This window comes from Narcine bancroftii, chromosome 13 (assembly GCF_036971445.1).
Source record: "Narcine bancroftii isolate sNarBan1 chromosome 13, sNarBan1.hap1, whole genome shotgun sequence".
NCBI lineage: Eukaryota > Metazoa > Chordata > Chondrichthyes > Torpediniformes > Narcinidae > Narcine > Narcine bancroftii.
The window spans coordinates 84,549,724-84,682,736 of record NC_091481.1 but is presented as its reverse complement, the minus strand read 5'-3'; the positions used below and the strand labels follow the sequence as shown (position 1 = coordinate 84,682,736).

General features: G+C 46.3%; 1 protein-coding gene across 1 annotated transcript; it reads left to right on the top strand.

Moving 5' to 3' along the window:
* Window positions 1–15,348: 15,348 nt before the first annotated feature.
* dlc (deltaC) lies at window positions 15,349–81,278 on the top strand. The gene is made up of 10 exons (XM_069909442.1): window positions 15,349–15,600; window positions 15,715–15,957; window positions 16,220–16,277; window positions 16,927–17,187; window positions 19,326–19,386; window positions 20,924–21,224; window positions 78,901–79,117; window positions 79,202–79,877; window positions 79,976–80,093; window positions 80,397–81,278. Exons 1-10 carry the CDS (start codon window positions 15,553–15,555, stop codon window positions 80,400–80,402), a joined length of 1,989 nt encoding a protein of 662 aa, XP_069765543.1. The 5' UTR covers window positions 15,349–15,552; the 3' UTR covers window positions 80,403–81,278.
* Window positions 81,279–133,013: the final 51,735 nt, after the last annotated feature.

The following is a 133,013-nucleotide window of genomic DNA, read 5'->3' as shown; positions in this document are numbered from 1 at the left end:
GATGAACTGACAGTATATTCTTGGCCTGAATCATTGATTCCATTTTTATCTCTTTCTGCAGATACCAACCAACTTGCTGGGTATTTCCAATATGTTTTCATTCCCGATTTTCAGTATCTGCCGTATTTCACTTCAGCTCCGTTAGTTCCAGCCCAATGATCGAACCAATGGTCTGGTAGGTCTGTGCATCTTTAATAATGCATAAATTTATTGGGCCAGAACGATAAGTCAGACAATGTCAACTCACTTACTGTGCCTCCATGTGTGACTGAGTGTAGGATGCTCTGCCATTTCTTTGAGAAGTTAAAGCAGATATGAGGCAAGGTTGGCAGAGCTGGGAACTTTTCTCTTTGGAGCGCAGAAGGATGAGAGGAGACTTTTGATGGAGGTTGACAAGGTTCTGAGAGGCAGAGACAGGGTGGACGGCCAGTGCTTGTTTCCCAGGCCAGGATCAGCCAACACCAGAGGACATGTGAAGGGAGGGAAGTTTAAGGGAGACGTCAGGGGTAAGTTTTGTTTACATGGAGAGTGGTGGGGACCTGGAATGCCTCACTAGGGATGGTGGTGGAGGCTGGAACATTTAAAAGACTCTTAGATGGACACATGGATGAAAGAAAAATAGAGGGTTATGAGGTTGGGATGGGTTAATTTTTTTTTAGAAAGGGATATATGGGTTGGCCCAACATTGAGGGCTGTATTGTTCTCTCTGTAACACACAGACAACACACAGCATCAATAAGTACTTTTTAAAGTGAATTCATAATTAATTTTAAACACCCAATTCCACTTAATCTCCTGGCTGTTGAGACGAATACACCAGCTGGAGTGTGGAAACTTTCAATCAAGCAGAATTGCTTTTCTCTCTGTAATTCTTATTAAAATATAATACCTAATTCAAAATGGAATTCAACAATTTCCCACATCTGGATAATGAGACCATCTCTTATTGCTCCCAAACTGTTGGCTGGATTACACTCAGTATTCATCGCTGGATTACACTCAGTATTCATCCTGGTCTTTCCATGGCTCAGTTATTGACTGAGCCAACCCATATATCCTCTCATTATTGTCTTAAAATGAATACAACAGAGCATCTGACCGGAAAGTGTAGCTGTCCACATTCTGATGGGATTGTTGACAACATAGGTAAGGTAGACAGTCAGCACCTTACCCCCCCCCCCCCCCCCACCCCCACCACCCACCCAATCCAGGGCAGGAAGGACAAACACCAGGGGACCTCTGTACAAAGTGAAGGGAGGAAAGTTTAACAGAGACATCAGGGATAAGTTTTTTTTTACACAGAGAGTTGTGGGGGCCTGAAATGCCTTGCCAGAGGTGGTGGTGGAGGCTGAAATAGGGGCATGTAAGACAGGTACATGGATGAAAGAGAAATACGAGGTAGTGTTTTATTGATAGGTATATATGGGCTGGCACAACATTGTGGGCCAAAAGGCCTGTACAGTGCTTTGTTCCATGTTCAATCACTTATAAATGTTTAATACCTGCTTTCCAATGCATTAGCTTGCAAAGTCAGTGAAACAGATAGAGGGTGTGGGATTTTAGAGAGTAAGTGGTATGTTGGATTGATGAATTAAATGATATAAAGGTTGGAAAATTGATGACAAAAGGAGATCTGTTATTCATTTTTTTCAGGGACTGAGTATCAGATCCTATTTATTCAGATTCATGTAATAAAACAGACGTAATATTACACTAAATAGCTGTTAATCTGCGGTAAAGCAGACAAAAATTCGCCATTAGCATTGCCTGGTGCCCGTGACAGAGAAAGAGAAGCAGAGTCCCCTCAGAGTTACTGAAGGTCCATGAATTCACCCCCAGCCCTCTCTCAGCCACACAGACCTCTGTTTGATCCGTCAGCAATCTGTGAGATCAGATCCAAACAACGAGGAAGCCTTCAGCACCCTTCGGGAGCCCTGATTGCCCTCTGCACCCTCTCGAATCCTGGTTCTGATTCTTGGTTGTCATGAGCCAGTCTCCCAACAGCCTGGTGTGAGTCCTTTGACCTCAAGTCACCCGCAGCCTATGCGGGCTCCTTGCCCGCAAGTCAGAAACAGCTCGCCGCTCCTGCGTGTTCCTCCGCTGCAGAGCCTCTCGCTGGTCCGCCACCGTGGTTACTGTCCTTAGGGTCATCTCCCCGCTTCTCCTTCTCCAAGGTGCCCTGTACCAGGCTGCTGCTTCTCCCCCCCCCGCCCCCGGGAGTCTGCAACCTCTCGTGGCCGCTTCCATCTTGGGACCAGACCCCACAGTCGCAGGATTTTAAATAAAACACCATCGACTCCTCTAACAGGCTGTTTCAAGCCTGCTCAGAGCCATTGGCAGTGGGACCCTACAGGGAGTGCTACGTCTCTGGCTCCCCACTCTCCCCAGGTTGGCACAGCTGCAACAAAATTCCTTAAATTTTTATTGAGCTTAACATATAAATCAAGGTCTAATAATATAACAAACAACTGGTCATATCATATACATATCACCAATTAAATATAAATGAAAATTGAAAACCTATCCACATTTGTTAATTTAACAATATTTCTTTAAAACATTAAATTCTATCAATATGGTAATTAACTGTCTATCTCTTTATCATAAGATATTTGAAAATAGTTCTGAATAGAAAATAAATAAGACTAAATCAGTGGTTCTCAACTTTTTTCTTTCCACTCACATCCCACTTTAAGTAATCCCGATGCTATTGGTGCCGTGTGATTAGTAAGGGATTTACTTAAGGTGGAATGTGAGTGGGAAGGGAAGGTTGAGAATCACTGCTATAGACCCAATTGTTACTGAAATATTTTGCCTGAGAAAAATTGTCATTGGCCCATTTCCTTTGGAGTTTTGAAACCCTGCACATAACGAGTTAATGAGGGACGATTAAAACAGTGGATTTCAAACTTTCTCTTTCCACATTTAAGTGGGGAGGGCCACGGACTGAAATCATAAAGTAATTTTTATGCTTTTTTTATGTAGTTGGTAAGAAGAAAACCAACTAAACTTGATTGTTTCACAGGGAAGGGGCCATAAACTTTGAGCAGAGTTCTCAGGGGGCCAGAGCTAATAAAAAGCTTGAGACCACGGGACGATGAAGATTTTGCTTCCTGAACACTTTTGGGTGTATTTTATGGATTGTGGGCTTCTGATCACAAAAATCACCTTAAAAATTTCCTATTATGTATTGGTTTTTAGATATGATGTATTTTTGTGATCTCCTGTCATATTTTAAGTCCATTTCAAGCATATGAATGCAACATGTCATTGAAAATTCCCTTTCTGCATCCACACTTGGCCGTCTTCCCCGCTGATCTTGGTGCAGTCGGTGACAAACATGGTGAAAGGTTTCACCAGGACATTGCGACCATGGAAAAGCGGTATCGGGACAACAGTGCCGGTCGACTATTGAAATGCCCTGCCAGACTATTGACACTGACATGAGAGGCATCAGATGCTGAGTACAAACGAAAATCAGCGGCAAAACATTTTTAGGTCAGTTGAACTAATACAACTTGTCAGCATCATGTGATTAAACCTGCTAAATTCAATTAATGTTAATTTAATATTACATGATACAGCAAATCTGAAATTACCTTGGTGTTCAGCTTGAGGTTGTCTATCAGAATCCCCAATTTTATTTTCAGAAAGGAAACTTTCTGAAATTTTTTTGCCCAGTGTAATCAGAATCTTTTACCTCTTCTGGGAGTGTTGAATATAAAACAGGAAAGGTATAAGATGAGTGGAAGGAGTTTTAAAGGGGATTTGAGGGGAATTTTTTTTAACACATTCCCCAGGGCGAGGGCAGCGAGCTCTTGCTCTGGAGCCTCCACCTGCACCACTGTTGGCGAGCCCTGCTTAATGGATGGACCTTTTCCTTATCGGTTGAAGCAGGACTCTTGCTGGGGAGGGGAAGGAGGGAGAGAGCATACTGGAGGGGTGCATGAGGTCAGGATGGGAGTCAGGCCAAGCACGGGGGGAACTGTAGAGAAGACACGGAATCTCCTGCTTGCGATGACTTCACACCATCACCTGGTTTTACCGGCTCGCAAAGATTTGAATGAACACCATTATGTAAAGCCTCCTCTCAACTCTCCACAACGACTTCAGTCAAATCCGATTGAAGCCAATAACCTGTTAGTGACACGTTTCTTTAAAAGCATTCGCTTTTCGCGGCCGTGGTACACATCCTCCCCTTGCAGCGGACCGCAGGAAGAGGCCGCTCGGCCCACCTGGTCCATACTTGGATATCTGCGCTATGTAACTCTTGCTCGCTGCCTCTCCCGCGACCCTCCTTTCCCTTCTCGCTCCTGTCTGCACAACTGAAATATACCCCGACAAGGAGAGGATTCCACATTCAACTCCCCTCTGCCGGGAGATTTATCTCGAATTTCTCGCCGGCTAGATCCCAGTCTCTTTTCTAACGTCCTTTGTAAACGACATTTAACCGCTGGCTCTGTGGCAATGTTCGTGGTAAAGAATGTCATCACCTTGGAGAGGCGGTGCGCCTGGCGTTCCCGTTGGGGAGGCGGTGCGACTGGCGTTCCCGTTGGGGAGGCGGTGCGGGTGGCGTTTCCGTTGGGGAGGCGGTGCGCCTGGCATTCCCGTTGGGGAGGCGGTGCGCCTGGCGTTCCCGTTGGGGAGGCGGTGCGGGTGGCGTTTCCGTTGGGGAGGCGGTGCGGGTAGCGTTCCCGTTGGGGAGACGGTGCGGGTGGGGTTCCCTTTGGAGAGGCGTTGCACCTGGCGTTCCCGTTGGGGAGGCGGTGCGTCTGGCATTCCCGTTGGGGAGGCGGTGCGCCTGGCGTTTCCGTTGGGGAGGCGGTGCGTCTGGCATTCCCGTTGGGGAGGCGGTGCGCCTGGCGTTTCCGTTGGGGAGGCGGTGCGCCTGGCGTTTCCGTTGGGGAGGCGGTGCGTCTGGCATTCCCGTTGGGGAGGCGGTGCGCCTGGCGTTTCCGTTGGGGAGGCGGTGCGCCTGGCGTTCCCGTTGGGGAGGCGGTGCGTCTGGCGTTTCCGTTGGGGAGGCGGTGCGCCTGGTGTTCCCGTTGGGGAGGCGGTGCGTTTGGCATTCCCGTTGGGGAGGCGGTGCGCCTGGCGTTCCATTTGGAGAGGCGGCGCGCCTGGCGTTCCCGTTGGGGAGGCGGTGCGTCTGGCATTCCCGTTGGAGAGGCGATGCGGATGGCGTTCCCGTTGGAGAGGCGGTGCGGGTAGCGTTCCCGTTGGGGAGGCGGTGCGCCTGGGGTTCCGTTTGGAGAGGCGGCGCGTGTGGCGTTCCGTTTGGAGAGGCGATGCGGATGGCGTTCCCGTTGGAGAGGCGGTGCGGGTAGCGTTCCCGTTGGGGAGGCGGTGCGCCTGGGGTTCCGTTTGGAGAGGCGGCGCGTGTGGCGTTCCGTTTGGAGAGGCGGCGCGCCTGGCGTTCCCGTTGGGGAGGCGGCGCGTGTGGCGTTCCCGTTGAAGAGGCGATGCGGATGGCGTTCCCGTTGGAGAGGCGGTGCGGGTAGCGTTCCCGTTGGGGAGGCGGTGCGCCTGGGGTTCCGTTTGGAGAGGCGGCGCGCCTGGCGTTCCCGTTGGGGAGGAGGTGTGCCTGGTGTTCCCTTTTGGAGAGGCGGTGCGTGTATCGTTCCCGTTGGGGAGGCGATGCGGATGGCGTTCCCGTTGGAGAGGCGGTGCGGGTAGCGTTCCCGTTGGGGAGGCGGTGCGCCTGGGGTTCCGTTTGGAGAGGCGGCGCGTGTGGCGTTCCGTTTGGAGAGGCGATGCGGATGGCGTTCCCGTTGGAGAGGCGGTGCGGGTAGCGTTCCCGTTGGGGAGGCGGTGCGCCTGGGGTTCCGTTTGGAGAGGCGGCGCGCCTGGCGTTCCCGTTGGGGAGGAGGTGTGCCTGGTGTTCCCTTTTGGAGAGGCGGTGCGTGTATCGTTCCCGTTGGGGAGGCGATGCGGATGGCGTTCCCGTTGGAGAGGCGGTGCGGGTAGCGTTCCCGTTGGGGAGGCGGTGCGCCTGGGGTTCCGTTTGGAGAGGCGGCGCGTGTGGCGTTCCGTTTGGAGAGGCGATGCGGATGGCGTTCCCGTTGGAGAGGCGGTGCGGGTAGCGTTCCCGTTGGGGAGGCGGTGCGCCTGGGGTTCCGTTTGGAGAGGCGGCGCGTGTGGCGTTCCGTTTGGAGAGGCGGCGCGCCTGGCGTTCCCGTTGGGGAGGCGGCGCGTGTGGCGTTCCCGTTGGAGAGGCGATGCGGATGGCGTTCCCGTTGGAGAGGCGGTGCGGGTAGCGTTCCCGTTGGGGAGGCGGTGCGCCTGGGGTTCCGTTTGGAGAGGCGGCGCGCCTGGCGTTCCCGTTGGGGAGGAGGTGTGCCTGGTGTTCCCTTTTGGAGAGGCGGTGCGTGTATCGTTCCCGTTGGGGAGGCGATGCGGATGGCGTTCCCGTTGGAGAGGCGGTGCGGGTAGTGTTCCCGTGTGAAAACATGCACGACCACCTTGGAGACCAATTTCTCTCCAGACGACTGAATAAACCTCACCCCCAATAAAATAACGTCGCCCTTACGCGGTTTGAACTGATCTCTCACTGTAACTCTATGTGTTATTCTGCTATACTCTCGTCTGGGCGGACTTGCTGCATCGCCCTTGCAGCTGATAATGAACGTAGACGATACCACCCTATCAACCACTGGCTGGGCCCGATCCCACAGCACATTAATGTTCCCGAGGGCGCGCGTTGCCCTTACACTAACCTCGCAAAGTTCAGCCTCTGGCCCTTGTCCTCCCTTCCCATCTCTCCGGCTGATCTACGTCCTGGTCTGTATCGTCATCTTTGGCTGCATAAAGGATCTGCTGAGTTTCTCCAGCATCGTGATTTTACTCAAAGGTGCTCGGGAGGTGACCTCCAGAGACGGAACGATTCCCGCGATGTCGGTGTAAAACAGGACCAGCTGGGTGGTCCAACGAATGGTTGCATTGTCTTGAAGAAGCGCTCGGGACCGAAACGTTGGGGATCTCTCTTTACCTCCCATGGACGCTGCGAGACCTGCTGAGTTCCACCAGCATTTTATTGTTAATAAGATGAAGGGTCGCATATTCAAGGGGAGATCTCTCGGCCCACAGGTCCCCCCCACCCCCCCCCCCTCTCGGACTTGAACGCTGATCTGCTCAAAGCGGGGAATCGCTCCAAACATCAAGGCTCGCTTGCGGGCGAAAACAAAAGCACAAATCAAATCAGAAATCTCTTTTTTTAAAAAAAAAGCACTCAACCAGTGGGATGGAATTTCCAGCATTCTCTGCTTTCCTTTCAAATGCCCAGCATTTGCTTTTGAGGGGAACCTGGCATTAAAATGACAAAATAATATAATGTTAAAAGTTCCGATTTATTGACCTGACACCATGGACATCCCTGAGATTCCTTGTTCTGTGGGCCAGGCAGAATTCCTACTGACCGGTAGTGCAACAAAAAAGAACTGTACTCAAGATACAAAGAAGAGAACTGTTAAACGAGAAGGAACTGCAAACAAGTTCTGCCACCCAGAAATTAAATATTCAGTAAGAAATAACGTGCAAGGTAAGACTCCTTAAATGAGGCTCTAGACCCTTTCAAGCTGCCGTGTAAAATGTGCCCGGTCAGCGCCCCATTCTCTCGGCAGCTCCGACCCGGTCAGCGTGATCTAAATCCAGCCGGGTCCCCCGACCCACCTCCCAGGTAGTCAGGGAACCCAGTTAAACCGACCTAGATCGCGTCCTCCAGTGGCTTGAAAATGAAAATGGTCTACCCGGTTGTTCTGGAGTCGTGCATCACCGGGCTGTATCGACTGAAACGTGTGGTGCTAACACCCTGCTGCTCCTCCAATCACTGCAGCATTCGCCTGTCAGCGGTGGACACATCAGGGTTGCTTACCAGCATCTGAAGGTCATTCCCATTCACCATTTGGACTTCAATTCGTCAATTCCGGCAAGTGCGTGGCACATCCTTCAATGTGCCCACCTGAAATCGTTGGGTTGGCGATTTAATAGGTCGACCCCCTCCCCTTGCAGCTTAAAAGGAGCTGGAAGCCCCTCTGCCCCACTGATCACACCTGGGTCCGAGGAGGGCTACCCAAATGCCTCAGCTTAAAAGTGCCTTCTGATGGAGTTGGTTATTCAGGATTCTGACCCACATTGGGAAATCGCTGAGCACCTCTGCTACAGTAACAGAGACCTCCCATATTAATTCTGAGTCACACTCCCAGGCTCACATGTCTGTCCATGGCCTTGGGTACTATCCCACCCTGACCACCTGCAGATTGGAGGAACAACAGCTGATTTTCCATCTGGGCACTCTCCAGCCAGATGGCATGAACATTGACTTCTCTGCTGGCTGCTAATCTGCTCTTCTTCCCCCCCCCCCCCCTTTCCAGTTCTCCTCCCTCCCTTCTCCCTCCAACCACCTAGCCATTCCTTCTCCCCTGATTGCTGCTGTCCCCTCCCTCCCTTCTCCACCTATCACCTCCTGCCGCCCTCCCCCCCCCCACCACCCTTTTTGTTCGGATTCCGGCAGACATTTTTCCATATCTTGATGAAGGGCTCAAGCCCAAAACGTCAGTTATGTATTTTTTTACCTTCTTTACTTAAAGGACACTGTTTTGACCTGATGAGTTTCTCCAGCATTTTGTATTTTTACTGCAGCTGTTCCTGAACCTGGTGGTACAAGTCTTGTCCCACCTATATCTCTTTCCTGATGGTAGCAGCCAGAACAGAGCGTGAGAACAGAGAACAAAGAATGTCCAGCATTTTTTGCTTTGATTTCAAATCCCCAGCATCCACAATATTTTGCATGTGTGTTAGAGTTTAAGGGGACCTTGCACATTAAAATAACAGAACAATGTGATGTTAGATAGCAATGGCTGGTATATGGGTCTGAGTTGCCTGGTAAGGAAGTGACTCAGCCAGCAAGTTTCAGACTAACAGCTTAGGCCCCGTAACAGAAAGGACCATGTGAAAAGAGCAATAACAATGGACAACATATTTAATTTCCAGAAGGTTTGCTTCCTGAAGAAAAAAATTGGGATTATGACAGACAACTTCAAGCTGAACAGAAAGGTAATTTAGGATTTGCTGTATCATGTGGAAGTTGGAGAAACATTACATTAATTTTTATTGAATTTAACATGTTTAATTGCATAATGTACCTCTGAGCCAAGGTCTCAGGTAGACGGCACATTTTGCACAACAAATGTGAGGAGCCCAAGGTTTGTCTTGGTCACCAATTTTACAACCAAAGCAGAGCTCATAGGCTTTCTTAATAAGTGCAGTCGTGCTGCATCTTTGAGCCTTAAGCGTATACTCACCACAAATGTAAAAGAATGTATCCCAGACATTGACGAGACATTTGTGCTGCATTGAATCTTCCTGAAGACAATAAATGCTATTGTTAAGTACACTCACTCTGCATTTGACTGAAGAACATGTGCACCAACATGCGTTCAATCTACATCAATGTGAGCTGCTTTTATAGCCTGTCTGCATCTATCCTGACTAAGCATGCCCAGACCTAAGACAACATTTGGATAGCACCTGCACTGAGTGCATGTCCAGGCATGCTTGGATGGACCAAAATAGCTTGCTTTTGGCACAATATATGTACAAATAGACTCAAAATATGACAGGAAATAAGGTATATCTAAAAAATGATATGTGATAGAAAAATTTTAAGGTGAACCCAAAATCCATAAAATATCCTCAAAAGTGTTCAGGAAGCAATTTTTTTGTTGTCCAGTGTTTTTTTAGTATTATTTGATATAATGTCATTTGTGTGCAGGGTGTTCTTTGTATCTCTGTGTGTGTGCACTATGGACTGGAGATACGCTGAACACTTTTGGGTGAATTTTATGGACTGAAATGTTGGCCATTATTTTTCTACAGTAGACAAAAGTGCTGGAGGAGCTCAACAGGCCAGGCACCATCCATGGAAGAAAGCACAAAGCTGGTCAACATTTGGGGCCTGAGTCCATCTTCAACACAGACAGTCCATTGGTCTCGACGCTGTGTAGCCTGCTGAGTCCCTCCAGCATTTTTGTACATTGCACTAGTTCTCTAGTTTACCACTGGTGTTTACCACTCCTACTGATGTTGCTCATTCCATTGAGTTCTTCGAGCACATTGTCTTTGTTCTAAATTCTGGCCTCCTGTATGTCCAAAATAAAAAGATGACAATTCAGAGATAGGAATAGATTTCTTCACCCAGAGGGTACTAAATGTTTGGAGTTCGAGGCTGTGGAGATTCCCTGTGTATATCCACGAGAGAGAGAGGTGGGGGGGGGGGGGGGGGGGGGAGAGAGAGAGAAAGAGAAAAGAGAGAGAGAGAGAAAGCATTCGCACTAAGCAGGGGACAGGGTCCTCACTGGGCAGAAGGTAGGTAGAGACCTCGCTGGGCGGGGAGTGGGGTGTAGAGACCTCACAGTATAAGCTTTTCCGCCCTCGATGTTGTGCTAACCTATATATTCGTTCCAAAAAAAATACTTAACCCTCCCTACCCCACAACCCTCTATTTTTCTTTCATCCACGTGCCTGTCTCAGAGTCTCTTTAATGCCCCTAATGTTCCAGCCTCCACCACCATTCCAGACACCCACAACTCTCTGTGTAAAAAAACACACCCCCTGATGTCTCCCCTAAACTTTCGTCCCTTCAGTTTGTACAGTCTTCCCACCCCGGGGAAACAGGCACTGGCCGTCCAACCTCTCATAATCTTGTAGACGTCTCCTAAATCTCCCCTCATCCTTCTTTCCCCTGAGACTTAATAATCTTTTCTAATCTTCCAGATAAGAAAACTAAGAGTAGATATCTAACATTAAATAGCGATATATCTTGATGGACTTTATGGTATTTGTATCTCCCGGATCTGAGAGCGTGGTGGGCGGCCGCAGGTGCCCTGCTGCCCATCCATTCGGTGCGATTCCTCGCCCAGGGTACAGCAGCGAGCCACAGTCTTGGGTCCCTACCCCTCCCGCTCCACATCCCCTGCCACCGCCTGTCTGAACAAAGATCCTCCCCTGCTCCTCGCCACGCGTGTCGCCGAAGGGACGGGGGATTGTCCACGCCCACCTCTCCCAGTGCCCACAGGCACCAATCTTCCCCCGCCTCTGAAACACGATCGAAAGTTTTACGTCTACACATCCTCTCTGAGTTACCGGATCTAACGCGCCTGTCTGTGCATTGAAAAACCCTTACCGGAGCTCTGGAGAAGTTTCTAGAATCCAATGGGTTATTTTGTGATTGGTTATGTGTTTACCATCAATTCACGTGGCTGTCGCAATCTCTCTCCCCCCCCACCCCCTTTTCTCTCCCCTTTCTATCTCTTTCTCCCATTCTCTTTCCTCTCTCCCTCTCCCTCCTCTCTCTCTCCCGCCCATTCTCTCCCTCCAGCTTTCTGTGAGCAGGTCGCCAGGAGTAGAGGTGGAAGCAGATACAATAGTTTAAGGGGCCTCATATTCATAGACTAAGGTAGACAGTGAATATGAGCAGACAGATGGGCTGAAGGGCCTGTTCCTGAGTGGTACTTCTATCTAGCTATTCATGTATCTATTACCTACCCATCTACCTCTCTATCTACCTACCAATCTATCTATCTGCCTACCTACCTATCTACCCATCTATCCATCCACGCATATTCTCTCTCCCCGCTAATAAATCAATGGCGCTCGAGAAACGAACGGAAACAAATGGAATTGTGCACCCCATTAATTTGCTTCTCGCTGTGCATTCCCATCGACCTCGGCTGACTGACGCGTGGATCAACGCGTTCCATTTGTGTGGTGGGATCAGACACGGACCGGGGCACCATTTGCTCCCAGGATGTTACAATGGACTGGTGGGGGGGGGGGGGGGTGGGGAAGCTCCTGACATTAAAGGAGTCGTGATTACATTATTGGGACACAAATGGTAATTTACAGGGCCCTGATGACAATAAATCACGCGTACTGGCGGGTAAAATTTAGCGAAACGTTTCCACTGCGAACAAATAGATCATCTGCAAATGGGATACAGAAGTTTGCTCGGCTCGGTGTAAAGTGCTCGGCTGGATTAACAGTGAATGTTTACGGAGTCTTTGGGAAAAGGGTTAATGCCATCTCAATACATCACTGTGTGTGGTGTGTGAACGTGTGTGTGTGGTGTGTGAATGTGTGTGTGTGGTGTGTGAACGTGTGTGTGTGTGTGGTGTGTGACGTGTGTGTGTGGAGTGTGAACGTGTGTGTGGTGTGTGAACGTGTGTGTGGTGTGTGTGTGTGAAAGTTTGTGTGTTGTGTGTGTGGTGTGTGAACGTGTGTGTGTGGTGTGTGAACGTGTGTGTGTGGAGTGTGAACGTGTGTGTGTGGAGTGTGAACGTGTGTGTGTGGAGTGTGAACGTGTGTGTGTGGAGTGTGAACGTGTGTGTGTGGAGTGTGAACGTGTGTGTGGTTTGTGAACGTGTGTGTGTGGTGTGTGAACATGTGTGTGTGGAGTGTGAACGTGTGTGTGCGGTGTATGAACGTGTGTGTGTGGTATGTGAACATGTGTGTGTGGAGTGTGAACGTGTGTGTGTGTGTGGAGTGTGAACATGTGTGTGTGGTGTATGAACGTGTGTGTGTGGTCTGTGAACGTGTGTGTGTGGGTAGAGAAAAATGTGCGTGGGGAGGGAATTTGTAAATGATTGTATGAATATGTTGGAGTGGGGTCAGTGTGTGTTTGTGAATTGTGTGTGAGAGAGAAGGCGTGTACGAGTGATTATGTCGGTATCCTTGTTTACACCGTACGCGCTCAATTTAAACCTGGATCCACACTCCCTCGTCTTGATACCTCGTGCGCTGTGATTCCTAACCCTATTGTACATCGTGATACAGTTCCACCATTGATCAACACCCTCAAAAAAGTGTGCGCTTAAACTTGGACCAGTTTGCCAACAAGGGGTGCGGTGAAGTTTGACGAGGTCTGTCCGCGCCCGGTCGCTTCTCCCACCGCCTGACACGGGCGAGGAGCTCAGATACGAGGACCAGATAAGACCCCCTTCTTCCCCCCCCCCTCTCTATCACTCTCTCTCCCCTCAGTCTCTTCTCCCCTCCTTTTCTCTCTCTCTCTCTCTCTCTCTCCCCCTCTCTCACTCCCTTTCTCTCTGTCTCTCTTTCCCCGTCTCTCCCCCTCCTTTTCTCTCTCTCTCCCTCCCTCTCTCACTCCCTTTCTCTCTGTCCCTCTTTCCCTGTCTCTCCCCCTCCCTCTCTCACTCCCTTTCTCTCTTTCCCTCTTTCCCTGTCTCTCCCCCTCCTTTTCTCTCTCTCCCTCCCTCTCTCACTCCCTTTCTCTCTGACTCTCTTTCCCTGTCTCTCCCCCTCCTTTTCTCTCTCTCCCCCTCTCTCTGCCTCCCTCTCTCACTCCCTTTCTCTCTGTCCCTCTTTCCCTGTCTCTCCCCCTCCTTTTCTCTCTCTCCCCCTCTCTCTGCCTCCCTCTCTCACTCCCTTTCTCTCTGTCCCTCTTTCCCTGTCTCTCCCCCTCCTTTTCTCTCTCCCTCTCTCTCTCCCCCCTCCTCCCTTTTGTCTCGGCGCTGTACCGAAGCGTGGCCGGCTGCTCGGTCTATGGAAATGTGCGGTGGACTCCGGCAGATGAGGCACGCGTCCTGCCTCATTACAATAACAATACGGAGCGGCCGAGAGAGCAACAGTTTGCAAATCTGCTGCCGCGGTGTCCGGACCCTCTATCAGAGGGAGCCATGTGGCGGTCCCCAGCACCCCCTCCTCGCCAAGAAAATCACATCACCGCGGCACAATCAATAATCACCCCAAACCCCTTCGCCGAGTCGGTCCCTATCGGTGGGGAAAGTTCCAGGTAAAAATTTGTGGATAAAGGTGTCCGCAGCCCCTGGCAGATCTGAGGAAGCATTTGCTTGTTATGTAAATCTGACATCAGATCAGGAAACCGGCCCCCCTCCCAACACCCAATTTTCCTTCTAACCACCCCCCCCCCACGAAAGGGGGTAAAGCAGAGGTGGTTGAAACAAGGAGAAACTCTTAACGTAAAGAGTCGAGACATTGTTTTGCTTTATGACAAGTTGGGTATTTAATGCCCATTGAATTAAATGCCTGATACATCTCGCGGGCTGGTGGAGATGGTGGGGGGGATTCCCTTCTGTAGTGACGGATGCATGAAAGTTTGGAAAACAATTAGAGAAACGCAGAATGAGAGAGCAGGGTCGGGGGGGGGGGGGTGGACAGGGTGGTCGCTGGAAGCAGATGGCCGCTTCAGCATCTGAGTGCCCTAATAAACCCCGATTCGAATTTCAGGGCAGGTTTGCGACGAGAGAGGGAGCGGAGGAACCGGCTCCCGCCACGCGGAGAGAGAGGGGGGGGGGGGGCAATCGATTCAGATGGGCCACCTCCCCTTGTCAAGTTAGGTTCCCCCCAAAAAAGAGAGGGGAGGAGGTCGGGTGAAGTTTGAACCGCCCTATCTTGTCCATGGAGGTTCTTCTGCGGCAAAACACAAGAGGTGGTGGATAAAAACAAGGGACGGGCAGGTGTTTGGATATTATCATACAGCTGAATCCAGACTCAGGGACAACAGGAGCGCGATTCCCCCCCCACCCCCCCCCCCCCCCCCACCACCACCAATACCTCACCGCTGGAGAGAGAGCAAAAATACCCCAATTACTCTCCCCAACGCCCCCCTTCCCCGCAGCCAAGCGTCAGGACAATTATGGATCGGGGGGTGGGGGGTGGTTTAAAACTTTGGCCTCAGAAAGGTAGCGGAGTGAAAAAAAGTGACACCTTCCCCCCCAAAATCCGAACGTTCACTTGTTTTATGTCAAAAGAGGGATTTCAGAAATTCGAGCCCCACGTCAAACTTGGAAACTTTGCAATGTAATCGGTGAAAGATCGCAGCCTGGTTATATTTCTATTCTAGTGGGAGATGGTCAGTTTTAAGGGGGGGGGGGAAATGTCTCCTAATTTAACGAGAACGGTGCTGACCCCCTTCAAATCTCAATGTTTCCGCCAACATGAAGAAAAAAAATCCGTTTCGCTATTATTCAATCTCAAAGTGCACGAAACTTGTTTGAGTGCGAAAGAGAATCCAAAATTAATGGTATAAAATGACCTCACACGAGATTTGCTGGGAATGGAAACGTTTACAGTCAATGGCTTTGAAAAAAAAGTTTTTGGGTTGTTGTACTTTTGTCTTGCCCCCCCCCCCCCCTCTCTAAGTGCATTTGGCCATTCTCGAGGTGTTGAGGGCTTTTGTTTTGTGATCGCAGAGGCTTCCAGCGACATGATTGACGGAATCTCACACCCGATCGAACCATATAAAGAGACGTAGGCGGCTTGTTCTTCATTCAAACACAGCACAGAGAGAGAGAGAGTGAGGGGGGGTGGGGGGGGGGAGAGATAGAGAGAGGAGCTCTGACTTCTCCAGGAGTTAATAAAAAAGAACCCCAGATTTGTAGCATAAAACAGAAAGGCATCTCCATTCTCTCCTCTTCAGTCGAGCCTCATAAAGAGAACATTTGCTGTGTTAACGTTGGAAGGACTTGGATCTTTATCTCCCGTTTGCTGCCTGTTGGACCCAATCAACTTGTATTCAGAATGGCTTCAGTTTTCTCATGCATTGTAGGCTTGCTGTCTATTGCCCAGGTAAGATTGAAAGCCCTTGTTCTCTCTCACGCCTCTCGTTTGCTCACTTCACCTTTTTCAATAGAATTCTCCCTGATCTTTCTCCACCCCCCCCCCCCCACCCCCTCATCCCAGATTCTCTCTACCGGTGTCTTCGAGTTGAAAGTGGACTCGTTCGCCAGCAGGCAGCTCCGCGGTTGTCGGAGGGTGCAACCGTGCGGTCGCTTCTTCCGGGTGTGCCTGAAGCATTACCAGGCTAACATCTCCCCCGACCCCCCGTGCACTTTTGGCACCGGACACACCCCGGTGCTGGGACCAGGAGACGACATGGTGCGGGACAGTGAACCCATCCGGATCCCCTTCCACTTCACCTGGCCAGTGAGTACCCTGGAGCAAACGGCGAGGTGGGGCTGGGGGCTGGGGGTCGCTTCCAACCAGGAGACGAAGTGGGGAAAATCGTGAACTCTTCAACGTGTGGGAGAAAGTTCACGTTAACATTTCTCCCAACAATTGATGTTGTAAAGGGTCAGGGAGAATGTTGCAGGATAACATCCTGCACTTGGACGTGTGGAGAGGAGGGGGTATTTGATGCACGATTGACCTGCGGTGTTAAGGTGATAAATGGTCTCTCTTTCCGCAGGGGGCTTTCTCTCTGATTATTGAAGCTTGGAGCGCTGACTCGGACGAGCCCAACATCGGTAACAGTTTCCAATCCTTCTGCCAGAGGGCGCCGGCAGGTCGAGACGGCCGCGTCCCTCTCTCTCTGTCTCCGTCGCTCTCTCTGATAAAGCCATAAACGTTGGTTCTGCATCTTTATCTTTGCTTATATAAAGGACACAGTTTGACCTGCTGAGTTTCTCCAGCATCGTGTTGTTACTTCAACCAGGTGTCTGCAGACTCCCGTGTTTTACTTCTCCCTCTCTCTCTCCCTCCCTCTGCGGCTCTATCTTTCTACCCCTCTCCCCCTGTCTTTCTACCCCTGCATCTCTCTCTCGGTCACTTCTCCCCCTCTCTCTCTCCCTCCCTCTGCGGCTCTATCTTTCTACCCCTCTCCCCCTGTCTTTCTACCCTGCATCTCTCTCTCGGTCACTTCTCCCCCTCTCTCTCTCCCTCCCTCTGCGGCTCTATCTTTCTACTCCTCTCCCCCTGTCTTTCTACCCCTGCATCTCTCTCTCGGTCACTTCTCCCCCTCCCTCCCTCTCTCTCTCCTTCCCTCTGCGGCTCTATCTTTCTACCCCCCCTCTCTCTTTCTACCCCTGCATCTCTCTCCCCTTCTCTCTCTCTCTCTGCTCAATGTGTTTTAGTTTGACATTGCATCCTTCTCACCCTCTGCTTTTCTGCCAACAGATAACCCCCAGAATAATCTGATCAGCCGCCTGGCCACCGGCCGGCGCCTGGCCATTGGCGAGGACTGGTCCCAGGACGTGCAGACGGTGGAGCAGAGCGAACTGCGCTACAGTTACCATGTGGTGTGCGGCGAGCATTACTACGGCGACGGCTGCTCCGCGTACTGCCGCCCCAGGGACGACAACTTCGGCCACTACAGCTGCGACGAGGCGGGTCAGAGAGTCTGCCTGGCCGGCTGGAAGGGGGATTATTGCTCTCAACGTAAGGATCAGCCCCCACCCCACCCCCTCTCGTCCTCACCTGCGCTCGGTCTGAAGAGATTCATTAGGTCGCAATAAACTCCAGCGGGTCAGACAGCATCTATGGAGGCAGAAGAATACTCAAGGTTCCACAGCAGTTTGTATTTAGCCCCGATTACAGCATCTGCAATCTCTTCTGTCCATGTCTTGCTGCTCCTTCTCCAGGGCCATTTACAAACTATAAACGTCTCAAAGAGCTTGGGACCAACCAATAATTCTTAACAGTATAAACCTCCATCCCGGGAACAGCTTTTGGGGTGAAATGTTAAACGAGAAAGTCTGCAGATGCTGGGGTCGAGTGCCATACACAAAGTGCTGGAGAAACTCAGCGTCCATAGGGCTTGAGCCCTTCATCAGTTTCAGGGGAAGAGTTTCTCTCAATTGTTATTTGGAGATTTAGATTCAGATTTATTGTCAGAGTACATACATGACAGCACATACAAACCCTGAGATTATATTTCCCTGCGGGCCAGGCAGATTCACCCAGGGAAACCACCATAGGCTGCAGGCGCTGTGATTGTAGTAAATAGACCCAAATGCTGGGTCATTTCAGCTTCTATACCAGACAAAGATATACTCCTGACGTTTTGGGCCTGAGCTTTGCTTCCTGGAAAAAAATCAGGAAGTCTCCGAATTCAAATGATGGCAGGGGGAGGAATCCAGACCAACATAAGGTGGGATTTAACCTGTCTCTGTGAAAGGAGACAGGGAATGGAGAGACGGGAGAAGAAGGGGATCGGGAAGGGGGGAGGGGGGTTTAAAGAAAGCTGGAGAAGTCGATATTAATGCCATCTGGTTGGAGGGTGCCCAGTCGGAAGATGAGGTAACTTAGTGGCAGTGGAAAAATAAAAGCTGTACACAAGTACATAAAAGGAAATGCAAACAAACTGATTGTACATTACAGAAAAAAAAAACTGCTTGAAAAACAATGTTTTGCAAAAAACAAAATCAGGCATTCCCCGCACCTTAATGGTAGGATTTAACTCTGGGTTGGAATTGCAAGAAGGATGTGGGGACCTTTTATTAGAGGGGAACAACTCTGACCAAATGAAAGCATATGCTCTGTCTGGTTAACTTATTCAAGTGTGTTAACACAAGCCGTCTTCCTTTGCTGGTCACAACAAAGACATGGGGCACGCAGCACAGCTGAGGAATAACATTTGAATAAATTTCAACCCGTTTTCAAAGTGCCTCAATGCGCAGAAAAGGGGGCAACACGCGAATGGGAGGTTCCGGTTGGCATGGAAACTTAACTCCTCAATCGTGCTTGTTAAAGCCCCTTTGAGCTGGGTCAGTTTGCTTTGGTGCATCTCTTTATGGCTTTATTCTGCGAGCACTTCACAGAGCGTAGTTTAATTGAGACTCAGGGACCGAGCCCTTCAGGAGGCAGCGTGCGCGTGCTCTTGTGCCTGGATGGGGGTTCCTCGAGATGAGACTCTTCTCAACCGTACAATGTACAGATGCAACCAAACTCTTACTTGCAGCCATACAAGATACAGCAATTAGGACAACATAAATAAAATGACTACAAATGCCAAGACACCACCAGGTTTAGGAACAGCTGCTCCCCCTCCACCATCTGACCTCTCAACAACCAACTCAATCAGGGACTCGTTTAAGGACTTACTTCTGCACTTTATGGACTTATTTTTCTCTCTGTATCGCACAGTCAGTTTATTTACGCTGTGTACAGTTTATTTTTTTTGCACTACCCATTAGTGGTAATTCTGCCTGCCCCCCAGGGAAAAGAATCTCAGGGTTGTATGTGAGTGTCGTCACATTATGCACTTTGACAATAAATCTGAAGGCAGAACTAGGATACAAATAAATGGAGCTGTTAGTGGAAGAGAAAAGAAAGTCTCAGTAAATCTTTTTATGACCCTGGAGTATAGGGTTAGGGAGGTTCAAGTGCCTGACAGCTGTTGGATTTAAAAACTTCTTCAACCTGGATTTCGGGCTGTTGAAGGTCGCAGTGAGAAGAAGTTATGATGTTTGTTGCCTTCTTAAGATAGATAGTTGCTCTTGATCATATCCTGAACGCTGTGTGCCTGTGGGTGTGTCTTACAACGTTATCCTTCTCTCCCAAAATTTGTTTCGCAGCTATCTGCCTGCTGGGTTGCCACACCAAGTATGGATACTGCGAAAAACCTGGAGAATGCATGTGAGTTTGCATTAAATTGTTCACTTTCTTTTTAAAAAAAATTATTTTAGTCATAAGCATGGTAACATGTCCTTTCGGCCCACAAGCCCAACCCCTGGGACAGTGGGAGAGACCCAGAGCCCCCCGGGGAAAACGCACAAACTGCTCACTGTTAGCGCAGGATTCGAGCCCTGGTCCCGATCGCTGGTGCTGTAACAGCGTTGCGCTAACCGTTCTTCCGCCCAATTCTTTTTAAAATAATTTATTCTTGGGTTTCCACGTGGATACCACGTGTGCGATCGACATGTATACTGGGTTGGTAACAACTCTCTGGCTTGGAACACACCACATAGGACAGAAGCTGGAGCAAACTAACAGCCACAGCTAAGATTCTGACTTCCACATTTTTCACAAGATAAACTCTGCAGCCTGGCCATTTGGATTATTGATTCTGTTTCTCACAGTGGAATTGATAGTAGAATTATTACAGCGTCACCCACGCAATGAATTAAAGAGCAAGAGGAGGCCACGTCCCTCTAACCTGCCTCATCGTTCAATGTGATCATGGCTGATCTCTGCTGGCTTCAACTCCTCATCTGCTCCAGTTCCCCATAACCCACAATTCTTCGATTTTTCATATATTTATCTATCGCGACTCTGTGGTGATCTACCCAACACAGGGCAGAGAATTCCACACACCACTACAGCGCAGAAACAGGCCCTTCGTCCCTTCTAGCCTGTCCAAACTGCTATTTTGCTTAGTCCAATGGTTCCCACTCACATTCCACCTGAAGTAATCCCTGACTTAAAAGGCTCTGAAAGCTCAGTGTTTAGAGCACTGGCCTTGTAAACCAGGGGTCACGAGTTCCATCCTGGCCGGAGCCTCATCTCTCCGAGGGGTGCTAGACAAAGTGGTGACTCTCTGTCTTCCATTCGGCAGACAAAGTTAAAGAATTTTATGCATGTTACATCCTAAAATGTGGTATTACATGACAATAATGAATCTTTACTAACCACAGAGCACCTCTGGCATCCTATGTGGTATGTGAGTGGAATGTTGAGAACTACTGGCCTAGTCCCACTGAATATATCCCTCCACACCCCCTGTCCAAATTTTTCTTAAATGCCAAAATTGAGTCTGCACTCACCAATTCAGATTCATGACTCTCTGATAAGTTTTTCTTTTACACCCCTCATTTTCAAACGATCAATCCCTTTGATTCTGACTCTTCCAACCGCTGAGAGCATCTCAACATCTACCTTGTCAAACCTCCTCAGGATCTTGTATGTTTGAATAAGGTCATTCTTCGAAGTGCTACGGAATGCAACCCAGACTATCTTGCTCGGGCAGAACTCTCTTCCTGGGAACGTTTCTGGAGAATCACCTTTGGATTGCTTCCTGATGAATGTTTCTGGCACTCCATTTATGTTTATTCTCGTGTTGATTCCTTACCTTTTCACTGTCTTTGTTTATTCTTGAACTTGCAATTATATTCTAGCTGGCTGCCGACAACGCTGGAGGTAACACCGTGTCCTTTCCTGTCTCCCTCTCTCCTAGATGTCGCATCGGTTGGCAGGGGCAACTCTGCGATCAGTGCATCCGCTATCCAGGCTGCCTGCATGGCATTTGCCATGAGCCTTGGCAGTGCAATTGTCGGGAGGGTTGGGGCGGCCTCTTCTGCAACCAAGACCTCAACTACTGCACCAACCACAGGCCGTGCAAGCACGGGGCTACTTGCACCAACACCGGGCAGGGGAGCTACACCTGTACCTGCAAGCCAGGTTTCAGCGGCACCAACTGTGAAATGGAGACCAACGAGTGTGAGAGCAACCCTTGCAAAAATGGAGGGAGCTGTACGGTAAGTGCTTAGTTAAACGAGGCCTCTCGATCGAGTGATCTCACCATCACTGCTTCACGGCCAAGTCCACCATTGTGACCTTGTCTGACTAATTGTCTCACAGTCATACCGATAGTGAAGGGACTCACAGCACGTAAGCCCATCTGCAGCAGCTTAGCGGAGATTTCGGCAATAATTCAAGTGCTTTGGGATGTCCTACAGATGGAATAGGAGATTTTCTTTCTGTTTGCTACGACCAGTTTTCTGCATTGCTTCTAATGCTGAGCAGATGAGACGGAGCAGATCAGGCATGACCACGGTGGGGCAGGATTGACAGGCTGAGTGGCCTTCTGTTCCTGATTTCATATGTTCTGATCCATGTCTCCCCAACCCAGACTTTGCATTGCATTTCATGCTTGCTGGATTGTACGTGATCTGAGCACAGACAGGTTCTTCATTTCTGCTTCGTTGAATCCATGTGAAGTTCTGATGGTGGACAGCGAAGTGCTGGGTTTGACCCTTGATCTGGATTGAGTTGTTGACTGGTGTGTTGGAGCGATGTAAAGCTGGAGAAGATCACAGAGCTAAGTAGGTTTGTTACCCTGCAAGAAGGTAAACATACAGTGTTATACTGGAAGTATTGTTGAATTGGAATAAGGCAGGTTTGATAGCAACTGGACTTGGTTTAAGTTAGGATATGGGCAGCATTGGTTCTCAACCTTTCCCCCCCCCCCCTCCCCCACTGACATACCACCTTAAGTAATCCCACAGAACACCTATGGCATAGGTGGGGAAAAAAAGGTTGAGAACAGGGACAGATGAAGCTGAAGCTGATGGATGGCCAAACTTATGCCAAGGAGAGGACAAAGTGGAAGCTCATTCGAGTTCAAGTAAAACCCCCAGTCCTTTCAGAGCGGTGCACCTCAAGTGGGGCCAGAGGCAAGGAGAGAGCTGGGGATGGGGGCCAGAGAGGATGGTCGTGACCTTCCGATACTTAACTGAGAAAACTCCTCACAGAGAATGTTGGCACAAGGGGTGTGACTTCACCAAACTAATAGGATAAAGGAACACTTTTGCGATCTAAATCCAGGAGATCCTACAGCTCCTTTGTCTGGGATAGTAGAACATTTCTATCCTATCTGGGAGATGCACAAAAGGCGGCATTAGCCAAGTCAAGTTCACTTTCTTCTGATTGTACAAGTACAACCCGACGAAACAACATTCTCGGGTCCACGGAACAAAACATGCAGACACACAACCAGACATAGCACACACACACAGACAAACAATACATATCCAGGACAAGTATTTCAGCTGTTCAAATACATATATAAATATCGTTTTGTGAATATGAGAGTCTCGGACGGTGAGTGTGAGCAGGTCCTTTGGTCATTCACCATTCTCACTGCCCGTGGGAAGAAGCTGATCCTCAGCCTGATGGCGCTGGCTCTGATCCTCCTGGATCTCTTCCCCAATGGGAGCAGCTGAAAGTTGCTGTGTGTGGGGTGGAAGGGGTCCTCAATGATCCTTTTCACATTTATCCTTGCATGCACATTTGACAAATGGGGTAAGCAGGTGAAAAGCCAGAGCCCAATAGACAAATAGCACGATAACAGGCGCTTCTGGCCCACAAGCCCGTGCTGTCCAATTACATCCAATTTCCCTACATCCCCGGTGCGGTTTGGAGGGTGGGAGGAAACTGGAGTGCCTTGAGACACTGGGAGAATGTACAAACTCCTCAAAGATGGCGTTGTCTCAAACCCGTGATGCCGGCTCTGTAACAGTGCTGTGCTAACCGTGCTGCCCCAGTATGAACGGAGTTCCAGGCTGATCCCTGGTCTAACCTAGGGCTCTGAGTGTTCACAGGGATTCTTGAACACAGAAACTGCCACCACTATGACCAATCACTAAAGCAGCCATTCTCAATGAGGGCCGAACTACCCCTACCCTTGGAGGCCACAGCACGATTAAGAAGGGGCAAGGATTGAAATTATAAAATTTTCTTTTTATGTAGTCGGTAGGAGAGAAGTACAGAAGAAACCAACTGAATTTGACTGCTTCACAGGGAAGGGGCCGCAGAAACTTTGAGCAGACTCCTAATGGGGCCACAGGTTGAGAATGGCTCAAAACATTGGTCCCTCGTGCATCCCTGGCTGATGGTCAAACTCTGGGCCAAATGGTCAATTTTGATTTGTGACCTTGGTTGTACTGAACGGGTACAATCAAACCCATGTGCTTCAGAAGGGATTCACGCATAGTGGGGGAAGGGGAGGGAGGACCATGCTCCCTTCAAGAAAGACAATGGCTCCATTGTAGGTGATGACCACATTCTGGGGAAATATATGACACTTCTCAAAACCTACTTCAGTGTAATATTTCATTGGGTCTGAGCCAATTTCTATCCAATTATTATTCTGTGAAGGCCACAGAAATTCAGAAAGCTGGTTTATAATTGTCAGAATTGATTCTCAGGGTTAGGGAATTGGTATTGAGCCATCAATTAGAGTAGGGTCACTGGGAAGTTGATTGAAAACAGATGAAGAATCCTTAACGTGTGTTATTTGGAAATTGTGTCAAAGCTTTATAAGGAATGGCCACTAAGTTTCCTCTAAGTATCTCATTGAGACAGTTCGAATGTTGAAAGCTGTGGATAGAGCAGATGTAGGAAGGTGGTTTCCCATAGTGGGAGAGTCTAGGACAAGAGGGCGCATTAAAGGGTATCTATCCGCTTCGAACAGAGATGCGGAGGAATTTCTTCAGCCAGAGGGTTGTAAATCTGTGGAATTTATTGCCACAGCTGGTTGTGGAGGCTAAGTCATTGAGTGCATTTAAGGCAGAGATTGATAGATTCTTGATTAACCAGGGCATTAAAGGTTATGGGGAGTGGGGCTGAGTGGGAAAATGGATCAGCTCATGATTGACTGGCAGGGCAAACTCGATGGATGCACTGGATTGACTCTTTCTGGATCCCATGTCTTATGGTCTTGTATAGTTCCAGCAACAGCATAAACACCAATGAAATGAGCAAAGCATTTCCTTTCCCTGAAGCAATCATCTTGTGCCCATCCATTATCTTACTGTGTTATTCCCGGAATATCACCTCCGATAAAACCAGCTAAACCATTTCATTAACTCCTTGATGATCTCCATCTCCTAGAACAAGAGAATGGCTGCAGTGTAGAAGGCCGTTTGGCCCATCGTGTCTCTGCCAGTTCCCTCCCAGGGCAATTGCCTAGTTCCGATCTCTGGCCACTTCTCTGTGGCCTTGCAAACACTTACTCAAAGGCCACAATGAAACCGATCCCCTTCATCTCAGAAGACAGTGAATTCCAGATTCCAACCACACATTTTCTTCCCTCATGTCACTATTAATGATCTTTCCTCTTAATTTTATACCTGTGACCTCTGGACCACAACCCCTCCACCAATAGGTTACAGACACCCTCACCATTTTATATACTTCTATCAAACGTCTCCTCAGGTTTCTCTTCTCCAATAAAAATAGTTTCTCCCTAACTTATTCTTGCAATCAGAGACTCACCCAGGAATAATTCTGGTAAACTCATTCTGGATGCTCTTTAATGACTTCCTATAGAGGTGCCCACAATTGGCCTTCCTATAAAGAGGTGCCCACAACTGGCCTTCCTATAAAGAGGTGCCCACAACTGGCCTTCCTATAAAGAGGTGCCCACAACTGGCCTTCCTATAAAGAGGAGCCCACAACTGGCCTTCCTATAAAGAGGTGCCCACAACTGGCCTTCCTATAAAGAGGTGCCCACAACTGGCCTTCCTATAAAGAGTTGCCCACAACTGGCCTTCCTATAAAGAGGTGCCCACAACTGGCCTTCCTATAAAGAGGTGCCCACAACTGGCCTTCCTATAGAGGTGTCCACATCTGGCCTTCCTATAAAGAGGTGCCCACAACTGGCCTTCCTATAAAGAGGTGCCCACAACTGGCCTTCCTATAAAGAGGTGCCCACAACTGGCCTTCCTATAAAGAGGTGCCCACAACTGGCCTTCCTATAAAGAGGTGCCCACAACTGGCCTTCCTATAAAGAGGTGCCCACAACTGGCCTTCCTATAAAGAGGTGCCCACAACTGGTCTTCCTATAAAGAGGTGCCCACAACTGGCCTTCCTATAAAGAGGTGCCCACAACTGGCCTTCCTATAAAGAGTTGCCCACAACTGGCCTTCCTATAAAGAGGTGCCCACAACTGGCCTTCCTATAAAGAGGTGCCCACAACTGGCCTTCCTATAGAGGTGTCCACATCTGGCCTTCCTATAAAGAGGTGCCCACAACTGGCCTTCCTATAAAGAGGTGCCCACAACTGGCCTTCCTATAAAGAGGTGCCCACAACTGGCCTTCCTATAAAGAGGAGCCCACAACTGGCCTTCCTATAAAGAGGTGCCCACAACTGGCCTTCCTATAAAGAGGTGCCCACAACTGGCCTTCCTATAAAGAGTTGCCCACAACTGGCCTTCCTATAAAGAGGTGCCCACAACTGGCCTTCCTATAAAGAGGTGCCCACAACTGGCCTTCCTATAGAGGTGTCCACATCTGGCCTTCCTATAAAGAGGTGCCCACAACTGGCCTTCCTATAAAGAGGTGCCCACAACTGGCCTTCCTATAAAGAGGTGCCCACAACTGGCCTTCCTATAAAGAGGTGCCCACAACTGGCCTTCCTATAAAGAGGTGCCCACAACTGGCCTTCCTATAAAGAGGTGCCCACAACTGGTCTTCCTATAAAGAGGTGCCCACAACTGGCCTTCCTATAAAGAGGTGCCCACAACTGGCCTTCCTATAAAGAGGTGCCCACAACTGGCCTTCCTATAAAGAGGTGCCCACAACTGGCCTTCCTATAGAGGTGCCCACAACTAGCCTTCCTATAATGAGGTGCCCACAATTGGCCTTCCTATAAAGAGGTGCCCACAACTGGCCTTCCTATAAAGAGGTGTCCACAACTGGCCTTCCTATAGAGGTGTCCACATCTGGCCTTCCTATAAAGAGGTGCCCACAACTGGCCTTCCTATAGAGATGCCCACAACTGGCCTTCCTATAGAGGTGTGCAGAAATGAACACCATTGATGCTGAGTCAGTATTTTATATATGATTACCCTGCCTTTATACTCCTATTTGTAAAGGAAACCCCAGAACTGTGTATGCATTATTAACTTTGTTGTTACCCTAGAAAGTCTGCCCATTGTGTATCTCCGTCTCCAGCACTTTTGTGTGTTGATGCATTACCTACTCCTTTCTAAACCAGCCCTAACCTTTTCAAGTGACATCTCTAACCTAGCCCAAGCTACCTCCGCCCTTTTTAGAACATAATCTTGTCTTCTATATTGTCTCTCCTGTGCCAGATATCTCTCCATGTTAAACTGCATCTGCCTCCCCTCCTCCTGCTTTGTTTGTAATCTTTGCAGTTCCCAGTACAGGTGCTCCTCAACGTATGATGGGGTTCCGTTCTGGCAAGCCCATCATAAGTCGAAAAAAATCGTGAGTCGATAAAGAATAGCGCACCTCCCATTTTTTATCATTAAAGTTTGAATAGCTTTATTCCACACTGAAAAAAACCCACAGCTGAAAGCACACTGGCCATGAAAAATGTTTGAAGCATTGAACTAAAATTAATTGCTGGATGGTGGGGACGCTAAAGTAAAAGGGTCATCGATTTCACTCGTTCGATTAATCAGTCTTAATGACTGGTCGAGTCAGCATCGCGAGAGAGAATGCTGTACGATACTCTTGCACGATGCTGCCATCGCTCAGCCTTGTGAGAGAGTAAAGTACTGCAAATCGTCAGCTTGGGAACAGATCATAATTTGAAATTGAAAGTACAGATTCGAACCATCGCAAGTTCGAAAAATCATGTCAGATCATCGTAAGTAGGGGAGCACCTGTACTGCTATGGTCTCACCTAAGTCTTGAGGACACCCTGTTTCCTATTAAAACAACCATCTTTTCAGCCCTGGAAACTGCAACTAACCCTTGATGTCCACAGCTTTCTGGGGGGAGAGAGAGAGATCCAGAGTCGGATCACCCTTTGGGTAACAAATATCCAGGCTGACTCCCAAGTCCTGAATGCATTAACTCTAATCTTCCCTTCTTGCGTAATTGGATTCTAGTGAGCATGTTCTCTGACTCCAGTCTCCTCGACCTTTGTGTAAGTGTTTAGGCAATGAGGGAACATTGGCAGCATGCCCAGCCTTAGGGTGGAGCGGAGAAAGCTCGTTCTTGTCCAAAACCTGTTTCAGGCGGGCGAATTCTCCTAGTACGGTCTGGTAATGACAGCAGTAGGCTGGCAGTGGAATTCACATCGGACTGAATACTTGGAGCATTGACTGATTATCACAAGAATACTGGTGGGCATCTCAGTGGGTAACTGAAGGAGGTCAGCTCAAAACATCACAGGAGGTTCACCAGGTTAATTCCAGGGATGAAGGGGTTGAGCTCGAGTCGTCTGGGAGTGTACTCGCTGGAATTTTGAAGACTGAGAAGGGATCTTATAGAAACATAAAATTATGAAAGGCCCAGATAAGATGGAGGTCGATAAGTGGTTCCCATTGGTGGGGAGACTAGAACTAGGGGACTTAGCCTCAAGATTCAAGATAATAAATTTAGGACAAGAGATGAGCAGGCTGGGGTCAGAGGGTGGTGAATCTGGGGAAATTTGCCCATTGAAGCAGTATGGGTGACCTCAGTCAATGTATTTAAGACAAGCCTGGATAGATTTCTTCATAGAAGGGGAACTAAGGGATATGGGGAAAAGGCAGGTGGGTAGAGATGAATCTATCATCAGATCAGCCATGATCTCATTGAATGGCTGGTCCCTGCTCCCATTTCTTATTTAATTTAGACATACAGCACGGTAACAGGCCTTTTCAGCCCACATCATCCATTTAACCTACACCCCCGGTACGTTTCAAATGGATGAAAACCCATGCAGACAGCATGGGATTCGAACCCCGGTCCGGTCCTGATTGTTGGCGCTGTAAAGGTGTTGTGCTAAATACTACGTCAACCATTATGCCGCCATTTTGTTCTTATAATTTATCCTTTACTAACCCTAAATATATGTGTAACGTGGGCTACTAATTTTATAAACTAGTGCAAGAAAACGTTCCTCGAATTAAGATCATCTGGCTTTATTCCCTCCTCTCCATACCCTGAGGGGTTAATGTTAGCCCTCAGCAATAACGTAGAACATAGCAATCTCCTGTCGTACATCCGACTGATTTTGCTCTCCACTGAAGTCAACAGGAAGGAACCTCAATCAATGTGTTTATCGAGCGTCTGATCTAGAGCTGCCTGTTTTAAGCACAGTTAAAAATCACCCTGTTATTTTCCTCTCCAAACTGAAAGCAGGCTGTAATGTTCATGTCATACTTGATGTGACCCTGGGATGAATGAGGGATCACAACATCATTACAGTGGATATGCACCTCATAACCTCGCTCGACTCCCTTGCATCAGTTTATAGATTTAAAGTAAATAGATGCAGGCTGTTTGGCTCATCAAGCCTTTCCCACCATTCAATGCCATCATGAGTTCAGGACCCTATTCCTTCTTTTCTCCATGATCCTTTTAGCCGCACCAAATTTCCCTTTGAATATATCTAATGTACTAGTCTCAACAACTTTCTGTGGCAGGGAGTTTCACAAGTTCATAATTCTCTGAGTGAAGACCTTTCGCCTCACCTCAGTCCTAAATGCCTTCCCTTTTCTCCTAAGCTTGTGACCGCTTGTTCAGGACTTGCCCACATTTGGGAGCATTCTTCCTGAATCTTACCTGCCTGGTCCTGTCAGAATTTTATGTCTCTACACGATCCCCTCTTGTTCTTCGAAATCCCATTGAGTGCAGGTTGATAGGATAGTTACGAAGGCCTGTGGGATGTTGGGTTTCATTAGTAGAGGGATTGAGTCCAAGAGTTGAGAGGTCATGTTGCAACTCTACAAATCTTTGGGGAGACCCCACTTAGAGTATTGTGGTCACCTCATTACAGGAAGGATGTGGAAGCTAAGGAGAGGCTGCAGAGGAGATTGGCCAGGATGTTGCCTGGATGGGAAAATAAGCCTTATGAGGGAAGGTTAGCAGAGCTGGGACTTTTCTCTTTGGAGTGAAGAAGGATGAGCGGTGACTCAATTGAAGTCTATAAGATTCTGAGAGGCACAGACAAGGTGGACAGCCAGAAACTTCTCCCCAGGATGGGATTAGCCAACACCAGAGGACATCTGTACAAAGTGAAGGGAGGAAAGTTTCAGGGAGACATCAGGCGTAAGTTTTTTACACAGAGAGTTGTCGGTGCCTGGAATGCCTTACCAGGAATGGTAGTGGAGGCTGAAACATTAGGGACATTTAAGAGACTCTTCGGCACATGGATGGAAGAAAAATAGAGGGTTATGAGTTAGGAAGGATGTAATATTTGCTTTGGTAGGAATATATAGGTCAGCACAACATCAAGGGCCAAAGGGCCTGTACTGTACTGTACCATAGAACTCTATAGCACAGAAAGCAGACAATTCAGCCCTTCTGGTCTGTTCCGACCATTATTTTGCTAGACCTGCTTCCATTCCATGACCCTCCAGACCTCTCCCATTCATGTATCTATCCAATTTATTCTTAAAACTTAAGATCAAGCCCTCATTCACTGCATCAGATGGCACCACCACTCTCTGAGTGAAGAACTTTCCCCTAAACATTCCCCCTTTCAGCTTAAAACTATGACCTCTCCCCCAATCTAAGTGGAGAAAGTCTACTCGCATCTACACATTTCAAAATCTTGTAAACCTCAATCAAATCTCCCCTCATTCTTCTTTGCTCCAAGGAATAACGTCCTAACCTGTTTAATCTTTCCCTGTAACTCAACTTCTGAAGACCCAGCAACATCCTAGTAAATCTTCTCTGCACTCTCTCAATCTTACTGATATCCTTCCTGTGGTCAGATGCCCAGAACTGCACACAATACTCCAGATTTGGCCTCATCACCAATGTCTTAAGCAACATAACATCCCACCTCCTATACTCAGTGCTCTGATTTATAAAGGCTAAGATGCCAAAAGCTTTCTTTGCAACCCTGTCCACCATCTTCAGTGAACAATGTATCTAGTATTCCCAGATCTCTTTGTAAATGTTCTGTGTTCTAGACTGTCCATCCTTTATATGACAGTCCAACCATGACCTCAACCATTAGCTGCTCCTATCCTTCCTCCTTCATTCTACTTGACTTAAATAGGATTTCCAGAAGTTTCCAACTTAATGCCCATCCACCCTGCAGCCTGTGGCATGAACTGGCATGCCCTCCCAGTTAAGCAACAGTTGAGATAAAAGTGTTTCCATCCCTCCTTATTTCCGGATTCTCATCGATACGTAGAACTCACTAAATCTCCTGCGCTCCTTCCATTCTGGCCCCTTAGATCCCAGATTGTAATTGATCCCTCGAAAGCATCTCTTCTGGTATCAAGGTCCCAAGTTCTGGAATCCTCACCCTAACCCTCACCACCCCTTTTTGCCCACTAAAACCTCATCCTTTTAATGAAACACTCAGTTACCTGGACTTTCATTCCTTTCTGTCTATCCGATAATATTTGGTGTGAAATACCCCAAGGATATTTGACAATGTTAATGTGGAGGTTCCTGTAGACACTGTTATGGCTGAAAGTTCCTCGTGTCCACAGGCCATGCCTGATCCTCTTCCATCCACTCTCCGCTTCCTGTTCAGGGAAGGCATGTGTCTGACGTGCCTCAGGGTAAGGGAATGCCGCAGGGTAGGGGAGTGCCTCAGCGTAGGCAGTGTGTCAGGAAAACGCAGTACCCTCTGGATAGAGGTGCGCTCATGTTGGGTGGTTCCTCAGGGAAGATGTGTCCTTATGACAATGAATGGATTAGGCAGGAAAGGAACAGAGGGCACTTCACTCTCACTGTGGCGGCCTCATCGTCTTCCCCTCTCCCGCACGGGTTTGGGCCCCTTCTTGTTGCACCTGAGGTGCTTGGCCAAGGGAGAACTTGAACCTCTGTTATTTCTTTAGCATGAGCCAATGAGTCTTAAGAATGGATTAGAAATGAGTATGTGTATGGTGTGGGGCAGGCTGATCCCATGCTTTCAACTGCTTCAGTTAATTTATACCCCCTTCTCGTCTGGCCCCTCACTCCCCACCCAGCACCGTCAGGGTAGATCACAGTTTAATCTTGTTCCGTTTGCTGATGTACCCAGGTGCTGTGGTCAGAGTTTCCATTCTGTTCCAATGCTGGGTTTAAAAGGTGCTGAGAAACACTTGTGCAGTCCCTTATTCTGACTTGCTTGACACCAAGGGCAGTTGGGGGATCCAGACACTGTCCTCTCTTGCAAACATCCAAACATGTCCAAGTTCACATAAACTATGACTTGGGACGGAATCTTCTGTTCCGCAGATCTCAGTAAAGCAACGCTTGATTCAATTGCCACTGAAATCATTTGGATACTTTGGATCCAGTTCAAATGCAAGTATTTCTTAATTTAAAAAATTTTTTAGACATACAGCACGGTAACAGGCCCTTTCGGTCCTTGAGCCCAACTAACCTTACAATGAAAGGTGTAGGAAACCCAAACAGACACGAGGAGAACGCACAAACTCCTGACAGCGCCCGATTCAAACCCCGGCTACTGGCGCTGTAACAGCATTGCACTGACCTTTATGCTAACCGTGCTGCCCCGAACTCTGCAAATTTTAGAAGCAAACATATTGATACTCATTTATACATATCACCCAAAGAGATGCTCATGTTTCAAAACACAGGTGAGGTAAACGTTCTGTCCCTGAGATGAATTCTCATTTAAACCATATCATGTCACGTGACGTACACTTGCTATAATCTGTCACTTCATAGAATATTCAGCCTAAATCTGACAATAATTAAACAAATGGAATATACTCTGTATCTAGTCATTAATCAATGCCACAAAACATAGTACAATGTTATAAAATGTTTTAAAAAGGTATGGGAGTTGGATTTCCCTGTAACCCGGTGGCAGGGAGGAGCCCGTACTGACTACTTAATGTGGCAGCTGTAGCTTCATTTGGCATGGCCCAAGTTTGGGAAGTAACCTCCAAGCCTCCTGCCTCTTTGAGATACTCTTTAACCTCCTTCTTTGACCAAGCTGTCAGGCATCTGCTCTAAAATCCCTGTATCTACCTACCCCATGAATGGCCTTTTGGCGAATTTTTGTTGGAGTTAGTGGTGTCACAAGGGTGGGTGTCATCTGATGCAGTAATGCATGGTGTCACCCCCCCCCCCCCCCCACCACCCCGTACCAGACGATAACAGAATCCTTAGTAATGTTTTTGGTACTAATGTTACTGGTAAATAGTAATCCTGTAGATCACTGAATGTAATGTCAGTAGTAGTGAGATAAACAACTAGCAAAATTAAAATTACCCCTTTAAATTACAATATCGTACGCGGAGCCTAAATATATTTACATTTCGCTTCATGTGGTTAAAGTGAAAATTCAGTAAGAAAACAATAGAATTTGAAATAAAAACATTTAAAGTTATGTTGATTTTAATGTTAAACTTTATTGTTACAGGAGATACATTAGGGTTAGATTACATGAATACTAAATTGTTTTGTAAAATCTTTCTAAATTGATTTACATTATTAGTAACTGAGCAGACCTTTTTTAAAATTTTTTTCCCTTCTTTTCATTTAATTACGACTTCATTCTCAAAGGAGTTACTGATCTTGGTTCACAAATACTAATGACCACAATATTGTAGCTAAAGCACCAGAAACTTTGACTAAAGCAGCGACTATAAAAACACCAGCAGCCAAGAAAACAACAGCGCTTGCTGATGGCACGTTCGGACGAAACCACGTGATCTGAAGGGTCATTGTTATTGGGTAATACCGGCAGCTCTGACCGAAGCGTATTAAAAGGTTCAAAAAGTTAATGAGCATCGAGTTTTAGCCTTGGAGGTATATTAATACATCTCAGCTGGGCTTACAAAAAATGTTTTTGTTGTTATAGCTAACTACAGTAAAATTTCTATAAAAAAATAATAAATTTCTGCTGAAACAGTGCACAAAAACTTTTATAGACGGTGATTTTGGTATCACAACACCCCCCCCCCCACCCCCACGATGGTGCACCCAGTGTGGTCCGCACCCCCTGCGCCTTCCCTAGTGACACCAGTCATTGATTGAAGTTATTTGCTGAGAGTTCAATAACTCCATGTTGGATCTTGCTTCATGGATCATGGAACATGAGGGTCTAAACAGAAGCCAACCTTCAAAGTTCTACATTAAACTCTTTAATAGCAGAGTAGGTGATAATGAGTCAAGTGTTCATTGATAACACACCAGTAAATTGCACCATGGTATTCTGCTATACAGTAAAAATCCGGACGGCTCGGGGACTGGGTCGGTCCAGATTTTCTGGATTCTCGGGCAGTACTTTTAAAATTCAAATTTAAGGAAAATAAAAAAGAGGTGAACAGATAAATTTTCATGTTTATTAACAAAACATTTTTTCATATAAATTATAACTACAAATTACAAAGTGCAAAAAAAATCAAATAAATATTTATTCGTTCATTTCTGTGACTTCAGTGCATCTGTGCACTACAAAGGCCTGTTAAATTAAAAAAGTTTGAGAGCTTTTGAAAAGTCCCGATGGTCCAGATCTCTGGCCACCAAATATTTGGACATTTACTATATTAAAAGTTCCCTGTGGATAGATACGTTGATGTTATTATTCCTGATGGCAGATCCCTCATTCATGTACATTTTATTAGATCTAATGTAATTTTGGCTGTCGAGGTGACAACTGATGCTCCTGGCGAGTCAAACATTTTCTAAATTGGTCACCCAGATCCGATGTTGAACGGAAAGATTCTCAGCTCTGATTCAGGACCAGATATAGAGACCAGGATGAGATGCAGGATGAAGGACGGGTTCAGGATCCCTTACTGAGTACATGATGGGTTAAAAACAGAGTTAAGGCCTGTGTTAGATATTTCTACGGTAGAGCATCAGTTAAGGATCCAAACCCAGATCCAGGATTGGATTCAATACAGGATGCTGGGTAAAGGATAGTTTGGCACAAAGGTCTGTGTTGGGGTACATGAAAAGATAAGAATGCCAGGATGAATGTTAATGATCATGGATCAAGTTTTGGAAGGCTTAGTTTTCTCCAGTAAGTACAGATTAAAGTTCCAGTGGATAATAGAGAATGAGATACAGTGTCTACAGAGAGATATAGACAGGTTAAGTGAGTGAACAGGGGTTCTGGCAGATGGGGTACAATGGTAGTAAATGTGAGGTTACCTACTTTTGAAGGAAAAATGGAAGATGAGATTATTATTTAAATGGAAAGTGTTTGCAGCTTGCTGCCACACAGGACATGGGAGACCTTGTGCATGAATCGCAAAAGTTTGGTTTGCAGGCGCAGCAGGTTATCAGGAAGGCAAATAGAATGTTGGACTTCATTGCTGGAGGGATTGAATTTAGGAGAAGGGAGGTTACCCTGCAACCCTAACCCTAACCCTGTACAAGGTCCTGGTGAGGCCACATCTGGAGAACTGCGTGCAGTTCTGGTCTCCTTACTCGAGGAAGGATGGACTGGCTTTGGAGGTGACGCTGAGGGGGTTCACCAGGTTGATTCTAGGGATGAGGGGGAGTTGGCCTATGAGGAGAGATTGAGCCGCCTGGGGCTGTACTCACTGGAATTCAAAAGAATGAGAGGGGATCTTAAAGAAATGTATAAAATTATGAAAGGCAGAGATAAGGTAAAAGTAGGTAAGCTGGTAGGTGAGATGAGAACTAGGGGGCATAGTCTCAAGATTTAGGATGGAGATGAGGGAGAACTGCTTTTCCCGGAGAGTGGTGAATCTGTGGAATTCGCTGCCCATTGAACCAGTGGAGGCGACCTCAGTGAATATATGAAAGAAAAGGTTAGATAGAGTTTTACATAGTAGGAGAATTAAAGGGTATGTGGAAAAGATAGGTAGGTGGATATAAGCCTATCATCAGATCAGCCATGATATTGAATGGCGGAACAGGCTCAACGGGCCGGATGGCCGACTCCTGCTCATATGTTCTTAGGAGATCATGGTTTGGGACAAGGATCTTGCATTGATTTCTGTATCCATATAGTTTAAGAAAGATCTTGGGTTCTTCATTGTGTGATTTAGGGACACTGATGTGGACAAGTTAAAGATGTTGCCTCAGGTCTAGGGTGAGGTCACAAGTCAAGTTGAGAATGAAATAAAGGTCTGGTGTCGATTCCAGGTTGGGTGCAGGAATAATAAAAATTCAATATAAGGGTAAAAATGTACCAGGGTTGTAGGTCACTTGGGTATAATTGGGCAGTACAGTCTTGTGGGCCAAAAGGGCCCGTTACCGTATTGTATGTCTAATTAAACTTTTAAAAAATTAAAACGTACAGGACAAATTAAGGAATCAAGATCACAAATGAGAGGTACACTGTGTTAGCTACAATTATCTTGGGTTGGATAAGGATATTTGGAGCTTCAGTTGTATCTGTTGAATGTTCGTGTATCATGTGGAGAATGAATTAATATATCCCAGGATATATTCAGATGACAACTACCAAAAGAGGTTAGGATGTTCGGAATCCTGATTTTAAGAGTTAACATTAAAAAAATAGAATCAGAACTCATTGTCATGAACATGCCACAAAATTTTGCGATAGCATCACAGGACAAATATTGCTATAAATTACATTTCCAAAAGAAATAATTAATGCAAGAAAATAGGATAAAATAAGGCCGTGTCTGTGGTTCGTTGATCATTCAGGAATCTGATGGCGGAGGGGAAGAAGCTGTCCTTGTGGCATTGGGTGCTCGACTTCGGCTCCTGTACCTTTCTCCCGATAGTTGTAGAGTGAAGAGGACATGGGTGGTGGGGGTCCTTGAGGATAGAGGCTGCTTTCTTAAGACACTCCCTCTTGTAAATGTCCTCGAAGGAGTGAAGACTGATGGCCGTGACAACAACTCTCTTTTTCCTGTCCTGTGCATTGACACCTCCATACCAGACAGCGATGAAACCAGACCGAATGCTCTCCATGGTACACCTGTAGAAATTTTAGAGTCTTTGGTGACATGCCGAATCTTCTCAAACAAAGTATAGCCATTGGTGATCCTTCTTTGTTGACATGGAGGCCCCAGGGCAGATCCTCAGAGAAGTTGACACCCAGGAACTTGAAGCTCTTGACCCTCTCCACTGCTGGCCCCTCGATGAGGACTGGGTCATGTCCTCCTGATTTCCTCCTGAAGTCCACAACCGGCTCCTTGGTTTTGCTAATGTTGAGTGCAAGGTTGTTGGTGTGACACCACTCTACTAACTAATCTATCTCCCTTCTGTATGCTTCCTCATTGCCGTCTGCCATTCTGCCGACGGCCATGGTGTCATTTGTAGATAGCATTTGAATTGTCCCCAGCCATGCAGTCACAGGTGTAGAGTGAGCAGTGCAGTGGGCGAAGCACACACCTGTGTTGATCGTCGGTGAGGAAGAGATCCAATTTGAGTTATTCTGGTGAGGAAGTCAAGGAGCCAGTTGTAGAAGGGGATGCACAGGCCCAGTTTTTGGAGCTTGTTGACCAGCAGTGAGGGAATGGAGCTGAAGTCAATGAAGAGTAGCCTGATGTATATGCTGCTCTTGTCTAAAGATTCCAGGTTGAACAATGCACTAATAAAGATGAATCCCAGATCAGTTGCCATTGAGGTCCAGTTATGGATTCCTGGTTGAGTACTGAATGATCTTGGGTCTCGTATCAAATGAGTTAAGGATCGTAAGCCAGGTGTTATATAAAGTGCAATTTAAATCTATTTAGCCCTGCAAATTATTTTCCTTTCAGATACTTATTCAGATCATCTTTGGTTCAAGGTTCCTTTTACTGTCATGCAATAATACATAAAATTATAATATAAATAATATATTTCAACTTATGTCTACTATAAGGCAGAGTCGCTAGAGGCATTGCCCAGTGCCCCTAACAATAAGGGAAAGAGAAGCAAAAGGGAATCCCTTCAGAGTCACTGAGTGTCCGTGGACTCACCTTCAGTGCTCCAATCCGAACTCCAGATTCTAACCTACGACACCATCACTTCAGTGCTGAAGGGCCTCTGGGAGCCCTTTTTGCCTTCAAACACCCTCTCAAATCCAGGTTCTCATGACCCAGTCTCCAGCAGCCCGCAGCCTGCTTGGGTCCTTCAGCTTCCGACCCCCTTGCTGCCGCAGTCATCTCTTTCTCAATGGGAGATACTCTCCCGGTTTCTGGTGCCCTGTGCTGGTCTGCTGCTTCCCGGAGTCTGCCCCCCCCCCCGCCCCCCCCCCCCCCGCTGTGGTGAGACCTTCATTTTGGTAGCTTATTCCCCGTGTAAGTTGCCCTGAGAGAACGTAGGTGGTAGAGTCTGGGATGAGGGTGTTAATGGGAATCGTGTGAATGGGTGGTTTATGGCTGGTGAGTTGTATGTGTTCTGTGTGACGCTGTGGATTCAGGTGCAAGGATGGCAGACTCTGTTCAGGATGAATCAGGAGACAAGTATCAGGCCACATAGTCAGCGCAACACTACTACAGCGTCAGCAACCCGGGTTCGAATCTGGCGCTGTCCATAAGGAGTTTGTACGTTCACCCCTGTTACTGCACGGGATCCCTCTGGGTGCTCCGGTTTCTTCCCACTTTCCGTACAGGAACTGTAGGTTAAATTGGTGTATCTGGGCAGAAGGGCCTGGATATCTAAATTTCAGGTTCCTTCTCCAGGTGTAGAATGAGTGCAGATACCGAGCTCAGGACAGGAAAAGAAAGCTAAGTCCGGAGTAGGAAGCATGTTTTCAGGATCCCAGGGTGGAGGTGGCTGTTCCAGTTTGGTCAGAGGCTGCCTTAAGGAACTCAGACAAAGAACTGAATAAGCTAAGTACTCTGAATCGGGTGTCGAACGAATTATCCCGAGATAAAGCAGTGAGGGTAAAGGATAATAATAAAAACAGCACTCAAAATACTCTGCCGATTGAGCAGCTTCTGTGGAGAGAGCAAGAGAATGAACATTTCTTAAGTCTACCTAATTCTGCAAACTCTTGTATCACTCTCAAGATGCTGCCTGACCTGCTGAGTGTTTGATGTTTTTATTTCAGATTCCTGGAATCTGCGGGAATTTAGTTTTTTGAGATACTTAGTAGATAGGTTTACGGGCAGCATGGTGGTTAGCTCAATGCCGTTACAGGGCAAGCGACCCGGGTTCAAATCTGTCTGGAAGGAGTTTGTACATTCTCCCCTTGGGGTTTTCCCAGGTGTTCCGGTTTCCTCCAACCCTTCAAAACATGCAGGACTTGTAGGTTAATTGCTGTATTTGGGCGGCACAGACTCGTGGGTCATAAGGGCCTGTTAACGTGCTGTGGGATTAAATTTAAAAAAATAATTAAAAATAGTTTAGGATTTTGAGTTGGGCCTAGGGAAAGGTAAGATTCCAGGACAGTTCAGGAAGTGTGAATGATATTTAGTGGAAGTTGACATCGGATCAAGGAGAAAATGGGTTCAGGACAAGTTAGGAATTGCGGTCAGGTAAAGGACCCCTGATAGTAGGTCGAGTTTAAGGATCTGAGGACAGGGCGAGTTATCAGTGACTAAGTTTGCAGTGAGTTAGCTATCTCAGATGTGCAGAAAATGTTAAGTTCAGAATGACCGAATCGTGAGAGTTACAGCTTGGATGGGGATCATTCAACCCACCCAGTCCACACTGGTTCTTCATAGGACATCTCCAGCTGTGCCCACTCTCTGGCCCTCTTCCAACAGTCATTCCTTTCAGATACCCATCCAGTTCTCTATTCAACTCTGCTGTTGAACATGCCTCCACTAATTCACCCCCCCACCCCCCTCCGCTTTCAGGACTCTAACTACTTGAAGCATTAAAACTTTTTTTTAACCCCACTTACACCTGGTGATTTTGCCTGTCACCCTCATTCCGTGCCCCCTAGTTCTTGACCCTTTCATTGATGGGAGCAGTTGCTTTCCATCTACTCAGCCAACACTGATCAGGACTTTAGATCCTTCTATCGCACCCCCTTGCAGCCTGCTCTGTTCCAGTTTCTCCAACCGATTGACAGAACTAAAGGGCCTCATCTCTGGTAAATTTCTCACGCACCCTCTCGCCATGGTTCCAGAACAGTTCACCAGTGGGGCTTTAAAGAGATTTATGCCAACTTCTTTGCTCTTGTTTTCTTCTGTGCTTCAGATCTCATATTCGTCTTGAATGATTTTCTCAACCCTACCACTCTAACTGAAGGTATGCCCCCATACATTTTAGAATTGCGCCTTCTAATATTGCCCTTTCTCATTAAAATGTAATTTTTCAGCATTAAATTTCACCTGCCTCTAACGTGCCCATTACTCCAGCTCGTGGGACTTAACCATTTTAAATCTGCGCCCTGAGTAGACTGTTTGATATTGATCAACGACCGATGTTGGCTTATGTGGAAATGGATCAGATACAAGAAAGATCAATGCCTAATTTTATATATAAATGAAATTTATTACTTTTACAAACATATAAGTTACCTGTTTTAACTCATTTATTTAAAGTATGGAGTAAGTGGAACCTACTTGTAGGTTCGAAAGAAGTATGTTCAATTAAAACTCCGTTATATCAAAATCGGTTGATTCCTTTTTCTATGGCACAATCCTTGTCTGAAGGAATGGGATTTAAAGGGTTTGGTATCAATTGAAGATTGTTTTGAGGCAGGATCATTTCTTTCATTTGATAAGGCTAAGGGAGAAGTTCGGGATATCACAAAATACATTGTTTGCCTATTATCAAGTATGTGATTTTTTTAATGAATAGTTTCGGTTGAGAAATGATATTACCGCGACAATCGAAGTTTGAAATATTGGTTATGGATAAGGGAAAGAAAGGGTTTGTTTCTGAAATGTAATCGATGTTACAGTCAAATATGAAGAAGGCAGGCGTATTGAGAATAAGAGATAAATGGGAACAGGAGTTATCTACTTCTATTTCTGAGGGAGAATGGTCTGACTTATGTTTGCATAAGTGTTACAAAATTAGTTCATGTGCGTTATAGTTTAGTCACCTATAATTTTTTACATCAGTTATATCTAAATCCTGAAAAGTTAACTCCTGAATTGGCTTTAGAGATTCTGATCTGTGCTTCTGGTGTGGAGATCAGGTCGGTACTTTTGTTCATTCTGTGTGGAATTGTACAAAGGTTAAACCCTTTTGGGAAAGAATTATAACATTTTTTGTGAGATTTATTTCAAATAGATTTACATGTGGATCCATGGTTGTGTTCATTAGGATTATATGAATCCATTAACAGCACGTTTGGATAAATCTTGGATGGCATTTATTCGGTTGAGTTTGGCAGTAGCTAGGAAGGGTATAGCGGTAACTTGGAAAAACGATGCAGAGTTGAGTCTACAGAGGTGGCAATAATGAAATTCAGTCATGTTTATGCGTAGAGAAAATTACATATAATTTGAGAAATAATTATTCTTTTTTTGAAAATATATGGACTCCATATTTGAAATGTATGAATTTAGACGTGTAAATATTGTTTTCAACATTTTTGTTTGAATTGTTAAAATGATCTATTGTAACCTAACCCACTTTATTTGTTTGTTTTAATCCTTTGTGTATATTAAGCTCCGGGAGGGGGTGGGGGGTGGTATAGTAAGGGGTGGGATAAGGGGTTGGGGGTATAGTAAGGGGTGGGATAGTGGGTTGGGGGGTGGGGTGTATAGGGGGTAATTTAGAAGGGTTTTTTTATTTGTGTAATTTATGCTTTTTTGTAAAATTTTAAATAAACCCAAAAAAATCCTGGGTCCCACTCCTGTGCTGTCCACGGCAAACTGAGGCAACCACCCCCCCCCCCCCACCCTGTTGAATGGAGGAGCAATACCTAATATTCCGTCTGGGTGCTCTCCAACCAGAAGGCATTGACATCGACTTCTCCGGTGGTTGTTAAACCCCTCACCCGAGTCTCTCTCTTTCCCCATCCCTCTGTCTCCTCTACTCAAACTCTCCACCCCCTTCCCTCTCCATTCAGAGAGCTACCCCCTCCCCCATCACTCCTCGGCTTCTGCCCTCCCACCCATGTCCTCTTGCTTGGGGGCATGTATTCCTCCTTCTGCTCCTCTTCCCACCATTTTATAGAGGCACCTGCCTGCTCACACCTTGGCGAAGGGGTTAGGCCCAAAACATTGGGTGTGCAACTTTATCCTTGTTCAATAAAAAACGGGACTGAGTTTCTCTAGCATTTTATTGTAAACTACAATCCCAGTGCCTGCAGATTCCTTGTTTAACTGCCCACCGTGCCTCCAGGGTTTGGACAATCGGCAGATTTGGAAATTCCAAATCCTTAGTTCCTGCTGAGAAAAGCAGTGGCCCTTGTAACAATCCCCCGTAACATTGCTGTCCAGTCTGACAAACAATCCTACTGACAACATTGTAAAAACACGACGCTGCAGAAACTCAGCAGGTCAAACAGTGTTCTTTATACAGCAAAGAAAAAGATACAGAACCAATGTTTTGGGCCTGAGCCCTTCATCAAGGTATGAGCAAAATGTAGACAGGCGCCCAAAGAAAATGGTGGGGGAGGGAGGAGCACGGTCCCACAGGCAGGAGGTAATAAGTGGCTTAAGGGAGGGAGGGCACATCAGCAAACAGGGAGGTGGGGGGATAACTCTGAGAATGAAGAGCTGGAGGAGAGGAGACAGAGGGGATGGGGAAGAGATGGAGAACGGGGAGTGGGCAAGCAGATACTGGAGAAGTCGATGTTAGTACCACCCAGTTGGAGGTTGGAGAGTGTCTAGAAAAAACACAATGCTGGAGAAACATTGACTCTTTCTCTCCCCGCAGATGCTGCCTGACCTGCTGAGCTTGTCCACAATATTCTGTTTTTATTTCAGATTTTCAAAATCTGCGGTTTAAAAAAAAATTCTTTCTACCTGAGCATTTTCTGGCAGTTACAAGCCATTTTATTCTGTGGTCTTCAATCTTTTTTTTTAAATTTTTTTTATTTTTCACACCATAAATCACATTAGTCATGATACACACTTTTTCCTTTTCACACATATACAGTGACATTTTCTCCCCCCCCCCTCCCTCCTCCCAACCCACCCCCCCCCCACCCCCCCCCCCCCCCATCCATTTAAGGTATACAATCTAGGATACATTAAACCAGTCAGACAATGTTGTCACTCAACAAAAATACACCAGAAATTCTACTGAGTCCATTCTTTTCTTTCCTTTTCCTTCCATCAACTTAGGTAATGATTGTCCCCGGTAGGTTTTCGCTATTGTATTTAATGTAAGGCTCCCATATTTGTTTGAATATTTCAATATTATTTCTTAAACTATATGTTATTTTTTCCAATGGAATACATTTATTCATTTCTATATACCATTGTTGTATTTTCAAATTATCTTCCAATTTCCAGGTTGACATAATATATTTTTTTGCTACGGCTAGAGCTATCTTAACAAATCTTTTTTGTGCATCCTCCAAATCAATTCCAAATTCTTTGTTTTTTATGTTACTTAGGAGAAAGATCTCTGGATTCTTTGGTATATTGTTTTCTGTTATTTTATTTAATATCTGATTGAGATCTTCCCAAAATTTTTCTACTTTCTCACATGTCCAGATTGCATGAATTGTTGTTCCCATTTCTTTTTTACATCGAAAACATCTATCAGATACTGTTGGGTCCCATTTATTTAACTTTTGAGGTGTAATGTATAGTCTGTGTATCCAGTTATATTGTATCATACGTAGCCTCATATTTATTGTATTTCTCATCGTTCCAGAACATAATTTCTCCCATGTTTCCTTTTTTATCTTTATATTTAAATCTTGTTCCCATTTTTGTTTAGTTTTACCATTTGTTTCCTCATTCTCCTTTTCTTGCAGTTTAATATACATATTTGTTATAAATCTTTTGATTATCATTGTATCTGTAATCACATATTCAAGGTTACTTGCCTCTGGCAAACTCAAACTGCTTCCTAATTTATCCTTCAAGTAGGATCTCAATTGGTAATATGCCAGCGCTGTATCTTGAGTTATATTGTACTTATCTTTCATTTGTTCAAAGGATAAGAATCTATTTCCTGAAAACCAATTTTCTATTCTTTTAATCCCTTTTTTTCCCATTCTCTAAAGGAAAGGTTATCTATTGTAAAAGGGAGTAACTTGCTTTGTGTCAATATTAGTTTTGGTAATTGATAATTTGTTTTATTTCTTTCTACATGAATCTTCTTCCAAATATTGAGGAGATGATATAATACTGGAGAACTTCTATGTTGTACCAATTTTTCATCCCATTTATATAATATGTGTTCAGGTATCTTTTCCCCTATTTTATCTAATTCTAATCTCGTCCAGTCTGGTTTTTCCCTTGTTTGATAAAAATCTGATAGGTATCTTAATTGTGCGGCTCTATAATAATTTTTAAAGTTTGGCAGTTGTAAGCCTCCTTGTTTATACCATTCTGTTAATTTATCTAGTGCTATCCTCGGTTTCCCCCCTCTCCATAAAAATTTCCTTATTATTTTCTTCAACTCCTTGAAGAATTTTTCTGTCAGTTGTATTGGCAATGCCTGAAATAAGTATAATATCCTTGGAAAAATGTTCATTTTAATACAGTTTATCCTTCCTATTAGTGTTAGTGGTAAATCTTTCCAATGCTCTAAATCGTCCTGTAATTTTTTCATTAGTGGATAATAATTGAGTTTATATAGTTGGCCGAGATTTTTGTTTATTTGTACACCTAGGTATCTTATTGCCTGCATTTGCCATCTAAATGGAGATTCCTTCTTAAATTTTGAGAAATCCGCATTATTCATAGGCATTGCTTCACTTTTATTTACGTTTATCTTGTAACCCGACACTTCTCCATATTCCTTCAATTTCTTATATAATTCTTTTATTGATAGTTCTGGTTCTGTTAAGTACACTTATAACATCATCCGCAAATAGACTGATTTTATATTCCTTGTCTTTTATTTTTATTCCTTTTATATTATTATCTATTCTTATCAATTCTGCTAGTGGTTCTATAGCTAACGCAAACAATAAAGGTGATAGTGGGCATCCCTGCCGCGTTAACCTGCTTAAGTTAAATTGCTTTGATACATGTCCATTTACTGTCACTTTCGCTAATGGTCCCTTATATAATGCTTTAATCCAATTAATATACTTCTCCGGTAAACTGAATTTTTGCAATACTTTGAACAAATAATTCCATTCTACTCTGTCAAAGGCCTTCTCTGCGTCTAAAGCAACTGCTACTGTAGGTGCTTTATTTCCTTCTACTGCATGAATTAAGTTAATAAATTTACAAATATTGTCTGTTGTGCGTCTTTTTTTGATAAATCCAGTTTGGTCTAAATTTACCATTTTCGGTACATGCTCTGCTAATCTGTTTGCTAATAGTTTAGCTATTATCTTATAATCTGTGTTTAGTAAAGATATTGGTCTATATGACGCTGGTGAGAATGGATCTTTCCCTTGCTTTAGTATTACTGTAATTATTGCTGTTTTACATGAATCTGGTAAGCTTTGTGTTTCATCAATCTGGTTGATTACATCCAGGAGGGGCGGAATTAATAAGTCTTTAAATGTTTTGTAGAATTCTATTGGGAATCCATCCTCTCCTGGTGTCTTATTATTTGGTAATTTTTTTATTATCTCTTGTATTTCTACTATTCCAAATGGTTCTGTTAATTTATTTTGTTCCTCTATTTGTAGTTTTGGTAGTTCAATTTTAGTCAGAAATTCATCTATTTTCCCTTCTTTCCCTTCGTTTTCAGTTCGGTATAATTGTTCATAGAATTCTCTAAAGTTTTCCTTAATTTCTTTTGGATTATATGTAATTTGTTTGTCTTTTTTCCTTGATGCCAATACCATTCTCTTAGTTTGTTCTGTCTTAAGCTGCCATGCTAAGATTTTGTGTGTTTTTTCACCTAGTTCATAATATTTCTGTTTTGTCTTCATTATATTCTTCTCCACCTTATATGTTTGTAGTTTTCATATTTTATTTTTTTATCCGCCAATTCTCTTCTTTTAGTTGTATCTTCCTTCATTGCTAATTCTTTTTCTATATTTACTATTTCCCTTTCCAACTGCTCTGTTTCCTGATTATAGTCCTTCTTCATCTTGGTTACATAACTTATTATTTGCCCTCTGATGAACACTTTCATTGCATCCCATAGTATAAACTTATCTTTCACTGATTCCGTATTTATTTCAAAATACATTTTTATTTGTTTTTCAATAAATTCTCTAAAATCCTGCCTTTTAAGTAACATGGGGTTTAATCTCCATCTATACATTCTTGGAGGGATGTCCTCTAGCTTTACTGTCAATATTAAGGGTGAATGGTCCGATAATATCCTAGCTTTATATTCTGTTTTTCTTACTCTATCCTGCATATGAGCTGATAACAAAAATAGGTCTATTCTTGAGTATGTTTTATGTCTAGCCGAGTAATATGAATATTCCTTTTCTTTTGGGTGTTGTTTCCTCCATATATCCAAAAGTTGCATTTCTTCCATTGATTTAATTATAAATTTGGTTACTTTGTTCTTTCTGTTAATTTTTTTCCCAGTTTTATCCATATTTGAATCCAAATTCAGGTTGAAATCTCCTCCTATTAATATGTTCCCTTGCGTATTTGCTACCTTCAAAAAGATATCTTGCATAAACTTTTGATCTTCTTCGTTAGGTGAATATACATTGTGTCGGGTCAGAACACTTCCAATCTCTTTTCAGTACCAACCGCTCAGTCCAAGATTCCGCCCTGCTCCAGCTCCCTCAACAGCCCCTAAGGCTAGAGCTGGATGAGGTTCCCACCCTGGATGAGACATATAAGGCAATCGAACAACTGAAAAGTGGCAAAGCAGCAGGTATGGATGGAATCCCCCCAGAAGTCTGGAAGGCTGGCGGCAAAACTCTGCATGCCAAACTGCATGAGTTTTTCAAGCTTTGTTGGGACCAAGGTAAACTGCCTCAGGATCTTCGTGATGCCACCATCATCACCCTGTACAAAAACAAAGGCGAGAAATCAGACTGCTCAAACTACAGGGGAATCACGTTGCTCTCCATTGCAGGCAAAATCTTCGCTAGGATTCTACTAAATAGAATAATACCTAGTGTCGCTGAGAATATTCTCCCAGAATCACAGTGCGGCTTTCGCGCAAACAGAGGAACCACTGACATGGTCTTTGCCCTCAGACAGCTCCAAGAAAAGTGTAGAGAACAAAACAAAGGACTCTACATCACCTTTGTTGACCTCACCAAAGCCTTCGACACCGTGAGCAGGAAAGGGCTTTGGCAAATACTAGAGCGCATCGGATGCCCCCCAAAGTTCCTCAACATGGTTATCCAACTGCACGAAAACCAACAAGGTCGGGTCAGATACAGCAATGAGCTCTCTGAACCCTTCTCCATTAACAATGGCGTGAAGCAAGGCTGTGTTCTCGCACCAACCCTCTTTTCAATCTTCTTCAGCATGATGCTGAACCAAGCCATGAAAGACCCCAACAATGAAGACGCTGTTTACATCCGGTACCGCACGGATGGCAGTCTCTTCAATCTGAGGCGCCTGCAAGCTCACACCAAGACACAAGAGAAACTTGTCCGTGAACTACTCTTTGCAGATGATGCCGCTTTAGTTGCCCATTCAGAGCCAGCTCTTCAGCGCTTGACGTCCTGCTTTGCGGAAACTGCCAAAATGTTTGGCCTGGAAGTCAGCCTGAAGAAAACTGAGGTCCTCCATCAGCCAGCTCCCCACCATGACTACCAGCCCCCCCACATCTCCATCGGGCACACAAAACTCAAAACGGTCAACCAGTTTACCTATCTCGGCTGCACCATTTCATCAGATGCAAGGATCGACAATGAGATAGACAACAGACTCGCCAAGGCAAATAGCGCCTTTGGAAGACTACACAAAAGAGTCTGGAAAAACAACCAACTGAAAAACCTCACAAAGATAAGCGTATACAGAGCCGTTGTCATACCCACACTCCTGTTCGGCTCCGAATCATGGGTCCTCTACCGGCACCACCTACGGCTCCTAGAACGCTTCCACCAGCGTTGTCTCCACTCCATCCTCAACATCCATTGGAGCGCTCACACCCCTAACGTCGAGGTACTCGAGATGGCAGAGGTCGACAGCATCGAGTCCACGCTGCTGAAGATCCAGCTGCGCTGGATGGGTCACGTCTCCAGAATGGAGGACCATCGCCTTCCCAAGATCGTATTATATGGCGAGCTCTCCACTGGCCACCGTGACAGAGGTGCACCAAAGAAAAGGTACAAGGACTGCCTAAAGAAATCTCTTGGTGCCTGCCACATTGACCACCGCCAGTGGGCTGATAACGCCTCAAACTGTGCATCTTGGCGCCTCACAGTTTGGCGGGCAGCAGCCTCCTTTGAAGAAGACCGCAGAGCCCACCTCACTGACAAAAGGCAAAGGAGGAAAAACCCAACACCCAACCCCAACCAACCAATTTTCCCTTGCAACCGCTGCAATCGTGTCTGCCTGTCCCGCATCGGACTGGTCAGCCACAAACGAGCCTGCAGCTGACGTGGACTTTTTACCCCCTCCATAAATCTTCGTCCGCGAAGCCAAGCCAAAGAAGAGATTCCAAAACTCCGAATATATCTGACATTTTATCATTACATATCTCCCTGCTGGATCTATTATTTCCTCTTCTATTTTAAATGGCACATTTTTACTAATTAATATAGCCACTCCTCTTGCTTTTGAATTATACGATGCTGCTGTTACATGTCCTACCCAATCTCTCTTTAATTTCTTGTGCTCCAATTCAGTTAAGTGTGTTTCTTGCACAAAGGTCTTCAATCTTAATGAAGAGTCTGTTTACGTGGCACTTAAAACAAAAGCTTTTAAGATGTCCATTCGGAGCATTCTCAACCTTTGATCCGCTAAGCCCCCTCCCAAGGACTCTGCTCAAAGTTTATTTGCCCCCTTCCCCGTGAAGCAGTCATTTGGTGTTTTTTCCCCGTACTTCTCACCGACCGACTAGATAAAAAATATTTATGTGACACGAGGTGAAAAGGAAACAAGGCTTTTACTTTTATGTGCTGGAGTGTCCAGGGTAGTCAATCGGGACCCTGTTGAGAATGGTTGGTCTGGACTACACTTCCCTTTCCCTTTCAACAGGAATGAGCGAGATGTGCAAAATTTACCTTCAATTGTACCATTGGGGCCTTCTGTAATCAGTCCGCAGTTGGTTCATGTAATCTTTAATCTGCCGTAACCAGGCGGGTGAGTTGTTAGACTAGGTCAGTAGTTCAACTTGGGCCAGTTGTTATATTTAGGCTGGGTCAGCGGTTCTCAACCCTTGTCTTTCCACTCACATCCCACTGTAAATAAACCCTAGGCCACAGGTGCTCTGTGCTCAGTAAGGGATTGCTTATGGCGGGATGTGGATGGAAAGAAAAAGTTTTAATCGTCCCTCATGAACTCGTTATGTGCAGGGTTTCAGAACTCCAAAGGAAATGGGCCAATGACAATTTTTCTCAAGCAAAATATTTCAGAAACAATTGGGTCTAGAGCAGTGATTCTCAGCCTTCCCTTCCCACTCACGTACCACCCCAAGCAATCCCTTACTGATCACAGAGCACTGATGCCCTAGGGATTACTTACAGTGGGATGTGAGTGGAAAGAAAAAGGTTGAGAACCACTGGGCTGGGTACAAGGGTGAGTTAAGGATCCCGATGTTTGAAGGATGAGCTGAGAATCCTCAGAATAGCTTTCCAGGATGAGTTCTGTGTTCTTTTTCTGAGACTGATAGGATTTGAAAGTTCTTCATCCCTGATTGGTGATCGAGCACACAGTTAATAAAGAGCAAATGTGTACAGAGATAATTGGTAAAGATTGATCTGGTGCAGTGAAAAACAACAGGTAACAGGGGTCATTAATGAACAGGGAATGGGTACAGTGGCCATAATTGAACAGGGAACGGGTACAGGGGTCATTAATGTATGGGGATTGTTAATGAACAATGAGTGGGTACAGGGGTCATTAATGAACAGGGGGTGGGTACAGAGGCCGTTAATGAACAGGGAGTGGATACAGGGATCATTAATGAACAGGGAGTGGGTACAGGGGTCGATAATGAACAGGGAGTGGGTACAAAGATCGTTAATGAACAGGGAGTGGGTACAGGGGTCACTAATGAACAGGGAGTGGGTACAGGGGTCATTAATGAAAGGAGGATGGGTACAGGAATCGGTAACGAGCGGGGAGTGGGTACAGGAGTCATAAATTAACAGAGAGCAGTTACTGGGTTCGTTAATGAACTGGGAGTGGGTACAGGGATCAATAATGAACAGGGAGGGGTACAGGGGTTGTTAATGAGCAGGGAGTGGGTAGAGGGGTTGTTAATGAAAGGAGGGTGGGTACAGGGATCAATAACGAGCAGGGAGTGGGTACAGGAATCGTAAATTAACAGAGAGGAGGTACTGGGTTTGTTAATGAACAGGGAGTGGGTACAGGGATCGTAAATGTACCAGAATAAGGTACATAGGTCGTCAATGTACAAGGAGCAAGTACAGGGATTGTTAATAAACAGAGAGTTTGTATTGGGGTCATTAATGAGCAAGGAGCGGGTACAGGGGTCAGTAATGTACAGGGGTCGTTAATGAGCAGGGAGTGGGTACAGGAATCATAAATGTACCAGGATAAGGTACAGGGGTCGTCAATGTACAAGGAGCGAGTACAGTGATTGTTAATAAACAGAGAGTGGGTATAGGGGTCATTAATGAACAATGGGTGGTTACAGGAATCGTAAATTAACAGGGAGTGGGTACAAGGGTTGTTAATGAGCAGGGTGCGGATACAGGGGTTGTTAATGTACAGGGAGTGGGTACAAGAATCGTAAATGTACCGGGATAAGGTACAGGCGTCGTCAATGTACAAGGAGCGAGTACAGGGATTGTTAATAAACAGAGAGTGGGTATAGGGGTCATTAATGAACAATGGGTGGTTACAGGAATCGTAAATTAACAGGGAGTGGGTACAAGGGTTGTTAATGAGCAGGGTGCGGATACAGGGGTTGTTAATGTACAGGGAGTGGGTACAAGAATCGTAAATGTACCGGGATAAGGTACAGGCGTCGTCAATGTATAAGGAGCGAGTACAGTGATTGTTAATAAACAGAGAGTGGGTATAGGGGTCATTAATGAACAATTGGTGATTACAGGAATCGTAAATTAACAGGGAATGGGTACAAGGGTTGTTAATGAGCAGGGTGCGGATACAGGGGTTGTTAATGTACAGGGAGTGGGTACAAGAATCGTAAATGTACCGGGATAAGGTACAGGCGTCGTCAATGTACAAGGAGCAAGTACAGGGATTATTAATAAGCAGAGAGTGGGTATAGGGGTCATTAATGAGCAAGGAGCAGGTACAGGGGTTGTTAATGAATAGAGAGGGGTACAGGAATTGTAAAAGAACAGGGAGTGGGAACAGTGGTCATTAATGAACAGAGAACGGGTACAGGGGTTGTTAATGAGCAGGGAGTGGGTACAGGGATCGTTAATTAACAGGGAGTGGGTACGAGGGTTGTTAACAAGGAGGGAGTGGGTACAGGAGTCGTTAATGAACGGGGAGTGGGTAGAGGCCATTAATGAACTGGGAGTGGGTACAGGGATCATTTATAAACAGAGAGTGGGTATAGGGGCCATTAATGAGCAATGAGCGGGTACAGGGATCATTAATGAACAGAGAATAGGTGCAGGATTTGTTAACGAGCAGGGAGTGGGTACAGGGGTCATTAATGAACAGGGAGTGGGTACAAGGGTTGTTAATGTACAGAGGTTGGGTACAGGGATCGGTAACGAGCAGGGAGTGGGTACAGGGGTCGTTAAGGAAAGGAGGGTGGGTACAAGAATCGGTAATGAGCAGGGAGTGGGTACAGGAGTAATAAATTAACGGAGAGCAGGTACTGGGTTCGTTAATGAACAAGGATTGGTACAGGGATCGTAAATAGGATAAGGTACAGGGGTCGTCAATGTACAACGAGCGAGTACAGGGATTTTTAATAAACAGAGAGTTCGTATTGGGGTCATTAATGAGCAAGGAACGGTTACAGGGATCGTTAATGAACAGAGAGTTGGTTCAGGCGTTGTTAACGAGCAGGGAGTGGGTACAGGGGTCATTAATGAACAGGGAGTGAGTACAAGAGTTGTTAAGAGTTGTTAAGGTACAGGGGTTGTAATGAACAGGGAGTGGGTACAGGGGTCATTAATGTACAGAGGTTGGGTACAGGGATTGGTAATGAGCAGGGAATGGGTACAGGGGTCATTAATATACAGAGGTTGGGTACAGGGATTGGTAATGAGCAGGGAATGGGTACAGGGGTCATTAATGTACAGAGGTTGGGTACAGGGATTGGTAATGAGCAGGGAGTGGGTACAGGGGTCGTTAATGAAAGGAGGGTGGGTACAGGAATCGGTAACGAGTGGGGAGTGGGTACAGGAGTCATAAATTAACAGAGAGCAGTTACTGGGTTCGTTAATGAACAGGGAGTGGGTACAGGGGTTGTTAATGAGCAGGGAGTGGGTAGAGGGGTTGTTAATGAAAGGAGGGTGGGTACAGGGATCAATAACGAGCAGGGAGTGGGTACAGCAATTGTAAATTAACATAGTGCAGGTACTGGGTTTGTTAATGAACAGGGAGTGGGTACAGGGATCGTAAATGTACCAGGATAAGGTACAGGGGTTATCAATGTACAAGGAGCAAGTACAGGGATTGTTAATAAACAGAGAGTTCGTATTGGGGTCATTAATGAGCAAGGAGTGGGTACATGGGTCATTAATGAACAGGGAGTGGGTACATGGGTCGTTAATGAACAGGGAGTGGGTACAGGGGTTGTTAATGAGCAGGGAGTGGGTACAGGAATCGTAAATGTACCGGGATAAGGTACAGGGGTCGTCAATGTACAAGGAGCGAGTACAGTGATTGTTAATAAACAGAGAGTGGGTATAGGGGTAGTTAATGAACAATGGGTGGTTACAGGAATCGTAAATTAACAGGGAGTGGGAACAGTGGTCATTAATGAACAGAGATAAGTTACAGGGGTTGTTAATGAACCAGTAGTGGGTACAGGGATTGTAAATGAACAGGGAGTGGGTACAGGGATTGTAAATGTACTGGGATAAGGTACAGGGGTCGTCAATGTACAAGGAGCGAGTACAGAGATTGCTAATAAACAGAGTGGGCATAGGGGACATAATGAGCATGGAGCGAGTACAGCGATCGTTAATGAACAGAGAGTAGGTACAGGAGTTGTAAACGAGCAGGGAGTAGGTACAGGGGTCGTTAATGAACAGGGAGGGGTACAGGGGTCGTTAATGAACAGGGAGCATATACAGGCATCGTTAATGAATAGGGAAGGGTACAGGAGTTGTTAATGAACAGGGAACGAGTACAGGGGTTGTTAATGAGCAGGGAGTGGTTACAGGGGTTGTTAATGAACAGGGAGTGAGTAGAGTGGTTGTTAATGAACAGGGTGGGTACAGGGATCGGTAACGAGCAGGGAGTGGGTTCAGGAGTTGTTAATGTAGCGGGAGGGGGTACAAGCGTCATCAATTCACAGGGAGCAGGTACCGGGATCGTTAATAAACAGAGAGTGGGTAAAGGGGTTATTAACGAATGGAGTGGGTACATGGGTTGTTAATGAACATGGTGTAGGTACAGGGTTCATTAACAAGCAGGGAGTGATACAGGGGTCTTTAATGAACAGTACGTGGATACGAGGTCACAACAAATGGGGAGTATGTATTGGGTTCATTCGATGCCCTTCTGCCCTTCTAGTCTGTGCTGAACTATTATTCTGTCTAGCCCCTCTGATCTGCACCCACTCCATATACCTCTAATCCTCTCCCATCCATGTACATGTCCAAATTTTTCTTAAATCTCAAAAGTGAGTTTGATTTCCACATTCTGTGTGAAGTTTCCCCCAATGTTTCCCCTTAAACGTTCCCCTTTTCACACTTAATGCACGTCCTCTGGTTTGTATCTCACCGATCCTCAGTGGAAAAAGCCTCCTCGCATTTTTACAGCTTATAATTTTAAATATCAAATCTCCCCTCATTCTTCAGCGGTTCAGGGAATATAGTCATAACCTATTTACCTTTTCACTGTCACTCAGTTGATGAAGACCTGGCAACATCCTTGTAAATATTCGATGCACTCTTTCAATCTTATTGATATCTTTCCTGTCGCTTTGTGGTTCTCAACCCTTTTCTTTCCACTCACATGCAACTTTAAGTCATCCCTAGGCCATCAGGGCTCTGTGATTAGTAAGGTGAGATGTGGGTGGGAAGGGAAGGTTTAGAATCACTGCTCTAGACCCAATTGTTAGTGAAATATTTTGCTTGAGAAAAATTGGCCCATTTCCTTTGGAGTTCTGAAACCCTGCACATAACGAGTCCATGAGGGACGATTAAAACAGTGACTTTCAACCTTTTTCTTTCCTCCCATATCCCACCTTAAGCAACCCCTTACTAATCACAGAGCACCGATGGCAGAGGGATGACTTACAGTGGGATGTGAGTGGAGAGAAAAAGGTTGAGAACCACTGCTGTAGCTGAAGTGGTGAATGCGGGTTCAATTTGAACTTTTAAGAGGAATTGGAGTAGGTTTATGAATGGGAGAGATATGGAAGGCAATGGAATAGTGCCGTTCAGTGGGACTAGGCCAAAAAAATGGTTCAGCACAGACTAGAAGGGCTAAAGGTCTGTTTCTTTGCTGTAATGTTCATGGTTCTATAGTTTGGTGACCAAAACTGCCCTCAATACTCCAAATTTGGCCTCACCGATGTCTAATACAACTTTACCATAACATCCCATCTCCTATACGCAATACTTTGATTGATGAAGGCCAATGTGTCAAAAGTCACTTTACGACCCTATCCACCTGTGACGTCACTTTTAGAGAATTATGTATCTGTATTCCCTGATTCCTCTGTTCTACCACACTCCTCTGTGCCTGACTATTTACTGTATATGTTCTACCTTGGTTTGTTATTTTGCAGTCCATTTTTCTGGCTGGTTCAGATCCCTCTGCAAGCTTCGAAAGCCTTCTTGACTGTCCACTTGCCTTCTAACCCTCTGTCATCTGCAAATTTGCTGATCGAATTTGCCACATTATCATCCAGATCATTGATATAGATGACAAACAACTGGTCCCAGCACCGATCCCTGAGGCCCCACTCGTCACAGCCTCTAGTCTGAGATGCAGTGATCCATTGCCACTCTTGCTTCTCTCATAATGCCAGTTTACCAACTCACCATGAACACCAAGTGACTAAAGCTTCCTGACTAACATGCCTGACTGAAGTCCATATAGACATGATTTCTTTCATCAACTTTCCTGATAAACTCTTTGAAAAATTATAAAAATCATGACCTTCCCTGCACAAAGTCATGTTCACTCCCTGATCAATTACTGACTATCCAAATATTTGTATATCTGATCTCATAGAACACGTCAATATTTGCTACTTAATTACAGGCTCACTGACCTATAGTTTCCAGGGTTATCTTTGGACAGGGTTGGGGCAAACAAGATGCTGTGTCGTTTTCTCCCCCCCCCCCCCCCCCATACGGTCGTGGCCATCCCTGGCCATCAGACCCGCCCCACTCCCTCCCATGTGACGCATGCTAGCAACTTTTCACCCGCCCCTGACCACGTCATTAGCGTGCGTCAATTGCGACTAGTGACATTTGGCATAATAAAGAGAGCATCCTTGTGCCCCATGTCGGAAGGGTGGATGGTGTTAATGACATGTAGGCCCCGGCTAGCACCCCTTCCCTGATGACAGGTAGGTCTCTGCTAGCACCCCCCACCTCCCACTGAACGAGCCTTCCTCCAAATCACTAATGTCCCCCTCTAATGTATGTTCTGGCACTGAGCCTGTTTTTGGAGCCTTCTTTAAACAATGGAACAACATGAGCTACCCCTCCAACCCACTGGGTCTTCATCCGCAGTTAAGGACATTTTAAATATATCTGGAAGGGCAACTGCAATTTCTATTCTATTCTATTCTATTCTATTCTAGCCTTCTCCAAGGTCTAAGAGAATACCTTGTCAGGTCTTGGGGATTTATCTACCTTTATTTGCTTCAAGACATCAAGCACCTTCTCCTCTTCAATCTTCATACAGTCCATGACCTCACTGCTTGTTTTCCTTTTTTCCCATGACTCTATGCCTGTTTTCTGAGTAAATATTGATGCAAAAAAAAGCATTTAAGATCTCCCCTCTCTCTCCTGGCTCCTCACATAGCCAACTACTCTGATCTTCAAAAGGACCAATTTTGTCCCTTACTATCTCTTTTTGCTTTTAAAATACCTGTAAAAACTTTTCAGATTTGCCTTCACCTTGTTGCTCGGGTTCGTGTGGGTCCCACAGGTTAAGAACCAGACCAAAGTGGAGGTACAAAGCACATGTTTATTTCAGGGATGGAAATGGGACAACAGGGTCAATATGTTAGGCAAACCTCTACACATCCACACACACACATTTAATGATCAGGGAAAAATCACTACAATGCCCCACCACCCCTTGACTCAGTGCCAAAACGGCTCTATGCTACAAGGGACACTAATTAAATGCTCCCAATCCTTTTAACAGTGCACATCTTACCAACAGTTTCTCCAGACCCCTTCCACATTTCTAGGCCTGGAGTGAAACAGGGTGGTCCCAAGCTGGCAAAGAGAGAGAATAAAGAGCACATGGCACCTTTATAGTGCTGGAGAGACAAGCCCACATCATTTACTGGGGGCTAATAGCTCAGTGGCAGGAGGGTTAATCTAATTACAATGGCCCAAGGCCATGTACAGGGAGGCTGGAGAGTGCAGTCCAGGTCATTGACATGGTGCCAACAGCAAGGTCTGCACTAATGGGTGGGGTGGAACCCAACCTTGATTGGCAGCTGGTGTGTCCTCCAAGTAGGTCGGGGACAGTGCTGTCACATGACAGCCTCAACTCCTCCCAATACACACCTAAGTCCGCCAGAGCAACCTCATGGCCTTCTTGAGTTACTGTAAAGGTTAAAACCTTGTATTTTTGATTTGTAGTTAATTTTATGACTATCCCTTGAAGTAAGATTTGTCTGTAGTGTTACCATAGTTAGTATGACATCATATGTGTTAATATCTGGGCGTAGTGGGAGCTTGCTCTCATTCTTCAGAGAATCACAACAGAGATATAAGATCTCGAGATACTTTTCTATGAATTCATTTTATTTCGTCTTAATCATCTCTTATTATTGTTTAATATTATGTCTTTCAATATAGCCGAATGCTCTGTTATGAAAATCTTGATACGAAATTATGCAAAATGTTTATACCTTTTATCAACAAATTAAAGCTACTAACAGCTGCAGATATGAAGTTTAACTTATTGGAAATAAGATGGTAATTCGGAATATTGTCTCTTACGTTTCTGTGAACATGACGTTTTGAAATTGGGAAATACGAGAACTTGGAAAGTGTCGTCTATAGTTACCCCTTTTTTATCTCGTGCATATATTGTCCTTCTCAAGTACCCTTGTTTCTTTTACTTCTTCTCTGCCAGATCCCCAATATTCTTTGAAAATCAACATTCCTTATGCCTGTTAATCCTGACCAAAACATACAAACTCTATACTCTGATAATTTGCCTTTGAAGGCCTTCCATTTACCAAACCCGTCCTTGCCAGAAAACAACCTATCCCAATCCATGCTTTCTAGATCCTTTCTCATTTCCTGAAAATTGGGCTTACTCCACTTGAGAATCTCAACCCGAGGACCAGACCTATGCTTATCCATAGTAAAAACACAAAAAGCTGGAGAAACCCAGCAGTGTTCTTTATGTAGCAAAGGTAAAAATATATAACCGACGTTTCAGACTTGAGCCCTTCATCAAGGTATGAGAGAATGTCGACAGGCAACCGAGTGAAAAGTTATCTTCAAACTAATGGCATTATGATCACTGGACTCAAAGTGTTCCCCTACACATGACTGTCCCCTGTCCTGTCTTGTTCCCTAATAGGAGATCCAATATTGCACTCTCTCTAGTTCAGTGGTTCTCAACCTTTCTCTTTCCACTCACGTCCCACTTTAAGTATTCCCTATGCCATCGGTGCTCTGTGATTAGTAAGGGATTGCTAAGGTGGGATGTGGGAGGAATGAAAAAGTTTGAAAACCACTGTTTTAATCGCCCCTCATTGACTCGTTATGTGCAGGGTTTCAGAACTCCAAAGGAAATGGGCCAATGACAATTTTTCTCAAGCAAAATATTTCCTTAACAATTGGGTGTAGAGCAGAGATTCTCAACCTTCCCTTCCCACTTGCATTCCACCTTAAGCAAATGCAATGCTGGCGTTCAACTCAAGAGGAACAGAAGAGCTATGACCATCAGTGAGAATTGGAGGGGTTCAGGAGCAGGGATGTGATCTTTGAGGCTTTATAAGGCCCTGGGGAGATCTCGCATGGAGAATTGTGAGCAGTTTTGGGCTCCTCATTTAAGAAAGGATGTGCTGACGTTAGAGAGGATTCAAAGGAGGTTCAGGATTCCAGGAATGAAAGGGTTATCATATGAAGAGTGCTTGAAGGGTCTTGGTCTGTATTCATTGTCTCATTGAAGCATTTTGAATGTTGAAAGGTGTGGGCAGAGCAAATGTCGGAAGGTTGTTTCCCACGGTGGGTGAATCTAGGACAAGAGGACACAATTTCAGGAATTGAAGGGTGTCCTCTTAGAATAGAAATATGTAGAAATTTCTTCAGCCACAAAGTGCTATTTTTGTGGAATTTGTTGCCACAGGCGGTTGTGGAGGCCGGAAATTGGGTGTATTTAAGGATTGATAGGTTCTTGATGAGCCAGGGCAGCAAAGGTAATGGGGAGAAGGCCGGGCAGTGGGGCTGAGTGGGGAAATGGATCAGCTCATGATTGAATGGTGTGGCAGACTTGATGGGCTGAATGGCTTATAGTCAATATGTGGAAAGTTAAAATCACCTACTATCAGAACTTTATGTTTCCTGCAGCTGTCTGCAAATTTGTCCCTCCAATTCTCACTGATGGTCTTCTTTACAACCCCGCGTAGGCATGGCTTTCCCCTTCCTCAGCTCCACCCACGAGCCCTCTAGTCTGTCAGGTATTTACCCTGATGAGCAAATGCTCCTCCTCCCCCTTTCATCCTCCCCCCACCCCCTCTGCTCTAATGCATCTGAACAATGGAACCCCGGAACATTGAGGCCTTCCTTGCAGCCAAGTTTCACTATTGGCCAGAGTGTCATAATTCCATTTGCCAATTCACTCTCTAAGCGTGTCTGCCTTTTCTATAATACTCCTTGCATTGAAATAGACGCACCAGAGAACATTATTTCCACCATGCACAACTCTTTGATTACTGTCTTTATATGCAATCTTAACATCATCTTTTTCTTCCACTCCCCTACCTAATTCCCATCCCCCACAAATCTAATTTAATCCACCCTCCTCCAGAGCAGCACTAGCAAACCTTCCCAAAAGGATATCAGACTCCCTCCAGTTCAGATCAGAATCAGAATTTGTTGCCGTGAACATGTCACGAAATTCGTTGTTTTGCAGCATCACAGGGCAAAATTGCCATAAATTGCATTAACCAAATAAATAGGTAATGCAAGAAAATAAGGATAAAGTGAATGAGTGTTGGCAGAGTTTTCCATTTTTTTTAACCACAGGTTAAAAGACTGTAGCTCATTGAGCTTTTACTTCATTCACGGTGTCTGCAGACTTTTGTCTTTTACGTTTAGCTCTTGCTGTGAGGTTTCTGGACATCTCTTGTAGTCTTGCTATTAACAATGCATTACTCAGACAAAGAAGTTTAATTGTTTCCAACTCTAACCACCTGATTAACCATTTTGTCTCACCCTATCGGAGATACTTCCTTTGTTCTACCCATCGTTCCCCCAGACGAGGAGCGTTTGCAGGTCTCGGCCTGCATTAACTGGAATTTAGGAGAATGAAGGGATCTTTTTTATAAAAAATAAATTTAGACATACAGCACAGAAACAGGCCATTTCAGACCATATGTCTATGATGCCCAATTTACACCCCATTTAACTACAACCCTAATGCAGGAAGAACGTACAAACTCCTTACAGTCAGCGTGGGATTCGAACTGGCATTGTATTGGCATTGTGCTAACTGCTACGCCAACCGAGCCGCCCACGGTTTGGCCATCAGAGTTGCCATCAGATGTACCTGACGCACACGCATATGGGGAGAATGAGGTCAAGTGGGCTTATCCATTTCTCCACAGTCAGGGGTGGTGTTACCAAACCATCCCTTCCAATGGACATTGAAGCCTCCTCTCCATCTCCCAAGTCCCTTGACATAGATTTATCAGCTGAGGAAGGACAGGGGTGGTATTCTGGACCAGCTTGCTTTGCCCACCTGATAGGATGGGGAAGGGGAATTACAGGGACAGAAGTTGATGTTGAGGACACCCAGTGGATATTTTCTCCTACCTGTATAGCAAGAAGCACAGTTGGCGTAGTGGTTAGCGCAACGTCTTCACAGCGCCAGTGATCGGAACCAGGGTTTGAATCCCGCACTGTCTGTTTGTATGTTCTCCCCATGTCTGCGTGGGTTTCCTCCCACTTATCAAAACATACCAGGGTCAACTGGGTGTAATCAGGCAGCTCAGGCTCGTGCCCAAGTTTAAATTTTTAAAAATTGTCTGCCTGCCAGTGGGACTGGACATAATGCTCTACAAATATCTGCCACATTGTCTGTGAGGCATAATTCCACGAGAGGGTTGACGATTGGAGGGGAGGGTGTTGGGTGCTTGGAGGATTTCCTTGTGGGCTTGATGTTAGGCCTGGCCAAGTTGGCCATTCACTGGAGGGGGGGGAAGGGCAGGGCAGGCTGACTACCTATTCCTCTTTCGGAGTTTAATCCAGGCCTGGGTTTCATTAGAGCGGGAATCCAAGGGGATGGTGGCCGAGTTCCGGGAACAAGGGATCGTGTACGTTGTAAATAAGAATAATGGGATTTAAATTTGAAATGTAAAATTTTAAATTGAAACGATGGCCTTCGTCTGGTCAGGGAGAGCGAGGAGGCGATCGAAAGGAGTTATAGGCAGGTGGTCACACTGGGGCCATGGGAGACAGACAAGTGGGTCACAGTCAGGAAGGGGAAGAGTCGGGTACTAGAGGGTACCCCTGTGACTGTACCCCTTGACAAGAAGTATTCCTGTTTGAGTACTGTTGGGAGGGGCAATCGAAAGTGGCCGTGCCTCTGGCACTGGGTCTGGCTCTGTGGCTCAGAAGGGTAGGGATAGGAAGAGGAGGCCAGTAGTGGATAGGGGACTCCAGTTAGGGGGTCAGACAGGCGATTCTGTGGACACAGGAAAGTAAGTTGGAAGGTCGTTTGCCTCCCAGGTGCCAGGGTCCAGGATGTTTCAGATCGTGTCCAAGATATCCTGCAGTGGGAGGACAAGGTACATATTGGTACCAGTGACATAGGTAGGAAAAGGGGTCCTGATAAAAGTCTGCAGGGAGTTAGGAAGGAGGTTGGAAAGCAGGAACACAAGGTAGTCATCTCGGGATTACTGCCTGCGCCAAGCATCAGTGAGTATAGGAATAGAATGAGATGGAACATAAATGTGCAGCTGAGGGATTGGAGCAGAGACCAGGGATTCAGATTTCTGGACCATTGAGACCTCTTTTAGGGCAGATGGGACCTATACAAAAAGGACGGGTTGCACTTAAATTCCAGGGGGAGCAATATACTGGTAGGGAAGTTTGCTAAGGCTACTGGGGAGAATTTAAACTAGAATTGTTGGGGGGTGGGAACTAAACTGAAGAGACTGAGGAAGAGGTAGTTGGCTCACAAATAGAGAAAGCGTGGAGACAATGTGGGAGGGAGGGAGGGAGGAGAGCCAGGTGATAGAGAAGGGACGCCCTCAGACCCCACTTGGAGCACTGTCCTCACTTCTGGTTGTTTCACTACTGGAAGGATAAGGCCTTTTCACGGTTGGCCGCTGCATGGAGGCTGGCTAAAAGCTGAATGTAAAGATATTTCTTACCTTTTCATGCAGGCCCAGAAAAGCCTGCTCCAATGTCCCCTTTCAGCCTGGAGGTGGCTGGGGCATTGGTGCCCTGACACCATACATTCGCACCAAGCAATGGCCGACTTCATTACCCTTAATCACCCACACAACTGGAACCGTTCTGCTTTTCCCAGAATGGTTCCAGCTGCATGGGGGATAATGGGTAGGATAGATGGCCATTGCTCTGCTGTGTATTGAACCGCTGGTGTCGACGAGCGGCCCGGTGAGTGGCCAGCAGGGTTGTCATCCCCTGACGGCCTCCGTCGGCCACCCATGACCTGAGGGGGTCATGGAGGGAGATGGGTGAGAGAAAAGTGAGATGGGTCGCAGGCTGATGGCATCACTGCAACGCCATCAGCCCACCCCTAGCCAGCCGCTTGGAGCAGCAGTACATTTATGATGCGGCTCTGCTCCACCGGTGACCTTGTCTTGGAGATGGAATGGAATTGGTGCACTGGAGCCGGTCGGGGAGCATTCATGGAGGTAAATTTTCCGACGTGAGGGCAGAGAATCTCCGTCTTTACGTTCGGATGTTTTTGCTTAATGAAAGGGTGCAGAGGAGATTTAAAAAGTTGTTGCCTGGTCTAGGAAAAATGAAAACAGGTTGAGTGAACTCAGCCTTTTCCCCTTCGGAGTATGTGAGGTGACCTGATAGAGGTTTACAAGATGATGAGAGGCAATAATTGTGTGGATAGTCAGAGGCTTTTTCCCACGGCTTAAACGGTGGCCACAAGAAGACACGGGTTTAAGGTTCTGGGGAGTAGGGACAGAGGAGGTATCAGGGCTAGGTGGGTGCGTGGAATGGGCTGCCGGTAACGGTAGTGGAGGTGGTTATGACAGGGTCTTTTAAAAGACTTTTGGACAGGTACATGGAGCTTAGAAAAATAGAGGGCTATGGGTAAGCCTAAGGTAGGGACATGCTTCACACAACTTTGTGGCCAAAGGACCTGCATTATTGCTGTTTTGCATGTAAAGTGAATGTATCAGAGATACTTTGAAAGTTTCTTTTACTCGGTCAATGTAAGTAGTTTATTGGATCCATTTCTCTGATTCGTTTGTGTTGCCATGTGGTCTGTTGAAATTAATCTTTTGATGAAAAAAAAGGTGTGATCATCAGGGCAGAATCAATTGGGATCAGGTTCATGGTTGGAGGTCATTTAATTGAGGAGCTGGTTGGGGATAAGTCAATGAGCACACAATTTAATTTAATTAGACATACATACAGGCCATTTTGCCCCACGGGTCCGTGCCGCCCAATTTACACCCCATTAACCTACACCCTCAGTACTTTCTGAAGGGTGGGAGCAAACCAGAGCCCCCCCCCGGTGGAAACCCATGCAGACACGGGGAGAATGTACAAACTCCTTACAGACAGCGTGGGGCTCGAACCCTGATCCCGATCGCTGGCACCGAAAAGGCATTGCGCTGACCGCTAGGCCGCCCATTAAATTAGAATCAAAATCAGAATTTATTGTTTCGAAATCCATTGTTTTGAGACAAAATAAGAGAAAGGGAAGGTTGTGTCTATGGTTCATTGTATTTTTTGGAATATTTTATTTAAATCAACACATATATGATAATTATAACAATTAATATCAAATCACAATGTTACAGTGATTACAAATATATGTTGATAACATATAAAAAGGAAGAGAGAAAGAAAAACTAAGATGATACCAACACTGAAAACTAAAAAATAACCCTACCCCCCGACCTAAACTAATCCCATTGACTAAAATCTAAATCTAAACTACATAATTACATAACTATATATTTAATTTGGATGATTCAGATGGTGCTCAACGATCCCAAAAATAATGCTTTTCCAGAAATTATTACTCACTTAGGGAAAACTTCACTGGTTTAGAGAATTCAAAATCATTAAAAAAATTATCATTTTAATCTCTTTATTTGAGTCAAATTTGCAAAAATGTACCCCTTAAATTTTAATTAATTTCATTGTTTAATGGGTTTAATGTAATCATATATATTGAACGTTGAGTGGGTGGGGAAGGGGGGTGAAGGAGGGAGGGGGGGAAGTGGAGAAAATGACACTGTGTACATTCAAGAGGGAAATGTTTGTGTGTATTTTGGTCAATATGGTTCATAGAGTGAAAAATAAAAATGCCATCCATCTAACGTTACAAAGACATCTGATTTCCTTGTAACAGCGATACGTTTCCTTGCAATTACTAGAACCAACAACAAATTTCAATCGAAAAATTTAGAAGTTATAGGCTCAAAATTTCCTAACAATAATAGTTCAGGATTTAATGGAGAAACAACACCAGTAATTCAATGTAGAAACTTACTAACATAAACCCCAAAAGGACGAACATTCGAACATGACCATGTAGCATGAAGAAAAGTTCCCACTTCGTTTCCACATCTAAAACATTGGTCCAATGAATCCGATCTCCATCTACTCAATTTTTGAGGTGTAATCTACAATTGATGTAAAAAATTATAATGAAGTAATCTATACCTTACATTGGTAGCATTAGACATAACTTTACATAAACGTTGTCAGGCCTGCTGATCTATGTTATATTTAAATCATGTTCCCATCTTTCTTTTGAATTAAACAAACCTACTTTAGGTGTTTGTTCTTGTAGCAACATATATGCTATTGAAATGAATTTTTTAGTCATTCCATCAACAATAATTTGTTCTAAATCTGTAAGATTTTTTAGAATCATATCAGATCTTAGTTTCTCTGTTAAATAGGCTCTTAATTGGAAATAACAAAATGGCGTGTTACAAGGAACATCGTATTTAATTTTTAATTGATCAAATGGCATTAATCTACCATCATAATAATCTCCCAATTTAGAAATTCCTTTATTATTCTAAATATTCAAAAAGAGGTTTCCTTTTGAAAAAAATTAAAAGATGGCATTTTAACTATAAAAGATTTCCATCAATTTATAATTTGACTTTACTCCAAATATTAAGCAAATGCTTTAAATTTGGCATTGTTAGTAATTTGTTCCCATTTGTAAATAAGCTCTTCTGATGTAGTTTATCCAATTTTATTTAGTTCAATTTCCACTCTCGATGATTTAATTTTTACAAAAAAAACAAAAAAGAAATTTTAATTGCGCTGCCTTATAATAATTCTTGAAATTAAGAAGTTGTAATCTTCCTAATTCATATTTCCATATTAACTTTTTAAATGATTTTCCTGCCATTTTTCCTTTCCAAAGAAATATCTTAACTTATTTATTTAAACCTTGAAAAAATTTTTGAGATATAGAAATAGGTAAAGTCTGAAATAAATATTGAATTCTCTGAAAAATATTCATTTTAGTACAATTAAATCTTCCAATTAAAGTAATAGGTAAAAGATCTTCATTTGTCTTAAATATTGGAATATAATTTAATTTATATAATTTTTCAAATTATTATCAATACATATACCTAAATGTTTAATCTTAACCGTCCACTTAAATTGAACTTCCTTTCAACTTTGTGAATAGTCTCCTTGTACCAATTCCATAACTTCACTTTTATCCCAATTTATTTTATATGCTAAAATTTTTCATACTGTAACAACTGACTATAAAATCAAGGTAATAATTGCTGTTGAGTTAAATAAACTAATACATCATGAAGAAATAGACTAATTTTATGTTCAGTCTGATTTATTACAAATCCTTTTAACTGTTAGTCATTACGAATCTTTTGTAAAAGTGGCTCTATAGTTAAAGCAAACAAAATTGGTGATAGAGGACATCCTTGTCTACTTGATCTGGTCACATTAAAAGATCGAGACATCTGTCCATTTGTTATCACTTTAGCTTTAGGATTCTATATAATGCCTTAATTCAATTTATAAAATTCATCCAAAGCCAAATTTACTCAAGACCTTAAATAAAAAATCCCATTCTAACCTATCAAAAACTTTTTCTACATCTAAAGCCATTATTACACTCAAATCCTTTTTCCTCTGTGCTAAGTGAATTATACTTAATAACCTTACTATATTCTCCAAAGTTTGTCTATTTTTAACAAAACCTGTCTGGTCCATATTTATTAATTCAGGAAAATAATCATTAATCCTATCCACTAACACTTTTGCTATAATTTTATAGTCAACATTTAATGATGTCATAGGTCCACATGAAGCTTGTTTTAATGGATCTCTTTCTTTTTTAGGAATAACTGTAATTATCGCCATGGAAAAGATTTCTGGAAGATAATGCAGTTTAAAGGCTTTTTCTATTGCCATCATAAATAAAGGAATCAGTAAATCTTTAAATTCTTTGTAAAATTCAACTGGAAACCCATCCTCTCCAGGAGATTTATTATTTTGTAAACAATTAAGTGCATCATAAACCCCTTGTTCAGTGAAAGGACTATCTAAATAATCTTTACCTACTTCCTACTTCAGTTAGACTTGGTAATACCATTTGTGACGAATATTCATCTATATCCTCCTTACCATGTAACAATTCAGATGTATATACCTTTTCATAAAATTCCTTAAATGTATCATTTATTTCTTGTGGTTAAATGTCACTTCACTGTTGTATTGTTCTAGAGGATTGTTCCACTTTTAATTGCCTAGCTAAAACTTTATGGGATTGTTCTTCTAGTTTATAATATTTATGCTGTGGTTCATTGTCCATTCAGAAATCTGATGGCAGAGGGAAAGATGCTGGTTTTGTGCCGCTGAGTGTTCATCTTCAGACTCCTTAACTTCCTTCCTGATGGTAGCAGAGTGAAGAGGACATGGCCTGGGTGGTGGGGCCCTTGAGGATGGAGGCTGCTTTCTTAAGACACCCCCTCTTGTAGATGTCCTCGATGGAGTGAAGACTGGTGCCCATGATGGAGCAGGGCGAGTTCACAGCCCTCTGTAGTCTTTTCCTGTCCTGTGCGTTGGCACATTGCAGGATCTTTTAATGAATGCGGTTGAGATACAGAATAAGTGACTGAATGGGACTTGGTTACGTGACAAGCTGGTGATGAGGGACGAGCTGTTACTTGGGGACAGCACGATTGGCATAGTGGTTAGTGCAACACCTTTACAGCGCCAGCGACCAGGACCGGACCTGGGTTTGAATCCCACACTGTTGTCTATAAGGTGATTCTCCCTTTGTCTGCGTGCATTTTCCCTGGGGGATCTGGTTTCCTCCTATTGTTTGAAACATACCGGGGGGTGGGGGTGTAGGTTAATTGGGTGTAAATTGGGCGGCACAGCCTCATGGGCCAAAAGGGCCTGTTACTGTTCTGTATATCGAAATTTAAAATTTAAATTTAAATTTAAATTTACCAGGGCTCCATGATTAGTTTGGTTAATAACCAAGGCTCTGGGACAAGGCTAGTACACAATAGTTGTCACTTAGTAAGTAAGCACACGATAAGATAATGGTTGCTTCTGGCACAGATTCAGGTTGAATTAGCAAGCCCTTTCAGGCCATGACCCTGGTGCCCCACATATATACCAATTAATCTACAACCATCAAACACTTTGAAGGGTGGCAGGAAACCAGAGCACCTGCAGGAAACCCATGCAGTTACAGGGATAATGTGCAAACTCCTCACAGACAGCGCCAGATTCGAACCCATGCTGTAATAGTGTTGCGCTAACTGTCACTCGAAACATGCTGCCCCTAATGGGACATCAGCATTATTTGGTAATCAGGTCTTGAATACCAAGCATAGAGCTGAGTTGCAGATTAGAGCTATTTACAGGATCTGTTAATGACAGAATTAACCACTGAATTAGTTGATGTTTGGAGCTCTGGAGTAAAATCAGTTAATGGTTGGTGCATGATCATGGGGTCAATTTAATACTGGCCATTTTGAAATCAAGGCTCCAATTCAGAGGAGTTGGAATGTGGTGGAGTTCAGGTGATAGTTAATGTTCTCATCTTGAATCAGTTGATGAGTATAATCAGGCATGGAGTTGTTTAACAATGTGCTGGGTGTAAAATTTACAGGTAATGAACCTGTAAATATCTGGGGCTTGAGTTAAGGATCTAGTCTAATACCTAGGTATCAAATTGGTTGTGTTTGCCATTTAAATGGTGATTCTTTTTTAAACTTTGTGAAATCCGCATTATTCATTGGCATTGCTTCACTTTTATTTGCATTGATGTTGTACCCCGATATTTCTCCATATTCCTTCAATTTCTTATATAATTCTTTTATTGATATTTCTGGTTCTGTTAAATATACTATGACATCATCTGCAAATAGACTGATTTTATATTCCTTCTCTTTTATTTTTATCCCTTTTATTTTATTTTCTGTTCTTATCAGTTCTGCCAGGGGTTCTATAGCTAACGCAAACAGTAAGGGAGGTAGTGGACATCCCTGCCTAGTTGACCTGCTTAATTTAAATTGGTTCAATATATATCCATTTACTGTCACCTTCGCCATTGGACCCTTATATAATGCTTTAATCCAATTAATATATTTCTCTGGTAGGTTGAACCTCTGTAGTACTTTGAATAAATAATTCCATTCTACCCTGTCAAAGGCTTACTCTGCGTCTAAAGCAACAGCCATTGTTGGGGTCTTATTTCCTTGTACTGCATGGATTAAGTTAATGAACTTACAGACATTGTCCGTTGTTCGTCTATTCTTAATAAATCCAGTTTGGTCTAGTTTTACTATTTTTGATACACAATCGGCCAATCTGTTTGCTAATAGTTTAGCTATTATCTTATAATCTGAGTTAAGTAAAGATATTGGTCTATATGACGCTGGTGTTAGTGGATCTTTCCCTGTCTTTGGTATTACTATAATTATTGCTGTTTTACATGAATCTGGCATGTTTTATGTTTCTTCAATCTGGTTTACTGGCAGCATGTTTAACGTAGAGTTTAGGGCAACACTGTTACAGCACTAGCGACCCAGGTCGAATCTGAAGCTGTCTGTAAGGAGTTTGTACGCTCTCCCTGCGTCTGCATGGATTTCCTCTGGGAGCTCCAGTTTCCTCCTATCGTTCAAAATTGTACAGGGGTTCTAAGTCAATGGGGTGCCAATGGAGTGGCACGCACTCGTGGGCTGTAAGGGCCTGGTACAGTGCTGTATGTCTAAATTCAAAATTTAAAAATATTAGGGGGAATTTCTTTGCGTAGAAAGTAATGTGAGTGTGGAACAAGCTGAATTGGTGAATGCAGGCTCAATTTTGACATTTAAGATCTTGACCACGTACATAGATGGGAGGGTCATGGAGGGATATGGTCCAGGTGCAGGTCAGTGGGATGAGGCAGAAAAATAGTTCAGCTCAGACCAGAAGGGACATGAAGAGCCCATTTCTGCGCTATCGTCTTCTATGGTTCCTGGACATTGTTGATGACAAGAGACTTTGGCAAAAGTCTTTTTAAAAAAAATTCCATGTGAAGTCTTGCCACTTAGCCAGTTCCCGACCGCTGCTTTGTCTCACTTCGTGGAGGCACAGGCTGGTAAAGTTGCTGAGAATCGGTGAGTGGAATCGAACATCGGTGAACATCCCCACTTCTGATGTCATCGACCAGCGATGAAGCAGCTGAAGACGTCAGGTCCCAGGACACTCACCTGAGGAAGTCTGACAGTGAAGTCCTGATGGGACGTTTTACCTCCACAACCATCTTGATTCACATGGAATTCAGACAATTTCTCCTGGATGGGAATAGGCCAATGAGCCAGTGATTTGCTGGATTGGATCAATCCTTCTCTTTTGTGAACATTGGGTTGGTGCCAGGGTGATGACTGTTGCAACAGTTTGGCAAAAGGCGCGGTGGCATTAGGAGCACAGATCCACACCATGATATCTGATAGTTGTTGCCCCTGTCTTGTGTGTTATTAGGCCTTTTGTTAAGGTTGTGGTTGGTAACACAGGTTGCCTTTTGTGCTGGTGGGCACCTCAGGAGGAAACCAAGTGTCAGGGACTTGAAAATGATTAGTCATGTCTTTGACACGAGGGTGATGGGGCTACACCACCCATGAGTATGTTCATGGAGCTTCCATTTTCCATTTAGCCCACCACGTTGTACTGGATGAGACGGGATTCCAGAGCTTAGAACTGATCTCCTGCAATGTGACTTCTTAATTCTGTCCATGCTGTGCTGTTTTCAAAATTACGACATTTTTCACAATGATATAGGAGGCCATTCATCCCATAGCATCTATACTGTATCTCAGAACAATCACATTATTAATTCTTCCTCTTCTCTCTCTCTCTTTCACTCTTTTTCACTTTCTCTCTCTTTCACTCTCATTTGCTCTCTCCTCTCTTTTGTTCTCTTACTCTTTTTTGCTCCCTCTTCCCCTTTCTCTCTTTCTCGCTCTCTCTTTCACTCTTTCCTCTCTCTTTTTCTCACTCTCGTTCGATCTCTCTCCTCTTTCTTTCTCTTCCACTCTCTCCCTTTTTCTCTCTCTCTCCCACACACACACACACGCACTCACACACGCACACACACACACTCAGACACATACACACATGCACTCACACACGCACACATACTCAGACACACACGCACTCACACACACGGGCGCGCGCGCACACACACACTCTCAGAGACACACACATACTCAGACACACACGCACTCACACATACACACGCTCAGACACACACACACACTCAGACACACACGCACACTCAGACACACATACTCAGACGCACACCCACTCACACACACATACTCAGACACACGCGCACTCCTACACGCATACTCAGACACACGCGCACTCCTACACGCATACTCAGACACACGCGCACTCCTACACGCATACTCAGACACACGCGCACTCCTACATGCACACACACACACACACACACACACACACACACACACACACACACACACACACACACACACACACACACACACACACACACACACACACACACACTCACACCCCTGCTTCTTCTGTCTCCTACCTACATTAGGGTTGTTACAGCCATCAATCTCCCATCCTGCACGTCCAGCTCCAACAAAAAGGTCAAAGCAGCCTGTTTGATGTGTACCCCATCCACTAACCCCAGTATTTATGGTTCCATTAACATCTGAGGAAGGTATGAGGAACCCCAGGAAAATGTCCCATCTCTCTGCCCAAATTCCTGGCAGAAGGAAGTATGCCATTCTAACCAGGACTGGTCTGTATGTGGCCCCAGTCCCTCACAATGTTGTTGACTCTTAATTGCCCTCCGAAACATCCAGCAAGCTCCTCGGATGCACCAAAAATCTACTAGATGCCAAAACCAACAGCTCACCTGGGTCCAGATGCAAGAGTCACTGCCAGTAGCTGACTGCATCCATGGTAATCGTGTGCCAACATTGGAGGAGGCGTTCCACAGACTCGTCAAGCACAGTTTTGCACAGTCATGCTTATTGAACCCATGCCTTGTGGCTAAAGGCCCAGAATCTTCCATCAGAGGTCCAGAATCTACTGTACAGCCAGGAAGGATGGTGGTTCACAGTGGAGAAGGAGAAATCCTACATATCCTTAACATTGACTTCAGATTGCCGGTTTAGAACAAACACAGGTGAGGAAATGTTCCACTGATTACCTCTGGCTAAAAAATCAGTGCTTCTCTGTGTTGAACTACACTTGGACGAAGCATTGAAGGGTGCAGAGGACTGAGGCCATCACCAGGAGAGGCTTAACAACACTCCCACAGACCAAACTGGCAGCGCCCTGAAGAAGGCAGCTAACAGTGCGGGCACCCATCCGTTTCCTCACTGCCCTTCCCATTGAAGATGATTCCCCATGAGAGGTGGCCGTCACATGGCCTTGTATAGATGAAGGATTCTCCATCATGTGTGGAGTTTCCATTGTGCCAAAAGGAATAGATGCAGAACAAATGGAGCAGATCAATGCTTGACCTTCACACGAAGCAGCCACAGAACTGGACCCATGGCAACCTGTGACCTTGGGGTGTTGCATATCATTCACTCATCAATCTCAGGACCAACCCTATGTTCATGGGAAGTGCAAATGGTAAGCGATTGTAGCACGGTGACGTGCAGAAGGACTCGGGAGGGCTCGGGCATGAATCGCAAAAGGTTGGTTTGCGGGTGCAGCGGGCAATCAAGAAGGCCAATGGAACGTTGGCCCTCATTGCTAGAGGGATTCAACTTAGGAGCAGGGAGATTCTGCGGCAACTGTATGCAGTCCTGGTGAGGCCACATCGGGCCTCTTTCCTCGAGGAAGGATATACTGGCTTTGGAGGTGGTGCAGCAGAGGTTCACCAGGTTGATTCCAGGGATGAAGGAGAGGGGATTATAGAAACATATAAAATTATGAAAGGCATAGATAAGATTGAGATAGGTTCGTTGTTTCCATTGGTGGGGGAGATGAGAACTAGGGGACATATGAGGGTAGAAGATTTAGGAAGGAGATGAAGAGGAAATGCTTTTCCCATAGGGTTGTGAATCGATGGATTCAATAAATAAAGGAATAAATTTAGGATGGAGAAGAGGGTGGTGAATCTGGAATTTGCTGCCCATTGAAGCAGTGGAGGTGACCTCAGTAAATATATTTAAGACAAGGTTGGATAGATTTCTACATAGTAGGGAAATTAAGGGATATGGGGAAAAGGCAGGTGGGTGGAGATGAGCCCATCATCAGATCAGCCAGTAAATGGGGGAGCATGCTCGACGGGCTGAATGGCCAACTCCTGCTCCTGTTACTTATGTTCTTATGATGCAGTGGTCCTGTTTTCAGCTCCAGTGCTCAGTTGTAATCCTGACTCCAAGTGCTGCCTTTTGTGAAGTTTGCACATTTTCTCTTGGCTTCTCCGGAGTGCTCTGCTTTCACTCCATGTCCTAAAGATGTGTGAGTGGGAACAATAATCCCATTGTACATTTCCTCTAGCGTAAGTGGTCAGAGAATCAGAAGTGCCACACGGCGCGTGAGAGTGAACAGCTTACAGGGAAATGTGAGGGGATGAGGCGCATGTGAATGGTCCGAGTTGGGATAGATTCGATGGGCCGTGTGGCCTTGTATGACCACCTACACCCAGGATAACATGCATGTTAAACCTTGTCAATAGAGCAACAAATCTGATCAAAGGTCTGGATCCTTCCTGACGCATCCACTCGAGAGTGATGTAAAGGGACTCCAAGAACTCCCCCTCCTAAATAATGATACAAACCAACACGTGGGTTTCAAAGGCAGGATCGACCCATCTCGATGCCCTCCTGGGAGGGAACTGGTCTTCGTGTGATTCATTTTCCCACCCCACTGTTTCAAGAAAAGATTGCAAACACCAGATAAGGCAAAAGCTGAAGTACAAGCCAACACTCGGATGTCATCTTCCAGTCAAGCCACTGTGGTCCTGTGGCAACGCCAACATCGACCTGTTATGCCTGGCGAATTGCCGAGAAATGTCCTGCCAAGAAAAAAAGTAGAACAAATCCAGACTGACTTGTTCCCATCCAATCAGCGTGCACCCAACATTTAGTTCACTACAAAAAAGTAGGTGATTTAGCACAGCATCGCAGACTTGCAGAGCTGAAGTGATAGCAAGGCATCTTTAACTATGTCACCAAGTTTCATCCCTGTAAAATTAGAGGTAATGCTTTACTACCAGTTACAATTATAATGAGCATGGGAGGATTTAGTAGTTGGAAACCAGTAATGCCAGACTTTTAAGTATTTGTGGAGGAGTTACCTTATTTTATGGCATATAAGACCCACTTTTTTCCCCTCCAAATATCACCCAGGGGCAGAGGGATCAGCGCAGGGACTGACAGTGGGCCATCGGGAGAGAAGGGCTGTTGGGAGGGTGTGGGGCAGCGGGACCAGTGTGGGGACTGACAGCGGGCCACCGGGAGAGTCTCCCAACAGCCCACCACCAGTCCCCACACTGACCCCTGTTCCCCCTCGACATCCCACCACCAGCCCCCGATAGATGCTAATGAGCCACGCAGCAACAATAATCTCTGTCGGTGTTACTTACCATTAAATACTTACCTGTAAATACTCTAAAATAATTGTTAATATTCCCGCTAAAATAGGGAGTGGTTCTTATATACTATCAAATATGGTACTTTGGAAAGAGACTGTGGAATGAGCTGCCAGCTGAAATGGTGAATACAAGATCAATTTTAACATTTAGAAAACTTTTGGATGGGTGCATGAATGAGAGGGGTATGGGTGCAGGTCAATAGGATTCGGCAGAATAATCGTTTGGCGTAGACCAGATGGGCTAAAGAGTATTTCTGTGCTGTAATGTTCTATGGTTCTAAATCCTTTACGGTGTCATCAACGGCTTTCTCTCCACGTGGGAGGGCTTGTGCGTGAATTGCAAAAGGTTGGATTGTGGGTGCAGCAGGCGATCAAGAAGACAAATGGAATGTTTGTCTTCTTGGCTAGAGGGATTGAATTTAGGAGCAGGGAGGTTACGCTGCAACTGTACATGGTCCTGGTAAGGCTGCATCTGGAGGACTGCGTGCAGTTCTGGTCTCCTTGGGAGGTGGTGCAGAAGAGGTTCCCCAGGTTGATTCCAGAGATAAGGAGGTTAGCCTGTGAGGAGAGGTTGTGACGTTTGGGACTGTACTCGCTGGAATTTAGTGGAATGAGAGGGGATCTTATAGAAATGTATAAAATTATGAAAGGCCAATGTCAGCGAGAGGGAGGTAAGTTGTTCCCATTGGTGGGCAAGACCAGAACTCGGGGACGTAGCCTCAAGGGGAGTAGATTTAGGACGGAGATGAGGAGGAACTGCTTTTTCCCAAAGGGTGGTAAATCTGTGGAATTCTCTGCCCACTGAAGCAGTGGAGACGACCTCAGTAAATATTCTTAAGACAAGGTCGGGTAGATTTTTGCATTGCAGGGGAATTAAGGGACATGGGGAAAAGGCTGGTAGGTGGAGATGAGCTGATATCAGATCAGCCATGATCTCATTGAATGGTGGAGCAGGGTCGACGGGATGGATGGCCAACTCCTGCTCCTATTTCTTATATTCTTATGCAAGATCAGAAAAGACATGTTCATTGATGATCCTGAAGGAACAGGTGTAGGCCACCGAGTTGACATTGACTATCTACCAGCCTATTTACATTAATCGGGCGCTAATGCCAGAGACCACCCTTCTCTCCACACACCCATCAACTCCCACCAGGTTCTACCATTCTATTGACAGTGGCCAATTAACCTGAGAATCTGCATGGCTTTGGGATGTAGGATCATCGATCAAGGCGGACCATTGATGTGGCACTTCTACCACTTGCCCTTGTCTGCTGTCTCTGTGACAACATTCACTTCCACTTCAGACAATGAAGCAGTTAATCCTGATTGGCAGCAGGATTCAAACATTGGCTGATAATTGGCCGGTATCATTTCTGCCACAGAAGTGCCAACCAAAGTCAGAAATTCAAAGGATAGATGGCCAAGAGGTGTCCATGTCATGAGGACCAAGATAGTCTAGCCATATCTACTTAACTTTCCATGACTTTATCTACTGGTGAATCTTCCAGAATCAACTTCCACCTGATCTAAAACAACGCTGGAGAAGTTGTAATGGGAGACAAGGAAATGGCAGAGGAACTGAATGAATATTTTGGATCAGTCTTCAATGTGGAGATTCTTTCTCCTGTGGGTGAGGCAGAATTAGCACTTATTGGCAGTGCAAAAAAAAAGACTCAACATGTAAACAAATAAAGAAGTGTAAACAAACTAACTGTGCAAAACAGAGAGAAAAAGAATCTTTAAGTGAAGTCCCTGATTGAGTTTGTTGTTGAGGAGTCTGACGGTGGAGGGGGAGCTGCTATTTCTGAAACGCTGCTACCCAGGATGAGTTAAACATCCAGGCCCCAAATGCCGATTTAACTCTTTGCTTCCTGTAGACACCACGTGACCTGCTGAGTTTCTTTTGTGTATTGCACTACAATCACAGCATCTGCAGACTCTCCTGTTACCAGATCAGGTAGAGGAAACTTTTAAGGTGAAGTATCGGGATAGATGAGAATTTCAGGACTTTAGATCTGAGTCTTGGGCCTGATGGAGAGTTAGTGCTTCAGGACAGTATGGAAGTAAGTTATAAATGACAGGTTGCTGGAAGGATGCAGCATGGATTTTAAATCAAGTTCAGGAAGGGCCAAGAAGGGTTGAGGGCCACATCTAAGGTGCACATTACAGACAAGATGCCAGACAGGGTGAAGGATGAGTTGTGGGTCTGTGATGCACTGCTACAGCAGTAAGCAGACACAAAGACTGTACAACAGGCTTTATTCAGTTAAAAGTCTCTGCTACAGTGGTAGCTGTACTGGTGGCTCCTGAGTGACTGCCTCGGGAGGGGCCGGCTCAGGATTATATCCCGAATGGTTGATTGACAGCCAGCTGGGTGTAGTCTGTCCTCCGGTGATCTTCCTGCAGGTTCAGAGATCGCCCCCTGCAGTCGGCTAGTGGTGTATCACCACAGGGTCCCCAGTTCAAAACTGGGAGTTCTGGTCACTGCATCAGGAATAAGGAAGTCATTAAGGACTTTAGCCGGGTACAGGAGGATCGGGGATCAGCTCCTAACTCCGTCCTGATTTAGGGATCCGAGAAAGGATGAGTTAACAAACATGAATCATACTCTCTGGCATTAGTGCCAGCTTGAGATCAAAACAATCCTTCCACTGGAGGAACTCTCATCCCAAAACATCATCCGTTACTTTCGTTGACCAACTGACTTCCTCCAGCGGAGTGCGTTTGACTCCAGATTCCTGTGTCTGCCATCTCGCTCAAGCCTCAGCAGTCTGAAATCGGTGGCGCGTCCCTGAACTTGCAGTGAGTTAAAGACCTGAGAACGATCATGTGAATGAAACAGTTCCTTGGGTTGATGCCTGTTTCTGTGCGAGAAAACAGCAAGGACTCTGAACACAGTCTAACAGTAAAAAATTTTATTTACAGAGGACACATGTTGGAAAATCATTCACACGATTTATTATAAAGGAGCGTGGGAAAATCGTAACGGGAATAAGACACGCACAATTTATAGAAGACGAGCATGGGGATCCACACACACACACACACACACACACACACACACACACACTGAGCTAGGTACGTGCAATTAAGGATAAACAATATGATACCTACCACCCTTGCTACCAGGGACACTTAACTAAAACGCTCCCAACTCTTTCATCAGTGCAAACCTCACCAAGCACCTTTGGAGTGAAGCAGGGTGGTCCTTCAAAGATGGCAAAGAGAAAGATCCGAGCCCACGTGGCGCCCTTTATAATGTTTGGGGGGGGGGGGGCAGCCCAGGTAACTTGAAAAGAGTCAATGGCTTTGTGCCTGCCAAGTCTTAGTCAATTACAAGCCCTAACCCTAACCCAACGGCCCAGGGCCAAGTACAAAGGTGTGGTCAGGTGTGCACTGATGGGTGGGGCGGAGCCAAACCTTGATCAGTAAGTGATGTCTTCCGACCAGGAAGTGGACAGTCACGACCTTCCACAATACAATCCATCCCTCGGTAGTCACACCACTCGCCAATCCTTACTTGGAATACAGTGAAAAGAAAACTGACGTATCTTAATAGAAGTCTTACCCTTAAAAGACTGATCAATCATGGTTATATACAACTATTTCAAACTCTTAAAACTATATGTTAATATACAGGACTAATGAAAGGCAGACGTGCTCTTGATAATCTGGTGAACACAACATAATACACAGACAGCAACTAGCAACAAGAACAAGAGCTGTCGCCCAGTGGATGACAGTTGCCCACTATCCCCCTCTCCCCAGAGACCCAAACGCCCACCAGTTTCCCTATAAGGTGTCGTACTGAAGGAACCAGTCCCTCGATTTCAGCCACCGTCCCGAATGTGAGCAGCCAAGTGGATGACGCTCCTTGACTCATCAGGGGTAAATGGGTAGCTCTCCTTACCAATCGCAGCACAGGTACCATCGTCAGTAGATAATCGAGGGCCATTCATTCTGCAGGGCGACCGTCCTGAGGCCCGTCAGCTCTGCCGCCGTTCGAGTCAGGGTGTCTTCCGTGTGTGGCACCGCCGCTGTTGTTTTGTTGGCCAGTGTCTCGAGCACGCAGGTTATCTGGATGAACTCACAGGGCAAGACTATCATCCAAAACCTCTCTGCCTCTGTTACGGGCCTCTTGTTACTCCCCAAGGTCGCCTAGGACACCATGAATGCTGGGAAGCAGCAACCGTACCAGCTCACAGGGAGCCATGGGTAGGCACGGTGGCCGCAAAGCCAGTGAGTCCCATTCAAAGTCCAGGGAGCCCCCACTATTGGCAGCGGATACCAGTCTCACTCGCAGTCACTGTGACCAACTGAAAGGTTGGGTGCCTCCACTAGCATCCGCTCACTGGCTGTGTAATGACCCTGAGAGTCGGGTCTCGGGTGGAGGTCATATTGTAGGGGGGGAAATGCCAGTTCCTGAAGCACCCACCCCATCAGAGGTCGCTGGAAGAGATAAAGTGGTGGGGGAACTGCCATTTGGGCCCCCCTCCCCCAAACAGAAATGCCAAATCCCACAGGAGCGAAAAGTCTATGCAACCAGTTTATTACAAAGTCATCCAGCGGATTTGGTGGTAAGTGGATGCCCTTCATCGGCGTGTGCTGGGGCCCGCACACAAATCCAGCAGTGGTGCTGGCAAATTCATAAGCGACCCCGAGGAAAATGCTGGCCGATGTTCTGATGCCGATCATAATCTGGAGTAATGCCATCGTCCTGTAGGGAGTGGGGGTGATGGGGGGGTTTGGTTGAGGAACAGACTCATTCTCGTCAGGTCAGGTGAGACAAGACAGGTTAGTGTGTCCCTGTCCTCGGGACCGCGCGTGACAACTTCTAACTTCTGGGGTGGACCTTGCAGCTGTCGTACCCATACTTTCCCCGAGTCCTCGGGGTGGGGGGGAGGTGGGGTTTGGTGTCTTCCAGGTGGGGAGTGTGCCAGATAGTGGGACAGTGGAGACCCCCCCCCACCCCACACCTTGGCCAGTGGGCTGTATTTAACTGGCCCGCGGCCTGCTGCAACACCCCTGCAGTGTGCGGGAGGGCATTAGCGGGTGTATTCTTTCCTTAAGCAGGCCTAACCCGAACCCTAATGTGCAGGCCGTTCTTTCTCTCAATTATCCCTGATACCAATGGGTGGTTGGGTATGTAGAATTGACACGGTCAGGAAACCCTCTCGCATCTTGGCTTAACTGCGTTACCACCAACTGCATTGCTCTCCCTTTCTTTAGGGCCTTCTTTGTGACTCTTTACCTTTCTGTAACCTCTTCCTGACTTTGCTTCAACCCCGTGATGACTCTTCCATTGTGGCTAACGCTGGGGGATATCAGTCGTGTCCAGTCCGTGGTGGTTCTGGCACCTTCCTTTGTCATTGTTTATACAAACATGGGAGCTGCATGAAGTTCAATCTTCTCCAAATTCTGGGCAGCATCGTCCTGGACTCCTCCACAGTTGAACCTCGAACTCTGCCCTCAAGCCTCATTCTTTATCCCCCATCTAGATGTTGCTTGAGTTCCTCTGGCTGATGGGGTAGGACTCTCAGACTTTTTGCGCTAAAATTAATCCCCTTTCACACGCTCTGAATAGGGTTAAAAGACTTTCCATTGTGTTTGGAAATTAATGGTTTAATGAGATTCTATCTCTGTTTGTGGTGACTTTGTAGGACCTAGAGAACAATTACACCTGCACCTGTCCCCAAGGATTCTATGGGAAGAACTGTGAGATCAGCGCCATGACTTGCGCTGATGCCCCTTGCTTCAATGGGGGATCCTGCACGGAAAGGCCCCACGAAGGCTATACCTGCCAATGCCCTGCTGGGTTCACTGGCTCTAACTGCGAGAAGAAAATTGGCAGCTGCAGCAATAACCCGTGCGCCAACGGTAAGTCCCGGCTCTCCACAAACATCCTTCCCCATCCGTAGGGTCGCCTGCCTACTTGCTCCAACCTGTCCTTCTCTTCCAAAGGGCTCTGCTACATTCTTGGCCAGAGCTTCACCTGCCGCTGTCGGGCTGGGTTCATTGGCACCAGGTGCGAGATCAACAAGGACGACTGTGCCTGGCGCCCGTGTGCCAACGGCGGCACCTGCATCGATGGCATCAACTCGTATACGTGCAGCTGCACCCTCGGCTATGGCGGAAAGGACTGCAGCATTCGCACGGACCCCTGCATCAGCAGGCCCTGCAGAAATAATGGCATTTGCTATGCTCACCACACTGGCCACGTCTGCAAGTGCCCGGTCGGGTTTATGGGACCCAACTGCGAGTTTCATGTGACGCCCACCACTCCCACGGACGCGGACAGCCCTTTCCCTGTCGCCCTTGCCATCTCCTTGGGCTTTGTGATGGTGACCTTGGTGGTGTTTGCCACGGTGGGGTTTCTGAAGCACTTGCAGAAAAACCACGGTGGCCGGAATGCTGTGCACAATGATCTGGAGACCATAAACAACCTGTCGGATTATCAGAAGGAGAAAGAAGCCTTCATCATCTCCACGGGGCAGTTCAAGGTTTCCAACAAGGATGCGGCTTTGAGCACGGACTGTCTGACTGATAAATTTAACTGTAAACAGAAACTTCATGCACTGGATTACAATCTCTCTCGGGAGCTGGAGGAGGAACAGCCTTTGCAAAAGAACATTGAGAAGTGAGTACCGGACTATTCAGTTTTGCTTGAATGATGTTGGATGGTTTATCACAATAACATTTATTGGAAGTCTAATTTCCCTCCATCTTCCCTTGCAGTAAGAGAGGGGAATGCCTGTCATCTTCCAAAGCCCCGAGCTCATTTCAGAAGGAGGGATTGTACCACCCGATGTACATCATTCCGGAGAGAGTGGAGCCGTGCATATTTGCGACTGAGGTAAGATTTGACCAGCGGGGGCGGCACAGTTAGAGCAACGCTGTTAGAGTCCCAGCACTGCTTGTAAGGAGTTTGTACATTCTCTAACTCCCCCCATGACCTGCGTGCATTTCCTCCAGATTCCTCCCACTTTCCAAAAACGTTCAGAGGTTGTAGGTGAATTGGGGGGAGGGGGGCACGGGCTCGTGGGCTGGAAGGGCCTATTACTGTGCTCTATATGTCTAACTTTAAAAAAAATTAATGAACAGCGTGGACAGACGAGCCATGGATCTCATCATTCTTAATTTTCCTCCCCTTTTGCAGGTATGAATTTAATCTCCTCAACCTTTTGATGCTGAAGCTTCTCCTGTTTCTGAATGTTTACAGATTTATTGGACTCTGCTGGGTTTTGTATTCCTGTATTTAATATTTATTCATGCTGCTTGGAATGGAGAACCTCTTTGTAGTTCTAAGACCGTTTTTGAACCTGGCTTCTGGACAGTGAAGATGGCCTGCTGACACCTCTTTGGAAGCTGGGAAACATTTGCACTAATTTCAAGGGCAAAGGGAACAATCTGCATCCCCAGGGACTGAGAAAAGGGAGGAATGTTTGTGCAAAAAGGCAGGACCTTTTGTGGCCTCTGAGTGTTCTCAACTTGATCTCTTCGATGGAGTCGTTGTATTCTATTGCGACGTGGCATGCACAATCTTGAGGGGTTGTTACATCTGCAGAATGTTGCCTTTCTCTCTGCTTATAAGAAAAACTGGCAGACAGTGACGGGGGATTGCAAGAACCCATTCGAAGCCTCAGAATGAGGCACACAATGTGTACATAAAAGCTCAGTCGGGTTAAAGGCAGGCGTATCCGTTCAGTATTCAGAGAAGCCTGTTTGTGAATCTCCTTTCAGAAACTTTCTGTCAGTCTCCTGCCTCCCAATGGATTCTCTCATTCTATATATTTATATATATATGGAATATGTTGTGTATATGACTTATCATGAAGGACTCCTTTTTATAAACAAAACAAGGAAAATTATTGCATTTCTGTTTCAGTCAAGCCAATGTTATTTTAATATTTTATAATTTAAGAATTTTTGATATGCGTACAAAATGAAATATACTTTTTCGAATTTTATTTTGTATATAGTGTATATTTATAAGAGAATTGTACATATGTTTATCTATTATGTTTTAAATATGTCTTTCTGTTGAAGAGAAGTTCAAATTTATTTTTTTCCAAATAAATGAAAATCATTCCAATGTAGTTTTTTTGCTTTAGTTTTTTATTTTGGGGTTGGATGTGGATGAATTGCAGGGGGCTGATGCGTTAATAGCAGTGGATGTTTCTGTTCATTTCCCGTGTGCCTCTCCTTTCTTTTCTGGGGGGGGGGAGGAAGGCTCCATGGCGGGGTGGTGGGGGGGGGGGTGGGGAGGGGTGATGGATTCTGGTGTTCAGGATGTACTCGTTTACTGTATTCATCCCGTTAATCCTTCTGACAAATGGAAGCTAAGCAGAGGATGTTACTAAGTCTATGAGGCAAGGTTAGCAGAGCTGGGACTTCTCCCTTTGGGGCGAAGAAGGATGAGTGGACACTACTGTTAAAGAATTTCATGTATGTTACATTCTAAATGCAGTACAGGCACACAACCTTTTATCCAGAATTCCAAAATCCGGCAACCTCCAAAAACTGGCTTTTTATTTCAGTAGATGACATCCGCTCATCAAAGATGGAGTTTAGAACCAAGTATGACCCGACATGACCCTCACTCAACTCCTGTGTATCCCGACTCCTACTACCACTTGTAAATGCCTCCAAATTGCTTAAACTGATGCCCGTCCAGCATTGTGGCGCTAGTTGGCCCGGCAGTGGCTCAATGGCTGTCGTCGTTACCCAAAATCCCCCACGTAGATGAAAGTGCTGCACTGGCGGAAGCTCCTGGTGCTGGTACAGCGGAGGGAGGGGGAGAGAGAGAGAGAGAGAGAGACAGCAGTGCGACTCGGGTGGGCGAGGGGGGGGGCGGAGAGAGAGACGGCAGCACAACTTGGGGGGGCGGAGGGGAGAGAGATGGCAGTGCGACTCAGGCTGGCGGTGGGGGGGGAGAGAGAGAGAGAGACGCCAGCGTGACTGGAAGGGGGTGGGGGTGGATACGGCAGCACAATTTGGATAGGCTTAAATCTGGGACAGCTAGCTTTTGTTCTGAAATCCAGAAAAATCCAAAATTCAGAACACACTGCCCCCCCCAAGGGTTCCGGATAAAGGATTGTGTACCTGTATTACATGAGAATAATGGAGCCTTTAACCTGTTAATCGAGGTCTACGAGATACTGAGAGACATAGATAAGGTCTGAGAGTTTTCTCACTCTAAAACAGGCGCTTTAATCCAACTTGTTCATGCCAACCAAGTTATTAACCTGAGCCAGTCCTGTTTGACTGTGATTGGCCCTCACCCAGTTCCCACCCTTGTACATGTCGAAGTGATTTTTACAGCCGCAGTTCCTGGCACTTATAGTGTCAACGACCTGGATTCGAATCCGCTGTCTGTAAAGAGTTCAGATGTTCTACCTCGTGACCTGCAGAGGATTCCTATGGGGTTAGTAGGTTAATTGGGTGCAATTGGGCGGCACGAGTTTCAATTGGCTTCCACCGTGCAGTAAATAAATTTAAATTTTATAATGGTACCACTTCCTCTGGCAGTTCAAGCCATATGCCCACCACCATCTGTGTGGGAAATAGTCATGTTTACCCCTCTCACCTTAAATCTCTGCTCTGTAGCTTTAAACGTACCAGAATGAGATAAAGAGAATGTCTCTTCACATCATCCATTTCCAGGTAAGCCTTCACTCATCCTTCTACACTCCAGGGAAAAAAATCTCAACCTTTCCAACCTCTCCTTGTAGCTTGGCTTCCACAGAATCATAGAACCGAAAACAGGCCCTTTGGCCCTTCTAGTCTGTGCCAAACTATTATTCAGCCTTGTCCCATGACCTGCACCCAGTCCATAGCCCAAACCTCTCCCATCCATGTACCTGTCCAAATTCTTCTTAAATTTTAAAATCGAGCCTGCATTCACCACTTCAGCTGGCAGCTCATTCCACACCCCCTCTGCTCTCTGTGTGAAAAAGTTTCACCTTAAACTTTTCCCCTTTTGCCCTGAACCCATGTCCTCTGGTTTGTATCTCACCCGCCCTCAGTGAGAAAAGCCCACCTATATTGACTCTGTCTGTACCCCTCATAATTTTAAATACCTCAATCAAATCTCCCCTCATTCTTCTACGCTCCAGGGAATAAAGTCCTCACCTGCTTAACTTCTCCCTGTATCTCAGTTCTTCACGTCCCGGCAACATCATAGTAAATCTCTGCATTCTTTCTATCATATTGACATCTTTCCCGTACTGCTACAGACCCCCGGCACTGTCACCTGGTCGTTTTTTGGGAGGTCCACCCCTGCGTTTGACTGCTGGCTGTTGAAAAGGGGCAGGTTTGAGCCTGTTAATTGTTAACGATAGAGGATGCCCAGCAATGTCCAAGATGCAGGTTGACCTCGTTCATCTTCTCACCTTGTATCGCCCCTCGTATGGCACCTGCAAGGGCTGTCCATGTGTTCCTCTATGTATAAACATGTATACACAGTCCTTCAGTTCGTGTGGTACAAAAGAAATGGGATGACAGTGATGCAGGGGATAATTTGCCTTAGTCTGCTTCACAGTTCTTTGGGATCTTCATCTTTATCTTCACTGGATCCGTGTGGAGATCCTCTTTTGGAGTTGTCCTACGTGCACTCTCCAGGCTCCGGTGGATCGCACAGAACATCACCGACTCGCTTGGCAATGGCTTGACCCAAGGCACTGGTGAGATGATAACAGCAAATCACGACCTGAGGTGAAATTGTGCCTCAGCCTGTCGAAACCACAGCTCTAGTTCCGCCGTCCAGAAGGGCAGCAACAGCCACTGGGCAAAACATTTTGCAACTCTTTTCCTACATCAGATTAAGTCAAATTTTCTTGAGTCTGCAGAGCATCTTTCTGAACAGATGGATGTGAGTGAACATTGGTATTTATTCACCTTTGTCCATTCTCCCTCCAAGTTGTCAGGGAGAGGTCGTTTGTTAGAAAATGCTGAGTCATTTCTGGTCGTGAATTGTTTCCGGCCTCTTTTAATGACATCTTTCCCATAGCTGGGCGACCAGAACCACATATAATTCTAGAAATGCTGTCTCACCAACGCCGTGAGCAGTTGTAACAAGATCTGAAAGTATCGGCGGTTTGATGTCCTCTGCGGTTTTAAAGTTGAAATGTGAGCAGGTTTTGTTTTGGAAGACTGGCTTTGCTTGAATTATTGCCTGCTCTTCACATAATTCCAAAATAATTCCCAGCACGAGTTCAGGTCGGGCCTGGAGTGGCTGGGCCAATTTTGTTTGCTCTCCCGCTTGAAGCTCAGCCCAGTTGCAACAACAGGGAGCCGTTTCCTTCCTCACTAAGTTACGATGCAAAGGCTGTAAGGCCAAATGTCCTAGATTCAGAGGAAATAGAGGGGAACATTAATCTCGAACAAAAAGGCTGCCAGGCCCAAAAAATTTTTTTTGGATGAAGGTGGTGGTCATTTGAAAGAAAAATAGGAGCTATTTAAAACTCTTAGCAGGTCAGGCAGCACCCGTGGAGAGGGGATAGTCAGTGCTTTAGGTCTGAGGCCCTCCATCAGATCTGTTCAGTCCTGAGTCTACACTGATTCTGGGTTCCTGGTGAACAGGATGTAAGATGTTGTTACGCCTTTGAAATGCGTAAGGCAAAATAGTTCTCCTCTTCACAAACTTGGAAATTAGCCCATGGAAATTCAGTTTGTCACTACATCACGGAAAGCATCCTTTGTGGGGGATGGGAGCCTCTCTGCCCAGGACTGCAAGAAACTGCAGAGAGGGTTGTGAATATGATTCGATCTAATACATTGTCCCCTCCCATTCATCGACTCCATTACACCCCCCTCCATCGATTCCATCACACACACCCCCTCCCCTCCATCAACTCCATAATATACACCCCTCCCCACCATCAACTCCATCAGTCACAACCCCTCCATCACACAAACCCCTCCTCTCCACCGACCATCACACAAACCCCCTCCCCTCCATCCACTCCATCACATCCACCCCCTCCCCTCCATCCACTCCACAGCATACAGCCCCTCCCCTCCATCCACTCCATCACACACAACCCTTCCATCACACAAAATCCCTCCCCTCCATCAACCATCACACACACCCCTCTCCTCCATCGACTCCCTCACACACACCCCTCCCCCTCCATCAACTCCATCACACACACCTGTCTCCTTTGCTTCTCTCTCTCCTATTGTTAGGGGCACCGGGCCGTGCTCATGGTGGCAGGCAAAAGTCGACAAACATCATACAATTTTTTGCATGGTGACATGACAGTAAAAGGAAACTTGAAGCTTGATATTCTTTGGTGACCTGAAATATCGATTTCTGGGAAATCTCAGCAAATTGTATTTGTACAATTCAGCTAACCTTGAAATGACCCCACATGGAAGACCAACACTGCCAAGCCATCTTGGCACTGAGCCGCAGTAGTAGAGGGGTGACCGAAGCCTTGACTGAGGAGGTGGGTGTTAAGGCAGTGGAGAGGGCCAGCAAGGCAGAAAGGATTTGGGAGGAAACTGCAGAGGTTGGGAGAACTCCAGCTACTGCCATTGAGGGAAGGGAGACTCGGATTTGGTACAGGAGACCGGGAATGAAGGATGCAGCAATCTCAGAAGAGAGTCTCCCAGGCGCCTTGGCCCACCATATCTGTGCTGACCACCCATGTACACCAATCCCATGTTAATCCCTCATGGTTTTATTGTCCCATCAAATCCTCTCGGCCCCTTCAGGCCCGATTTGCAGCGCCAGAGTCTGCAGGTTCCAACCCGACGTCTGCCGCTGTCTGCGAGGAGTTTGCACATTCTCCCCGTGACTTGGGTGGGTCACTCCTGAGTGCGGCGGCCGACTGACCTCCCCCCCCCCCCCCCCCCCCACCGCGTCTCTGGGAGGTGGGAGAATAACGGAGAACCCGGGGGGGAGAGGAAACCCACCTAGTCATGTGCAAACACCACACAGGCAACACCAGTGGCTTTATTCACTGTGCCTATTGTAGCAGATAGGGCGCCAGGGAAAGGAAGGCGGTGAAGGTAGCATATGAGTCCAGTGTTTGAAGAGTTAATAGCAAACAAAGTGCATTCAATTTTGTGTGTTTGTCCCAGAGCCTCTGCCGTTTGTTTAGAAGTGTTTCATTGCCTGTAAACATCGTGTGGTTTGAGTCTGGATGGTGCCAGCAATTGGGATAGGGGAGGGGTAACTGTAACTGGGTTTCTTGTCACACAAGCTGCCTCTGTTTCGATTTCTTCCACAAACCTGCATAACATCAGCTGGATCAGCTGGAGTTGAATCTTCCTCCCCTTCAGAACAAGCAGCTCCAGCCCCCCCTCCCCACCCCAGGGTGGTGTGGAAAGGTGAGGCAAGATCACAAGACCTAGGAGCAGAAGAAGACCCATTGGCCCATCGAGTCGGCTCCACAATTCTTACATGAGCTGACCCTTGGTCTTTCTCAGCCCCCCCTCCTCGACCTTCTCCCCATAACCCTTGATGCCCTGACTAATTAAATACCTGTCAATCTCTGCCTTGAATACACCCAACGACCTCGACCTCACAGCCGCCTGTGGCAGCAAGTCGCACAGACTCATGACCCTCGGGCTAAAGACATTTTTTCACATCTCTGTTTTAAATCGATTCCCTTTTATCCTGAAATGATGCCCTCTTGCCTGTGTGGGTCCCTCAGCCCCTGAGCACCTCGCTGGTCTGCTGCCATGATCACCTTCCCTGTAGGGCTTGTCTCCCCTGCTTCTCTTTCTCAATGGCGGGGTGGGGGAGAGTGGGGGAAGAGGTGTTCTCCCCATTTCCGGTGCCCTGCGCCGGTCCGTGCTCTCTCTCTCTCTCTCTCTCTCTCTCGGAGTCTGCAACCCCTTGTGGCCGCTGCGGGGCACAAGCCTGTACAAGTGCCACCAGCATTAGGTGATTGAACCCTTTGGTGCACCGCCGCTCTCCCAGGTCTGCACCAGCCGTTACAGCAGAAGCTGCCATTTTATTTTTGTTCAAAGGTCGCTGGTTAAACCACCCTCCGGTTGGAGATAGTTAGAAGTTAGGACGTGTAAATGTTGCTTGACTCTTATGGATGCTGCATGGCCTGCTGAGTTTCTCGAGCACCTTTGAGTACGTCACCCAATCATCAGGGAGTTTTCCTATCAATAGGGACCTGCACAGAAACAGGAGCCGAGTGGGAAATTGTACATAAAGCAAGAGGTTCTGCTTCCTTTGTCATTTTTTTTGCTCAAGTTGAAGTGAAAATGAAGCATTGTTTTGGGAATAACAGTGGCTGGGAGTTGGCGGGGCTGGGCTGGGTGGGGGGAGGGGGGGTGGCGGGGAGGGAGAATTTTCATATTCTCCCAGAAGGATGTACAGATGAACTAAAAGATCTCAGTCACTTGTAAGGACCCCCATGACCTTGTTCAGTGGTGTTGTGTATCGAAGGAGGCTCTGGTCAAAGTGGCTCTTTCACCTTGGAGTTAAAAGTTCAGATTTATTGTCAGAGGCACACATGACAACACATACAACCATGAGATTCTTTTTCCTGAAGACCAGGCAGATTTTCTACTCATCGGCAGTGTAAACGGTGCTCAGGAAAAAAGATATGTACACACAAAAGAGAGAAATGTAAACAGCGAAAGAAATGTGAGCAAACTGGCAGAAAAAATAAATATTCAGTAATAATTAATGTACAAAGTAAGAATCCTAAAATGAGTTTGTTTGGAGGGGTAGCAGCTGTTCCTGAACCTGGTGGTCCCTTTCCTGATGGCAGAGCCCTGGCTGGTGTGGATCCTTGAGGATTGCGGCTGCTCTCCGACGGCAGGGTTCCCTGTTGATTTTCTCCACAGTGGGGAGGATTTCGCCTGTGACATGCTGGGCTGCGCCCACTCCTTTTGGAGGGCTTTCCACTCAAAGATATTGGAGCCCCCCCCACCCCATACCAGACCAAGATGCAGCCAGTCAGCACACTCTCCACCACAGGTCTGTCGAAGTTTGCCAAGGTTTCCCGTGTCATACTGAACCTTCGCAAATTACTGAGATCTTACTATGTGGGTAAAAAGCTCAGTGCCAGATGAGCTAAGATTTTGACACCCAGTCCAGATTTTTGTGATCGCTTGTGTGAAGGTTAACAATGTCCACAGGGCATTGGAGGGAGCTTGAATGAAACTTGGTGCAGAGCTGAGGGTGCAGAGCTCTGTCTGCTGGGCGAGAGGTTTAGCTGTGCCCATCTTCTGCGTCAGGGGAGCATTGAGAAATCCACGGTGCAGTTCAGAGTGAAACGTGGCCTCCTAGAGTCCTCTTTCTTCCTTACTTAACTGAGACCTTAAAAATTATTAATAGGAAACTTCTGCAAACACTCAGTAGGTCAGGCAGCGTCTGTGGGGAGAGAAACGTTCGATGTTTCCATCGTCAGGTGTGGGAGAGAAACAGTTGCTGAGAGAATGGTGGGGAGATTTGGATAGGGCATTGTCAAAGGATAGGACAAATGGAACATCTCTGAGAGAGTGAGAAGGGTGTTGCCTTGGTGACAAGGGACTAGCAAAGCCACCAGGTTAGTAGGTTATTGGCGAGTCCAGGAAAGAGAGGGGCACAAACGAGGGGCAGGGGAATGAGAGAATGCAGGAGAGAGGGTTGACAAGGACGAATACAGGAGATTGAAAGTCTTGTGGCAAAGTGCCAAGACATCAACCTCCAACCAATAAGACAAAGAAGATGACGGCTGATTTCAGGAAAATCTACACCCCTGTCCACATCATTGGTGTTGAAGTTGAAAGAGCAGATCGCTTTACGTTCTTAGGAATAAATATTTCCAATGAGCAGTCCTGGGATAAGACCATAAGACATAGGAGCTTAAAGAGGCTATTCAACCCAACGAATCTGCCCCGCCATTCAATCATGAGCTGATCCATTCTCCCACTCAGCCCCACTGCCCGGCCTTCTCCTCATAACCTTTGATGCCCTGGCTAATCAAGAACCTTGATCTGCCTTAAATACACCCAACGATCTGGCCTCCACAACTTCCTGTGGCAACCAGTTCCACAGATCCACCACCTTCTGGCTGAAGAAAAACCTCCACATCTCTATTCTACGTGGACGCCGTGCAATCTTGAAGATGTGCCTTCTTGTCCAAAACTCTCCCACCATGGGAAACAACCTTTCTACGTCTAAGCACATTGATGCGGCATTCAAGAAAGCACACCAGCACCTCTAGTTTCCCTGAAGACTAAGGCAGTTCAGGATGCCCGCCTCGTCCCTCAACATCTTCTCCACCGAAAGCGGGCCTGCTGGGTGCATCACAGCGTGGGATGGGAGCTGCTCTGCTCAAGATCAGAAGCAGCTATGGAAGGAAGTCACTGCAGCTCAGAACGTCACATGAACTTCCTTCCCCTCCATGGACTCTGTCTACATCTCCTGCTGCCAATGTTCACACCCTGGACATACTCTCTTCTTCCTCCTCCCATCAGGGAGAAGAGTATGAAAGCACCCACCAACAGGCTTTAAAGGCAGTCTCTTCCTTGCAGCCATCAGGCTCCTGGATAAATCCCCCAACACTGCTCTTATGCCTCCCTTGTTTGTAGTCCCACACTCTGTAAATTGTTCTCTATACCAGAATCAGAACTGTTGTCATGAAGTGCGATGTTTGGCAGCAGCGTCATCGTGAAAACATTCGTATTACAACCATCTTGCAACATTACTATATATAAAAAAAATGATCGTGCATGAAAACTGAGGCAGCGTCTTTGGTTCATTGATCCTTCAGGAATCTGATGGCGGAGGGGAAGAAGCTGTCTTGAGCTGCTGAGTGCTCGTCTTTAGGCTCCTTTACCTTTTCCCCGATGGTAGCAGAGTGAAGAGGGCATGACCTGGGTGGTGGGGCCCTTGACCCAACTGACCCACACGTCTTTGGGATGTGGGAGTGTGGAGCGCGTCGAAAAAACCAAAGACTTGTTGATCCAAACCAAGGCTTTTATTAACTACAAGACTGGAGCAGATCAGTCCAGAATGACCTGGTCTGGCTAGGAGCAATCCTTTAAGACCTGCCAGTAGGTGTGGCTACACTCTCAGCTAATCACAGTCATCCTACACGACCATCTGTACATAGATACATTGGTGATAGAATCTGTACCATCACAGGGAGAAAACTGGAGAACCTGTAACAGTGTGTGGGCATGTCACTTTCTGTTGAATCATCCTTGCTTTCATTGGTTAGCTGGATGCTTCTGTTTAGAATGGAACCAGTTGATATAAGTATGTTTGCTGTTACTGCACCTCCCATGAGGGCTGTGAGTGTGACGTCTCAACTGTTTTTCACTCTGACTGCCTGTGCTCCAATAACCTCCTTTCTTCCACTTGCCAAATTGTTTTGGCGTACGGTGTCTAATAATAAGTATAACACGAGATGACAGTGTAATGTAAAAATAACAGAGAAAGACTGGGTGATAACAAGACCATCTCATATTGAGAACGAGTGATCTATTGTCGACACTCAGCATCTCCTCACTTGTCTGGAAGGTGCAACAGCGACTGCACTTCCTGAAGTGGGCAAGGCTACCGGCCACCATCGTGTCGACCTTCTACAGGAGCTCTATTGTGAGCACCCTGGCCGGCTGCATCACAATATGGGTACGGTCGCTGCAGAGAAATGGATCAGGTCAATCCAGAGGGGCAGAGAGGATCACTGGAGTCTCCCACCATCCCATCGTCGTGATCTACCGGGATTGTTGTCTGAAGAGAATGCACAAAATCACTGAGGACCCCTTCAATCCACACACGGCATCTTTCAGCTGCTCCCATCAGGGAAGAGATCCAGGAGGATCAGAGCCAGCCCCACCAGGCTGAGGAACAGCTTCTTCCCAAGGGCAGTGAGAACGCTGAACGACCAAAGGAACTGCTCACACTCACCCTCCGAGACTATTATATTCATGAAACAATATTTATTTACTTGCATAGATGAAATATTTGCCACTCATATGCATTGTTTGTCCGTAGGTGTGTTATGTCTGGGTGTGTGTCGGTGTGTTTTGTACTGAGGACTGGAGAACGCTGTTTAGTCAGGTTGTACTTGTACAATCAGATGACAATAAACTTGACTTGAATCCTGACCCTGAACTTCGAACATCACAAAGTGCAAGGTACAGTGATCTCACACTCATGAATTTCCCCTCCCCAACGGGAAGAATATGTTGGCTGTGGGAAGTGTAGATGGAAGAGAGGGGTTTGTTTGTGTGACGGTCTGAGCTGCATTATACCTCCCTTGTTTGTAGTCCCACACTCTGTAAATTGTTCTCTATACCAGAATCAGAACTGTTGACATGAAGTGCAATGTTTTGCGTCATCGTGAAAACATTCGTATTACAACCATCTTGCAACATTACTATATATAAAAAAAGGTCTAGCCCCTACTGTGACAAGGTGAATATTGTTGCCTTGTGATTAAATGCTTTCCTCGCTCACCTTTGTTCTCTGAGAGAGGTATTTAGGTTTAGGGAGGTACGATTGGCGTAGCAGTTAATGCCACGGCATTACAGAGCCAGAGATCGGGACCGGGGTTCGAATCCCACGCTGTCTGTAAGGCGTGTGTACGTTCTCCCTGTGTCTGTGTGGGTTTTCCCCAGGGGCTCTGGTTTCCTCCCACCGTTTGAAACGTTCTGGGGGTTGCAGGTTAATCGGGTGTAAATGGGCGGCACGGACTCATGGGGCGAAATGACCTGTTATCGTGCTGTATGTCTGAATTTAAATTTTAAGAAAATGAATTTAATTAGGGCTTTGGTTATGTACACGGATATGGAGAAATGGAGAAAGGAAGTTTCAATTGGTTAAAAACTTAGAGAAAGGTTGATTAACAATTGACCCCTTTAGAGCTGGCGATCTCTTTGAGTGAGTGAATGAGACGTGGTGATGGAGAGAATCCTCCAGCCGAGGTCTCGCTCCCAGTTGCAGCATGGTTTGTTCCCAAACTTTCTAGCTAATAATTTGCAGGAGTGAATGGGTGAGCTGATTGGAATGGCTAATACTCTTCCAGACTTAAGTAGACTGTGGCTGACTGGAGGAGAGCTGAGGCTGAACACGTCCCTCCCAGTTCCACTGCTGCGAACCATATACTGGAGAGACGCTGTTTGGTCGGATTGTACACGTACACTCAGATGATACTATACTTGAACTTGATCCTGTTTACATATGTACATCGCAAGCAGTTTTTTTTGCCCTACCAGTAAGTGGTAATTCAGCCTTGCCTGCAGGAACAAGAACCTCAGGGTTGTACGTGATGTCATGTACCTACTCTGACAATAAATCTGAAACCTGAAAAAACTCGATGTTCAATCAGTAGCAGGAAGTGGATTTATATAAACATCTCTGATGCGTTAAAAGTCCCAGCAAGACCCATTTTGGTTTCTCAGAAGTTTACTCAGAGAGGTAGGTTTTAAGGAGGGTGGGAGAAGTGGATTCCAGAGCTTTGGACCTCAGTGGCTGACAATTAATGGTGGAACGTTGCAATGGAGGGGAAGGTAGAAATGAAAGAATTGTGGAGATTCAGGGGGTTGGGGAGAAGGGGGAGGCCGTGATGACTCATCTAACCAGTAGTAAATAATGCGAGTGTTCCAGGAATGCACGGAGGCCAGTTGTCGGAATTCTTGGCTGCTTTCAAATGTACATAAAATTGAGCAAGCAGACTCATGGTCAAATGACATATTAATGACGCCAACTCACTTGCTCCCAATCAAAACTTAGGGTGGCACAGTGGCAGAGCTGGTAGACCCACTCTCTCACAGTGCAAGTCACCCAGCTTCAATCCTGACTCCTTGTGCTGCTGTGCGGAGTTTGCAAGTTCTTCCTGTATCAGTGTGGGTTTCCCCCAGGTGTTCCTACTTCCTCCCAAGGGGTGTGTGCGGGCCGGCAGGTGAATGGCATCGGTGGAATCTGGCACGGTTGCTGCAACACTATTATGGAACCAGCGACCCGGGTTCGAATCTGGCACTGTCTGTAAGGAGTTTGTACTTTCTCCCTGTGATTTGTGTGGGTTTCCTCCCACTCTCCAAAACATATGGGGTCAGTAGATTAATTGGGAGTAATTGGGTGGCAAGGATTTCATGGGTTGGAAGAGCCGATATCGCGCTGTATTGTCAAAACTAAAAAAAGAATGTGGGAGATTTCAGATTTCAGATGTCAGATTTGATTTCATATTTAATGTCAAAGTACATACATGACATCACATACAACCCTAAGATTCTTTTACCCGTGGGGAAGGCAGAATTACCACTAATTGGTAGTGCAAAAAAATGTAAGCAAATAAAAACCTGTAAACAGATGATGAATGTAAACAAACTGACTGTGCAATGCAGAGAGAATAGAAAAGAAAATCAATAAAGTGCACGAGTAGGAGTCCTTAAATGTGTCCCTGAATGAGTTTGTCGTTGAGGAGTCTGCTGGTGGAGGGGGAGCAGCTGTTCCTGAACCTGGTGGTCCAAGTCTTGTGGCACCGACACCTCTTTCCTGATGGCAGCAGCGAGAACAGAGCGTGTGCTGGGGTGTGTGGATCCTTGACGATTGCTGCTGTTCTCCGACAGCAGCGTTCCCTGTAAATGATCTCGATAGTGGGGAGAGTTTTGCCTGTGACATCCTGGGCTGTGTCCACTACCTTTTGGAGGGGTTTACGCACAGGGGTATTGGTGACCCCACACCAGACCGTGATGCAGCCGGTCAGCACACTTTCCACCGCACCTCTGCAGAAATTTGCAAAGATTTCTGATGTCATCTCCAAACCTCCGCAAACTCCAGAGAAAGTAGAGGTGCTGACATGCTTTCCTCGCGATGCCGTTGGAATATTGGGTCCAGGAAAGGTCCTTCGAGATAATGACTCCCAAAAACTTAAATTTAAAGGTGGGATGCTTGGTACAAAAGGATGATTGCTGGTCGGCACGGAGTCAGTGTCTGCTTCCATGTTATAAGAAGGATCCTCATTCACCAGGGATGGGATTCATGATGAAGTGAAACTCAGAAGTCTGCAGACATTGTGATTGCTGAAGGAACCCAGCAGTTTTGTAGAGCCCAATAGGAAGTAAAGATACATCACCGACATTTCAGGCCTTATTTCAAGGTGTGAGTTAAAAGCAGTCAGGCGTCTGAATTAAAAGGCTACAGGAGAATAAAAGAAAGGGGAGTGGGAGGAGCACAGACCAGCGGACAAAGGGGGTTCATTGGATACAGATGGGACCCAGGAGAGAGGAGAATTGATACGGGGAGGGGGGTTGGGTCTGTGAATGCAGAGTTTGGGGGGAAAGGAGACTGAGTGGCAAGAGAAGAGCGAGCAAGAGAAATGAAGACATAGGGATAGAAGGTGGTGGCGGGGAGGGGGTAAATTGAGATTGGAGAAGTCGATATTAATGTCGTCCGGTTGGAGGGGGCCCAGACAGAAGATGAGGCGTCGTTCCTCCAATTTGCAGGTCTCAGTCTGGCAGTGCACAAGACCACGGACGGACATGCCAGGGTGGGAATGGGACTGGCTTTTCCCTTCTGCCCTTTTAATTCAGGTGGCTGCCTGCTTTCCACCTGTACCTTGAAGGAGGGCTCAGGCCCGAAATGTCGGCTGCTAATTTGGAAGCCAGTGAGCCCCGCTGTGCACCTCCGGCCTTTCCGCGTCTTCAGTGGAAACCTGCGGCCAAATAGTTTGGACTATTGAGGAGCGGTCATGTGGTCAAGTTCACAGGCTGATGGGTGATTCCATCACAGAACTGAACCAGGGCTTCAGGAAAAGAGGGAGGAGAGAAAATGGTTAAACGAGAACAATCGGGGTTGAAGTTAAAAGAATGGACACTTCCTGTCCACCAAATGAGCACATTCTCTCTCTGTGATTAGTGAGCAAGCTGACAGCTGAGCTGGTACTTATGTAATTAAAATGTTTTACATAATGGACGAAGCTGAGAGGATTATATTGCAGTCAAAATGAATGGAGGTTGAATTCATGACCCTGAATTTAAATGGAAGATTAATGCAGGTAAAACTTGGCAGCGTCAGTGTTTATTAAATTTAAGCTTCGAGGGGTTTACATGCTAATCTACTAAAATGAATTGGAAATGAGCTGCATGTGTAATCTTCCAGCCTGTACATTCTTTCCCCTCGTCTCCATCTCTCTGCCCATCCTTTGTTCCATCATTCTCTCCCCTGCCAGTGCTCCTTGAACAGCACTGTCCCAAGGACGCTTGTCGCCCGGCATTGATGGATTCCTGTCGCCGCTTCCCCATGGTTGCAATGTCTCAGTGGGCGGGCACGGTTGGCGTAGCGCTCGGCGCAATGCCTTTGCAGCGCCAGCGATTGGGACCGGGGTTCGAATCCTGTGCTGCACCGCCAGTAAGGATTCTGTACGTTCTCCCCGCGTCTGCGCGGGTTTTCCCCAGGGGGAAATGTACCGGGGATTGTAATTGGGTGTAATTGGGCGGCAGGGACTCATGGGCTGAAATGGCCTGTTATTGTGCAGTAGGTCTAAATTTTAAAAATTATGTGTATAACTGACATTTCAGGCCTAAACCCTTCTTCAAGGTTTGAGTAAGAAGCAGGCCGGCGTCTGAATTAAAAGGCTGAGAAAGGCAGGGGAAGGGGCACAGACCAACGAACAAAAGGCATTCATTGGATATAGGTAGGAAGGTCTGTTACTGTGTTGTATTTAAAATTTGCTCGAGTCTTTGATGACATACCAAACTCCTCATCACGAAGTATAGCCGCTGACAGATCCTCAGAGATGTTGACACTCAGGAACTTTGGGTCTATGCTGCTCCCCCCCACCCCTCCCCCACCACCATTTTGTTCGGGTGCCTGCCGACATTTTTCCATACCTTGATGATGGGCCCAGGCTCAGGCATGAGGTAAACGTAGGCAGGCGCCCGAATAAAATGGTAGGGTTGAGGAGCACAGGGCCTCAAGCAGGAGGTAATCAGTGGATAAGGGAGGGAGGACACAACAGCAAACATTGGGGGGGCGGGCGAGGGCTCTGTGAATGGAGAGAGAAGGGGGTGGAGAGCTGGATGGGGATGAGAGGGAGAATGGGGAGTGGGCTCGCAGAAACCGGAGAAGTCGATGTTAATGTCGTCCATTGGAAAGGGCCCAGACGGAATAATAAGTGTTGCTTCTCCGATTTACAGGTGGTCTTGGCTTGACAGTGCATGAGGCCACAGACAGATATGTCGGCGGGAGAGTGGGGCGCGGAAACAAAATGGTTGACCACTGGAAGATCCCCATCACTCATGCGGACAGAGCGAGGGCGCTCAGCGAAATGATTCCCCAGTCTGTGTCCAGTCACACTGGTGAAGAGAAGGCCACAACAGGAGCACTGGATGACCCTGCAGATCAGAGTCGGTGGCAGTACCAGTCTTAATGGGAGGGGAATTAAGGTAGCTGCGGGTGAAACAATCTGCCCTTTGAAAGACTAGTGAAGCTAGACACTAGGCTGTGGGTCACCATACCTTGTTGGGGGGGGGGGGGGGGGGCGTATGCCTTGAGTGGGTGGGTCACAACACCCTATTTGGAGGGGAAGTGGGTGGGGGGGGGATGGGTCACAATACCTTATTTGGAGGTGCCAATGCCCCTCCCCTTGGCCACCAGACCCTGTGAAGTGTTGATTTATGTCTACGACTCTGACTAGTTGGTTCAGGGATCGGGGACTTTGGCACCTTCTCTCCCAATTGTACTGTAATGCCCTAACCTCAGCAGTGCTGAGTTAACTGCGCACACGTGAAACAGTGGACCTTTGACTGTTTGGTTGCAATCACCCACATAGCTCAGAAATCCACATCTGATTGCAGTTCATCAGAGATACAGGCAGGGAGTGACAGTTTTATCTCTGCAGCAGAGGTCATCTTAATTCCGCACCCTATTCCCACATCGACAATTCTGCCCTTGGCCTCATGCACCGCCAAGCCAAGGCCACATGCAAATTGGAGGAACAAGGCCTAATATTCAATCTTGACATGCTCCAACCAGATGACATTAACATCGACTTCTCTTTCTGTTAGTCCCTTCCCCATCTGTTCTCTGTCCCCAGCTCCTCACCCCTTTCCCTCTTGATTCAGAGAACCAACCCACTGGTGAGCCTTCTTCATGATCGCTTCGACATGGGGGCTTCAGGGCAGATCCTCGGAGATGATTCAGCTCTTTATCCTACCACCCACATCCACCCCTCACCTGCTCCTCCTCCTGGGCCTTCCTTTCCTGCTCTCCTTCCCCTTCCCCTTGTTATTCAGGCACCTGCCTGCTTTTTGCCCGTAACTTGAAGAAGGGCTCAGGGCCGAAGTGTTAGTCACCCTTTACTTCCTAAGGATTCTGCATTTCCCCACCAGGCAAGCCCCTTTGGGAAACCAAGCCACGTTACCTCGGACTGAACTTCAGGGAGGAAGGGTTTCCAAACCTTGAAGCCCCATGTGGTGTGATTAAATCCAGGGAAAATCAAAATGCCAGATTCGGAGGAGTACAAAATCAGGGAATATTTTAGGTTAGGAGGAGATGACAGAGAAAGATGGGGGTGAGTAGTGTTTTTTTTTTGCACAGGTAACGGAGAAAAGCCAGGTCGGTGGAGCTGAGTCCATGGCCAGGTCAGCCACGATCTCACTAAGAGCAGAGCGGACTCGATCAACTGGATGGCCGACTCTTGCTCCTGGTCCTCATGTTCTAATGCAAAACACGATTAAGAACTTCAAGATTGTAGTCTTTTTTTTAACCTGTTAAATTGCCACGCACAGAGGCCAGAGGCGATAGGTGAAAAGGGACTCATGACTAGAGCCTCAGGCTATTTGGTCCATCGAGTCTGCTCTACAAGATCACAAGAAAATTGGTTGAACAGCTCAGCTCTGTCCGCCGCAAGAATGTGGATCTCCCAGTGGCCACCTGTTGCAATTCCCCATCCCATTCCCTTGCTGACAGGTCTGTTTGTGGTCTCGTGCACGGCCAGACTGAGGCCACCCGCATATTGGAGGAACAGCACCTCATCTTCATTCTGGGCCCCCTCCAACCAGGTGGGATTATCATCGAATTCTCTGGTTTTTGTTAAACTCGCTCCACCCCTGCTCCCATGTTTCCTTTACTGTAGCTCTCTCTCTCTCTCTCTCTCTCTCTCTCTCTCTCTCTCTCTCTCTCCTTTACATTCACAGAACTAAACCAACCCCCTCCCCCATCAATTCTCATCTTCCCTCTCTCCAGGCCTCTTCTCCATGTCCAATTTACACCTTTGCTTAAGGTGAAGAGAAGGTTGAGAAACACTGCTCGAGACCCAATTGCTACTAAAATATTTTGCTTGAGAAAAAGTCATTTCCTTTGGAGTTCTGAAACCGTGCACATAACGAGTCAATTAGGTATGATCAAAAGAGTGGTTTTGAAACCTTTTCTCTCTACCCACATCCCACCTTAAGCAATCCCTTACTCATCACAGAGCCCCCTGGCATAGGGGTTGAGAACCACTGGTCTAAGAGGTGCTGGGATATTGGGCGGAAGGTGGGAGAGGTGGAGGGAGTGACCACCGGAAGGGGAAGGAGGGAGATACAGTAAAACCTATGGTATCCGGAACTGACGGGGATTGGTGGATGCCGGATATGCGACTTTTCCAGTTGCTTGAGACTTACTCTTACAATGCCGAATCTGTATTAAGAATAAAGAGTTTAAAAGACAAGACAGGGCAAAATATAAAGTAATGTGGGGGGGAAAAAAATCAGTATTGTTGCCCTTAAATATGTAAAGTTCACTTTAATCAGGCATTTCCCGTAATTTATAAAATTTAAATTTAAATTCGAACCCCGGTCGGTGGCACTGTAACAACGTTGCGCGAACCACTACATTAACCGTGGCACCATCGTAATTAACCCCCCCGTCGTCCTAAGTTTACAGATAAAGCCTTGTTAGTATCCTTAGTAATATATTATTAAAGATAAAGACTCTTACTAAGCAGGGATAAGGAGACACTTTAAGAGAGTCACCCCAACGGCGAGCGGCATCAAACAGCTCTTCACCCTGGGTGACTTCACTGATGCTTCACACGCATTTATACCAAAAGCACGACCAAGCCCTCCGCCGGCTGAATATTTGCTCCCGTCTTCACCAAAGTTTACATGTTACTTCAGAGAACATTTACAATTTAGAACCTTTATTTAAATTTTTATGTGTTCTCATTCATTCAAATTATTTGTTTTCATCGATATATTTTTTTTGCCGGTTGCTTGAACAAGGGTTTTAGCTGTACTTTACACAGCTCATAACATCATCAGATATAGGTCATTCAGCCCATCGAGTCTGCCCCGCAATGTTATCATGAACTAATCATTATCCCACTCATGTGGTGACATGAATATGTGTATATGTGACTGGCCCGTCACTCGCTCCCTGGTTACTCCTCCCCTTGTGATCCTGGAATAAAGGTCGACCCCCCCCCCTCCCTGTTCTCAGTCAAGCGCATGGAATTGGACCAGCTAGGTATAATAAAGTCTATTGCTCCTCATTCTATGGCTTTGGAGTCGTTAACAGAGCCTATTGCATCACTGCCCGCCTGGTCTTCTCGCCATCACCTTTGATGCCCTGGCTAATCAACTTCTGCCTTCAAGTTGAATCCCGTCATTCTTTGAACTTGAGGCGAGCAGGATTCAGCGCTGGGGCACTGGAGATTTCCCTCGCCTCTTGGGGGGGGCGGAGGTGACCTCCCGAGTCGAGGGGGGAGACTGTAGCTGTCGATCGCGTGACGGTGGGTCCGGGAAGCGGAGGTTGCAGAGGATGCCAGCGGAGGACATCATCTGGCACCAGCAGTTCAGCCTCGAGAGGACGTTTCCCTCCCCCCATCCAGTGCCTCCTGTGTTTTCCCTGTCTACGTTGCTTCCTTGATAATTTGCGAACCTTTAATCAGCGCTCAGTCAGGGCTTCCTGTGGGGCCCTTGCACGCAGGCACATCGATGTGGTCACAGGTTTACATCGATTTTGGGGTTGGTGTTAAAACATGTATTGCGCAACCCCTGTCTCCTGTGCTTCAAGCAGGTTCTTACTGACAAGCCATTGAACCATGACTAAATGCAGAGTGTTCTGTCAGGCTATAGATTTCCCCACACCTACATGTGACCTTGAGAAATAGGAACAGTTGAAGGCTCTTTGATCTGGATCCACCATTCATCATCTTCCACCTTTAGTACCACCCTTTATCCATATCTCCTGATTCCTTTGATGTTCGCAAAAATCTCTCGATCGCTCTTTTTGAGGGACCGATGACTAATCCCCCAGAGCAGACACTTCCAACGATTCCACACCCTCTGTGTGAAGGGACTTCTCAGCTCGTCCAAAGTGGTGATTCCCCCTGACCCGGACTCTCACGGTTCTGTGAGAAACTTTTCAACATAATTTCGTTCTTCAAATCTATACAAACACAAGCCAAGCCTGGTCCGTCTCCACTCAATAGGAAACCCGTCATCCCCGGGACAAACCTTGTGAACCTGGCCGAATCATCTCCGAGGATCTGCCCTGAAGCCCCCATGTCGAAGCGATCATGAAGAAGGCTCACCAGTGGCCGGAAAAGTGCTTGATGAGTTTCGATATGTTACCGAAGACACTCGAAAACTGCAGGTGTACCATGGAGAGCATTCTGGTCGGTTCCGTCACTGTCTGGTATAGAGGCGCCAATGGTCAGGGCAATAAAAACTCCAAAGGGTTGTTAAATAAGCCTGAGCCATCACAGGCACCAGTCTTATCTCCATCGAAGACATCTACAAGAGGGGCAGTGCCTTAAGAAAGCAGCCTCTAAGGACCCCCATCACTCTGCTTCCATTGGAAAAGAGGTACAGGAGCCTAAAGATGAGCACTCAGCGGCACAAGGACAGCTTCTTCCCCTCCGCCATCAGATTCCTAAATGATCGCAGACACTGCCTTACTTTGATGTTTCGCGTACTATATATATTTATTGAAAGTTGGTTTATAGGAATGTTTGGACTGTGATACTGCCACAAAACAACGAATTCCGTGACTTGCTCGTGACAATTAATTCTGATTCTGTACTAATTCTAAGGCAAAGAGGGGAGAGCTAAAGTTGTGTCTCGTACTTCAGTCGCGCTCTCACCTTCCCAGCGTCTGCTCACAATGCTATCTGTTCCCTTCTGCTTTTCCCCACGCTGCCCATCCCTTTGAAAGCATCTGATATTCGTGCAGTGAAATGTTTGTACTTCATGAACCTGTTCCTGTTTTTTTAAGTGATGTGGGATTGAGTTGTTAAATCCTCGGGGACACAATAGAAGGGAGCCAGACTTGGCAGCTGGCAGGAAATGCCCTGTGGAAGCATTGATAAAACAGGCAAAAATAAATATTTTGCCAGGCCATAAATTAGCTGTGCTGGATGTGTCGTGGATTTTCGCTGCCTTAACACTGCACTGGCAGAAAAGGATAGGTCAAGTTTATAGTCATCTGATTGTATAAGTACAACCCGACGAAACAGCATTCTCCGGTCCTCAGTATAAAACACACAGACACACAAACAGACATAACACACGTACAGACAAACAATACATTTGCAGGATGGGTTGTACTTGTCCAATCAGATGACAATAAACTTGACTTGACTTGACTTGACTTGATTTGGCTTGGCTTGGTTTGACTTGACTTGATTTGACTTGACTTGATTTGTCTTGGCTTGGCTTGGCTTGGCTTGGCTTGGCTTGACTTGACTTGATTTGGCTTGGCTGAGCTTGACTTGACTTAACTTGATTTGTCTTGGCTTGGCTTGGCTTGGCTTGGCTTGGCTTGGCTTGGCTTGACTTGACTTGCCTTGACTTGACTTGACTTGACATGCTAGATTGATATTGACCATAACTCGGAGGAGCGACACCTTATTTTTCATCTCGGCTAGATGACATCAATATTGACCTCCCACCTGTGTTTTCCCCCTCCTCACTTTCGCTCATTTCTTGGACTCCCTTCCTCCAACTCCACAGACCCTTCTCTTCCTTCTCCCAGCAGAGAACGATCCTACTCAGCCCTCCGTCTCCTCCATCCATCACCTCTCATCTCCTCCCCCCCCCACCTGTGCCCACCTGTCCACCCACCAGCCAGTGCTCCTCATCCTTCCCCTCACCACCTCTTTATTTGAGGGTCTGCCTGCTTTTTGACACATTTGAAGAAGGGGTCAGGCCAGAAACGACGAATGCCTATTGCTTTCCATGAATGCTGCAAGACCTGCTGAGTTCCTCCAGTACTTCCATGCACTGCACGTTGTATTTACTATATTCAGAGTGAATTTTCAATTTAGACGTGCAGCGCGGTAACAGGCCATTTCGGCCCACAAGCCCATGCCGCCCAATTCACACCCAATTAACCTACACCCCTGCTACGCTTTGAACAGTGGGAAGAAACTGGAGCCCCCGGGAAAACCACCCAAACATGGGGAAAACGTACAAGCTCCTTACAGACAGCATGGGATATTAACCCCGGTCCTGATCGCTGGCGCTGTAAAGGCCAGCTACGCCCAACCAAAGTCTGCAGACACTGTGAATGCCAGAAATGCTGGAGGAACTCAGCCAGTCTCCCAGTGTCCAGGGGAGGTAAAAATATATCACTGATGGAAGATACGGGAAAAAGTAGTCGGAAACCTCTCCTGGACGCTGCGGGATCTACTAAGTTCCTCCAACACTTCTGAGTTTTGACTATATTCAGAGAACAAGGGATGACTGAAAACTTCCAAATGTTCTTTGTGTATTTTTAATTTGTTTGAACTAAGAGATAAGGCACATAACAGGACCTTCCAGCTCACAAGCCCATGCCACTTCACTACCCCAATTAACCTCCAAACCCTGTTCGTCTCTGGAACATACATCGTGGGGAGAATGTACATACTCCTTACAGACAGCGTCGGATTCAACCCCAGGTCACTGGTCCTGCAAAAGCGACGTGCTAACTGCCTCAGAGAACCTCGGAATGCTTCACTCATTAAAAAGACAGATCAAGTATTCCAGGAAAGGTGAGCGGTCACATACTAATTGAGGGAATTCGTCTGAATGACGACAAAAACATTTACAATTCCCAGCTGAACTCTGAGATTAGATTACCACTCCAATATCGTTCCTGATAGCTGGAGGTATTTATGACACATCATGACTTCAGCTTGTTTACAATTAAAGTTGTCAAGTGCTTGGTGGTTAACCTCAGTGCCAAAAACCTATTTGTGATCCTTCTCTCTCACCTTTCTGGAAGCACAGATTTGTCAGTGTCAATGGGGGTCTTGCATGTCTGCCCATCACAGATTCAAACTCCATCCTGAGCTAAGCTTAGACTTAGAGCGAGCGTGAAGCTCAGGACATCGCAGGCAAAACCCTCCCCACCATCGAGAACACCTACCGCCGGAGAGCAGCAGCGATCATCGAAGATCGGCTCCCCACAGCACACGCTCCTGTCTCGCTGCTACTATCAGGAAAGAGGTCTCGGTGCCACAGAACTCGCACCACCAGGTTCCGGAACAGCTGCTCCCCCCTCCACCATCAGACTCCTCAACGACAAACTCAATCAGGGGCTCATTTAAAGATTCTCACTTGTGCATTTTATTGATTTTTTTCCTCTCTGTATTGCACAGTCAGCTGGTTAACATTTCTTTATCTGTTTACATTGTGTACAGTTTTTTTTTTGCCAATAAATGGTAATTCTGCCTCGCCTGCAGGATAAAGAATCTCAGGGTCGTGTGTGATGTCATGTATGTGCTCTGACAATAAATCTGGCATCTGATGATTAATAAAGGGTCCAAACCTGAAACGTTGACTGGCCCATACCTCTCCATGGAAACTGAGAGACTCCAGCATCTCTTGTTCAATCAAGGTTCCAGCATCTGTTGGTGCTTCACTAATATACCCTGGTGTTATTTGGAAGAAACACTTCTCTGGTGGTGTTGAATGTTTTCCTCATCCAACATCTCGTTTGATTGTGGCCTTCAGGAGAAAAACAGGCGAACACAGGACAGTCCTCATCGAGGGGTTAGCAGTGGAGGGGGACAGGAGCCTCCAATTCCTGGGTTGACATCTACATCCTGCATAGGTTGACTGGGTGAACAGCCCCGAGGATCTGTCCCAAGGCCTCCATGTCCATGGCCACTGTATGGTGGAGTTAATGGCAAAATAATCCAAGGAAGAATGGATGGCTGTGCATGAGAGAGAAAAGGTGAAGGGGAATAAGGCTAAAGGGATGAGATAAGTCACTCTGCTGAGAGCTGGAATGGGCTAATGGGTTTGAATAAGCAAATTAAAACTCCAGCAGCTTCCATAAGTGCCTTGAAGGAAGCTGTGAATCCTGCCTCACTCAAGCTACAAGAGAAAGTCAGGACAGTTTCTTTCCTGCTGTTATCAGGCTCCTAAATGAACCTCACATTCGTAAAACAAGGCCAATAATGCTCCGTTCGAGCTGATCTCTCTCTGCAACGCTACACTCTGTTCCTTTGCTTTATTTGCTGGTTGACTTGCTGGATAGCACGCCGAACAAGCCTGTTCACGGCACCTCGGTGTACGTAACAATGCAGCTGAACTTGAAACTTGATATTGTGCCACGAGAGCTGTGCTGTATCGATAGGTCAGGGCAACCAGGTGAAGACAAGACATGCCAATCTCGTCAATGCCACCCTGAGCTAAGTATCCTCCCCCTTGCATGCTTTGCCTTGTGGATGGGAGGCCTGTCACCAACTTCCTGGCCTTATTCTACTCTGTTCTGATGCAAGCTCACCGACCTGACGTTCTTTATCATCCGATTGCAACAGCGCTCAGTGCATGACCATGCAAGCCTGCAACCATCCATCACACACGTACAGAGAGGCGACGCATTTGCACAGGGGTGCAGTTCTGCCAGAACTCACCGGCGGGTAGCTGCACTCTTACCCCCACCCCACCAGCTCAGCACTATTCTGGACATATAATGAACCAGTTTCTTCTGCAACTGGTCGTCCTCCTAGCATTTGCTCTCAATTGTGCAATGCCAAATAGAACATAAAATTCTGCAGAAACTCAGCAGGCCAAACAGTGTTGTTTACATGGCAAAGGTAAAAACACAAACCGACGTTTCGGGCCTTGTCGGAATTCTCTCATAGCTCGATGAAGGGCTCAAACCCGAAATGTCAGATATGCATCTTTTCCTTTCTAGCTCTGCCCTCTTTCCCCACCTATCTTTTAGTTCGGATGCCTGCCAACATTTTTCTGTACCTTGATGAAGGGATCAAGGCCGAAACGTTGGTTCTGTATCTTTACCAATGCTACATTAAGGACACTGTTTGACCAGTAGAGTTTCTCCACCGTTTTGTGTTTTTACTTCAACCACAGTGTCCGCAGATTTTTGTGATCTATTTTTAAAAATAAATAAATTTTGCTTAACAAGTAATCGAGTCTCGGAGGATCCACTTCTCCATCTGCAGATGCTGACAGGCCATCTGAGTCCTTTAATTTCCAGCGTGAGCTGAGGTTGCCTGATTTCCAATGGGATAAATGAGGAGGAATTTCTTTTGCAATATGGGCCGCTTATAAATAAATTGAGCTTTGGTCTGTGTTGTTTATGACATAAAGGACTTTAGAAAGTCCTTTTAATCTGGCTATTTTTAGATGCTGACAAATCTAAATGTAAAGTCTCTTGGACAACAGGAATCCCCAGAGAATGACAAAAATATTTCTGAAGCAAATAACAAATAGCTGTTGCTCTTCCACTCAGATAGCCGAGATTGGTGATGTTGCACTGGGTGGTCTGCAGCCTGTATACGGGCACAGACTACGCTTCGAGAACCAGCCAGTCGGCAAGAACATTGCCCTTTTGCTTCTGAGATCTTGTTTCAAGTTTCCCACTGGGTGAGACTGGAATCTCCTTGCAACTTCCTCTCCATTTGTAGGCGGAGTGTTTCTCAGGGAATTTCGAATCAAATCGGGTCGCCTGATCGCACAAGTACAACCCGACAACATGGCGTTCTCCGCTCCTCAGGGCAAAACCTGCAGACGCACGACCAGACATAACTCGATCAGCTCATGGATATCCAATCCTCCATCCTTCCTACTGAATGCCTCAAAGCCCTGAGTTTCTTTTGGGACGATAGAACCAGCCAATCCCCCCGCACCCTCCTCCTGCTGGCAAAAATTGTCCACACCCTGAATAATTTCTAAAAATTACTTCGGGCTAAGGCCCGAAACGTCGGCAATATATGTATAGATGCTAAAAATACCAGCTGAGTTCCTTTAGCATTTCAGGCAAGCAATACATATGCAGGACAAGTATTCATGCACACAAATAAATAAATAAAGATTGCTTCATGAGTCTCGGAGGGTCAGTGTGAGCAGTTCCTTGGGTCGTTCAGCATTCTCACTGCCCGTGGGAAGAAGCCGTTCCTCAGCCTGATGGGGCTGGCTCTGATCCTCCTGGACCTCTTCCCCGACGGGAGCAGGTGAAAGATGCTGAGGGCAAGGTGGAAGGGGTCCTCAATGACCCCTCTTCAGACAACTATTCCTTCAAAGAGAAAAGTCCCAGCTCTCCTAACCTTGCCTCAAAAGACTTATGAAGTACAGAAAAAACCAACTGAACTTAACTGCTTCACAGGGAGGGAGACCCATAAACTTTGAAGTGCGTCCTTATGGGATGAGAATAGTTGGTCTGGATCCTGAAATTCCTTCCCTAACTGTACTGTGGAAACACGTTCACCATAAGGCCTGTCAGTGGTTCAAGAAAGAATCACAACACTGAGTGAAAGGTGACCAATGGCCTCTTTCTATGTCAGCACATCAGCGCCTCCACTTTTTCAGGACTTTGAGGAGGTTTACTATGACGACAGAAACCTTGGCAAACTTCTGCAGATGTGTAGTGCAAAATGTGCTGACCGGGTGCATCACGGCCTGGTGCGGGGGCACCAATCCCTCTGCAGAAGGTAGTGGGCTCACAGGCAAAACCCTCCCCACTGTCGAGAAAATCTACAGGGAACGCTGCCGTCGGAGAGCAGCAACAATTATCAAGGACCCACACCACACAGCACATGGCTTCTGCCATCGGGAAAGAGGTGTCGATGCCACAAAACTCGCACCCACCAGGTTCAGGAACAGCTGCTCCCCCTCCACCATCAGACTCCTCAACTACAAACTCAATCAGGGACTCATTTAAGGACTCTGACTTTGCACTTTATTGGTTATTGAATATTTATTTTCTGTATTGCACAGTGAGTTTGTTAGCATTTCCTTCTTGTTTACATTTCTCTCTTTTTTTTACTGACGACAGTTTCTTTTCCCAATAAGTAGAAATTCTGCCTGGCCCGCAGGGAAAAAAAAAGAATCTCAGGGTTTTATGTGATGTCGTGTATTTATTCTGATAATAGATCGGAACTTTGAACTTTCCCTTCCTAAGACTAATTAAACTGTTTTCATCTCTTAATATGCTTCTCTCATTCTGCAAGTTATTTCTTATCCATTGTATTGGGGGAATTGCCAAAGATTTATGTTTTGAAATTCAATTTTTATTTTGCTATGGTTTTTCAGTTCAGAGAATGTCTTGAGGAATACTTGAAAAACAGGGATCATTCCAGAAATGAACAAATGTTTAACAATGAAAAAGTGAAAAAAGAGTGTAATCTCTGGAAATAAGAATGGAAATTAATGAGAACACTCAGAGAGTTGGGCAGAATCTGGGAAGAGAGAAGCAGAGTTCATGTTTCTGATTGATGAGCTTGTGTCATAAATGTGAAAAGTTAAACTATAACCATATACCAATTACAGGACGGAAACAGGCCATATCGGCCCTTCTAGTCCGCACTGATTTAAGTGAAACTCCACGAGTTCCACCTACCCACTCCCTGCCCACAACCCTCCAACCCCCTCACATCCATGTACTCATCCAACCTCCTCTTAAATGACAGAATTGACCCCGCTGCAACCACCTCTCCCGGAAGGTCAATCCACTCAGCCACCCATCTCTGAGTGAAGAAGCTACCTCTTACATTACTAATAAAGTTTTGCCCCCAACCCTTAACTTATGACCCCTCATTCCAATCTCCCCTACCCTCAAGGGGAAGAGCCTATTCACATCTACTCTATCTATTCCCCTCATAATTTTAAATACCTCTATCAACTCCCCCTCAACCTTCTACGCTCCAATGAATAAAGACTCAGTCGACCCAATCTTTCTCCGTCGAACAAACACACACACACACACACACACACACACACACACACACACTCACACACACTCACACACACTCACACACACTCACACACTTTCCAGGGTACTTTCCATGACAGGAAAGTACAAATCTTGATGGCCAGTTCCCACACATCGGGTGTTTGCAAAGAGGAAGAAGAAGTAAAGATCCCCTCACTGAAGCTGATCTTGAATGATTGCATCTCTTACCTCAACCCTGAACCAGAACTAGAGGCTGGCAGCTTTATCCACTTCTAATTTTAGTCTCTTGCCAAGCACCAATTAACCTATTCCCACCAAGACTCCTACCAGCATTACCAGTTTTGACGACATATTCCTGGAAGTTTCATTGTGTGTGATTTCCAGTCCCTGGTCACTCTGCCCCTACTACATGTTCACCAATGTGTCCTTCATCAGAGAACATGCCTTTTCTATGACCTGCTGGGAAGTTCCTTGATTGGATGGTTCTGGACTGTTGGTCAAAGGGCCTTCTATTATATTAAACAAAAAATTCTACAGACGCTGGGGTCGTTCAATACAAAAAAGTGCGGGAAAAGAAGTAAAGGGTAACTAACGTTTTGGGCCTGGGCCCTTTGTCATGGTTCAGGGTAGGAGATTAGGAGGAACTGGTTTTCCTGGGAATCGGTGGAATTCGCTGGCCATTGAAGCAGTGGAGGTGACCTCAGTAAATGTATTTAAGACAAGGTTGGGTAGATTTTGGGCCAAATTTGGGGTACTGTGTGCAGTTTTGGTCACCTAACTACAGGAAAGGTATCAATAAAGGGGCAGAGAAGATTTACTAGGAGATAACTGGGACTTCAAGAACTGAGTTACATGGAAAGGTTAAACAGGTTTGGACTTTAATCCCTGGAGTGTGGAAGAATGAGGGGAGATTTGACCGAGTAAATGATAATAAGCTTTTCCATTGAGGGTAGGTGACATACAAACCAGAGGACATGGGTTAAGAGTGAAAGGGGATCATTTTAGGAATTTCTTCACAGAGAGTGCGGAGGGGGTGTGGAACAAGCTGCCAGCTGAAGTGGTGAATACAGGCTCAATTTTAACTTTTAGGAAAAATTTGGACAGTTTCAAGGATGGGAGGGGGTTTGGACTGGGTCCAGGTCAGTGGGACTAGGCAGAATAATAATTCGGCACAGACTAAAAGGGCCGAAGGGCCTGTTTCTGTGATATGGTTCTATGTGCCCAAGTGTCTTTCAAAACTCCCTTGGAATGGAGGGCTGATATTGGGGACAATCAATTATTGAGTAAACGGTGGCTACAAGTAATCACGATCCAACTTCTGGGCTCGCGTGTCTAAATGCACATCGCTGTTGGACTGCAGGCAGCCCACGACTATTGGAAATCGTGACACTAACCGTGCCTGGTGATCGCAAGTATATCAAGGGGAAAAGAAACACAGGAAAGGGGAATGGTGGGGGGGGGGGGGGGGGGCGCAGGGACCAAGAGATGATAGGATACAGGACAGAAGATGGGAGAGAGATGGAGTTCAAAGTTTAAAGTTTATATAAGGTTTCACATACAACCCTGAGATTCTTTTTGCTACAGGCCAGGAAGAATTACTATTTATCAATAGTGCAAAAAACTGTACTGAAGAAAAGGTATGGAAACAAAAGGGGGAGATGTAAACAAGGATGGGAATGTAAATAAAATGGCTGGGCAATTCTGGAAATAAATATTCAGTAACATATAAAGAGCAAAGTAAGAATCTCTGATTGAGTTTGTTATTTAGGAATCTGAAGGGTAGCAGCTGTCGTTCCTGAACCTGGTGGTGCGAGTCTTGTGGTACATATGCATACGAGAGGACATGGCTTTAGGGTGAAAGGGGAAAGGTTTAGGGGGAAGATTAGGGGGGAACATCTTCACTCAGAGAGTGGTGGGATTGTGGAACAAGCTGCCATCTGATGTGGTGGGCGCGGACTCGATCTTGAGTTTTAAGAATATGTTGGGTAAGTTTCATGGATGGGAGAGGTCTGGAGGGTTATGGAATGGGAGCAGGTTATTGGGACTTGCTGAACAATGATTGGCACAGACTAGATGGGCCAAATGGCCTGTTTCCTGTGCTGTCGCTTTCGATGCCTCTTTCCTAATAGTAGCAGCAAGAACAGAGCATGTGCTGGGTGGTTCTGCTCTCTGATGGCAGCGTTCCTTGTCGATGGTGGGGAGAGTTTTGCCCGTGAGATCCTGGGCTGCGTCCTTTCGCATGGCTTTTTGCTCAGGAGTGTCCCCATACCAGACCGTGATGTAGCCAGTCAGCACACTTTCCACCACGTCTGTAGAAATTTGCCAGGGTTTTCGGTGTCGTACCAAAACTCCACAAACTCCTGAGGAAGTCAAGGCACTGACGTGCTTTCTTCACGATGCCATTGGTGTGTTGGATCCACGAAAGGTCCTCCAAGAACTTTGCTCACCCTCTCCACCTCTGATTCCTTCCATGATCACTAGATCATCCACCTCCAGTTTTCTGCTCTGAAGTCCACAATCAGCTCCTTGGTTTCGGTGACGTTGAGTGTGAGGTTGTTGTTGGTGCCCCATTCAGCCATGTTTTCAATCTGACTCATTGCCTCTTTTTATACCACCCACTACCGTGGGATCATCAGCGAAATTTGGAGATGGTGTTACTGTCGTATTGAGCCACATAGTCAAAGGTATAAAGCAAGTAGAGCAGGGGGATAAGTTCCCTGTGGTGCTCCACTACTGAGGGAGATCGTGAAGGAGATTTTCTCACCATTCCTCACTGATTGTGGTCTGAAGGTGAGGAAATCCAGGATACAATTACACAGTAGGTTGTATCCTAGAATTAGAAAGATCAATGTACATGCTGTTGGGTTAACACTGTGCAGGCGGAATATAATGTGTTAAATTAAAAAAAAATTAAATTAAAATTACCGTGTGGTAACTGACCCTTTCAGTCCATGATCCCATGCAGCCCAATCACACCCAAATGATCTACACCCCCCAGTACGATTTGAATCGTGGGAGGAAATCGGAATGCCCAGAGTAAATGCACGCAAACATGGGGAGAACGTGCAAACACCTTACCGACAGCGCGGGATTCGAATCCTGGTCCCCATCGCTGGTGATGTAACAGCACTGCTCTAACTGCTACACCAACCGTGGTGCCCCACGGTTGTTCCCCAGAGTGAGCTTGTTCCTTGTGTTTCCATTCGGCCTCACCCTGGCCATGGATGAAGCTGAGGCTGTGTGGGAATGGTAAAGGGAATCGAAATGGTAGGGAGTTCATGACTAGTCCAGCAGTCGGAGCTTGGGCTCTCAGTGAAGAGGTCACCCAGTCTGTTTAGTCACTCTGACCTAGAGGAAATTTAATATTTCAGGAAAGAAAGAGAGAAGTGGGAGGCATGAGAAATTATCGATGAAAGAAACGACTGGTATATGGGACAAAACTGGAATGAGGGAGTTGTGGTCACATCTATATGACAGTAAAACTAGTATCTGGCACCTATGGGGATTGGTAGATGCCGGATAGGTGAATTTTCTGGTTGCTTGAGACTTACAATGCCCAACTAATATACGTGCATTAAGAATAAACAGTTTAAAAGACAAAAACACTACACTGTATTTACAAACTTCATTTGCTTGAATATATAAACCTTAAAACATTTGACTTTATTTTCAGTCACATTTAACCGTCGCTGCATCTGCAGGTTTCTCCTCCTCCACGGAACCGTCCGAAAGACGGACAATAATATTATAGATAATTAACCCCCCCTCCCCCCAAGTTTACAGATAAAGCCTCTGACCAGGGGAATCTCTTACTAAGCAGGGATAATAGAGACACCCCAACGGCGAGCGGCTTCATCCTGGGCAACGCTATTGTTATTTCACACAAGTTTATTCAAACAGCTGCTATGAGCAAGGCTGAATATTTGCTCCCACCTTCACCAGAAGTTTATATGCTACTTCAGAGAACAATTTACAATTTTAAATACACAGAATGTATTATTTTACCTGTCATTTTTTTTTCATTTCCTTGATTTTTTTTGAGGTTTGCTTGAAGTCGCTGGTTGGGGATACCAGGGGTTTTACTGTATTAAATGACTGGATGTGTGTCATTGATCAATAAATGGGGAATCGGAGGAACAAGAGACTTATTGTCCAATGCACAAATTTCATTAACCGAACATAGGCCGGGGTGGTAGCCGTGATTAGGAGGGGTGAGAAGAAGGGGGAAGTTCCTGAGTGGTTCTGGGAAATTAAGTGGGAACCAGTGATAATCTGAGCAATTTAATCTAAACAATGGAGAAAAGGGCAGAAAAGGAGAAGTTTTTGAAGTTTCATAAGACCAGAGAGCTAAGCTATTACAGAAAATATGCAGATCCCTTCAGAGGAAAGAAGAGCAGGGGGAAATACTCAAATGTGCAAAAGATTTTGAAATGTCTACAAGTTAGAGAAGGTTTACTAAAATGTTGCTTGGATTGCAGTATCTAGAATACGGAGAAAGATTGAGAAGACTGGATCTTTATTCATTGGAGAGTAAAAGGTTGAGAGGGGATTTGATAGAGGTGAATAGAGATGTGAATAGGCTTTCCCCTTTAGGGTAGGAGAGATTGGAACGAGTTAAGGGGAAAAACTTTATAAGTAACATAAGAGGAAGCTTCTTCACTCAGAGAGTGGTGGCTGGGTGGAATGACCTTCCGGAAGATGTCAGGGTCAATTTTGTCATTTAAGAGGAGGTTGGATGAGTACATGAGAGGATTGGAGGGTTATGGGCAAGGAGCAGGTAGGTGGAACGAGTGGAGTTTCACATAAATCAGTGTGGACTAGAAGGGCAGAGGCCTGTTTCTGTACTTTAATTGGTATATGGTTATATGGTTTAGGGTGGTAAGGTTAGTGTAGCGGCTACTGCATCGCCTTTATAGATCAGGACTGGGGTTCAAATCCCGTGCTGTCTGTAATGAGTTTGTACGCTCTTCCCGGGACTGCGTGGGTTTCCTCCGGGTGCTCCGGTTTCCTCCCACCCTTCAAAAATGTACTGGGGGGGGGTCGAAGGCCAATTGGGCACGATTGGGCGGCACGGGCTCATGCGCCAGAAGGGCCTGTTACCATGCTGTATGACTGAAAAAAAAAGTACAAAGAACATAGTCACGGGTAAAGGGGAATTGAAGAGGCCATTGTCAGGGCTGAGCTGGTTAATGTAAAAACCCAACTCTGGAGAAACTCAGCAGGCCAAACAGTGTAGATCAGTGTAGACAGATGTGCACAAACTAATGTTTCGGGCTTGAGCCCTTCATCAAGGTATAGCGAAATGTCGGCAGGCGCCCGAACAAAATGGTGGGGGGATGGGCAGAGGGAGGAGCGCGGTCCCACAGGCAGGAGGTAATAGGTGGGTAAGGGTGCCTTCCTGAATTTAGAGAGATGTGGACTAAACACAGGCAGGTGGGAAGAGTGTAGGTGGGGCTTCACGATCAGTATGAAAGGCTACAAGGTCTCTAAGACCGGGGGTTAATTTACATCCTTAAGTATGCTTTGTTACTGGGCCTGCAACTCGAGTCAGCCACATGGCCGGTTCTCAACTCATATGGAGGGGAAGGGTGGCAAAGGGAACTAATTGGTATTTTGGACGCCCCGCACATGGCATCTTTCAGCTGCTCCCGTCGGGGAAGAGATCCAGGAGGATCAGAGCCAGCCCCACCAGGCTGAGGAACGGCTTCTTCTCACGGGCAGTGAGAACGCTGAACGACCCAAGGAACGGCTCACACTGACCCTCCGACTCTCTCATGTTCACAAAACAATATTCATTTATTTGTATACATGAATACTTGTCCTGCATGTGTATTGTTTGTCCGTAAGTGTGTATTGTCTGGTTGTGTGTCTGTGTGTTTTGCACCGAGGACTGGGGAACGCTGTTTCGTCAGGTTGTACTTGCACAATCAGGTGACAATTAATTCAGATTTATTGTCGGAGTACATACATGACAACACTTACAACCCTGCTGGTGAGGCAGAATGACCACTTATTGGTTGTGCAAAAATAAACTGTTCACAATGTACACATGCAAACAAATGAAGAAATGTAAACAAACTGACTGTGCAATGCAGAGAGAGAGAAAAACAAGCAGTAAAGTGCACAAGTAGGAGCCCTTAAACGAGTCCCCGATTGAGTTTGTCGTTGAGGAGTCTGAGGGTGGAGGGGGAGCAGCTGTTCTAACAAGGTATTCCCATTACGTTCCTGCTGGGATGTGAACTCGCGCCTCTGGGTTACTGGTCAAGGTTTTTTTGATGTTGATCCAGTAAATGAACCACAATGTTACTCTGTCTTCACAGATTCCGTGTTGAAGTGTTGGAGCCCAGAGATGAGTGTGCAGGGATGTGGTCCAGAGAGGGGCCGAGAATGTGGTCCAGATGAGCCGATGAGCAAATTAAACAGGAATAAAAACGTCCGCTAGTTGTTTTGCACGTTGCTTTACAGCAAGTCAAAAATGAATCCATGCTCTAACTGTGTGTTCCTTTCCTTAAAATCAGTTGATATTTATGACTTTTTTCCTAAATGCTGCTACTTCAATTATATTTAGAGGGTTTCAGGAAAAAGACCTCTCAAAAATGAAGTTCCCTCTTTCTGGTCGTGAGTCAGGGTGATAAGGAAGAACTGTGTCTCATTGAAAAGGCAGACGGTGGTAAGTATAGAAAATGCGAAAAAGAGCTGGCAATAAACTTCCCGTCCTCATCAGCCATGACCCTTGGATCTTCTGTACACTCCCTGACATCATTCCGTGGCAGTAAATTGGTAGCTCTCTCTGACAGCTTGTATCCCGAATTTCCCGAGGTTGAAAGTTAATTCTTAGAAACTTGTGAGTGCTGGAAAAAAAATATAGGCCGCGTACAAGATAGAAGCATTTGCAGAACTTTGCAAATGACATTCTCAAACATTTTAAAATTCCCCAGAGTAAATGTACTCGACCTTGGGTCTCTTGATTTCTTTAAACCAACCTCCCACCATTCCCACCCCATCAAGCCTGACTGCCTAGAATCTGATGATTCAATGCCATTGTCCTTCCAGATCCCATATCCTAAAGCATTTTATAAAAGCATCATTGAACAAATGCAGGGCAAGGACCCTTCTTACAGAGGTAGTGAAGCAGGAAACAGAGGATAAACTGGTTGCCTGACAGGTCCAGCAACCTGGGTTCAATCCTGATCATTGGTGCATTCCCATCTCCTCCGGACCACATTCCCATCTCCTCCGGACCACATTCTCATCTCCTCCGGACCACATTCCCATCTCCTCCAGACCACATTCCCATCTCCTCCGGACCACATTCCCATCTCCTCCGGACCACATTCCCATCTCCTCCGGACCACATTCCCATCCCCTCTCTGGACACACATTCCCATCTCCTCCGGACCACATTCCCATCTCCTCCGGACCACATTCCCATCTCCTCCGGACCACATTCCCATCCTCTCTCTGGACCACATTCCCATCTCCTCCGGACCACATTCCCATCTCCTCTGGACCACATTCAAGTCAGGTCAAGTTTATTGTCACCTGATTGCACAAGTACCACCGACGAAACAGTGTCCTCCGGTCCTCGGTGCAAAACACGCAGACACATAACCAGACGTAACAAATACACAGACAAACAACACACATGCAGGACAAGTATTCATAGATACAATATGAGAGTGTCGGGAATATGAGAGTCTCGGAGGGTTTAATGCGAGCAGTTCCTTTGGTCGTTCAGCATTCTCATTGCCCATAGGAAGAAGCTGTTCCTCAGCCTGGTGGTGTATCTCTTCCCCGATGGGAGCAGCTGAAAGATGCTGTGTGTGGAGAGGAAGGGGCCCTCCATGATTTTGCACGCCCTCTTCAGACAATGATCCCAGTAGATCACATCAATGGGCGGGAGGGAGGCTCCCGTGATCCTCTCTGCCCCTCTTATGGTCCTGTAGATTGACCTCTGATCCATTTCTCTACAGCAACCGTACCCACACTGTGATGCATCCGGCCAGGATGCTCTTGATAGAGCTCCTGTAGATGGTTGATCACTTTCCCAGCCCCTCTCTGGACCACATTCCCAGCTCCTCTCTGGACCACATTCTCGGCCCCTCTCTGGACCACATTCCCAGCCCTTCTCTGGACCACATTCCCAGCTCCTCTGGACCACATTCCCAACCCCTCTCTGAACCACATTCCCAGTTCCTCTGGACCACATTCCCAGCCCCTCCTGGACCACACTGGCAAACTGCCTGCAAGCATTGCCTTGCCTCTCCTGCATTGGATATTGACCTCATGGAGCAGATGCCCAGTCACAGACTCGGCCGTCAGCCCGCGAGGATGACCGTGCCGTCTGCTCTGTGAGTTGGCAGGTGGCTGCCTAATCAAGATGTGGGTCGAGTTTAATTAAATTAGGAATGCTGGTCCCCAGCTAGGATGCATGTTTAGAGAGAAGGCTGTTGAATCTGAGCATGGATGAAGAAATGCTTTGTAGTTAGATCAATTATCAGTGCTTGCTGCTGCCCCAGTGATTTACATCAGCTCTGCCAGCCAATATACATCCAGACACAGGCGCTTAACCCCTTCAATACCAGCCCATGGATTTGCCCAATAGCTCAAATTAAAAATAAGCTTACAAAAGGGGTGACTGATTTGGGATGGATATTTTTACATTTTTTAAAAATTGTAGACATACAGCCTGGTAACAGGATCTTTTGGCCCATAAGCTCGTGCCGCCCAATGACACCCAATTGACCTGCAGCCCTATGTCTTGAACAGTGGGAGTAAACTGGAGCATCCAGACATCCAGAGAGCCAAAGCGATCACAGGAAGAACGTACTAACGCCTTACAGATGGCACCGGATTTGATTCCAGGTGGCTGGCGTTGAAACACCATTGTGCTTGCAGCTACACTAAACATACCGCCCAAATATTCTGCTCGAGTTAACACTTCATCAATGTAAAAAAACCCCAGAAAATGTTGGAAACGCTCAGAAATTTCATTAAGGGGAAATCAGGAGAACACGACCCAGTCCTCATCGAGAGGTCAGCTGTGGGAAGGGATAAGAGCTTCAGGCTTCTGGGTGTCAACATCTCTGAGGATCTGTACTAGAGCCTCCATGTTGATGCAATCACCAAGAAGGCTCCGTGAGGAGTTTGAGGAGATTGGGCCTGTCACCAAAGACTCTTGCAAATTTCTACGGGTGTCCCGAGGAGAGCATTCTGGCTGGTCACATCCCTGACTGATACCGGGGTGCCAATGCACAGGTCGGGAACAGATTACAGAGAGCTGGGGACTCGGCCATCACAGGCATCAGTCTCCACTCCATCGAGGACGTCTACAAGACGGGGTGTCAATAAAGCAGCCTCTATCCTCAAGGACCCCCACCATCCAGACTGTGCCCTCTTCACACTGCTACCATCAGGAAGGAGCTTGAAAACGAGCACCCAGCGGCACAAAGGCAGCTTCTTTCCCTCCGCCACCAGATTTCTGAAAGGACAATGAACCATAGACACTGCCTCACTTTCTCTTATTTTTGCACTAATTAATTTATTTTTAAATGCAATTTTTATTTTGCAGTGTGATGCAAATTTCATGATATTTTTGTGACTATAAATTCTGATTCTAATTCTGGTATTAAAAGACCCATCTTCCTATGTTCATTCCCTCTCCTCCTCCTTTCCATCGGGCAGAGGATACACAAGTCAATTTATTGTTAGAGCACATACATGACATCATATACAACCCTGAAATTCTTTTCCCTAACCCTAACCCGACACCTCTTTCCTGATGGCAGCAGCAAGAAGAGAGCGTGTGCTGGGTGGTGTGGATCCTTGATGATCGCTCTCTGACGGCAGCGCTCCCTGTCGATGTTCTCGATGGTGGGGAGGGTTTTGCCTGTGATGTCATGGTCTGTGTCCACGACCTTTTGCAGCCAGTCAGCACACTTTCCTCCACACATCTGTAGAAATTTGCCAGGGTTTCTGGTGTCAAGCCAAACCTCCACAAAATCCTGAGGAAGTAGAGGCGCTGACGTGGTTTCTTCAGGATGCCATTAGTGTGTTGGGTCCAGGAAAGATCCTCCAAGATAGTGAATCCCAGGAATTTAAATTTGCTCACCTTTGATCCCCCGAATGTGCAAAAGAGAAAGACTAACACTGTGGACGGTGGAATCAACGAGAATCAGGAGGTCAGGCAGCATCCGTGAAGAGAAATGGACAGTCAATGTTTCGAGTCGGGAGCTTGTATCGATAAAAATTCCTGACCCAAAACCTTGACTGTGGAGTCTCTTGATTTGAGGAACATTTCTTATCAGACTATTGAATTCACCTCTCATGAGTTAAACGATGTTGATCTTATTCTGTTTTAAGTAGGACTAAGGTCTGTTCTTCTTTTATTTTGTACTCCCTGTTGTACATAAATATGGGTTGGCTTGTCTGGATGGCACACCCAACAGAGATTTTCAACATATTTCAATCCATGTGACAATAAACAATTTAATGCACATGGGGAAAGAGAAACCAAGTTAACTCGAGATTCAAGATGATATTAAACATACAGAAATGCTGGAGGAACCCAGCCAGTCTCACGGTGTCCATGGGAGGTAAAGATATATCATCAGCGTTTCGGGCCTGAGCCCTTCCTCAAGGAGTGAGTAAGATACCTGTGTTAAAAGGAAAGGGAGAAGGAGAAGAACAGTTCAACAGATAAAAGGTGTTTATTGGATGTGGATGGGAGGACAGGAGAGGAAAGGGGGAGGGGGGTGGCTCTGTGAATCCAGATCTGGAGGAAAGGAGATAGAGGGAAAGGGAAAAAGAGAGGGAGACAGACAGACAGGCAGAGGAGGATTAGAGATAGAAGAGGAAGGATGTGGCTAAAGGAAACCAGGGGTCAATGTTAATGCCATCCATTGGAGGGGGCCCAGATAGAATCAAATCAAGTTTAGTCATCTGATTGTACGTACAACCTGACGAATTAGCGTTCTCCAGTCCTCAGTGCGCATCACGCAGACACACAACCAGACATCACACATGTACATATGCAGGACAAGTATTCAAAGATACAAATAAATATTGTTTCATGAATATGAGATTCTCGGATGGTTGGTGTGCGCAGTTCTTTCAATTGTTCAGCGTTCTCACAGCCTGGTGGTGCTGGCCCTGATCCTCCTGGATCTCTTCCCTGACGGGAGCAGCTGAAAGACACTGTGTGCGGGGGTGGAAGGGGTCCTCGATGATTTTGCGATCCCTCTTCAGACGGAGGGGGAGAGGAGGGAGACTTCAGTGATCCTCTCTACTGCACATGATCCTGTGGATTGTGTGCGCACTTGGGCGCGCACATGGTCGGCCTAACGCTGTTTCTTCTGCAGGCACGTGTGTGCAGTCAGATGGCAGTGAACTTGAACTTGTGTTTGGCAGTGAAGGGGGTTAACTGCCTACCTCAACGTGCGGCGGGGGAGAACATTTGCACACAGAATGCTGATCTAAATGAAGAGGTAGGATAACAGATAATTAATCTAACGATAATTCATCTCTTTAATCTCACTTTGATTTAATAGCCAGGAAAAAATATTTTTATCAATTTTTCTCCAGTACAAAGTACTGGTCCCTAGATTAGGTGCAGCCATCTGGTGACACAGTCTGACATAGGCATATCCATTACATTATCAACGAGGTAAATCAAGGTGTGAACTCGATTAGATGGCACACTGTCGTCCTGTCCTTTTCTCAGGAATCAGATAGCCCTTCCATCAGGGCCATAAGACATAGGAGCAGATTTCAGATTTATTGTCACATTCAACCCTGAGCTTCCTTTTCCTGTGTATGTATGAATACTTGTCCTGCATATGTATTGTGTGTGTTATGTCTGGGTGTGTGTCTGTGGGCCGAGAACGCTGTTTCGTCGGGTTGTACCTATAAAATCAGATGACTATAAATTCAGATTCAAATTCAGATTTCAGATTTATTGTGAGGGTACATTCATGACATCACGTACTACCTTTTTACCTGTGGGCAAGGCAGAATTACCACTTACTGGGAGTACAACAAAAATCTGTATACAACTTACACATATAATCAAATAAAGAAATGTAAACATCTAATTGTGTAAATCAGAGAGGAAAATATCAAATAATGTCCTTAAATGAGTCCCTGATTGAGTTTTTCATTGAGGAGTCTGATGGTGGAGGGGCAGCAGCTGTTCCTGAACCTGGTGGGTGTGAGTCTTGTGGCACCGAGACCTCTTTCCTGATGGCAGCAGCGAGAACAGAGCGTGCGCTGGGTGGTGTGGATCCTTGATGATTGCTGATGCTTGGGTGGGGAAGGTTTTGCCTGTGATGTCCTGGGCTGTGTCCACTACCTTTTGGAAGGTTTACGTTCAGGGGTATTGGTGTCCCTAGTATCAGTCTGTGAAATAGGATATTCAAGTCAAGTAAAGTTTATCGTCACCTGATAGTACAAATATAACCTGACAAAACCCATTGAGTCTGCCCCACCAGTTAATCAGGAGCTGATCCATTTTCCCACTCAGCCCATAACCTTTGATGCCCTGGCTAATCAAGAACCTATCAATCTCTGCCTTAAATACACCCAATGACTTGGCCTCCATATCCACCTGTGACAACACATTCCACAGATTCACCACTCTCTGGCTGAAGAAATTCTTCCGCATCTCTGTTCTTAGTGGACGCCCTTCAATCCTCATTGTGGCCTCTTGTCCTGAACATTCTCATTGCAAACTGTGATCATTGAGCTCCTTGTCCCCGTGCCAGGTCATGAAGCGAACCAGAATTTAAAGAAGAGTCAGGTTTACTGCCATGAAATTTGTTGTCTTGCAGCAGAAGAATTGAGCAGAACAAGGTGCAAAATCACGAGAAATTACAATGAGGTCAATACAAGATTCAAAGAATAAATACCGTTCAAAAAAAAGAGAAAAAGGGAGGTTGTGTCTGTGGTTCATTGTTGTTTCAGGAATCTGATTGTGGAGGGGAAGAAACTGCTCTTGCACTGTTGAGTGTCTGTCTTCAGGCTCCTGTACTCTTTCCCCGATGGTAGCAGAGTGAAGAGGGCACGGCCTGGGTGGTGGTGGTGGAGGTGGGGGGGTGGTCCTTGAGGATAGAGGCTGCTTTCTTAAGACACCACCTCATGTAGATGTCCTCGATGGAGTGAAGTCCTGTGCCCGTGATGTCGCAGGACAAGTTAACAACCCTCTGGAGATTTTTTTCTTGTCCCGTGCACTGGCACCTCTGTACCCAACAGCGATGCAACTAGTCAGAATGCTCTCCACGGTACACCTGCAGGTATTTGTGCGAGTCTTTGGAGACTTATCGAACTTCCTCAAACTTTTAACGAAATATAGCCGCTGGCGAGCCTTCTTCATAATTGCATGAAACAGTAAATCCTGGAGGAACTCAGCCGGTCTTGCGGAGTCCATAGGAGGTAAAGATACATTTCTGACATTCCAGGCCTGAGGCCTTCTTTAAGGTATAGGCAAAATGCAGACAGGCCTCTCAATAAAGACTGAGAGAGAATGGGAGGGGGAAAGAGACCACACCAGCAAACAAAAGATGTTAATTGGATAATTGGATACCTGCCCCTTCATAGCCAATTAATACCTTCTGTATGTTTGTTTGGTCTCTTTCCCTCTCAATTCATCCACCTTTCTCTCAGGCACCTGCCTTCTTTTTGCTTATACAGGCCCAAAATGTCGCTACCTCCTTTACCTCCTTTGGACGCTGCGAGACTGGCTGAGTTCCTCCGGCATTTACTGTGTTTTGAGTTTCCTGGTCTTCTGTCCAAAAAAAGTCACCAATCAACCAACACTGCTAACGTTAGGCCATTTCATGTCAGGCCTCCGCCTGGAGGCTGGCTACAAGAGTGGATCTAAAACTTAAAACTTACCTTTTCAGACAACAGCCCTAAAAGGCTGCTCCAGCGTCCCATTCATATCCAGAGGTGCCTCGTAGCGCCCTCCGGGTCCGATAGAGACAGGGAGACAGGTGCCGTAGCGCCACCCATCATAAATACACGGCAAAGCAATGGCCGTCTTCCCTACCCAGCTCAGAACAGTCCCAGCTGCGTGGGGGATTACAGGTAGGGAAGTCGACCATGGCTCTGTGGCACATTTTGAGCTGCCAGAGATCAGCCCCGAAGGCTGTCTCAGCCCACACCGGCCGCCCCCTGATGGCTCCCGCCCGCCGCCCCTGCCTTGGAGGGAGAGGGGTGAGTGGGGAGATGGGTCGCAGGCTGACGGCGTCATCAGCCCGCCCCTAACTAGCCATTGTACATTCAGGTCAGGGGGCAGTGCACAGCACTCAGCCGATTATCCTTCCCCGAGAAGATTTGCAATTGGTGCCTCGGATTCAGAAAGGTGTGTCTTTAGTCGTAAGGGTGAAGAATCTCCACCTTTACAGACGGGTGTTTTACCTGCTTGAACGTGCCTATTATCTGGTGTGTCTGCAAGGCACTTCAGGGCATTCTACAGACCCCCCCAAAATACAGGTTCATTTTCTCTGTCTGAGACCAGCTTCCTCCCACTAAGTTGGACCAAGTTTCAAAATAAACTGTGGGAATTCATCTTTCTCATTTTGCTCTTCATCTTACAGGTTTTTGAAACCTAGCCCTGAGGTGATAAACAGACAATTAGTTTTGGATTAGACAGTGAAGAGCGACCTAATACCTGCCAATTGGCATCGCTCCTTCTCTCACAACAGCATTTGACTCAACCCACACACAAGGGCTCGTTCAAGCCCTTCTCAAGTTTCCCATCCCATTGGCCAAGTTCCCTGCCTCCAAACAATCTTCTCTGTAAATAAACTCAGTTGTTTCTGTGCTGTCTGTGGCCTTGCGCTGAGAGCTTCTGAAAGGCGTTGGGAGCTCTTTGAAGTGACTGATTTTCAAAAGACTGTTTGCGAAAGACCATTGCATTTTGATGCCTATCTGAAGCTTCTTGTCCTCAAAATTGCTCCCTGATTAAACCTTCCTCTAAGAGCTGCCGGCAAAAACAAAAACAGGTGAAATCCAACAGTTTAATGTGCCATCATGCTGACCTTTTGATGACTGTCGTTGTGTAAAGCTTTTCCGGAATTCTCATTAGAAACCAGATCCTGCATTTTATTTCCCCCCCAGGGATGGGCTCCTAGTTTACGCCACAGCCAGGTCAGGCACTACCGTTAGGTGAACTAGGCAGCCGTCTAGACCGCAGACCTCAGAGGGGCGCAGTCAGGGTGTCCAGTCATCTGGTTTTAGGCCGGACTGTCCGGCTTTTGACGTTAAGGTGTCCTGGGGTCCTTATGTTTCAGCACTGGCCGCATGTAGCGGCTCAGGTAGGGCCAGGCAACTCCCTCCTTCTCCAGGCCCAGTACCCACCTTTCAGGACTCTGGTTTGAAGTAGCCTCTCGGACTGGGACACATGCTCAGCCCAGGCAGCTGTTTTGGGTCGGACGTGGTGGGCTTTTGAGCACACTGGTTTGGTTTTATGCTGAGCTGTCAGGCAAGTTCAGCTCAAGTGAGGCTACCAGTTCGCGGTGCGCTCCCAACCCATGCGCGGCGATCAAGTCAGACTTTAATTTTGTTTGGGGGGGGGCAGGCACTGTCCAGTGGGTGAGGTGTTCAGGGAGGGCAATAGTATAGCCGCTCCCCGAGGGAGGGAGATGGGAGGTGCAAATGCCCTCGCTCAGCTCTGGCCACATTAGCTCAGTGTTGGGTCACTGGAGCCCAGCGCATCCCTCCCTCTCTCCCTGCTTCCCTCCCCCCTGGTCTCTGCTCCCCCCCTCCCACTCTATGCTCCCCCCTCCCAGTCTATGCTCTCCCTCCCCATCCTCTTCTTCCCCCCTCCCCGTTCTCTGCTTCCCCTCACCCCGGTCTCTGTTCCCCCTCCCAGTCTATGCTTCCTCCCAGCTCGGTCTCTGTTCCACCCCCCCCCCAGTCTACCAGACCGTGATGCAGCAGGTCAGCACACTTTGCACCGCACATCTGTAGGTCTGCCAGGGCTTATTGCCCAGTGCCCCAAACAATAAGAGAAAGAGCAGAGTTCCTTCAGAGACACTGAGTGTCCGTCGATTCACTTCCATCTCCACTGAATCCCCTGCAGCCTCAGACACTCCTGTTCAATCCATTAGGCAACCCGGTCCGAAACTTCCCATACGATCCGTTCAAATCCGGCACTGTCTGTGAGGAATTTGTGTCCTCTCCCCTAGTCTGTGTCGGTTCCCTCTGGGTTCTCCGGTTTCCAGAACATACTGGGGTGGGGTGGGGGGGGGGGTGGTTGTAGGTAACAAACAACTTGAACTTACGAACGGGCTGTTCCCCAATTCACGCTTGCCCATAATGTTACCTCACGAACGCTAAATAAGAACCATAAGTGCCTGTTCTGCCTTACGTGTGAATTCGTCTTATGGACACACCCAGCCACGGGTTTAAAAGGCCGGAATTGGCTTCCACCGTGCTGCCAATTTTAAAAATGCATCCCCAGGCTCAAAATGTCGACTGCCTTCATCGGATGGATACTGCGTGAGCTGCTGAGTTTCTCCAGCATGGTTCTGTGTGGCACCTCACCTGAAAGACCACTTCCAGAAGGGGTTCAGGAGGGATTGGCCTGGTGCACAGGCTGGCATTAGGCAGGGTGGTACAGAGACTGCACCCACGTCACTGCCTCACTGCCCCGCAGACCTCGTTCAGGAACAGATGCTCCCCCTCCACCATCAGACTCCTCACCACAAGCTCAAACAGGGATTCATTTAAGGACTCTTTTATACTTCATTGTTTTTCCCCTCTCTGTACTTTAAGGCCAGATGGCTTGCTTTCTGCTGAACCTCCTCATCTTCTTCCCCCTCTCTCTTTCCTGACTTTCCAGTTCTCCCCTCCCTTCCTTCTTTCCCACCGAGCCATCCCCCCTCTCCCTCATCCACCTATCACCTCCTACCTTTACCACACCCCCCCCACCCCCCCCCCCCCACTATCCTTTGTTCGGACGCCTGATACCTTGATGAAGGGCTCAAGGCCGAAACGTCAGTTCTGTATTTTTACCTTCTCTATATAAAGGACACTGTTTGACCAGCTGAGTTTCTCCAGCATTTTACTCTCTGTTTTGTACAGTCAGTTTGTTTATATTCCTTTATTTCTTAGCAGGTGACCATATCGTTTTATTTTTGCATGACCCATCAGTGGTAGTTCTGCCTCGTCTGTGGGTGTACTCTGACAAGAAATCTGAAACCCAGCGGCTGGCTGGTTGATGGTCAGGACGGACCCAGTGGGCAGAAGGACCTCTCTCCCTGCTGTCCGGCTCTAAGGGGTTAAGCCAGTAGGGAACTTGAGGTGAAAATTTGTACTTTCGGTTCTGCCACATTACATTCAGTATGTTGAACACAGACCGGGTATGTGCAAACAGGTTCAGAATTCCTCTCTGCCAGGATGTTGACAATGAGATTTCATGTTGACTAGCATTGAGTTCCAGGAGCAGGAATTACCAGTTTTCTGCATAATTTAATATTAATTTGGCAATCTTTGAGCCACAGGCACACAGCATGTCTGTGATACATGGTGCTGTAATCATGTTGAGATAATCTCTCAGCTACTGTCTTTGGTATTTACCGCAACTGCCAATGCATTAAATCTCGCATTTAGTGATTAAATCCTGTCATTTCATTAATTGATGTACAACGATGGTGTGTTGAGTCACTAAATCTCCAGGAAGCTGCAAATGGGTGCGCTGCCAAGCAAGGGAGGGGACTGGGGATAGGCTAGGGAAGCAGCAGGTTTCGCGCTCAGAAACATCCATGCCTGGGCAATCTGACCTTCCCAGCTCTGAGCTCTGCAACCAACGGAAACCATCACCCTGGTATCAACAGGAGTTCATCCACTGCTGCGGTCTCCACTACATCGAAGAGACTGGGCGCAGACCGAGAGCACCTCAGCTCTGTTTGCCGCAATAGCGCTGATGTCCCAGTGGTCGCCCATTTTAATTTCCCGTCCCCATTCCCTTGCTGAGGTGTCTGCCTGTGGTCTCATGCATGGTCAGAATGAGACCACCTGCAAAATGGAGGAACAGCCCCTCATCTTCCGTCTGGTCTCCAAGCAGATGGCACTAACGTCGATTTCTTCAGTCTCTTTTTCTCAAACCACAATGAAATCCAATTTTATTGTCATCTGACTGTACATAAACAACCAGACGGAACCACATTTCTCCGCACCATGGCCCACACACAATACACAGCACACAATAACCATATGTATTCAGAAAGAATACATTTACGCATCTTTACCTTGGCTTCATAAAGGACTCTATTTGAGCTGCTAAATTTCTCCAGCTTCGTGTGTGCTTTTTACTTCAACCACAGTGTCTACAGAATTTTGTGATTTACCATATTCAGAAAGATATAAATTTTAAAATGTAGATGGGCGGCTGGTTGGCATAAAAGTTAGCGCAACGCCTTTACAGCGCCAGCGATCGGGACCGGGGCTCGAATCCCGCACTGTCTGTAAGGAGATTGTACGTTCTCCCCATGTCTGTGTGGGCTTTCTCCGGGGGGGGGGGATCCGGTTTCCTCCCGCCCTTCAGAAACGTACTGGGGTGTAGGCTAATGGGGAGTAAGTGGATGGCACGGACCCGTAGGGCCTAATTTAAAAAAAAACATACAGCCCGGTATCAGGCCCTTCCAGCCCACGCCGCCCAATTGACCTACAAACCCCCCCCCCCCCGTACGTTTTGAACAGTGGGACGAAACTGGAGCCCCCTGGGGAAAACCCATGCAGTGAGGGGGAAGAACGCACAAACCCCTTACAGACAGTGCCAGATTTGAAACCTGGTCACTGGCGCTGTAACAGCGTCGCACTGACTGCTACGCTAACCATGCCGATATAATATAAAACAAATGTGGGCTCGTAACGTCGGTTACCCTTTACTTCCTGTAGATACTGGACGACCTGTTGAGCTTCTCCAGCTCTTTTATAACCATATAACCGTTTATAGCACGGAAACAGGCACTTCAACCCGCAGACTTTCCTGCCCAGCTTCTAGGTTCAAGGACAGTTTCTTTCCCACAGCTATCAGGCTCGTGAACCACCCCGATACAGTAATCATGAAATAGTCTGACACCACAGAAAAGGCCTATCTATTGCAACAATTCTCTTTTTTCTTTGGTAACAAAATATTTATTGCTTGTCTTTTATATTTATTGTCTTTTTTCATTTAATTTAATGTAAACGGTTGTTTTTTTTCCCCACCAAGTCCCTTTTTGGCCGCAGCAAGTAAGAACTTTGGACATATGTACATCGTATGACAAAAATCTCATTAGCATTATCAGTCTGGGGAGTGGCACCCCGTTCTCCTGTATTGTCCCCATTTCAGAAATCCACCAGCGACTGAGCCCTGAGGAAGATTCACCGCTCTCCAGAGACAAAAGCAGGCTGGCGCCTGGATAACAAGGTGGGTGGGGGGAGGGAGGAAGGAAATGGCAGGGGGAGGTGTGGCTGCACTCCTGCAGGGGACAACCACTGTGCCTGGAGGTAGGCAACCTGGCCCCACGCGCCGGCTGTCAATTCACTGGCCCATTTAAAGACTTCAGCCAGCCCCTTCGGGGACAGTCAGACACGTGGAGCCAGCAAGATACTGAGACATGGTGCGTATGTTTAAGCTCATTAAAGCCTGTCATACAGTCTGTGGACTTTGCGTCCGAATTACTCGAGCAGCAGTAGCGCTCACAGGCACTCACAAGTCAACAGGCACAAAGTCATAGCTGGATATAGACAGGAGGGTAGAAGAGAAAAGAACCTGACAAGTGATAGGGGTTGTGGGTAGCTCTCTAGATGTAGGGGGGAGGGGGGGTGGGGAGCTGGAGGAGAGGAGGCGGGAGATAGGGAAAGAGAGAGAGAGAGAGAGAGATGGGCAGGGCCCAAACAGAAACTGGGAGAAGTTGATGTTAATGCCATTCGGTTGAAGAGTGCCCAGATGGAGTATTAGAATCAGAATTCAAGGTCATGAAATTCGTTGTTTTGCGGCAGTATTACCGTGCAAACATTGCTCTAGAATTACATTTAAAAATAAATAAATGAGTACCAAAAATAAGAGAATGTGAGCCAGTGGCTGTGGTCCATTGTCCATTCAGAAATCTGACGGCGGAGGGGAAGAAACTGTCCTTCTGCCATTGGGAGCTTGTCTTCAGAGTGAAGCAGGCAGTGGGCGTCCTTGAGGATAGAGGCTGCTTTCTCAAGACACCGCTATCTCAGAGTATTTTGAATGTCCTGAGCGTTGGCACCTCCAGACCAGACAGTGATGCCACCAGTCAGAATGCGCTCCACGGTCCACCCGTAGAAATTTGCAAGAGTCTTCGGTGGCAGACCAAACCTCCGCAAACACTTCACAAAGCATATCCGCTGGCGAGCCTTCTTCGTGATTGCATTGGCACGGAGGCTCCAGGACAGACCTGCTGAGATGCTGACACCCAGGAACCTGAAGCTCTTCATCATTTCCACTGCTGACCCCTTGATGAGGACTGGGTGGTGTTTTCCTGACTGCCCTTCCTGAAGTCCACAATCGGTTCCTTAGTTTTGCTAAAGTTGAGTGCAAGGCTCCTCCAGTGTGCGGGTGGCCTCGCATTCGCGAGTCGTTTTGCACATAACTTAACGAAAGGCTCCATCCCAAAACATTGGTGACATCCCTCTGTTTCCTACCGAACTGCTGAGGGTCTCCAGCTCTTCTGTGTATTGTACCATCTATTGTAAAAACACAAGGCTGGAGACACTCAGTGTCAAACAGTGCACTTTATACAGCAATGTTTTGGGCTCGAGCCCTTCATCAAGGTACGAGCAAAATGTGGGCAGACACCTGTCTCGGTGAAGGGCTCAAGCCTGAAACGTCGGTTCTGTATCATTACCTTTTACCACATAAAGGACTCTGTTTGACCTGCCGAGTTTCTCCAGCCTTGTGTTTTTACTTTAGTTACGATCTGTAGACCTTTGTGTTTCACACATACTATCTATCGTCCCTGGTTAGGAAGGCAAATCACTGATAGACCACTTAGCCCCTCGAACCTGCCCCGTGCCCAAGCCTCAACTCATCGCTGTTTACTCCCCAACACTCTCAATCCCCCAGTCTCTCAATAATGTATCTACATCCACTTTAAGGAGCTAACCCCCTCATCACTGTCTGCAACTGAGAATCCTCCTTTTTGAACTCCCTCTCCAACCCCCTTCGTAGCTTTTCACATCCATGAGATCATTTAGCTGGTCCTTCCATTGATGGGATAGAGCTGCACTTTACAGCCTTAATCTCTGTTTTACTGAATTTAAAGTAAGAGGCTGGATTAGTCACAGCTCGAGAGAGATCCCAAGGATTGCATTCTTAAACTCTCAGGCAAGAAAGGAAACAAATATTATCCTTCACGTGATTTGTTTTCAATGGTGGTTATTTTTGTGCAAAACTAAATTAAACTGTGTCTTCTGGGCAGGGAAATTTGCACCAGTTTCTTAACTAAACAAGTTTAAACTCTGGTTCATATTTTGAAAGGAATTGGATTCAAAAGTCCCCTTTGGCAAGGCAAGGTTTGAGAATCAACTGGTGGCTTGTTCAGGATGTTTTAGATGGCCAATCATGTTGTCACAGACTGGAGCAGAATAGCTGACTCACCGTAGGCTGATTGACGGCGATTTAAAGAAGAAAATTTGCAGTGAAACACGAAAGTCTGCAGATGGTGTGATGATCAACAGTCAAAACTCAGAAATGCTGGAGGAACACAGCCGGTCTCGCAGCGACTGTAGGATATCCTACCGACGTTTAGGCCTGAGCCCTTCCTCAAGGTACGGGTGAAAAAGGACAGGCATCTGAATTAAAGGCTGGAGAAAGAAAGAGGGAGAAGTGGGAGGGGGAGGAGTCCAGACCAACAGACAAAAGGTGTTAATTGGATATTTAATTTTTTAAAAATTAGACATACAGCTTGGTAACAGGCATTTTGGCCCACGAGTCTGTGTTGCTCAGTTACACCCAATTAACCCACAATCCCCGGTACAGTGGGAGGAAACTGGAGCCCCCGGGGAAAACCCATGCAGACATGGGGAGAACGTACAAACTCCTTACAGACAGCACGGGATTCGAACCCCGGACCCGATCTCTGGCGGCGTAAAGGCGTTGCGCTAACCGCTACGCCAACCGTTAGGAAAAGTGAGAATTGATGTTGGCTCTGTGGAAGACGATGGGGATGGGGGGGGGGGGGGGAAGAGAGACAGAGCTAAAGGAAAGGAGACAGGTGGAAGATGGTGGGGAGGGAGGAGGCATTTAATGGTAACTGGAGAAGTCCATGCTAATGCCATCTGGTTGGAGGGTGCCCAGATGGAAGATGAGGTGTTTGTCGCTCCAATTTGTGGGTAGTTTCAGTCTGGCCGTGCATAAGGCACGTCAGCAAGGGAATGGGATGGGGGATTGAAATGGGTGGCTGTTGGGTGATTCACGGTATTGCGGTGGACAGAGCCGAGGTGCTCAACGGAGCGATCTCCCTGTCTGCACCCAGTCACTCCGATGGAGAGGACACCACAACATAAGCACATATGCGGGGTTAACTTGTCACAATATACCTCGTACAGTGAGAAGTGTTCTTCTGTGAGCAGGCTAGCAGGTTATTTCTAATCATGTAAAGAGTGTTAGAACAAAGAAACATCTATTAGCAACAAGTAAGGGCAGCATGAGAGAACTGTTGGGTGGGGGGGTGGGTTCATTCAAGAACCTGATGGCTGCAGGGAAGGAACCGTTTCCTTTCTTTTTAAAATTTTAAATTGGGTTTAACGTGTAAACTTACATATGCAATTTTTTTAAGGAAAGTACATAACAAATCATGTAGGCATTAAAAAAATGGAAATATTGATGAAACTACATTGACTAGTCCTTGATCAACATAAGAAACTAACAATTAAAATTGATCTAGAATAATCAAATTAAACTCGTATTTGCCAAGTTAAACTTGATAATAATTTTTTTTTAATAAACACCAAAAACGACGTCTAATCTACCCCTCCCTCTAATCAAAATTACCTCGTAAATATCAACTTGTAAAGTCAAACCAATGATACTAGATTCAGGGAGCATGGAAACAGGCTGTTCAACCCATCGAGACCATATTAATCTTATTTTTTTTCCTCCAGGCATTTCTCATCATAACCCCCCCTCCTCCAGATTCCACCGCTCCCCACGCACAGGGGCAACTTACACTGATCGATTAACCTTCAGACAAACACGCCTTCGAGGTGTGGGAGGAACCTTGCACGGTCACCAGGAGAACAGGTCAGGATTGAACCCCCGGTCTCTGTCATCGTGGGGCCACGGCTCTCACCACTGTGGCACATTGAGAGGAGTCCCTCTTTCCCCACGTGGTGAGTATCCTACGCCGTGGATGAGCCTCTGACACCTCAGGAGCTTCCCTCGCTTAGCAACCAAGCCCAAGATTTAACGCACTCAAACCAGGACAAGATTATTTTATTGTCATGTAATAAAACAGATGCAATATTACACAAAACTGCATTTGGTCTGCCGTAAGGTAGACGAAGATTGGCCATCAGCAGAAATTGTCCAGTGCCCCTTAAAGTCAGAGATCGAGAAGCAAAAGAGAGTCCCTTCAGAGTCACCGAGTGCCCGTGGATTCGTCTCCAGCGCTCCCCGCACCCCCTGCAGCCGCACAGACTTCAGTCCAAACCCTCAACTGCCTGAGCTCCAGATACGAACCTCTGCCGCGATCAGCGCCCACGAGGCCCCTCAGGAGCCCCTCCTCCCCCACCCTCAGCGTCCCCCGGGTGCTCCCTTCAACCAGTCTGGAGCCTGTCTCCAGCAGTCCGCAGCACGAGTCACCAAGCAGCCTGCAATCTTCGTGGGCAGCAAACATTTGCCGCTTCTCGGGCAGCGAGCGAGTTGGATTTCCACTCGGCGCACTCTCTCCTCAGCTGCCTGGTGTCCCAGCTGAGCGGGAAGAGATAAGAAGCTAAACAATAAGAACATCATGATAGAGAATTCTCCCGCAGAGTCTGGCACTGTCACCCCTGAACTGGCTTGTTTAAACGTCTCTCAGCACCAGGCTCCTTCCACCTTATATCATTCACTCAGCTCAGCAGCTCTATTTAGTAGATGCTAATATTGACTGATTTAATTACTTAATCACCCTGCGAGTTGGCTTTATTATCCCACAGGCCTTGTTTGCCTTTCTTGGCTGATGGAGGCGTTGATAGTCTTGACTGGATAATATTCAGCTCACTCAGACGTGGATAAATCTGCAAACATGGTTAAGATTCATCATTAAAAATTCAGTTACTTCATTTTTTGAAAGGTGTCCATTTCAAATTATAGCTCCCACCTCCGACAGAACAGTATTACAACACCAGTGATCTGGGTTCGAATCCCATGCTATCTGTAAGGAGTTTGCATGTTCTCCTTGTGTCTGCATGAGTTTCCTTCCGGTTCTTTGGTTTCCTCCCACCCTTCAGAAATGTACGGGAGTTGTTGGTTAAAAAAAGAGTAAACAAAGTGACTGCGACACAGAGAAAATTAAAAATCAATAAAGTGGAAAAGTATGAGTCCTTAAATGAGACCCTGATTGAGTTTGTCGTTGAGGAGTCTGATGGTGGAGGGGAGGGATGGTGGTGCGAGTCTTGTGGCACCGACACCTTTTTCCTGATGGCAGAAGCGAGAACAGAGCGTGTGCTGGGCGGTGCAGGTCCTTGACAATTGCTGCT

Coding starts and splice junctions, on each gene's coding strand:
- dlc (XM_069909442.1), top strand. CDS start 15,553: ATGGCTTCAGTTTTCTCATGCATTGTAGGCTTGCTGTCTATTGCCCAG. Junction 15,601..15,714: donor GCTTGCTGTCTATTGCCCAG/GTAAGATTGAAA, acceptor CCCTCATCCCAG/ATTCTCTCTACCGGTGTCTT. Junction 17,188..19,325: donor GGGGGATTATTGCTCTCAAC/GTAAGGATCAGC, acceptor TTTGTTTCGCAG/CTATCTGCCTGCTGGGTTGC.